Below are 144,179 nucleotides of genomic sequence, written 5' to 3'. Positions count from 1 at the left end.
GTGGGGAAGTGATTTTCATTGGAACTGTGATATAGGGGGGAAAGGGTTAGTCCCTCCCCCATTTTTTAAAATCCTTTTTAGGAATGGTACATTACACACACACACACACCACACACACACCATGGTCTCAGTCTGGATTGGGACCTTCATGGCTGCTATTTTTAAAAAAGATGGGAAGGGAACAACATGTTTAAGGTCATTTCTAGTTTGCCTCATAGTCCAAAGTCTCCTGGATTCCAATCTGGTTATCTGCATTGGCTCTCAGTCCATTGCGTCAATTCTCACATGACATCAGACTGTGGCCCAAGCAATCTCACCGCCCAGAGACATGAGTTTAGGTGGTATAGAAATATGTTAAATAAATAAAATAAATACATCAGTGACCCAGAAAACCACACTAAGCCAACTAGCCATGTATTGGAGCCTCCCAGGTTACTACCTCATCCTTTGTGGAGAGGTTACAGCTCTAAGCCGTCAATATAAAGAGGATGTTTATTTATTGACTCATTCAGGTCATTGGAAAGCAAGGTAGGAAGAAAACCTGGGTAGAAGTGATGGTGTGGAAGTGAAGCAAAGTAGGAGGAAAAGCTACCCAGGTTTCCCTCCTACCTTCCTTCCACACAATCACTTCTACCCAGATTTTCCTCTTACCTTGCTTCCACACAACTGAAAATTGGGAGCACACACAACTCCCAAACACAGGTAGAATACAGTTTTTGATTGTGTTAATAACCTCATTGTATGGTGGCCTGGAAACAGAATTCCTAGTTACATGGTCAGTAGAGTTCTTAACCTTGGGATCCAAGATGTTGTTAGACTACAACTTCCATCATTCCCAGCCACAAAGGCCATAGGTGGTTGTAGCTAGGGAATATGGGAGTTGTAGTCCAACAATTTCAGGGGACCAAATGTAGAGAACCTCTGCCCTTATGTGTGATCACAAGTTCAGTAGCCCTTTGTTAGGGAACGTAAAGGTCAATTCAAGGGGAAGGTAACAGATGTCACTGTCTGAAAAGACACTTTAAAAAAAATTTTGTAGAAGGGAAGAGGAAATACAGGGATATTTTCAGAAGGGAACAGGAAGTACAGGAGAAGTACAGGAGAAAATAGGCTTATCTTATAGCAGCTGACTCTGTTATGCGGAAGAGAGAATTGTTACATGACTGCAGAAACAAATGGAAAGAAAAGGACAATTCTATGTGGGAGACAAGCTCTTAGAAAAGTAAACACAAAACCTGCTTGCTGGGTGGATGGTGGATTCTTTGTCCCCCTTAGTATTTAATTATGATTTCTGCTTGCTAATGAAACATTTGGGGCAGCATTCACATATTCAGAGAAAAGTTGCATTTCAGTGCTGGCTGCACACTTTGGTTCTTCTGCTGAGCCTTGTGTTTTGTAACAAAAAATCCTTTGTGGAGATATGTGCTTGAGTTAGCATGCACACTTCCACTAGCTGTTGGAGTTGCCTGACCTTTGTAAGTGCAAGTCAATATTCTCACTGTAAGATGCACCAGCAGGAATAATCTTCCCAATCACAAGGAAAAATAGTTTGCCACAGGCAGATCTGGACCACTGAAAGGGAATCTGAATAGTCGGAACTGGGGGAGGGGGGCACGGCATGGGGGACACCTTGTTTCAATTCATTTTTCAAAGAGTATATCTTATATGGTTTTGGATTCTGTTCAAACGACTGAAGGCTACAGCTACAGCACTTTCTTTCCAAAGTTCAGTAAGATCAACTGGGAATTTTACAAAAAGAATGCAGTGTTGAATTAGAAGAGAAATTCCCTAAATGCTAGGATCCCCTGGCCACACAGAACCTGTCCTGTCATATTTGTGATTTTGTTATCTTTTCTTTTGTTAAACCACTCTGAAAACATAGTCGAAGAGCAGTTTATGAGGTGAGTCTCATGATCAGTGAGACCCGCCAGAGGGGGTTCTGCGGGGAGAGTGGGCTTAGTCCCCTCTCCCCGCAGATGATCAAGGGAGCAGCTTGGGAGGCCAGATTGGCCACCCACATGTCTGCCGGCTCCGTCACAGAGCTGCAGGGATCGGGGGCTGTAGGGATCCTGCTAGGCAGGATAGGATTGCTCCTGAGCCATCCTACTTTAGTGGTGCACAACATTATGGCTAGGGATATGAATGGAATGGGATCTGCATTCCGTTCTGAGCTTGGAACAGAATGCAAATGCCCAGAACATTCCATCGGGGAAAAACAGTCATGCCGGTTCTGACGGAATTAGCTTGGAGTATTTTGAGCTGTTCTGAGGTGTTCTAAGCACCATTTTGGAGGCATGTTTCCTCCTTGCTGACTGGTTTTGGCACTGGCCTCCGACTGGCTTGTGAACTTCTTGCTTCTTGGTTGTTATCTTGGTTGGCTTCTTGGTTGGCTTGTTGGCATATCCAGCCAGCTAAGAAACCTGGAGATGCCAGTGCTGCCTTAGTGACTTGGGCACAAAGCCAGCACTGATCTTAAACTCCCTCCTACAACCAACCAGCCAGTGGAGGGGCAGCTGATGTGGCAGCATGGTTAGTATAACACTTTGGATAGGTGTAATGCAAAACCTCTGCAGCTGGGCAGCAAGGCTGTCTTGTTCTGCCTCCTGTGAGATATTCTTCCTTCATTGGTACTTTCTCCCCATCCTCCTGGAGTCTTGCACTTCCCAAATCCTGCCCCCTCCCCCTGCCTTAGAGAACCACTGCTCTAATCCAATTATTTGGCACATTGTCCAGGGTCTATGTTTAGGGTCCCAGCTTCAGAGTGGGAGATTCTTTTCAGCAACACATAATTAATAGGCTAATACTGGCCTATCTCATAAGCATATCAAGGGCTTTCCACACATTCCAAAAGGTATAGAAAGCTATTTATGCAATAATAATAATTGCTATTCCAGACCTACGTAAAAGCTTGAGACTCAGTTTTAAACCTTTCCAAATTATACACAGCAGCCAAACATATTCTGTGTGTGTGTGTGTGTGTGTGTGTGTGTGTATGTATAACAGACAATTGTTATGTACCTCTTGCTGCTTATAGTCCGTATCTTTAAACTTGTATAATCTGGTGCATATTTGGACCACATTTTTAGGAGTAGGGAAGGGTTCCTTGTTTTGTTGGCATATGCTCACAGTTTACATATTTCTCCTTTTTTTTAATATAACCACAGATATGTTACTATGTTTTGGGCTTGTGTCCACCAACATTAGGTCTCTGGCAGAGTGACTTGGCATCCTCAGAATGTTGAACTCATTGGAACAAATTATCTTTTGTGAAACTGGAATATAATTATTATGTCAGCCAGAATATAAAATAAATTCAATAAAATAATGTTCCAATATATGGCAGGGTAGATTACATTAGGTAACTATGCATTCAGCTGTTGATTTTTCAAGCACATTAAATGCCCCCCAGAGTCCTGGAAAGGATAACTTTATAGATATATCAATAAATTCAGTTGTTTTGCTTATATGGCAAGTGACCTTATTAAAGGTCAAATTACCTTATTAAAAACGGCAGTCAGAGACACATATAGTTATCAACAGCCCTAGCTTCCACTTCTAGACCACAGTTCTCTGACCGCACTAGTGAATGAATGTGGCTTTCTTTATCTCTTGTTACCAGTGATGGTCCATCCACCTAGTACCAAGATACCTGTTGGGTACAATGGGAGCTGTATGAAGAGCAGAACAAAAGTTTGTTTGTTTAGCAAATTCATTGACTGCCTGACTTCCTTAGACTTGAGGCAGTTTACATAAATTAAAACAACAACAATGAAGACAAGAGAAGAAGTGGGGGAAGAAAAAGGAAAGGAAAGGGGAAAAGAAAAACAACTGCCTCCCCCCACACACACACATTAAAAACTAAAAGCCTGGCAAAATAGAGAGGTTTTCAGGAGCTTCTTAAAGGACAGAAGGGAGGGGGCATTATGAATCTCAGGAGGCAGAGTGTTCCATAAGGAGGGGGCTGCAACAGAGAAGGCCCTCCCATGAGCCTGGGCCCCACGTACCTCCCCTGGGTCTGGAAGTCTAAGAAGGTCTACCTGTGATAACCTCACAGGGAGGGTCTGAGTTGTACAGGAGAGGGGGGTCCTGAAGGTACACAGGTGTCAAACCCTGAAGCGTTTTATAGGTGATAACCAGCACCTTGAATTGGACCCGGAAGCAAACTTGCAGCCAATGAGGCGACCTCAGCAAAGGTGAAACATGATCATATTTTCTGCTGCCCATAAGCAGCCAGGCCACAGCATTTGGGGCCAGCTGAAGCTTCCAAGTCATCTTCAAAGGCAACCCCAGATAGAACACATTGTAGTAGTCTAACCAAGAGGTGACGAGGGCATGAGTTACGGTTGCCAGGGCCTGCCGGTCGAGGTAAGGCTGTAGTTGGCGGACCAGATGGAGCAAATATTAGCATGAAAACGGCCACAGTCATATTGCTGCTTGGAGTTTTGTTCCTCTTAGTCTGTGTTGTCCCTTTAAAATTCCTTTCATAATAGGAAAGGATAACATCTGCAACCTATTTATTTATTTATTTAATTTATATACCTCCTGACTCTGAATTCATCAAATCCAGCCTGCATTCCATATCATTAAGGATGTTCATGATTGCGTCCCATTCCCCCTCCTCCTGGTGTTTATTCCCCTTCTAATTATTTGGGGAAGGTTTATTTTTCATGCAATCTAAATTAATGTTGCATTTAGATAGTGTGTGAGAGAGAAGTTTAGATAAATCAATTTATCCCCATACATGCAGTTTGGAGAAGGGGAATGAGCACTGGGAGAGGGAGTGGGACATGTTCATGCATGTCCTTAATTATGTGGTAGTTGACTTGGCACAGACGTATCATCTGAATGGGCATATCACAGATGCAAATACAATATTATATTGCAAATGCAAGGTGACTGTCCCCTGTTATTTCTGATTGGTGACTTATTCTTCAAAAGCATTGAGGACCCATATTCTCAATATAGTATTTACCATAGCAAGGGAATAATTAGTTTACACTGGATCGCCTTGATGAAGTAAATAATTTCATCGATTTAATAATTATGGCATAAAACCAGAAGTAGTAACTTAACAGGTCAACATTATAGTGAGAAAATTATACATGTGTTATTTGACATTATGAGAGATAATCATTGCTGGACAAAAAGGCACCTTTCAATGTGGTGATTCCCTTTATATTAAGCAGGGATAGAGCAATTGGATAGAGCAATTGGATTCCCTTTATATTAAGCAGGGATAGAGCAATTCAACCCAGCACAGGATCTCTCCAGTGGTTGTCTCTGGTGTTCTCTTCAGGTGCACTCTTGCGCACCCACACAATCCATCCATGCTACTGCTAGCAGTGCGGGTCTCCAGAGGCTGGGACAATGTGTCCAGGCCTCTGGGAATCCCACAGTGCACTGCACGATGGGCAGGGGGATTCCCCAATGAGATAGGGGGATGCAACCCAAGGAGACATGCAGCCAGCACTTTTAACCTTGGATAGAAGCCAGGCTTCAGAGTAGGGTTAGGCTGTGCAGGAGCACCAGGATCAGGAGCTATCCTGACTCTCCACACGAGAGAGAGGACACTAACCCTGCCCTAGCCTGGGTTAGGCTGCTCATGGGAACTGCCTTATTGTGAGATCCAATAGTTATTTTGTTAGGCTATTTCAAGAATGTTGTGATGCCTAAAGAGGGCTGTTTGATTCTGAACTTATTAGAAGGAGCAAATCCCCAATATCTTCTAAACCCTCATAATGGCTTTGAATGCAAACAATTAATAATAATAATTCATATTACAAAAGGGATAGGACCTTTGATCTATATGGCTTGCTTTTTTCATGTTACGGAACACCAGCTGCACAGCTATCCCTGTAATTTATGGTTTTATTTTTTGTTTAGTAAAATCATAATCGAAATAAGTTCTCTCCCGCCCCCATGTATTTTTCAGTTTTGTATGATCAACCTGAAATTCAATAAAAACAATTAATGTGAAAATTAGGCCTCCCATTGCTTTCATAAAATGTGGTTTACTGAATACTCTATTTACTGAATACTAATAAAATAGAGAGCAGATTCTGTTTCTTTCCTATATCTGAGCACTGTTTTCTGTTTTAGGCACAGGTAGGTATTTTTATAACTAAAATATATATTTTAGGTATGTTTGCACCTTTCATGTACCAAATAGCGTGAGAGCTGCTTCTCCATGGTGTGGTCCTACACAGTAGAGAGAGTGAATGACTCAAGCTACCACATCAGTGGGTTCAGATCAGATCAGATCAAACTTTATTTTGGTCATCAACCAGCAAATAAATAATAAATAAATAAATAAATATACACACACACACACACACACCAATACTTATTTACATAGTTGTGACAACTGTTCAAATCAGAACAGGAATTCTGATTTAATACTCAGAAATTAAAGAAAGATTAAAAACAACAAAAACAAACAAACCCATAGCTCAAATATATAGCTGCATGTTAATTCAGCAAGGATTTTGAATAATCCCATAATGGACTCTGTTTGCCACCGCACAAAATCTGGCCACATTATAAGCAATTATTTGAATCTGGTCCGATAAAATAAAATAAACATAAAAATCTTTAGACTGGCCAAGGAACTTTGATATAAATGGAGAGATAAACATTTTCACATATTTTCTTATAAAATAAGCAGTATAATAAAACATGTTTTGCCGTCTTGTGGATCTCCCCTACTTGTTCATCCTGATGGAGCACCAGTCAAGTGGAGCAGACCTCACCCATATGGTTGCTTCCTTCACACACTCTCCCTAATAGTGCAGGAACACACCTGTGTGTGTCACAAGCCTAAGAGGCAAGATGCCTCTATATACCAGTTGCAGAGGAACAACAGCAGGAGAAAGGGCATGCCTTCACTTCTTGCCTGTGGGCTTCCCAGAAGCATCTGGTGGGCCACTGTGTGGAACAGGATGCTGGACTAGATACAGAGGCGTAACTAGGGAAAACAGCGCCCAGGGCAAGCACTGAAATTGCGCCCCCCACCGCCGCCCCCCCAACATACGTCAGCTCAGCATACCAGAAGGCTGTCTTCAAATAAATGCTTTAGATTTTAAAATGTACTATACTTAAGCACCTTATAAAGTACTGGCGTTCCAAATTTTTAATAGGGAGCTGCTCTCCAAGAGGAATGAAAAATGTTTTTAAAATTTAAAATGTCAAATTTCAATACTTAATGTCTGTGCCATGTTTACTTTCAGACCCAACATCAAAATTAGGGGAAACACTGCAAAGTACAGGTTAGAAGAGCTACTGGCATTTGAAAGAAGTTATTAAAGATTATCACTGTATATAATTACTGCAGTCACAAGTAAAATCTGTGAGGAAGCGATCAGGCATATATCCATTTAAAATAAGAGTTGAGAGACAAAATTTCAGATGATTACAATTTTTCTTACTCAAACCACAAGTAAATAGACGCATCATGAGGATGCCTTTTTGTACAGTAGCTATTACACATTTTGGGAGGGAGAGTGTGTCTGTATGTTTTCACTGCTACCAAGAAGTAAGGTCTCCAGAATAGCTGAAAAGAGATAAGTATTAGCCTCTCAAGCTATATTATTTTAAGGCATATAGAAGAACAGGATCCTTTCACATGGGTTTATGGAATCTCATGGCTCCTCTATCCCTTACAGATACATTTATACACAGAGGAAGATGGCTGGCCAGCAGTGCCCCTCCTTACTGCTACATGTCCAGAACAGAAACATCTCAACATTCCACTCCATCTATACTACATCATCTTTTAGACCATTCTGTTTCTATAGTGCCAATAACGTACACTGCATCCTTAGATTTCACAGTACTTTAATGTACATTCTTTAAACTGATGTAAAATATAAGTAAGGTTTGCACTGCACTTCACAGCAATTCACTGGCCAGCATGAACAACCATCTCCACAAAATACTTCTTACTCCCCTCCATCTCATCATTAAAACCACTTACACAAGATCACACAGGCTTTTACTTTGTGCCAATTACTGTAGTCTCGCATAAGTACCATCGTGGATCTGTATTCGCAATTACTAATGCAGATTAAATTTCCCACTTCACTCTTTCATTGAAGCATTGAAAAAGTGAGGAGGGGTGGGACACGCACGCTTCTCTCAGCCACTATGGCTGCAAGTACAAGGGGGGGGGGGCAAAGAGGAGGTAACAAGTTCATATTAAGTCATTTTGAATATGGGATCCGAGTTGAAATTTGGACAGAGGAGAGAGCTCACTTGCCAGATTTCTAAAAGGCTGTCCTTTATTTGGGGGCGACACAGACCTGCAGAATACATGGGGGGTGGGCTCAGATAGAGGAATGGCGAGCGACCAACTCATTGACAGCCTCTTTAATGGAGAGACATTTCAAAAGTAATCTCTTGGCCACAGCTTCGCCTTCTCTTTCAGAGTCCACGATCTTATTGGCGGGGGGGGGGGGGAGAAAGAAAATGGGGAAAACCCACAAACCATTAAAGCCAACTGGAAGCGCCTACATGCCTCAACCTGAGGCCGGGGGAGGGGGGAAGAGATGAATGAGACAACAAGCTACTGACCCACTCTTCCTTCTCCTATTAGCCGCCTACAGGAAGGCAATCAGGATAGGTGGGAGGTTCCCCCCGCTCCTTCTCATCCTCCCAGTGCAGAGGGATTTCTTGTTCCGTTTTGCCGCGCGAGGGGTGGGGCGTGAAAGATGGGGAGGAGGAGCACACGCCGGAGCGGCGGCGGGAAGAAGAAAGCCAGGGGGGAGGGCAATGCAGCGAATGCGGGGCCGCAGGACTCACCCCTCTCACTCTCCTTTATTTGCTTCCTTCCTCCTTCTCTGCAGCGGTGGTAGCAATATCCAGCACCGTCTTTCCTTTTACATCTTCATACACCTGCCACCGTTCAGCCCCTCCTCCATCCTCCTCCACTGTGTCTGGTGGGCTCGTGCCAACCTGGTCCGTTTGGACTTGAAGTTCGAAAGATCCCTTTCAACAAGCGTCCCTCTCACGGGCAAGAGCTTGTGAGAATTCGGCGCGGGGGGGGGAGTGGTTGGAAGTGAAGTGGGGGAGCGAAGAAAACGCGGACCTTCCCCCACACAAAGCTTCACAATAGATACACCCAATGCAGCTATGCGCGGAAACCTGCCCCAGCGCTCTCTTGCTCGGGACCACTGTGCCACATCGCAGCTAGCCACGAAGCTGGGGCTTGGACTGCTCCGAGTCCGACTCCCTGCCTCATCACCGTTGCATGTGCTGCAGACGGTGAGCTGGGAGAAGGACACCACCACGCATGCGCGACTGGTGGCGGGCGGGGATTGGGAGTGAGCGGAGTACTTGCTGTGATTGAGTCGACGAGGTCAAAGGCAAGCAGGCAGGCACTGCGCAGTCAAACTTTAGGCGCCCGCGCACCAGAGCCGAGCAATGGGAGGGCGGGGGGCGGGGGGCGGCGCCGGGACCGGGGGAGGGGGCGCCACGCCACCACTTCACTCGACTGCTGCGCACACAAAAAATATTTAAAAAAAAAAAACCGGGAAAGGCAGGGGATCCGCTGGGGCACGTTTTGGCGCCCCCCACGTGACCAACCAGGGTGGCGCCTGGGGCACGTGCCCCCCCTGCCCCCACTATTGTTACGCCCCTGACTAGATAGGCCTTGGGCCTGATCCAGCAGAGATATTCTTATGTCACATGTGTCAAGGAGGTCCACAACTATATGTTGTAGAGGTTCAGACAAGAAAGTATGTTTGCCTCCCTGGTTATGTTGGATGAAGAGGATCAGATTGCATAAAACACAGAACAGATAAGCTTCCACATTGCAGTTTCATTTATTGAATGATGGGAAATATGACATCAGCTGAACTTAGTCACTAGGGTGAACTACATTGGTGTAATCAATCTGGGAAACTTGATCAGACTTCTAGATATTAGAAGTCTACCTGCCTGGAACTGCCTTAAAGGACCAAGGTTACAGAAGTAATCATAGCTGCTGAATCTTTGACCTGTGAAATTCTAGTTAAAAATTTCTTTCTTTCTTTTCATGGACATTGATAGATATGAATATAGATAGATATGGATATAAATAGGAAACAAACAAAAAATATGTATGTATATGGTGTAAAATCCTATGGTGTAATTAAATTAAAGTTATTTGAAGTAATTAATGTGTAATTACATCTTTTGGGACACTTCAATATTTCCATTTTGTTAACAACTAATTAATAAGCAGCTCTGGCTCAGATCCTTTAGTCCTTTGGATAAGCTTAGAATCTGTGCTTTTTGAAAATTGTATTCTGGAAGGGAAGGGAAGTCTGCCAATGTTTCATATTTGTACTTGGAGATTCATCTGTTGCATCTGAGTGCAATCAGTGAGGGGAGGCTGGGAAGGGTGGAGAGGATCTTTGGGAGCCAAGATGAAATGAATAACATATGTACAGGAGACAAATTAGTTATTAGGAGTGTTTTTCTTTCCTTCTTGTAACAGTATAGAATGCTTCTAAATGAATGGACTATCCTGTAAAGGAAATTTATCTATCTGACAAATGTGATGATAGACTAAAGGTACAATTTCTCCAAGGTTCTTCCTTTGAAAGAACTGATTCTAAAATTGCTTCAAAACATTACTTTTTCTCAAGTTTTGCAGGATTATTGTGGGTGTCTAGAACCTTGACTAAGCAGTCCAATCACCAACAAATGGCAAGTTTGGAAGGCGAAAGTGTAGTGATCCCCTTTATGAGACTTGCTTTCACCTTAATTTAGGGTGAGGGAATGGTTGCCAATAAGTACACGAACACAATTTGGACACTGGAACCCGTTTTACTTAACCAGTTTTAATTATATAATCAATTACAGCAGGTTGGACTGTTGGCCATATGGGCCAGATAGACACTCCTGAGGAAGTTACCACATGACCCAAGTCTTCAGGATACAGAATGGATGCAAATACCTAATGCAAATCCTCTAATATTTATACTCCTTATATTGGTTCAACCCTCCCCTCTAACAGCTGTAATAAGTGTAAACCAAATGAAAGGCATCACCATTACTTTGGAATCTTGTAGGTGGATAATATGAACTGAACCACCTACAAGATAAGAAACTGATTTTCCTTATCATCTAGGTTCTCGTTCTTGCACAAAATACATTGCTTGTACCAAACAACTAAAGCCGGATTCACGGATTACTCTTTTGTTCACATGAGAGGACTGTTTTAGAACACAATGGAGTTCTATAACCTAGTTCTACAACTTGGCTAAGGGTGGCCTAGGATTGTATGGCTAGTCTGTGGTATGGCTGGCTAGCACTGATAGTCCAAAGGATTACAGGAATATAGTAATTTTTAAATAAAAGTGCCCATTGCAATGTGCAAAGCAGGATATACTTCTTTCATGTATTACTTTCTGCTGTGTTGCTAGCAACAATGTTGTGAAGTACTCTTGGATGACTCTTCTAGCTTCATGCTGATTCAGTCCTTTGTCTCTGTGTTAAACCTCAGAAGAATAACACCAATTAGGAAATATTTCTTTTAATGAAAAGTGAAGAAATACATCTACTATTAATTTCTGAAAGAGCTGGAAATGTTATCCTTAGGGATGCATATGGGAGCACCTGTGGGTGAGAGGGAGGTACCAGCAGACTCAGGAGTCTGATTCAGACATTATGTTATATGAGTGTACAGATGTCTGTACACTCATACATGTGTTTGTGTGAATGACTGTGTCTGTGTTCATTTTAAAAGAGAACATGGATACAGGCCTTTTGAAGGCATGGTACAGATAGGAAGTATACTTCTGTACCTGTGTTCAGCATAACATGTCAATGACTGTACCTGCATACACATCTGTACTGATCTGCACCGGTGTGCACTCACTGTACGAGTGTTAAACATAACGTGTGGATGGGCCTATGTTAACCTGCATATAGGCTGGTTTTACAACAATCTCAAGTAAATAACCTAAAGTAGCCAATGGAAAACCCCAAACCGCCCCAGACTCAGAGCAGAATGTTTGAAGATTCAGAGAGAAGGTAAGTGAAGCTAAAGGAACTCAGTGGAAAGGAGGGCTTGAACAAAAATAGTGTAACATTCCACAGCTTGAAAAATATGCCCTCAAAACAGCCACAACCCCTTCTATTTCTAAGCTACCTAAAAGACTTTTGTGTTCTTGCCAACCATTTCACATATTTGTGTTTCTGAGGAGGGAGGGGTTTCACACATTTAAGCTCTTGGTATGGGGAGTTTAACTCCCCTCAAAAAAGACCCACATGAAAACAACTATGTGGCTGCCTTCACACATGATGCCAAATCAGAGGTGAAGGGGGCAGAGATTCCATTTTGTGGTCGTCTGAATGCATGAAACTGCAGTTTCGTCACAAAAGCGACCCTAAGTTTTTGAGCCAAAACCATAATCTGAACCTTCGGTTTGTAGTGAATTTTTCTGCTTCAGCTGGAGATGTGAAGGTGGCATTGTGTCATCCAAATTCTGTTACTGCCATATAACCTGGGTTTTGTGCTGTGGCTGCTGCCAAAACCATAGAGAGGGCGGCCCAGACCAGCCGAGAAACCTGCCAGCCACACTTGCCACACTTCTCGCTTGCCGCCTCTCCAAGCATTTGCCTCACCCCTGATGTCTCCGCATTCCTCTAGCGATTGCCCAGCAACAGGGATGCCACGTTGCCATGTCCTAAGCTTCAAATCATGTCAAAGGGGGAAAGCCACATTGGGGGATATCTGCTTTCCACTGTGTCTCATGTTCCCCCCTTTGGTAATCTGCAGGAAAAGGGGATGGGATGACAAGATGGGCACTTTGTGGAGAGGACTCCACACATCAAGTGATGAAGAAGTATTTGCACAAGCATGTGGTGGAGTCCCAGTAGCACCATAACCTGGGAAACCTGGTTGTTTCCCATCAAAGAGAACTCATACCAGGGGAGTGATACCTGGGGTCTGGGTTGAAAAGCAGCCCTTGAAATTCTTGAGTGGTTCTGCTCTATTCATTGTACAAATTAGTAGGGAAAGTGGAGGGGAGTCCATTCCCCTTGGGTGCAAGCATGCAGTCTCAGGCATTATTCATGAGAAGAACCATTTTGGGGTATACTGGGATGCTGTTTCAGGGGCTGAATCATTAATATGTGACAATGCTCCTTCTCCCATGGACCACTCTCTCATGAGAATGGCAGGCCATAGAGACACGCATGCAGGCTAGAGGGCTGTCACTGCCCAGCCCGGTTGCTAGATACATGCAAACCTCAGAAGGGTACCACACCAACACTTTTCCAGGGTGTGGCTACTGATGGACAGCAGGATTTAAAGTGCTCACTCTGGCAGTCTGGTTGTCTCTTGGTACACATGCATGTTGATTTTTGCCCAATATGGCCCCCTGGCAAAAAACAAACAAAAAAAAACACCACCCTTCAATATGAGAATCATTTCCCACTGTGTTGACTTTTGCACAATTCTGTGCTTTTCTCAGTGCCATGAGGGCCCTTTAAGGGAGATTGAGTCCTCTGTGGGAAAGCACTGGGAAGGGCCCAGCAATTTGTACATGCCTTCCAAAATGATGCAGGGCAGGTGCTCAAGATGGCTTTGTTTCCCTTAAAGGCACATTCAGGTGCTGAGCAAAGCACAGCATTGCACAGTGAGAATGTTGGTCTTCACACGGTGACAGGGGGACTGTGCAGAGTATTCAGCTGTGGACAAAGCTTTGCACAATTAGTAATGGAACTGTACTTAAGGTTGATGGGAAATACCACTGGCTCCCAGGCCTTACTATGTAGTGAACACTACATAGTAAGTGTTAGTGAACACTAACACTTACGTGTTAGTAAGTATTAGTAAGTAAGTTAGTGAACACTAACACAGACATACAAGAGGTATATGATCAACTGAATTTTATTGTGTATGAAAAGCTGAGAAAATATGCAGAGAGAAACATAACACAGTCTTCAAAGCAATTACACTGGAGTTTTTGGATTTAAGTTGCTTTTTTAAATTATTGATTTATTAAATGGACTTTGAGCTAAATGCTGCTCCTGAATTGGTCTGTGTGAAGAACAGTGAAAACAGACAAAAAGGGCTGTGGCACCTTAGAGAGACATTGATTTATTGTGGCATGACATTTTGTAGGTGAAGCCTATTATGCCTGATACATGAAGTGGACTGAGAAAGTGGTAGCTGTTAGATACACCTGTGCTGATATGCACTAGAGGATAAACCAAACTGATACTGTACTTTGAGAACAAAATTACCTGGGAATACAACAAAAGATGATGTCATAACAGGACCAATAACTATAATACATATAACCAAACCATTTGTTGGATCACCAAGAATAAACAATTGCTATATATCACTAAACACAAACACAGCCATAATCAAACTGGAGAAAACTCAACATTCCAACTAAAGTTAAGCATCTTCCATTGGCTTCAAGACCAAGAGCATCTTTAATTCTCCCATTGAAATCAATGGGAATCGAAGTACTTAGCTTTGGATAAATCATGTGCGATTATGCTGACTACCATGTGGTCTCCGCAGATCAAATTACACACCATTACCAAAAGTGCAGGTCATAGGATGCTACACAAAGAGGTTGTGCACATGACCTCTGGCTGCTGCTGCTAAGGGAACTTGCCCATCTTCCCCTGCTGATGAGAAGCAGCCGCCCTCCACTCCGCCCGGCTGCACTCACACAAATGGCAGCACAGCAACAGCAGGAACTGGGAGTGGGAGGAATCCTCCCTCCTGCATCCCAGAGTGCCATGCGGCATGATCATGGTGGCTTCTCTCATGGAAGCACTGCTGAATTTGGCACGGCTTCTCTTTCTCCCCGGTTCACTGCTGGAAATGGCAGAGGGCTGGAGGGAAGCCTGGTGGCAGTTGTGCACACAATAGTCTGCCAAGGTTAAATGAACCACACATCTAGCTGCAGGTTCGTACAACCTCAGCTAAAGTCAGGTTACAAAGTGGGGTTAAAATACAAAGTGGGGTTACAAAGTGGGCTCCCGGTGCTCCAGTTGACACTAGCCTCCTGGATTACCCCAGGTGTCTCGTGTTGTGTAATAGCCTCAAAGTGTTTCCACACCCAGAGATCTGCTCCTTGACTCACTTATAAGCTCCATGGGAGACATTTCCATCCAAGTATAGTTTACCAGAGGCAGTGGTTACTGTGGTATTTGTTCCTGGTGCATCTTGGCAGCAAGAAAGTGTCACCCCTTACCTCTCTCCAGTTTTGTGTTCCCACCAGCTGAACTACTGTGCCAAAGCAGTAACTCATAAGGTCCCTAGGTTTGTGATGTCAGCCAAACTTTTGGTCAAATTAGCAACAGTTTGTTCATTAACCACATTTAGTCCACACACATTTTCTGATGTCCTGTTTTCCATGCAAAGGAGATATCTTGCTCTCCTTACAGAGATGTTCAATCTTCAAAATTATTTGGGTGGGGGGAACCCACTGATAATAAAACTGAGAAGCGTTGACAATATTTCAAGGTATACCATTCCTGGTTTTTAAAATAAACTTAAAAAGAGAAGATAATATACGGTAATACTTTGGCACTGATGCCGCAGTGTCATCGTTACTGATGAGTCATACTTATGGTTCAGGTTTCAGATAATCAGTGGGGTACTAGCTCAACTCTTATGCCTCTGCTTGAAATACCAGCATGCTACCCTCATCTAATGTAGTGAAAAGTGAGAATGGCATAATTACAAGAGCATGATGGATGGCCCAGAGTGCATTACTGCAATCCACAAGGCCTATGCACAGCTGTTCCACTTTGGTATTGTATTCATTCCGGGACACTGCAGCGCACAGTTTAGGAAACATTAAGCAAGGTGCCTATGGAAAATAATGAGTGGAAGCTCCAGGTGAAATTATCTGCTTCTAAAATATAATCATGCAGGGCATTGCAATAGTCTGGAGCATTGTGGGAATAACCATTAGGCTCTCCCTTCCCCTTGCTGCTTAATGTCAGTGCCACTGACTGGTACGGGCTTATGAGGGTGGAGCAAGAACATCACCTTCATAAGTAGCTAGGAAACAGCGTACAAGGCTTGCCTCAAAACACAGAGCAGAGGGAGGGAGACGCTCACTTCTCCCCATGGAAGCTCCTTTTGTGCACAGGGATATATTAATGAGGACTGAACTGCCATCATGGACATATTCCTGGATGCAAAAAAGGGCTGTTGTGAGAGGGAAGTGAAAATATAACACATGAATAGGAGTGGAACATATAACATGAATTTCATGAATTGGGTCTTGTCTATCTGAAGAACGGATGAAAAATGGACAGAATAGGCTCATTTCTTGTTCCTTTTTCCATTTGTTCAGAAATGAATGGACACTCCTGCTACATCGACACCACAGGCAAGATGCACAACTGATGACTTCACATGCCACACAGCACAAGTTAAAGGGAGAAACACAATTCTTTATATTTTCTCTGTCACTGCTTGTTTGAAACTTATGCAGCTGAACGGAGATTAGAGTTGCCACCACATTTCACCAAAAGTGGCATGTCAAGGTGAATCTGCTTTGATAAACTAAAAGCAGCTTCAGATATGTGAAGAATTTTAGGGCGGGGGGAGTTCAATAAGCCTAATGACATAACCTCTGTGTGTGTGTGTTACTGTCCCACTGAAAATTCTTACTTTTTAAGCATATTCTGCCACAGAATACACTTTCCTTCCTCACTCTTAATTTGTTATTGCACTAAGGAGTAAGAAGAAGTAAAGCTAATAACTTAGTTCTGAAGGGGGAAAAAAAAACTATAATTCCAAACTCCCTGTGTCTTTGGAGAAAGAACAAAGATTCTCAGATTTTAAATTCTTCTTAAATATCAATCTCTACTGAGAACTCCGAGGTGTTTGAACTTTTCTTTTAACAAGTAGCGACAATTTCTGAATGTTAATATATGACTCCACTCAAGGTTAGATTGTTGAAGTTCCACTCATGTGCTATCAGCTGCTGCCTAATTTTGATTTTCATGAACTTTCACACTATTACACTGGGAAGAATATAGTCAGATTACAAGTGACGTTAGCAAATTTTCACCTTTTTTATGATGGAAGACAGAGACACACAGGCAATAGCTAGAGTCATTGTGCTTTAATTCCCCCCCCCCCTATTTTCTCACAAGATGAATTAGCACATTTGTCCATTCCTTCAAATCACCCCTAGATACTTTGAACATTTACAGCAACTTCTGCATATGGTTTCAGCACAGTTTTTCTTCACCACTTAGCCCCATTTGTAATCTAAGGTAGGAGTGTGCATGGACTGATTTGTGTGGTTCGGCTTCAATTTGGACCAAATTCTAACCAAACCACCGGTCCGTTAACCGGTTCAGGCGAACCAACCATCCAATCCGGTCCATTCAATAGAATTGACTCAACCAAGTCCGATGTTCTGAGATGCCATGCTTGTAAAGGAGAATCTGGTGAGGATTCCCCTTTACAAGCAAAAAGGAATCCTACCTTTAAAAGGCTTCTAAAGGTGGCCAGGAAGGCGGTTAAAGGGCACCTTTAAAAGTAGGTGCTTACCAATCCTCTGGTGGCAGTGGAAAGCTTGGCACCTTGAAAAGCTTGGCACTCCCCCCAGCAACTTGGCAGCACGGTTCTGGCCTCCATGCACCTGTGGAGGTTGGAACCCTATTGCCTGGCTGCTGGGAGGAGCACCAGGGTTTTTGAAGAGTGGCTGCCACCGCAGGAGGAGGATCAGTCTTCACCTACTTTTAAAGGTGCCCTCTCACCACAGCCACCACTGCCTTTCAAGCTTTTTAAAGGCAGGATTCCTCTCCAGATTTCCTTTTACAAGCATAGTTCCTCGAACTGTTGAATTGCTCCACATCGGACCAGACTTGGTTCAGTTCGATCGTGGACCAGCTAACATCTCTTGGAGGTCAGTTCGGTTCACAATCAAGCCATTGAACTGGCCCAATTCATTGCAGACCAGTTTGTGCACATCCCAAATCAGGACACAGTTTCAATGAGACTCAGTTGGTTCAGGGACTAGTGCAAGCTCTCTGCATAGAAGTTAATCCAGTTCCTAGTCAATGCCATGTTGGAATCTTTGTCTTCTGAGTTATATACTAAAAAATTAGTGCATACATCTTTTATAATTTACTGATTCTCATAAATATAAATCCTTCCAAATTTATGGTCACACAATCATATCATGCCTGTTTTAAAAACAATTGCATTGGCTGCCAAAATGTTTCTGGGAAAAATACAAAGTGCTGGTAATTATCTTTAAAACCCTAAATGGACTAAGTTACCTGGGAGAACACCTTCTTCTGCATGATCTCCACCACACATTAAGGTCATCAAGAGAGGTCCATCTCTGGATGCCATCAGTTCATCTGGCGGAGAATCGGGAGCAGGCCTTCTCTGCAGTCATTTCTGGGCTATGGAATGCACTCCCTATAGATATTTGTAGTTTAACATTTATACCAGCTTTTAAAAGAGCCCTAAATACCCATTTTTTTAGCCTGGCTTATAGTAAACTTTGAATGTTTTGAATTGTTGTTTTGACAGGTTTTTTAAAATTTTGTCTTCATTGTATTACTTTTTGTAAATTGCTTAGAGCCTTTGGAGTCAGTCAGTATAATCAGAAAAATCAAACATCACCAAGACCTGGCAGTGGTCAAGACAGGCAACCTGAAGAAAGAAACAGAGGGTTTAATACTGGCTGCACAGGAACAAGTGCAGTAAGAGCAGAAGTAGAAAAATCAACAACAAATAGCAAGTGCCGCCTCTGTAAAGAAGCAGATGAAACAGTGGACCACCTGATCAGCTGTTGTAAAAAGATTGCACAGGCTGACTACAAACAAAGGCATGACAAGGTAGCAGGGATGATACACTGGAACATCTGCAAGAAGTACAAGCTACCTGCAACCAAAAATTGGTGGGACCATAAAATTGAAAAAGTAGTAGAAAATGAAGATGTAAAAATATTATCGGACTTCTGACTACAAACAGACAAACATCTGCCACACAAAATTGAAAAAGTAGTAGAAAATGAAGATGTAAAAATATTATCGGACTTCTGACTACAAACAGACAAACATCTGCCACACAATACACCAGATATAACTGTAGTCTAGAAGAAAGAAAAACAAGTTAAAATAATCGACATAGCAACACCAGGTGACAGCAGTATAGAAGAAAAAGAAACAGAAAAAAATAACAAAATACAAAGATCTACAAATCAAAATTGAAAGGCTGTGAAGAAGACCAAAATAATCCCAGTAATAATTGGCGCCCTAGGGGCAATTCTAAAACATCTCAACACCACAGGGGCCACAGAAATCACCATCAACCAACTACAAAAAACAGCTTTACTGGGAACAGCCTACATTTTGTGGCGATACCTATAACAACAATACTGATAACAAAATTTTGGCATCCCAGGTCCTTGGGAAGGACTTGATGTCTGGATAAAACAAACCAGTCAATAACACCTGTTTGACTGTGCAAACAAGAAATAATAATAACAATAATAACAATAATAATAACAATAATAAATATGCCCTTTATTATTTACCTAGGCACAATCATATGCCCATTGTGGTTTAAAATAAGTAGAGGTGCTCACGGTTGAAACTTGTGCTCTAAAAAGCCCGAAAACTTCAGGTTAAGATGGTCACTTTCACTTCTGTGCCATATACTGTAAGCAGTAAAGACTTTGTTCAGTCTTGTATATTAGGCTGTCATGACAAATTAGTCTCCATACATTCTTAAACCCATATGCTGGGCGCTTTCCAGATTAGACCCTGCAACGGGGTCACATTGTATTTCGGAAGTGTGCTTCCACACTTCCTGTGTCGTGACACCAAAGTCCCTACATGGACAGCAGGGTGCCATCCACATTTCCAATGCCTTGTTTTGAATTTAATTGCTGCAATATAGAGATAGGATGCCATATATCTGGCATTAAAAAGTTGCTGTTTTTTCGGGTTGTTCGTTTCCGTGAGACTGCTCTCCCTGCTGTTTAGGTTTCAAATGCGACTTGCCTGAATGGAGGTATTTAGCAGCTGTTGAGCAGCTAGTCTGGAAAATGCCCTGGTGAAAGATGAATCCAGGCACAAATTCAATAGTTGCAGCTTCTCCAGTCACTTGCTAGAGATGCACCTAATGAACTTCTGCCTAATTCATATCTACTAGGCACAGTGCTTCCCCACAATGTCACATACTACAGTAAATGATCAGGCAGATTTCCAACAGCTTCACCTATCAGTGAACCTTTCCCCTTGCTCCCTGCCCACACTTTCAGTGATGGCAATATGGCAATGCACGAGCTTTCTCGTTCCTTAGCTTGAATGGAGGAAGTAAGAATCTTCAGGTCACAACACTTCTGGAATTTGTGCCCTGTGCTTCATTGCATATCCTTGCCTGTTAATACTTAGGGATTGTAAAGTGGGCCCAGTTCAGTCCAATTGGACCCAAATAAGATGATAATTCAATCTGGGCCCAATTGGGCCCAATTTGTCTAGAGTGCCTTTACTACTATTTGTCTGGAGGGCCCACTTTACTACAATTGCTAATACCTGTAGAAATGTAGGGCTCAAAGCTTTGAACAGCCCTACAGCACCATCCTATTGCTTATATGGCACAAAGTATCAGGCTGAGCCTTCATCTTCCAGTCTTTTTGGAGTGAATGTGTGAAGCTGTTTTTATTATTTAATAAACAGAAGGTTAGCATGGGAACAGAAGTGCACTTTGAAAAGCACCTTTTAAATAGTGCAGGGAGCCCATTATTCAACAGACAGTGCCATGTTGTTCCCAACAGATCAACTGGGTTGATGTCAGAGGACTATGAAAGGTCTTACATTTCATCAGGCAGAAAGACTAAACACGACAGTATCGTGTTCTAGGAAATGTCCAGGTTAAGCTGAAATAACCACCTAGAGTCTAGGCATACAATTCATTTATTTACTTAGCTACTGTCTAAGAGCTGCATGATGAAAACTGGAAGATATTCCAGACCAGCAGCTTTATCCTGTTACGCCTCAGTGACCTACACAGTGTACAAGGCTGAAGCTCATATAACTGTATCTTATTAAAAGGCCAATAGATGTTGTTGCTTAAACATGGTGCGCAACATGACACATGCCAACTTCTTTTCTTCAGAGTACTAATAGAAAGGCATGTTGAAACAAACAGAGTGCAAAGGCTATGACAACATGGACATGTTTCTAGTGCACCTGAACAATGCTAGAGGCAGACTTTGCTCATTGCTGGGGTTTTTAAAGGTGCAGATTTTAGAAGGGGCTATTATTCCTTTCTTGCTTGCATTTTGAGATCCTGTTGTAAGGTTCTGATCTAGTTAAGAACGTGAATATAAACATATTTCCTCCAAAGAATTCATCACAGAGTTCAATCGTACTTACTTCCTAGTAAGTGAGCTTAGGATTTACAGCACGGGCATTCAGTTCTAAGTAGCTGGGAGCTAATTCACACTTGAACATTCAAGACTTGATGACTGCAATATCATGTGATGACTCTTGCCCTATTCACAGTTTCTCCCTCCATACGTTCAATGAACACCTTTATGTATAGGTCAGAAAGGGTAGTTTGCATTTGTGCAGATGTACATGTGGTTGTTCACCACATCATCATGAACCCTGTTGGGGTTCCCAGTTGTGTAAAGAGCCTATTTTATTGTTTTCTTTGTTTAGTATATTTGTATACTGCCTCAAAGTATACTGTCTCTGGGGTGGGTTGCAAGAAACATAAGACAAATCAAAACAGAATTTTAAAACATTAGAAGAGTTTAAAACCACAATTCAAGTTAAAAAGCTGAGGTGAATAAATGCATCTTGAGAGCCTTTTAAAGAAGCTGTCAGAGATGGGAAGGTTCTTATTTCAGCACGGGGCACATATCAAAGTCGGGAAGGCAACAGAGAAGACCTGTCCAGGAGCAGTCACCAGATGAGCTGGTGCAGCAACTGTAGATGGACCTCTCCAAATGATCTCAGTGTGCGGTGGGGCTCATAGTGAAGAAGACATTAAGGTTGTGTACATGACCACAATAGCTACGGGGAGGGTGTATGTGGCAGGGAGGCAGGGATGGACCTACCTTACCCCGAGATGATCGTCAACATCTTCTTTGGCACACCATTGTACAGCCACACAATCTGCGCTGCTCCAATTGCTGGAGGCTGGGACTTGTCCTGGCCTCCAAGAATCCCACAATGCACCGCATGATGAGCGCGGTGCATTGGGGGATTCCCCTGGGAGTCAGGGGCTCTAGGCACCTGATTCTGTGTATGCTCGGGCAGCTTTTGTATCCATGACACATGAGCAATAAGGTCCATAAAAGTTCTTTATTATAAGCAATATTCTCAAGACAGTACAAACATCATTGTAAGAGCAGAACAAGCAGTGAGTCAAAGCAGAGCACGACTAAGTCCCATTGCTCTCTGCTCTTTTATACATTGGATAAACACTCATCCCTTTCAGCTGGTTTTTTTACTCTCAGCCTCTTAAAGGGACAATACCTTAAAATCACATCCCCACAGCTGCGTGCAGCCCGAGAATATACATGACCACAGTGCTGGGGTTAAGGGCACACTCATGTCTTCAAAATTGGGTCAGGCTGGGCTGGAGCACCCAGATCAGGAGCGATCTCAGCGTTCAAACAGCCTAACTCTGGCTGGGCTGCCCTAGCCTGGGTTAGGCTGCTCAAAAGAACAGCTTTAATCTCTTAAATACCCTTGGCGTTAACTATTTAGGGCTTTATAGGTCATGCTTAGGCTCTCCGCACAATGAAAACATCTTTCAGGCCTTTATCCCAAGATGAAGGGGGAGCGGGCTCAGCAGGTACCATCTTGCTTCCTCCCCTCACATATTCAGTGAAGATATGGGGGAAAGGTCAGAACAGAGCTCGTAACATCAACCCATCACCAATATAGCAACTTTAATCTCCTTTGACACAATGAGGCGCTTCACAGGAGCAGTGTCAAGCACCATAAGGGGGTTTGTGGGGAGAGCGGGCTTGATCGCTCTCCCTGCACATGAGCAGGCAGCTTGCCCTTGATGGCCAGATCGGCTGCCCACACGATTATAGGCTCTGTCACGGAGCTGGTTGGGAGGCGAGGAACAGGGACCTCCCAGCGTGGGGCATTCTGGGGAGCTCCACCGACGCTGGGAGGCTTGTTGTCGGGGGTCTACTCATGAGTCGCTACAGCATGGAGCTGCACCACAGTGACACACAACCAGGAAAATGTGATTAGCAGAGTGCGTGCTCCGTGAACCTCAATTAACGAAGTGGGTCCCGCCTCCTGTTGCAATGCATGACCAGCTGAAACCAGTTTCCCTTAGCCCGGTTTCAGCTGATTCTGAGAATAGCCTCATTGTTTTGCATTTGAGTCAGTTCACTAGAACATCAGTGTAGAGAAATGGTGAAGTTCATATATGTGTGAACTAAGCCTTAAGTCCAGCTGATTTCAATAACGTTTCTTCCAGTTATGGCACCACAGCCTTTGTCCACAAGCACTCCCTCCATTTCTGTCTAAAGATTGGCACAATTTTCATAGAATAAACAGGGTTTAACCTAAACCCTATTTTTCCCCTAAGGATAAACACTTTTTGACTGGAAAGTAGTTTGTGTAATTCAAAAGCTTACATACTACATTACAAACTTGGTTAATCCTAAAAAAAATAACCACAAAGAAAACTAGTTATCTGATTACCATGGAGAAACACACAAGACACTGTCCCTGCACAAACAGTTAGGAAGGGGACACACCCAGAGAGTGCCACCTGTCAAGACCTCCAGGAAGGCATTGGGACATTATCCATGGAGGTCCCAACTGACATGCTGACCTTGGCATGTCCTCTTCCTTATCATGTGGGCAGGGACGGTACCATCAATACTGGCCCATAGAAAATCAAAACATTAAAAATATTTCAGTTTTAAGGTGCCTGTGGTTTTCTGCTTGATAATTAATTCAACATCATCTTTATCTGCTAAAACATTTAAGCACAATTCATTTGTTCACCTATAAATGTTTACAAAAAAGCCATGTTGGAAGTAAGCCTCCTGCCTTTCTTTCTGTTCTGAGCTTAATGATAGTAGAGGAAATAATGTATAATTCCTTTGAATCTTTTTCAACATCAATTAATACTTAATTTTAATTGCAGTCCTTCTAAGCCATCAGTACTTTTCTTCATTAAGCATTTCTAACCATTCACACAGGAACAGTTATATTTTCCTCAAGAAAAACACGAACTAGTTCAATTTATTCTGTTTGTCTGTAGTTTAGGTGTAATTGTGTTTTGCATAAAGTCCCGTTGCTTTGCTTCTGTGGGCTGAAACTTCCCCCACTGACAACTCTTTTACAAATCTAATTTAAAAAAGATATTGTTTTAATGCAAAGCTGATATTCTTTTTTTAAAAAAAGAAAAGTTTTGGTGTTAAAGTTCCAGTCTTAGAGAGTATATTCAATTTTTAGAGTTTTTATTCTATTTTAAATTGTTTTAATTATGTTAATGTTTTAATGGTTTTTCTGTTGTGAACTGCCCATGGACTTTTTGTATAGGGTGGTATATATATGCACTAACAAACGAGAGAGAGAGAGAGAGAGCAAATTTAATTGCTATGTATTACTGACAATTTATGAGATGACATAGCAAGACAAAAGGAAGGAAGTAAACTAGAGGAAAAGGAAGTGGATACAGCCTTGTCACTATAATCCTTAGTGTCTATGCCAGAAAGCTTCTGGTTCCTTTTGTGAACAGGGGAGTCATCCATATGCAAATGAAAGCTGAGAATCCCCTTCATATAGAAAATAATGGTAAAGCTCCCGTGTACATGAAGACCCACATTCGAACAGTAGGATCACAGCAGTTGTCTACACAGGCTCTAGGGATAGAGTTCTTCTTAACTAATTGATTTGTAAACAGACCCTGTGTCCAATAGGGCTACTCCAGAATAAATGATTTGTTTGTTCTGTGCTATATGCTTCTGCTAAACTGGGCAAAGAGGCAGCATTTAAAGTGGAGTCTCTCTTACATTTACTGGCCAGCCCCAGTACAGCATCCCTCCAGTGGCTGTTGCTGGTATCTCCACTGTGTTTCTTTTTAGATAGTGAGTGCTTTGGGGACAGGGAACCATATTGTCTTTTCCTGTGTAAACAGCTTTGAGAACCTTTTGCTGAAAGGTGGTATAACAAGAACAGCAACAACATGTCAAGCTCTGAGTCTGATTCTGCAAAGAAAAAGTGGTAGTGAACATTTGAAAAGCAGTAGGAAGTAGAGTGCTATTCTCAAAGGAGGTTGTTCTCCCTGTTGCTGGACCAAAAAACAAGCCCTCATTTTCCCTGGATATGTCCTTGTTTCTATGGGGGAAAAGACGAATGTCCTTGAGGAAAGGTAATCTGTCTGGTATCTGCCTGCCCCCACATATGAGTCACATAACAGACATGGCTCCTTTGAACCAGCATCCAGGTCTGCTGCTTCCCGGAGGCCAGGGCTACCAGTCCAAGAAAATAAAAGTTGGCAGGTAGACCTGGCCCACCTTTGTTCCAATGGTCAAGTCTATTGTGTGAGTTGGAGAGGTGGGGACAATAGGTGGGCCAGCTCTTTAGAAGTCAAGTCTACTGCCCTTGCCAGCCCACTCAAGTTAATTGGTAGACCTGACCTCCCTTACACCACTGACTAGGTTCACTGCCACAATTGTGGCTGCCCCATTCAAGTCAAAAGGTAAATCTGGCAACCATGTTTTTTAAAAATTTTTTAGAGAGGTGGTGTGGGAAGTGTCCTCATTTTTCAACTTGAAAATATGGTAGCCCTACCCATTACCCTCAGCAGTGCATGCTGCGAGCCTACTTGCATGTGTATTCATAAACAACAGGGCCCTCCATTTTGCATGTGTATGGAAGGGAAGGATAGTTCAGGGAAGGATAGCTGTGCTTTAAGGACCTGTCCATGATATCATCACCCATGAATGAATATTCTTATTCCAATATGGTGGGATTTCTTAAGATGGAATTTTGTTTTTAACTGTTTATTAGTTATCAAGTGAATATGTCCTACAATTTTCTGAAAGAGAGAGGTGGGGGTGTCCCACCCAGTCTTTGCTATTCTGAGCTTGGAGTATATTGCCCCACGCTTTGCTCAAGCTAAGCGACTAGCTGTGAGTCTTGCCAAAGATATGCCGGTGAAAGGTTCACCTACGATCCCTCAGTCCTGGGCTGTATAGTCTTCCCACATTGTAGAGGGAAGGTCTGGGCTAGAGCAAAATTGGGCTGTCAGGCAACATTCTACCACTGGGCTACAGGCCCTCCACAAACATACAGAATCATGCTCCTGTTATATTATTGTCATTTCCCTGTACTCCTATGGCTATATTTGCCCTTTTTAAAAAACTGTAATCCAGAATAACCTTCTCAGCTGTTCAATTTAACAGTAATATATGATTTTATATAGCAATTGGCAAGCTAAAAGCACAGAATGTGTCAGGGGGATTCTTTGGTAATGACTTCAGGACTCCCACTCTTCTCTTCTATTCCATTCCACTGTGTTGCCCATAACAGCCTTGTGGTTAGAGAGTATTAGTTGACACTGTAAGTTATTTTCCTAATGAGAGGAACCTGAAGGTTCAATTCCCTGTGTTGTTAAAATGACTAATATTGTTGGCACTATTCGGCATTTGTTGCTGTTGTTGATCTTTTGTTCTCTACATTGCATGTACAGAGAACATTTTGTGCCACTCTTTATTCTGGCCTATTTCCCAATTATCCAATATTCCCTATTCCCCCCACTCTAACCAAATCCTATGGGAATCCATGATTTTAAAGAATAAATTAGTACATCACAGTTCATGACATATACTTTTAGTTTGGGACAATCCCAAGGATGACATAAAGAAAATCATTCTTGGATGTGCCGACAGCATCAAGACAGCTAAAGCAAGACCTTCCAGTGTTCTTCGTCGAATTGCAGATATGTACTCTTCTCGTGCCAGTGTTTAATCCCTTGGGAAGAAAAACAAACAATTGCAGCATTTGCTGCAGCCATGTGAAGTCAGACATTTCCATAATGTTCTTTCCATATGAAGAAGAGCTGGTCTTGTGGTAGCAAGCATGAATTGTCCCCTTTGCTAAGCAGGGTCTTCCCTGGTTTGCATTTGAATGGGAGACTACATGTGTGAGCACTGTAAGATATTCCCCTTAGATCATCCTGTGTTTGGATCCAGAATGTGTGAGAAACTCAAGCATAAGCATCGGCTTCAAAAGCTCATTAAAGGTCTTGGCCATCCAACAGGCCATGGGCCTGGATCATGGGCCATAGGTCTACTCTGGGAAGAGCACCTGTATGCTTGCATGCAGAAGGTTCAAAGTTCCTTCCCTGGCATCTCCAAGATAGGGCTGAAAGAGACTCCTGCCTGCAGCCTTGGAGAATTTCCTGGCAGTCCCTGCAGACAGTACTGAGCTAAATGGACCAATGGGATGACTCTGTTTAAGGCAGCTTCTTATGTTTCTGTGTTCCTATACAAGGCAGACTGTTCCACCATTGAACAGCTCTAACAATCGGGAAATGTATCATAAGGTGTAGGCTAAATCTGCTGCCTTGTAATTTCAACCCATTGGTTCTAGTCCTGTCCCTAGAAGCAATATTTATTCATTTAATTATTTTTTGCATTTATATCCTGCTATTTTGCCAAGGAATCCAGAGCAGTGTACATGGTTGTTGTTTTTTAATCCTCACAATAACCTAACTGTGAGGTAAGTTAGGGTGAGTGATAAGCAACTGGCCCAGAGTCAAACATGTTTCATGACTGAATGGGGATTTTGAACTCAGATGTTCCTGGCCCTAGACCACTGTCTTAACCTGGACACAGCAAAAGCAACACACATAATGTGGTGTTTTCCATTTCACAACATTGGGGTTACTCTTTTTGGTTTTCCATTTAACAACATTGGGGTTTCTCTTTTTGGTTTTCTGTGTGAGCTTGCAGACAGAGGAGATGTGTGAGTGTGTGACCATTTCTATTCTCATCTTCATGGATGGATGGATGGATTGGTGGATTGGTGGATGGATGGATCTTTATTTTGATCACAGACTGGAGAAAGGAAGAGAGACTAAATAATACATACTACTACTCAAACAGTTTAGGTATAATAACAACAAAATTAAAGCAAATCCCCACATATTCCAGTCAACATATCATCTTCTGCCAAACCTTCCAAGCTCCTCACTGAAAAAGTAGCTCCTGTATGGCTGCAGGTATGCCTTTGAAGAACGTGTCAATAGCAAGAACATTGTTTACCTGCATTTCTTAATGGAACTCAAAGCAGATAAATTTATTTATTTATTTATTTTATTCAATTTCTATGCTGCCCTTCCAAAAATGGCTCAGGGCAGTTTACACAGAGAAATAATAAATAAATAAGATGGATCCCTGTCCCCAAAGGGCTCTCAAACTAAAAAGAAACACAAGATAGACACCAGCAACTGTCACTGGAGGTACTGTGCTGGGGGTGGATAGGGCCAGTTACTCTCCCCCTGCTAAATAAAGAGAATCACCACGTTAAAAGGTGCCTCTTTGCCAAGGTAGCAGGGGTCAAACATATTCAATTTGCAAATCTAGGTAGGAATTCAAAGTTGTCAGTATACATCCCAAGTTCTTTAGTTTGTGTGCTGGATTTCCCCCAGATTCCCTGTCTGATTGTCACTCCTAACATTGCATCAGATATTGGTCCTGAGGGTCCCCTGATTTTCTGGAGTGAAATCTCTGTAAAGCTGAGGTGGAGGATGGAAAGGGATACTAACGTGGCCTCTTATATCCAACTTTTGTTAGTCTTTATCAGTTACTTCTGCTAACTGAGCAAAGAGGCACCTTTTAAAAGTGGTGGATCTCTTATATTAATCGGGGGAGAGCAACTGTCCCTATCCAACCTCAGCACAGCATCCTTTAAGTGGCTGTTGCTGGTGTCTACCTTATGGTGGGGTTTTTTGCGATTGTGAGCCCTTTGGACACAAGAAAGCATCTTATGAATTAATTAATTAATTTTCTATGTAAACTTCTTTGAGAACTGTTGTTGAAAAACAATGTTGTAGTAGTAATAGTAAGTGGCGCAGACGGGAAAGGCTTGACTAACAAGCAGAAGGTTGCCAGTTCAAATCCCTGCTGATGCTATATCAGGCAGCAGTGATGTAGGAAGATGCTGAAAGGCATCATCTCATACTGCATGGGCGGAGGCAATAGTAAACCCCTCCTGTATTCTACCAAAGACAACCACAGGGCTCTGTGGGCACCAGGAGTTGAAATCGACTTGACAGCCAATTGTAGTATCCACACTTGCAGTATCCACACCTGTCTGTTGAAAACACAGCTAGCATTTCTTTTGCCATCATCAAATTATATATTTGTAATTGCGAGTTTTAATAGAAAGTGTACTTTAATATGAATAATGGCTCAGATACCTCTTCATGGGGAAATCTGCAGGAAAGTTTCTTTGTCATAACTAGGGAGTCAGCCATGCTGAACACAGTACTTCAGAGTAAACATGCATAGGAATGTGCTCTAAGTGTTTTAAAGGAGTTTAGAATGATTCAGTCAGTACCTAATGAATTTTTAGTTCATCCAAGTGTTAATAGAGAAAATGAAGCCAAAGTATTGCAAAATTTATGTTGAGATACCCTTAATTTCAATTAGTTTGCTGCACTAGTGAAGCAGAAAACAGGCAGCTCTATGAGCAATGGTAATAGCCCTTGATTTCATGACACCATATACATTACATTTGACTTCTGCTTCATTGCACACTATAAGAGAAACAGAGTGTTGCAGACGGAAAGTGGGCTGGCATTTCAGGCAGCATGGCCCTATTGAATGGTAGCACATATGGGCTAGATCCTGAATTTTGTGGGTCCTTTTTAACAGCCCCCAAGCCATAATCAAAGATGCAATATTAAATTGAGCTCCATTTACTATTATTTATATAGCATGTTTAGGATCCAGAATGCTTTACAATGTCTGTTTTCCCCTAATAAGAAATTATTTGCGTTTTACCAAAGGCGACTGAGGGTGATGGATGTTGACTTGCCCAGGGACACCCATGGTGAATCCATAGCTGAGGTGAGGCTGAACCTAGAAAATATTTGAATATTTTGAAGGCTGTGTGCTAAGTTAAAGGCTTTATGAAAATGCAACTTTCAGCCTGAACATTTTAAAAAAACTGCATTTTGTGTAAAATTGGCAGAAATAAATGACAACCCCTCAGCTACCATCAGTTATGGAGGTTTGTTCAGCTTACTTAAAGTTTACCATTTGTAACCCTGGAAGTGTGGAAAAGGCAAGTCATTACTGGACAGTAAAAACAGTCTCTTGAAAATATTAGTCATCAAGCGAGCTATAAAATGTTCATTCAGGAAGATAAGAAATAACCTGTCATCATTAAAGCTTCACAAAATTTGCAGAGGCTAGTATTTCTTTGTGTTAGTGGCTATGAAAATAACGATGATGTCGTTATATCACCAAGATCGCTGTATCAAATATTTTTATTTCCTATGACTGTCTCCCGTCTTTCTTCACTCCTTTCAAGAGAACAGTCATTATCAGTCATTTTGAGGGCAGCCAAGTGAACTGAAAGGTCAATCTAATTAAAACAAAAAAGAACTTCAGTCTGGGGTGGCAAGGGGGGTGTGAGGGGCCAAAGCACCAGAAGATTTTATATTATAAAATGTATAAACAGATAGTCCAGACAAGCAGACAAATCCACATAGGTGTCAAAAATGTAAAGAAAATATCTATATGACCTTTTTTCAATGCTTTTTTAAAAAGAGAGAATCTGTCTTGTTTTTATGAAAACACTGTTAGTTTGACATGAGATGCACAATTAAATTGGATTTTTCTGTCCTTTTTCCCTCAAAGGGTCCAAAACACTGTATTTTCATAAACTGTACAGAGGCAGGGAAGATTTAGAGCCAACCTTGTTTTTATGTTTCTCCCCATAAAGATCAGGCTAATTTAGTTTAAATAGAAGCTATCTATCACTCAAAAAGCTTCAAAGAAAATATGCCGTTTATAGTGCAGTTTGAAGTTATATGGAGAAGGTGATTTACAAACTCAAAAATATTTATGAGGTGCTATGTCAAAGAGAAATGTATTAATCACAATCAAAAGTTAAATGCTACATTTTTAAGGCCATAGGGTTAATGAATGAAACATAATAGCAAATGTGACATTTCTCTAACTTTTTTATTAACACCCACCCCCATCTTTCTATGACAAAGGTTATTTTAAGGAGTCAGAAGTGACAGTATTTAATTATGACTCTTTTGGCCCCAATCTCAAGAACAGAAGGAAGGAAGAAAATAGATTCATATTGTTGTGACCATGGATAATGTCTTATGTCATATGGTTAAGTATGTCTTATGTCACAGGGATAAGTAGTGAGTAGTGTCCAGCTGCAGGTCTATGGAAAGCCGTATGACATAAGACATTTATTTGTAGTGTGTCCCGAGATGTATTCTTGCCTTCCCCACCATTAAAAAGTGGATTTTGAACAACAGTAGAATACAGAAATGCACAGAAAGCAGTTTCTGCTCACAGAAGGAGCTCACTGCATCAAGGCATAAACACAGGCTAGTTCAGATCCTGGATAATCCTCCATAGAGTGTGCCGCTTCTGTCGATGCAGGTACATGGAGAAAGTAATGTCTGACAATGGTGTGATTCAGGGGCAACTTCTTGATGGCAATTTGTATTGAGTATAGTTGCATTTAAAAACAAAAAGCAATGAAATTGCATGAGTTGTGGCTGGAAGGCAGCACCTGAAAATACAATCGTACTAGGGGCAGATGTTACATTCTTCATGGACAATTTGTGTAAATGATGTTATGGCATCTGAGCTGGCCTTGACTATTACCATCCTCCTCATTACTATTATGATTCATCCTATTTACTGCTAACTATTTTAAAAATATTACTTTATTGATATTGGTTGTGTCAAAACTTTCAAGGTGATTTTTAGCCTACGTTCCAGTAGGCTTATGATATCACCCAGCATCCTGTGTGTGTGTGTGTGTGTGTGTGTGTGTGTGTGTGTCTCTATCAACTTCGCAATGCCTGGAGAAATATAAACCAAATTGAGTACAGTTGTAGGGACACATAGGGACATGGCAATGGCATAGTTTGTGATGATATCATCCACTCCAATTCAAGATGGTGGACACATGAACAATTGAGGTGCAAGAGAGCTAACTTGTGAACCGCTTAATTGATTTGAACTTGCTACAGCCATAGAGACACATAGGAATACCTCGATAGCGTAGTTTGTGATGATGCCATCCACCCTGATTCAAGATAATGGACACATAAATGGCAAGAGAGCTAACTTGTGGACCGCCTAACTGATTTGAACCAAATTTACTACAGGTGTAGGGACACATAAGGCATAGTGTGTAATGATTCAAGATGATGGGCATGTGAACGTTTGAGGTGCAAGTGGGAACCAATTTGGACCAAATTTTGTACAGTTGTAGAGACACATAGGGACACCTCAAACACATAGTTTGTGATGATGTCATACGCCCAAATTCAAGATGGCAGATGCACAGATATTTGAGGTGCAAGATTATAGATTAATCTTTATATTTAAAAATTAAATATAACATAATAATATAATCAAAAATAAGGAAAAAGCAAACAGATTTTTTTAAATCAACATAGTGCATAGGTATTCATGGGCATTCTGTTCTTGCCTATAGGTGTGAATATGGAAACTGCAAATAATGGAATCTTGAGTCAATGGGAACTGGGGAGGGGGATAGGATCCTCACAAACAAAAAGGGCCAAAGAAGCAATGGGGACAGAAATAAGAGAAGAAAATGACAGTACATTATTCTCCAGGTCTCTAGCAATGCCCCCTGCAACCTGAAAATGGTCAAATGTTCACCAAATTTTTAGAGCCACAAAATGGCTCTCTGTTGCAAAATGGTGGCTGGCCGGCTCATTTCCCACCACTCAAAACCTTGGATAAGCAACATTCACCTATTTTTCTACCCACGGATAATGAAATTTGGTCTCTAAGACCCAACTGCAGATACGTGAAACCATGGATACAGAGTCCACAGATAACGAAGCCCACCTGTATATCTTTTAAAAAAACACTTCTATGGTTAATTTCTTCAAAGCAGAAACAGTTCATTAGAGTTGGACCAAGTCTCTGAAAATTCCTCATATTCACCATTTCTCCAAAACAAAACCAGTTCAAATGCAGTCAAGGAACTCATATCAGTTTCCAAAACTGTAAATCAGGAATTGTCTATTTGAGAAGAAAGGAAGATTAAACTGTGCCACCAGTTCCAAAATTCCACATTGACTTTGTAATAGTTACAAAAGAAAGAACTATAATAAGAGTAAACCTGATTGATTGATTGATTGATTAAGTGCTGTCAAGTCGGTGTTGACTCTTAGTGATCACATAGATTCTCTCCAGGATGATCTGTCTTCACCTTGGCCTTTAAGGTCTCTCAGTGGTGCATTCACTGCTGTCATAATTGGATCCATCCACCTTGCTGCTGGTCGTCCTCTTCTTCTCTTTCCTTCAATTTTTCCCAGCATTATGGATTTCGAGGGAGCTGTGTTTTCACATAATGATAGTTTGAGCCTGGTCATTTGTGCTCGAGTGAAAATTCTGGATTGATTTGTTCTATGATCCATTTGTTTGTTTTCCTGGCTGTTCCTGGTATCCTCAAAAGTCTTCTCCAGCACCAAAGTTCAAAAGCATCAATACTTTTGTCTGAAGAATGTGTTAGCAATGAAGAGATCATTGGCTTGGCAGAAACTAATAAGTTGTTCTCCTGCTTCATTTCTGTTTCCTAGGCCATACAATCTGACTGTTTTCCTCCTTACCTTTTCCAACTTTCGCATTCCAGTCTCCAACCACCAGCAGTACGTCTTACTTTCATGATCTGGCAATTGCAGACTGAACTTGAGCATGAAACTCATCAACTTCCTCCTCCTCTGCATCAGTCATTGGGGCAAAGACTTGAAGAACTGTCATGTTTAAGGGCTGTCCACAAAATCTAATTGATATTAGTCACTGACTGCATTGTACCACGTACTGTCATTGCTATATCCTTCCTGACAATGAGAGTAACACTGTTCCTTCTTTGTTTCTCGTGTCCTGAGTAGTAAACAGTATGATTTTCTGACTGAAAGTGTCCCATTCCAGTCCATTTTAATTCACTGATGCCCAAGATGTCAATCTGTAGTCAATTCATTTCATCTTTCACTGTGTTGAGCTTTCCCCTATTCATGCTTCTTACGTTCCATGTTCCTATTGTAAGAGAGTGGACGAGTGTGGGTGATTCTCCCAGGCCAGCTACGAGCACGTGGCCAGGCCTGCGGAGAATCCAGCTGCGCCGGGGGCTGTGGAGGGGGGATTGGGCTTTTAAGCCCTCCTGCCCCACAGTTAGGCGGCAGAGGGGGAGATTTGGGCTTTTAAGCCCTCCCACCGCACCGGTAGGCAGCCTAGGCCGCTGCACTTTGGCTGTAGCAACAAGTCTTGGGCTCTTAAGCCTGCTGCTTTTGAGCGGTGGGACCGCCACGCACGAACCCAGGAAGCCAGGCCGGCAGCCGCCGGCACGTGGCCTGGGTTCCAAGGCCGGAGCTCACCTCTCCCCCGCACACAGCAGAGCAGAGGGCACAGCTTGCCTGCTTCCCTTCGGGGCAGTGGAGCAGCGGCGGCGGCAGCGACTAGGCCGGGTTTTATCCCGGCCTCAGGTTTGGAGGCTTGTCTGGGGGGTGGGCTGCCACGGGCTGGGATAAGGCCAGCTGGGGGGCAGCTTGGCAGAGGGAGGTGAGCGAAGCATCCTTTGGCGTCATTGCTAGCAACTGCCTGTAGCTGGGGGAGAGAGGTGGGCTAAGTAACAGGCTGTTCGGTGCTGCGTGCACACGCATGGAGGTCTGGGTTCACACTCCTGGGTGTTACTCAGTGAGTTTAAGGCACTGCGTGCACGCACGTAAGGATGGAAGTTTAGGTTTAACACACACTCCCTCCCTGTGTTTTATTCAGTGGGCTTAAGGCACGGTGTGCGCGCGCACGCGAAAGGCACGGAGGTTTGGTTTCACGCGCCCTCCCTCCCTGGTCTTTAATCTGTGGACCCTCTGTGTGTAGGGCATGGAAGCTGGGGTTTAGCACACACACCCTCCTTGTGTTTTTTACTCAGCAAATTCAAGGTGCTGTGTGTGTGCGCACAGGGGTTTTGGATTCCACACACACTCCCGCCCTGTGTGTTTTTTACTCCATCAAGGCACTGTGTGTGCGTGTGTAAAGCATGGAGGCTTGGGTTTCACACGCTCTCCCCCCCCCCCCCGCAGGTGTTTTACTCAGCTGGTTGAGGAACCCTCAGCCATGGGCCCCGAGAAGGCACCACGGGGAAAGGGGAAGAAGCCATCCCATCCCCCTAAGAGGCCCCCAGCTTTGCCAGACTCCTCTTCAGAGGATGAGCAAGATAAGGAGCTGGGGGCCATCAGGGCGCTTATTGCTCACCTGGAAGCATTGGAGAAGGAACGGGCAGCGCCAAGAGGGGACGAATGGGGGAGGTGGCCCATCTGGGGTGCTCGCGCTGGGTGGGGGGGCGAGTTCCACCCCTGAGCAGGCCGGGGCGAGCTCTGTTGCTACGCAGGCTGCCACGGCAAACACAAGCAGCAGCGCTGATGATGGGCCAGTCCTTTTAGGGGACCACCTATTGCCCCACGTCAAGGAGCACATTTGGAAGAGCGAGTACGTAGATGTCTTCCAATTGCTTTTTAAGAAACCAGAACCCGTGGGCAAGGAGGGGGGGCGAGAAAAGGACAAGGAGCGGACCAGGTGGAAGCCTGTAGAACATAATTGGAATAACTGGGTTTCTGGGTTCACCATATACATGGGAGTGGTTACTCAGAAGTACCCCGACAAGGGCCCTGCTCTCATTAAGTATTTTTACACCTTTCATAGAGCATTCATGGACTTTTCAGGCAATGCGTGAGAGGCTTATGATACCTCTTTTCTCGAATGGGTGTCGAACAACCCAGGGCTGTTATGGGAAAAGCAGCATTCTGAGCTGTTGCTCCGTATCAGGACACCATCCAGGCCCTTGACTGGGGAGCGTGCGGAAAGCGGCCACTTAATTTCCAAAACTCCAGCGGCGTCAGCGGCCTCGTCCGCGGGCGCCCAGGGGGTTCAAAGTCCCCTGGTTTGCTGGGAGTTTAACGGGAGTGGGAAGTGCTCCCGCTCCCCGTGCAAGTACAGACATGAATGTGGCTTTTGTGGAGGCCGGCACGCAGGCCTCCACTGCCACTGGACAAAGGGCTTTAGAGGGGGAGGTGGGTGCCGCCACTCAGGTGGGGGAAAGGGTCCTGCAGCTGCCCATGGAGGTGGTGCAGGGAAAGGGCCCCACCCCAATTAAGATGCCGGTGCTTCAGCAGCTCCTGCGTGACTACCCAGACAGGGAACGCGCACACTACCAGGAGGCTGGTTTTTCTGAGGGCTTTAGTATTCCATGCCAGTTTCCACGTAAGCATGGTTTTGCACACAATTTGAAATCAGTGCGAGGGATGGAGCAGGTAGTAGCTAGGAAATTAGCAAGGAGGTAGCTTTGGGACGATTACTCGGCCCTTTCATTGAGGGATGCTGATCTGCAGTGCCTTTCCTGCAAATTTAATCTTTTCAGGAGTTGTAGGTGCCCAGAGTGGGACCTGAGTTCAAATCCCCATTCAGCCATGGTGCTTATTGGGTGAATGTGGGCCAGTCTCTTCTCTGGGTGCAACTCGCCCGCAGGGTTGTTGTGTGGCTGGCCCTGGGTTGCAGGGCTGCAACGCTGTTTTTGCAATTTAGTCTTGAGATCAGTTAAATGCACGCAGACTGAGACCCGAGTTCAAATCCCCATTCAGCCATTTATTCTCACTGGGTGACTGCAGGCCAGTCTTTCTCTGGGAGCAACCTGCTCCGCAGGGCTGTTGTGTGCTGGCCCAGGGAGGCTGGGCTGCAACACCGTTCTTACTGCAACACCTTTCTTGTGATTTAGTCCTAACATCTGTTAAATGCACCAGGACATGAGACCTGAGTTCAAATCCCCACTCAGCCATGGCAGCTGGGAGGTGGAACCAAGTAGTGTAGTGCACCCTTCGGGGCTCCTGGGAGGAAAAAACAGGATATAATATGTTAAGACAATAATAATATTACATAAACAAGGACTGAGGATAATAATAATTCAACATGATGCAGTTGCACAGGTTAATATTTTTCAGATCCCCACTCTACGGGCTCGACCCTCCATTGCCAGGCATCTCAGTGACGTGGCATGTAACACTGAATGGCCCGGGGCATGGGGCTCAGCAACATGCTGGAGAATGCACAGTGGTCTGGGATGTGGGTCTCAGCCATGTGGCTTTGAACATGGAGTGGAACACCAAAAGGCCTGGGACGCGGGTCTCAGCATGTGGTGGGGAGCGCACAGCGGTCTTGGGTGCGGATCTCAGCCAGGTGGCTCGGAATGTGGAATGGAACACCACATGGCCTGGGACGCGTGTCTCGGCAATATTGTGGGGAGCGCACAGTGGTCTGGACGTGGCTCTCAGCCACGTGGCTTGGAATGTAGAATGGAACACCAATGGCTGGGACGCGGGTCTCAGCAATATTGGTGGTGAGCCCACAGTGGTCTGGGGTGCGGATCTCAGCCATGTGACTTGGAGCGTGGAATGGAACACCAAATGGCCTGGGACGCGTGTCTCAGCAATATTGGTGGTGAGCCCACAGTGGTCTGGACGCGGGTCTCAGCCATGTGGCTTGGAACATGGAATGGAGCAGGAATTGGCCTGGGATGCAGGCCTCAGCAATACAATGGGGAGCACACAGTGGTCTCAGTCACGTGATGTCTCCAATGGAGCAGGCCAGAATCCTCGTTTGGGGCCACACTTTTGTTTGGGGTGTTCAGGTGGGTGCAGGGTGCCGAACCCGGAACACAGGTGGGCCTGGGGCAGTGGGCCTCAGCGGAACGGCTTGGAGGAATGGGCATGCAGAGGGCCCTATTTCTGCCAATGCTGCACGAATTCCTGCCGCTGCATTTCAGGGGCAAAGACCTAGTCAGCCAGCCGGGATTCTCACTGTCTCAGCAGACCATACCGGACCTGGAGAAGGTGCTGGCATGGTGCCCGGAGAGGGTTATACTCTTTAGGAGTGTGCACGGTTCGGGCCGGGCACAATGTAAAAGACCGCCGGACCGGTCCGGAGGTCCGGCGGTCCGGGAGGGCGGGGGCATGTAACTTTAAGGGTGGTGGTGGTAGTGCTTACCCCCCCCCCCATTCTTCCCCCTCCGGCCCTGGTGCGTTTTAAAATCTTCCTGGGGCGGCAGAGTTCCTCCCTGCCACCCCTGCCCCCGTCGTTGTCAGCCAAAGCCTTCAAAGGAGTAAAGCTAGCGGCGTGCATGCGCTCTGCGTGGCGCGCGTGCTCGTCTTTGCCACTAGCGCATGCGCCACAGACATCATGGTGCGCGCGCGCGCCAGCGGCGAAGACGAGCACACGCGCCGCACAGGGCGCATGCGCACTGCTAGCTTTACTCCTTTGAAGGCTTTGGCTGACAACAACGGGGGCAGGGACAGCAGGGAGGAACTCTGCCACCCCAGGAAGATTTTAAAATGCACCAGCGCTGGAGGGGGAAGAGCGGTGGGGGGGGTAAGTACTACCACCGCCCCCTTAAAGTTACATGCCCCCCAGTGCCGGACCACGCCTCCATGGTTCCGTGCACATCCCTAATACTCTTGTCTGACATCATGCAGTGTAGAGTATGGAGGGGGGCACGTAAGCAGAACAAGATCGATAGGGCTAGATGGAGAATTAATGCAGCGTTGACACAAGGGGCAGTTGCACACCGCACAATGACACACTCTTGTCGCAGCCCGCACTCTACAGGGGTGATGGGGTATACCTTTCACCTGAGGGGATGCGGCTACTCATTGATGACTGAGGCTGGGATTGGCAATGGTCCTGAAGGGCCTGTGGGGTGCGGGGCGTTAAGCTAGGCGAATGCCCGCTGTGGCAGGTACAGTGCGGGTAAAAACTGGGAAATAACTGGTGCAGCACCTTAGGTAAGCTTTTGGGCTTCAACTAGGAGGTGCTGATCCCCTGAGTCTTGACAGATCGGGGATGCAGCTCAACTCCTACCCCGCTCTAGGCGGCTTCCTTCCGTATGGCTGTGCAGCGTCGGAGGGATAGCGCCGACAGCAGGGACCTGACATTAGGTCGGCTGAGAAGGGCGTTCCCGCTTGTCAGCGGTCAAATTGCCTCGAGCAAAGGTGCCAGAGCCCTAGGCCTTAGGGTAAGGCAGCCACGCGTGTGGCCGACCTGTGAGTGCCCGGAATGTGGGGGTGGAGCGCCAATCCCAGCGGAATGCCTTAACAAGTCCACTGCAATTGGAATGTTAATAAAGAGGCCAGTTTCACCAAATGTAACTGCGTCCGTGTCTCCTTGGGTCTGGGTGCAAACAGCAGCAGTACTCTGAGAGATCTTCAGCTCTTCCTCAGTAGCATGTTGAGTGCCATCCAACCTGAGGGGCCCATCATCTGGCACTACATCAGCAATCGTTCTATTTTGTTTATCCATGTGGTTTTCTTGGTAAAACACAGGAGTAGTTTACCATTGCCTTCTCCCATGCAGTATGAAATGATGCCTTTGTTGTTTTCACTGAAGTGATCGTCTGCCTCCAGCACCTTCCTGTATTTCTGCTGCAGTGCCCAATATAGGTGCCTGCTTGCTTTAGCTGAGCAGCAGGGATGACCTTAGCGCTTTGGGTGACTCTACTGGGAGTATACCTCTTGGCATACTTCGCTCATCCCTCCCAGGGACACATACCACCACCCCGCCACGATGAGGCAGCATAGCAATACTTGGGGGTGAAAGAGCAAGCTTGCTGCCAAGTAAAATGGGCATTTTTAACATGGTGATGATAAGGGGGAAAGTAACTGAAAATTATTTGCATACCAGCTGACTAACAGCTCTTGTAGCCAAATGGTTATGTATACCTGTTTCCACACACAGGATCTTTATTTTGGCACCCAGAACAGTTATTTTCCCCCAGAAATTGCTTGCACATGTAAGAAGCTGATGAATCCACCCTATGGTAGTAGGCATGCACTTATGGCTGACTAGCAGAGGCACTCTTATCCCTGGACTTCGGGGCCAAAGTTCAGAGCCTCCACAGCCCCTGGGAGCCCCCAAATCCTCTTTAGTCTGTCCTGGTTGGTGTGGTCACCTAGCTGAGCATGATGATGCTTAATTTGTGTGTGGGGGGGGAGCTTTAGGTCCAGGCTCCAGAATTATCTAGTTGCACCTCTGCTGACTAGTACAGAAAGATAGCCAGCATGTGAACAATCATCATGTGTTACCACGCCCCAGCCACAATGTCCATGTAAATTGTGATGCTCACTCTGAACTCAAAGAGTTCAGTGCAGAGAGAGAAAAAGGAAAGAATCCTGTGATTACCCCACAGGCATTTCCCCTCTCCCTTTCACTATCCTGGTAATTAGAATGAAGCACGTTTTTGTCCACTTTTACCCCCATATCCTTTGGGTTCATACATTTCCCACTGATGCTTCCTCTACTCCTTTCTTTCAGGGACAAGGAAAGTGCAGGGTTTGAAAGAAGCATTATCACGTGCAGACTTTCCTCTAAAGAGGCAATTTTGAAAACTCCGGCAGGAGGGGGAACCCTGTATTTGAGACAGCTATAAACAAATCTGCTGCATTATATACTTATTTTCAGACCCTTTATTTTACATGAGGCCAACTTCTAGACTGTTCACTAAACTTTCCATTTAACCGTCTCTCCTTACTTATTACCTCAAAGTCTTCTTCTCCATCTCTTCTCCTTTCATGGTTTCCCATCACTCCCCCTTCCTACTTTTATCCAGTTCACTCTTCTTAATTCCCCAAGGTTACTAAGGATCCTCCCTCTCCATTATGCCTCCTCATATTTTTGCTGAACATACATTTCATCTACTATCCTTTCCTTTTTCCCTTGTCCTCCATAATCAAAGCCAATGACATATTAGAACTGCATGCATTTGTATCCATTGCTTTTGGGTTGTTTTATGAAAATAATATGGCATTCTTCAATAGTATAGAATGTTATATAAACAGAACATCTACCAGTTGATGAATTTTACCTGACACTAAAAGCAGTGATCATTATTTTCAAGAAATAAGTGCCAAGTGATAGGCCAGTGAGGATTGAACTAGTTTAGATTTTTGAATGTTCCATGCCTCGCAGGTTTCCTCCCGCCTCCTAATAAGTAGTATAGATTTGCTTGAATTAACCTAACTACTAACTTAGCTACTAAATAATGAGAAGAATCAAGAGGAAGGTTCTATCTAAAAGGGGGATATTTGCTTTTAAAAATACATATTTTATTTTAAAAATGTATCTGAATAGAAATCAAGTAATAAGAAATCCTTTTTGTTCAGTCATTATCAACAAGGTGTGGAATACTCCACTGAATCCCACCTCCCACAATTGTTTTCTGGCATTCATTACTTGCTACTGCCAGAGAGATGGACTTACTTCCTGATGACAATAGAATTACTGTAGCACAGGTTTGAGAGACAAAGCAGATTTTGGCTGTGATGACTCATGAAAGTTGGGACTCCTTAGTGACAGCCAACATAAGCTTCTAGATAACAGTATCAGGCACTAGGGGTGTGCAAAACGTTTTGGGCACAGAATGATCTGTGCCTGAAACGACCAACTTTGGGTGATTCGGAGCCGAAACGAATCACCCATGATGAGACCCCATAATTTTCGGACCCGAAACGAATTACCCCTGTTTCGGGTCTGAATTTTTCGGGTGTTTCAGGTCTCCTTTTTGTGCCCTAGAAAAGTGCCAGCCTTGTCTTCTTCTTCCCCCTCCGTTTTCAGTTTGACGTCTCTTTGAATTTCCCGCCTTTTTGCCTCCATTGATTTCAATGCAGAAATTGCTTTCCTTTTACTTTAATTCAAAAGGTCCTGGGGCCAAAAGAGTGGGGTGGGGTGGTAGTGCCTAATGGGTGGAGGTTACCACCCCAATTGCAGAGGGATTGGGGAAAAGGCTGATTTTTTGTGAATTTCTGAAGTTTTAGTGTCTTTGTGGCAGATAGGGGACATAACGTGGGATCGGGGGCAAAAGAGTGGGGTGGGATGGTAGTGCCTAATGGGTGGAGGCTACCACCCCAATTGCAGAGTGATTGGGCAGAGGGCTGATTTTGGTGAATTTCTGAAGTTTACGCGTCTTTAAGGTTTCCCCCCATTAAGTATAATGGAGGGTGTATTGCTTCACATCGGGGGGAAAGGGGTGGCCTAGAGTGGTGTGGGGTTGGTGGTAGTGCCGGGTAGGGGCAAGGAAGCTACCTGAATTTTTTCAAAGGATTCGGGCAGAGGGCTGATTTTTGGTTAATTGTTGAAATTTACGCGTCTTTAAGGTTTTTCCTCATAAGTTATAATAGAATGGAGCTTTCAGCAGCCCCATAAGTGCACTTGGGGGGTGCTGGGGTGGCCCAGAGCGAGTGGTGGTGTAGTGCACATAGGGTGCCAACTATCCCCATGGGTTTCTAACCCATGGCGTACAGGGTTCTGTTGTTTCTGAGGTATTCTGAGTGTGGATTCTATGATAGCAAATGAGATTTTCAATGAGACACCATGAATCCACTCTAATTTGCTATCATAGAATCTAAACCTTAAAGACATGAACTTCAACAATTAACCAAAACAATTAACAGTTTTGGGGATTGTGAGTAGCCACGGCGCGGCTCCGCGGTGTGGCTACTCATGAGTAGACCCAGGGCAGGAGGCTGGGAAAAGCAGCCTCCCAGCTCAGGGGTCTCCTCAGTATGCCCTGTGCACTTGCGCAGGGCATACTGCAGCTTCCAGGGGCCGCGTGGCCCCCAAACTCCCCAGCCACCGCCGGCTCCGTCACGGCTCCTGCCCTGCTCGTCTGTGGGGAGAACGGGCTTAGCCCGCTCTCCCCGCTTAGCTTTACAAACCGGGTCTCACTGATTGTGAGACCTGGCTCAACGTATTTTACTTACTTACGTACTTACGTACTTACGTACTTACTTACTTACTTGACTGGCTATAATTTTATCCTATCTCACTCAAGTAATGTTCTGGAGATTTCCTGCAACTCTAAATACTTAACAAACAAAAATGTGTACCTGTGCTAGAAAGAAATGGAAAGAAACTCTCACAGGAAGTGAAAACCATAAGTGAGCAAATGTAATTGCAAATGAAAACCTGGTTGTTGTTTTTTAAATGGAGGGCTGTGCTGGAATTCCCCTGCCTATATGTGAACCATTCTTGAACTGTGGGAGGAAGGATTTGCACGGACAGCCAGAAATATATCTATATTCACAAAATCCAAACTGTATTTACATGTATCTAATAATATAAATATCATGTTGCAGATAATTATATGAGCACAAATATAGACTGACATCCAGACTAATGTTCTGGTTGCATGTGCCCAATAATGTCTTGTGGTAGCAAGCATGACTTGTCCCCTTAGCTAAGCAGGGTCTACTCTGGTTTTATTTATTATTTTATTTATTTAACATATTTTATACCACCCCAAACTTACATCTCTGGGCAGTTTACAACAAGATAAAAACAACATTAAAACATTAGTTAAAAACAAAAACAAGAAATTTAAAACTGAACAATTTAAAAATTTTAAAACAATACTCTAAAACAAAATTAAAAACAATCAAAACAGTATCAGTTAAAAGCCTGGGTGAACAGATGCGTTACATATGAATGGGAGACTAGAAGTGTGAGCACTGTAAGATATTCCTCTCAGGGGATGGAGTTGCTCTGGGAAGAGCAGAAGGTTCTAAGTTCCCTCCCTGGCATCTCCAAGAGACAGCTGAGAGAGATTCCTGCCTGCAACTTCAGAGAAGCCACTGCCAGTCTGTGTAGACAATACTGAGCTTGATAGACAAATGGTCTAACTCAGAATATGGCAGCTTCCTATGTTCCCTATGTTTTATATTATTATTATTATTACATTTATATCCCACTCTTCCTCCAAGGAGCCCAGAGCGATGTACTACATACTTAAGTTTTTCTTTCACAACAACCCTGTGAAGTAGGCTAGGCTGAGAGAAAAGTAACTGGCCCAGAGTCACCCAGCTAGTACTATGGCTGAATGGGGATTTGAACTCGGATCTCCCCGGTCCTAGTCCAGCACTCTAACCACTACACCACGCTAGCTCATGTGGAAGGGGGAACAATTTTGAGGGCCCTCAGGTACATATTTTCAAGAGGCACAGAAGACTGTAGAAGGAAGGGGGATTGGAAGAAATCACAAACACACCCATGTTGTAAATGCAAAACATTTATTTAGCATGTGCATCCTAGTCTGGATGTTAGCCTACATTTCTGAGTTATTTTATTTTATTTTTACATTTATATCCTGGTCTTCCTCCAAGGAGCCCAGAGGTGTGTACTACATACTTAAGTTTCTCCTTACAACAATCCTGTGAAGTAGGTTAGGCTGAGAGAGAAGTGACTGGCCCAAAGTCACCCAGCAAGTATCATGGCTGAATAGCGATTTGAACTCAGGTCTCTCCAGTCCTAGTCCAGCACTCTAACCACTACACCATGCTGGCTCTCTAATTTAGGCCCAATTACTTCCATATGTGCACTGGGACGTGTACAATTTTATTTTGGGTTGGAGTCAGAGGCTGTCTCAGATGGTCCATCCATTTTTGGAAGGGTTTTTGGAGTGGTGCAGGGTGTAAGATAGAAAAATGTGAAATAGATGCCCCAAGGAGTGTACATAACCTTTGAAGGCTTCTATCAGGTGCAAAGGAGCTATAAATCATCAATCAATCAATCAATCTCTCCATCCAGCCCTTTGAATTCTAGTCATAGAGTGTTTTGTTTCTTTGCTTGTTTGCTTAAAATATGTATAGGCTGTTTTTCCACAAGCTCAGAGTGGCTTACAACCAATAAAATAACACTTAAAACAACAGAATAACGGAGTTTGCCATTGAAACTTATATAGTGTCATGTAATTTATTGCTAAGACACTCAGCAAGTTATCAAAACATGGTGTTTATGCTAATGAAGATGATTAACTTCTCTGCTTGGCTACATTAGGGTTTTATTCCCATGCTACAATGCTTTTCATGATTTCCTTCAGGATCAGAAACATATTAATGTTACTTTACAGTCAGTACAACTTGCAATTAAGACAATTGTAAGCTCATTTAAAAAAGAAAAAAGAGTCCCAAACAATCCACTTAACTGTTGGTCAGGTTTTAACAGATCACATTTTACGACCATTTATTCCGAGCACAGTGGTAAAAATCCAGTGGAGTTAAATTTATATTGATCAGTCTTCCTATTTAATTTTAATAACTGCAATAGCTCTTAATGTTGTTGCAGGATGTTCTTCTTAGATATCCATGCTTTCCATGAACATTTACAGGGCCTCAACACGATCACCTGCATAAAGAATAGAACAAGTCCCTGTTTATGCAATATTATGCTTGGGCAGAATGGTTGCATGCCATGTCCAAACTTCTGTTTGCTGGAGTTATATTGATATACTGCATTGTGAGATTATTTATTTTATTTTATTTTATTTATATACCGCCTAGTATAAAAATCTCTAGGCGGTGTACAGAATTAATACATACAATATAACACATGATTAAAATTATAGATAAAAACCACATTAAAAACATATTAAAATGTGTTGGCTGTTCTGAGCTGCTTCAGGGCAATATGATCCCACATCAGGGATGTAACTATAATAGGGCAAGGGGAGACAGTTGTCTGGGGGCCCACTGCCTTGGGGGGCCCACCAGAGGCAAGTCACATGACTGATCTCCCAGCCGCGCACCCGCCCGGGCTTCCTTCAGTTGTATTCATCCTCCAAAATTGATGTGAGTGTTAAGACCTGGAGCTACCAGAACAGCATGTCTTTCTCTAGTACCATTAAATGACTTGCATTGTCCACAGTTTACAAAACTTTTAAAAAAATAATTTAGGATGACGTTCTGTTGTGGCACATAGGTTGTGGTACATAAGTTTTATATGTGTGTGTGTGTGTGTGTGTGTGTGTGTATGCTTTTTGTTACCACTATTCAGCCTCATTTAAGATCCCTTTACTTCATGAGCTGAGCTTCAGTGATGGGGGGCATTTTAAAATCTTGTGTCTGGCCCCACTCCAACCTTGCTATGCCCCTGTCCCACATTGCTCCCCTATTTGGGGGAGGAGGGCTGGTCTTGCAGCAGTGAGCATGAATTGTCCCCTTTGCTAAGCAAGGTCTACCCTGGTTTGCATTTGGATGGACAATTACAAGTGAGCATTGTCTGCTGCAAGATAGTCCCCTTAGGGGACTGGGCTGTAACACAGGGGTTGAACACCTTCTTGCATGCCGAAGGTTCCAGTTCCACATCCTGGAATCTCCAGGTAAGACTGGAAGAGACTCCTGCCTGAAACCTTGGAGAGTCGCTGCCATGTATACAATACTGAGCTAGAAGAACTCATGGCCTGACCTGGTATAAGGCAGCTTCCTAAGGCAGCTTCCTATGTTTCTATGTGTGAAGGAAGGAATCACACAGGTGTTCTAAGTTGGCATGCCTGCCTGGGCCTCCAATATGATGCAGAGGAAGACAAAACCAGTTATAACCCAGTGCTATGTATATGGGTGGAAAGTTTGGAGCACATGGTAAACAGAGATTTTGGTTAGGTAGGCATATGCTGGAAAGCAGAGTATAACATTTCTATGAGTCATAAGCAATCCTATAAGAGACAAAGATGGATGTGGGAGCCAGTATTAGTAGTGGTGCAAGTGCTGGACTAGAACCAGGGAGGGAGACCCGACTTCAAAATCCCATGTGGCCATACAATTCACTGAAGTTGTGCACACAAGCAGCCCAGCCCAAGCTAGGGCAGCCCAAGATGGGTTGGGCTGCTCATGTGCAGCAGTGCCGGAACAGAGGCTGATCCTGGAGCTGCCTCCACCACAAACCTGACTTTTACTCCCGGCCCTTAACCGGGGTTAGAGGGCATGAGCACACTCTCAACCCCAGGGCCTGGGGCATGTGTGTGCTTGGGCTACATGCTGCCCAAGCACACATAGATTCAGTTGCCTAGAATGCCCGACTCATGGGGTGTCCCCCCCACAATGCACCACACTCATTGCACAGTGCATTATGGGCTACCTAGAGGCTGGGACTCATTTTCCCATCCTCTGGAGATCTGCAGTGCTTGGAGCAGAACGGATTGTGTGAGTGTGCAAACTGCACACCACACACAATGGGCCTGGTCATCTGGGGATGGGGAGGTAAGATAGAGCTTGTCTTTCCCCCGCATCCTCTCCACTGGGTTCTAATGGTTGTGACTTTGGGCTCAGCCTAACCTACCTCACAGTTAAATTTACATAACTATGTAGACCCCTCTGGGTTCCTTGGAGGAAGAGCAGGATATAAAAGTATAAATGAATCAATCAAACAAACAAATTAAAGTCGGGGACATAGGGCTATGTTAGTAAAAGCAGAGGCATTTCATATACATAGAAGAACACGGAAAAGGGATATAAGTAGTTGGACCTTGGGGAAAATACACGTGAACCCTGGCAACACATTCCAAGTGCATCATCATTTTTGCTCAGCGTAAGAAGCTCTTCAGATGCAGATGCTTAATACAGAGAACATTAGTGCCTCTTCCAGCCATTTTAGACTCTGAATGCCCCTAGGGTGGGGTGTGTCAGGCTCTACCCCCTACAAGTATTCCACCACACATCTGTAATGTGCTTATGTATGTGCTTTGGCAATGCCACCACCCACACCTTCCGGCTGCCACAATGCCACCTCCCACACTTTCCACAAATATGTGTAGGTGCAGTCTAAATGTACGAAAAGGCCTATGGTTGTTCTCAAAACAACAGCCTTGGGTCACTTTCTTCGCTCTCTGCCTATAATGTCTAATTGCCTAATCTGATGTAATTTCACTGAGTGTTTCCCTTCCCGCTACTCTGCTTCCTACTAACTACATGGGCAGGGGAATTCTCTGCATGCTGATGCTTTATCGTGTCGAGGGCTGACTTTCAATAGCTCAGGTTCCCTATTAGTGGGTAAAAAACATGGTAATTTTTTGTTTTGTTTTATTAGACATTACTATAAATGTAGGGATGTGCGTCTGTCCCTTTTGGCAGCTGCCATTTGTCTTGGTATCATCTGCTTCTGCCCTCTGTTAGCAATTAGTCCATTTTGTCCATGCAGCAAATCACACACCTATATAATTACCTTTTACACTCCACCATTTGGCACAGATGCCTTTCTGACACCACCGGCTTGCATTTATTTTATATGAGCCCACACCCACACTCAAGCAAAAGACAGCCTGCAGCTTTGGATGTTATGCTGGCCTTTATCATAGTCATTAATAGTGATAATTTATACTTTCACCTGGAATACTAAAAATGTTTGAAAGTCAAAGGCTATGAGAAGTACGCAACGATAATGACTGATGAGGAGCATTTCCAGCACTCTCATGAGACTATATATTACTCTTAATATTATTTTACATAATTAATAGATGAAAGTAAGGATAGTTCCAGAGGTCAGATAATTATAGAATGAAACTGTTCAACTCGTACACTATACCTTCTTAACTGATCCATGAAACATTGCAACTGTAAATCTGAAGAGCACTCTTCTCTTCAAATCCCAGCTACACATCACAGTACTAAAAAGCTATCAACTGCAGGAGGAAGAACTGAAGGTCAATTATACATGGGAAAGAGAACTAGGCAGTTCCATATCAGTTCATCACATCAGTTTAATCATCATGGGAGTTGCTTACTGCTTTTTAAGGAAACGAGAGACAGTCAGAGAGCCAAAAAATTTTTTTAAAGTGCAGACTGGGGAAAAGAACTCTGTACTAACTTCACGGATGCTGAAAATAAATTTAAAGTCTTAAATGGGAAGAGTGATAAAAATGTGCTGGAAAATACATCAAACATAGATTGAGGGAAAAACCCCTAGCATGCTGCAGAGATCTTGGAGACAGGGTTTTAAAAAAAAAAAGAGTACAAGAAAGAGCCTGAGGACATTAGCTTATTCTTAATTATGTCTGCTGTGCAGTAGTTTGAAAAAGCTGATGCAGACTATCAGAGCAATGATATTTTATATATTATGACAAACTGAACAACATTGGTGTGCTCAGCAAAAAGTCGTCAAACCAATTTTGCTCCTAGACCATTACACAAGCTATAAAACTAATTTTTTAAAAGCATAATTTCAAGCTCAGTACTCAGTCAACTCTTGCAATGAAGAGATATTTTCCTAGGAACTGATGCTAAGTGTCTTGCTCTTTGTCTGAAAAAGTGAAATGCCAAACCTGCTCTACAGTTGTTTCCATTAGTTTCTTAAAATACCGATAGATAGTTGCAGCACCCAGCTCAAGCTTCTGCTGGCAGATATATTTTGTGACTCAGGCCCCACACATGCCACATGTTAAGGATGTTCTCATGACTGCTGTTGGTGGGGCCAGAGAGGGGGAGTGGGAGGCAGGATTGCACCTACTTCCCCCCCAAGACAATCCATCCTTGGTCTTCGGCTGCACTGCTTGTGCACCCTCACAAGCCGTGCTGCACAGAGCAGGGTGGTGGGAAAATGCAGCCTGGTCTCCAGAAATCCCACAATGCACCACTCGAGGAGCGTGGTGCATTGGGGGATTTCACTGCTGTCAGGTGCTCTGGCTGCCTGGCTCTATGACAGCATATTCATATAACCGGGGACGTGTGTGCCCTTCTACCTCAGTATAAGCCCAGGTAGAAAGCCTCCAGATACCCCAGTGAAGAGCACAGGGCTCAGGACTGATCCCAGCACCACACGAGTGACCCTACCCGGGTAGGGCTGTGCAAGCCTGTGTAGGGCCACTTGTGTGCATGCCCTCATTGTAAAGAAAACAACTTCCAGAATGCATAGTGATCCTTGCTTAACTGAGTCTGGATCTCCTAACAGATGGTTGTACTCTCCAGCCCATCCCCACTGCTCATGACCCAGGCCACGCAGAGGCCCATTGGACTCATGCAGCAGCCTCCAAAATGGTTGCTGCCCCCTGAGGAAGTGATGGAACAGCCTTGAAATGACCTGAACCTGCCCTTTCTAGATTGGGAGAAGGAGGTGGGGGTAGTGGAGATGGCAGAGAGACACCCCTCACTGTGGCTGCCACCACCACCCCAGATCCAGTGGTGAGTTTGGTTAATTTTTTTAAAAAAACTTAGAACCTCTGAACCAGCTTGAATTCAAGCCAAGCCAGGGGTATATTCAGGGGTGGGGGGTAAAACCGAACATGCCCAGTTGGGTTTGGGTCTAGTTCAGATTCAAACCAAACTGGACAAACCGGTTTTGTGCACACGCCTAGTGGAGTAAAATCTGAAAATTGGAGATTGGGATATCTAATGTTTAGTTCAGTTTGTATCAGAATCAAACCTTCTCCATGAGTCTAGGCCTGATCTACAATGGGTCTGCTTAAGCCTACAGTTCCTTCACATTGCCTTTGGTTCCAACCTTCCACCACCAGCCTTCACATTTCCTTTGGTTCCAGGAATTCCTTGATGCTGTTGTGAACATGCACAGCAGGGTTCAGGGCCTGATGTCCACCTGTATCCATTCCCAGGATCCTTCCTTGCCATACCACCTCACTTCCATAAGTTTGGAAAATGCAAGTTTAGGATGGTTCCTGATAACTGCTACAGTAGGACCCAAAGCACTTTGGTTCAACCCTGTGACTTTATCCTCTAATGAACAAATCTGAAGTTCAGATTAGGTGACAACCAATCAACAAAACAATCTGATTTTCCCCCAGTGATTTAACTATTTAATTTTATTTAATTATTTAATTATTTATTACATTTCTATACTGCCGCATACCAATATCTCATGGCGGTATACAAAGCAAAAGATAACACCAGAATTAAAACCAAATTAAAACAGTTATACCATTTTAAAAACAATTTTAAAAAACAATAAAAACCAACTTACAGCTATTCAAAGGCTTAGTGAAATGTTTCTTGAGTGCTCTTTTAAAACCTGCTAAAGATGGGGAAGCTCTTACAATAATGCAGAGTTTTTTTCAAAACCTTGCAGCAGCCATAGAGACCACCCAACCCTAGGGATCTGTATGGATCAATTTTTGTGATCGATTAGAGTTCAAATCGAATTAGCCTGATTCCGTTCAAGCTTGAATCTGTTTCCCTTGAATCTGGGTCAATTCAATTCAAATTCATTTTGATTAGATTCAAATTTATTTGGCTGAATTTTTAAGGGCTGGGGACAGCAAAGTGGGTTGAGTGGCATGGGTCCAACTGCTACCCAAGCCCCAAAGGAATCAGGCAAAGGGGTGAATTTTAAGAAATTTTTATTTGTTGTGGATCCTTGGTTGTGAAATGACTTCTTCATCAGGACTTTTTCATTCCCAGTGAAGAAGTCATCTCACAACCAAGAACCCACACATCAAAATTCCTTAAAATTCACCCCTGGCAGTAATGGCAGAAACTTGGAGGGGACAAAATGGAGATAGCTGGTTACAAAATGGAGGCTTGGATCACCAGACTGATTTGAGGGTGATTTGGTTTGACCTCAGATCTGGTAAGCTAAGCATCCTCAAGGGTGATTCAATTTGAGGTTGAATCATTCAAATCGCCCAGATTAGAATCAAATTGATTTGGCCACAAATTGATTCACACGTCCCTAGTTGCCACCAGATGAGCTAGGGAGCTCTCCAAAAGATCTTAATAAGCGGTGGAGGTCCTGAAGGAGAAGGCGCTTTCTTAAATACCCCGGGCCCAAGCCATTTAGGGCTTTATAGGTAATCACCAGCACTTTATATTTTGCCCAGAAATGTATGGGCAGCTAGTATAATGCTTTTTCAAAAGGAATAATATAGTCTCTTTGGGTTGCCCCAGAGACCAACTTGGCTGCCACATTTTGTACCAATTGCAGTTTCTGGACTATGTACAGAGGCAGTCCCACATAGAGTGCACTGCAGCAGTCAAGTCTGGAGGTTAACAGCAATTGTACTACTGTTTTTAGGCCATTCTCCTCCAAAAATGTCCATAGCTGGCATATCAGCCTTAGCTGATAAAAAGCACCGCGGCCACTGCCTCAACCTGAGAAACCAGAGAGAGGCCTGGGTCAAGAAGTACTCCCAGACTACATACCTGTTCCTTCTGAAGGAGTGTGAGCTCCCGAACAGGATGCTTTAACCCATCTCCTGGCTTATGACCCCACCCCACAATAAATACCTCCGTCTTGCTTCGATTCAGCCTCAACTTGTTCTTCCTCATCTAGCCCGTTACTGCATGCAGGCAGGAATTTAGGGAAGTTATGATATTTCCTGATGAAGATGACATGGAGAAATAGATTTGGATGTCATCAGCATAATGGTAACACCCAGCAGCAAATGTCCTGATGATCTCCCTCCAGTTGTTTTCATGTAGATGTTAAAAAGCATAGGAAACAGTATGGAGCTCTATGGGACACCATACAAAACCTCCCATTTAGAGGAGGAATAGTCTCCAAGTGACACCATTTGGAATCTCCCCAAGAGATAGGAATGGAACTACTGCAAAACAATGCCTTCCACTCGCAACCCCTGCAGATGATCCAGAAAGATGCCATGGTCAATGGTATCAAAAGCCACCAAGAGAGCCAAAAAGACCAGCAGAATCACAGTCCCTCTGTCCATTCCCAACTGGAGATCATCCATCAGGCTGACCAAGGCAGTCTCAATCCCATAGCCTGCTTGAAATCCAGTTTGAAACTGGCCCAGATAATCTGTTTTCTCCAAGACTGCCTGGAGCTAGGAGGCCACCAGAGTGGACTATAGCAGGTTCACCTATCACTAACTTGTAGTGTTATGTTGGAATTCTGAACTGGCCTGGGATATTGTGCTAGCATAGATGCATGATGCTATAGCAGTAGCTGCCACTTCCAGATCAGTGAGGATACTCTGTTGCATGGTAGAGAATGGGATACAATGGAAAAAGAAATGAAAAACATCCCGCTTCTAAAATAACTTGTTGATTGCTGATTAGGATGGAGGCATGGCAGTACTGTTCTTCCAGCAGCTGCATAGCCTACTAAGTGACTACAAGTTCCTTGGTTTTAGTTAGGTTGGTGTTTTGCTTAAGATATTAAATGTACCCTGCTAACTGAACAAAGAGGCACCTTTGGATCTCTGTCCACCACTGACTGAGCAAAGAGGCACCTTTTAAAAATGGTGATTCTCTTTATTTAGCAGGGGGAGAGCAACTGGCCCTATCCATCCCCAGAATAGCATCCCTCCATTGGCTGTTGCTGGTATCTATCCTGGGTTTCTTTTTTAGATTGTGAACTATTTTCCTCCCTCCCTCCCTCCCTCCTTCCCTCCCTTTACAGCTATGTAAACCACTATGGGAACTTTGATTGAAAGGTGGTAAATAAATATTCGCCATATTCATATTTGTTTTCATATTCATTTTTTTTAAAGTAGCAATTCTCTTTATTTAGCAGGGGAAGAGCAACTGGCCCTATCCAACCCCAGCACAGCATTCCTCCAGTGGCTGTGGCTGGTGTCTATCTTGCGTTTCTTTTTTAGATTGTGAGCCCTATGGGGACAGGGAACCATCTTTATTTATTTATTTTTATTTCACTATGTAAACCACTTTGGGAACTTTTGTTGAAAATCAATATATAAACTTTAATAGTAGTAGTAGTCACACACCCTTAGCATTAATTACATGTATTCACACAAAGCTGTCAGACAAAATGGAGTTATCTGGCATACGGTGTGGGCAGGTATCAAGGGCTCACATACTGTGCAGCGAGCTACTTGTCTAAGGGCCAGGTATGCTCAGTGCTTCCCCTGCACTTTAAACTCCATCAGTGTGGCTTGCGAAGGTGGGGAGGCTCCCTGCCTACTAAGGAGTGTGTCCCTGGCCTCACACTCCCATGGCTACTCCCATTGGGAATAATGGGAGTAGAAGCAGGAGTGAGAGGATGCACACCTTAGAAGGCACAGAAACTCCTCAGCTTTGCAGACTTTGCAAGCAAGTGGGGTTTAAAGTGCTGTGAAAGCCATGAGCACACCTGTCACTTAGATACATACTTAGATACACGTGAGCCAGTAAGAAGTTATAAGCCCCAATACAGATCTTGCTATTAGCTACTAATGACAACTCAACATATATCAAGAGATGAATCCAGCCAGTTCAGGGAGATCTTGATGAGATTGTGATATAGACATGGAAGCATACACATTCCATGCTTCCATGTCTATATCATACTCATTGCATGCTTCCTGGTAGCTTCCACATCTGCTACACACATGGAAAGCTGCTTTCAAATGAGGCTCTCTCTGCTGGATCAAGGCAGCAATCATATAATAATTGGCAAAAAAAACCCCAAAACAACCAGTGTTCAAGATAAACAGCTGTCTGGTTATGTATGGAACTATTACAGAAAAAGATGAAAGAGGAATAAGGCTGAAACGTTTGAGATACAGAATTAGTTAACCTAGAGATTACCAGATGTTGTTGGACTATGGCTTCCATCATTCCCAGCCACAATGGCCTTGGGAAACCCGGGCTTTTTTTTAAAAAAAGGAATAAAACCAGGAATATTAATTCAGTCTTGTTTTAACAGCAAACCATCATGGGCTTTCCACGTTGCTTTTTTCTCTTCTATGCAGAGTGAGAAATAAAGCCTGCAACTAAAAGTTTTTTATTACATTTATCCTTGCCTCTCCCCCCACCCTTCTATCAGCAAGTGGCCTTTGTTGTAACTGTTCTTGGCATCTTTTCTGTCATGAATAACCTAATGCCAGTTTCTATCCCATTTAATTATCCATTCTGACTTAAAACACAATCAGCATTGAACCAGCTGTGCAACCTTGAAAGAACACTATTTCAATAATACATTGGTTAAAAAATAAGAGCAAGCAGGCTATTAATTTTAATAGAAGCTCTCCCTTCTGACTATAGCCTGGACACAGTTTAAGAAACAGTATCCATTTACTGCTAAGCTGTAGCCTCCCTTGTGCACTCATTAGAGCAATGGAATCTATACATTGTCTGACACTATGACTAGCTAGATGGCTACATTGGACCAATAAGGTCATCTTTGAGGTTCAAGCTTTCATGCTAATAAGAGGGAGGGACCCATGGCAAAACTAGTCAAAAACAGAAGACACATGCATATGTTACAGTTGTTATATGCAAAGCAAGAAGAATAAGCAATAAGCTGGAAACACTAGCAGTTCCAGTGCAGAGATATTGAACTGTAGATAGCCAGATTTCCATCTCTACCAAAGACAGCATTTTTTTGTACACAAAAGATAATCCTTTGAGATCAAAACCTGACTAGTTTCTAGTTCAAGGCCTCTGGGGAGCTACCATTGGCTGGAAGGGGAGGGGATGGCAGTGGAAGATACCATTAGTCCAAGACAGGCATGTGCACAAGCTCTGCCATACAGCTGCCTCCTGTGACAGCCATTTAGCTGCTCAAGTGCCTCACATGCAGCATCATCTCAGAGCAGTGTGGACAAAATGTTGCCAAAACATTTTTGTGTGGACAAAACCATAACCCATTGTCCATAATGGAATTTATGGAATTCACTGCCACAAGATCTGGTGATGGCCAGAAGCGTAGAAGGCGTTAAAAACAAAAAAGGCTTAGAAAACAAAACTGGCGATAAGTCCAGCCATGTTTACTAGTCTTGATGGCTAAAAGCTATCTCCAGCTTCAGAGGCAGTATGAGAAAGTTGGAGTGGGCATGCAGCATTTAGTTTTGGGGCAGTGTAGGTAAAAAAATAAGAAGCAACAGCAGGAGAGGGGCATTGTCTCCATCTTGTGTGCTTCCCAGAGGCATCTGGATGGCCACTCTGGGATCCAGGAGGGCCTTTCTTATGTTTTATAAGGGCAGTGGCCTTGAAAAAACAAAAAAACAAAACCCATACTGCCCCAGAATGATATTGCATTCTGGGGTATGTAGATCATTATAATAGCTGCTGCAGGGAGGTGGTTGTGTGGTGGACCTCTACCAGGAGCGTTAAGTAAAAGTAAAATCCACACTTGACTGAAAATGACTGATAAAAACAAATTAGAACAATAACAAAATAAATTAAAGCTAAATGGATGGAAAATGAGGGGAGGGAATGATACTCAAAACGTGTTAAAAATCAAATGGAAAGGGGGGGGGGTATTGTAATTCCCAGCTGCAAGAAGCAGAGGAATGTAGTGTTCCAAGAGTTGAAAAGAGGTAAGATTTAGGAGTCAGGAGAAGGCGGCAAGGCTTGAGGACCAAGACCACATGGATACTGGGCTCTGTTCTAAAGTGGCCTCAGGTGTTCATAGAGTTATTAAATCTTTGGAGGACTTCTATTCCAACCCCCTGCTCAGCGCAGGAAACTGCTACAGCATCCCTGAGAGATGGCTGCCCAGTCTCTGTCTGAAAACCTCCAACGAACAACAGCCCAGCACTGCATGAAGCAGACTGTTCCACTGTCAAACAACTCTTTAAGTCAAGGACTTCTTTGGGGAGGAGTCAGCAGTATCCAAAGATAACAACACTGAGAGATTTCCCCTAGTGGCTGATGAAGAAAGCATAGTCTCCATGGGTTCTTCCCACTTACATCTGTGGGGGTTTCCACAAGAGAGTACTCCCTGGTGGATGCTGATTGATTGATTAAGTTTCGTCAAGTTGGTGTCAACTCTTAGTGCCCACATAGATAGATTCTCTCCAGGATGATCTGTCTTCAACTTGACCTTTAAGGTCTCTCAGTGGAGCATTCATTGCTGTCGTAATCGAGATCATCCACTTTCCTGCTGGTTGTCCTCTTCTCTTTCCTTCAACTTTCCCTAGCATTATAGACTTCTCAAGGGAGCTGGGTCTTTGTATAATGTGTTCGAAGTATGATAATTTGAGCCTGGTCATTTGTGACTTGAGTGAAAATTCTAGACTGATTTGTTCTATGATCCATTTGTTTGTTTTCCTGGCTGTCCATGGTATCTTCAAAAGTCTTCTCCAGAACCAAAGTTCAAAAGCGTCAATGCTTTTTCTATGTTGTTTCTTCAAAGTCCAGCATTCAGATCCCTAGAATGTCATGGGGAAAACCCTTGTCCAAAAGATTCTAAACTTTGTAGGTGTAGATACATCACGGCAGCTAAATATTTACACAAAACCACTGGGTTTCATCAGGAGATTTGGTGCAGGTTGTTATCAATACGCTGATTACACCCACATCTATTATTATTTCTTCTTCTTCTTCTTCTTCTTCTTCTTCTTCTTCTTCTTCTTCTTCTTCTTCTTCTTCTTCTTCTTCTTCTTGAAATGGCATTCACTCCATAAATGCCTGCCTACAGGCAGTAATGAGCTGGATGAGGGATAACAAATTGAAGCTGAATCCAAGCAAGATGGAGGTGCTCATTGTGAGGGATTGGAATTTAAGGGATGAGTTAGATATTCCTGTGTTGGATGGGGTTACACTCCCCCAGAAGGAACAGGTATGCAGCTTGGGAGTTATCCTGGATCCAGGCCTCACCATGGTATCTCAGGTGGAGGCTATGGCCAGGAGTGCTCTCTATCAATTTTGGCTGATTCGACAGTTGCGCCCATTCCTTGAAGATGATGACCTTGAAACAGTGGTGCATCAACTGGTAACCTCCAGGCTCGACTACTGCAATGCACTCTACATGGGGCTGCCTTTGTATGTAGTTCAGAAACTTCAGTTAGTTCAAAATGCGGCCACCAGATTAGTGTCTGGGGTAACCCAGAGAGACCATATTATGCTTGTCTTAAAACAGCAGCACTGGCTGCCAATATGTTTCCAGGTGAAATACAAAGTGCTGGTTATTACCTTTAAAGTTCAGAATGGTTTAGGTCCAAGCTACCTTAGAGAGCGCCTTCTTCGGTATGATCTCCATCACTCATTGAGTTCATCTGGAGAGGTCCAAAGCCAGTTACCACCGGTACGTCTGATAGCGACTCAGAACTGGGCCTTTTCTGTAGCTGCTCCTGGTCTATGGAATGCACTCCCAACAGATAGCCACAGTTTAGGCTCGCTGTTGGCCTTTAAGAGAGCCCTAAAAACTTATTTGTTTGGCGTGGCCTTCCAAGGTTTGTAACATGTTTTTAAAAGTATTTTAATTGGTTTTAAATGGTCTTAATTATTTTTGAATTGTTTTATATTTTTTTAGCACTGTGTTTTGAATTGTGTGTTTCTATGTCTTTTTAAAGCTGTTGTACTCCAACCAGAACCTTTGGATGGGGCAGGTTATAAATGTGATAGATAGATAGATAGATAGATAGATAGATAGATAGATAGATAGATAGATAGATAGATAGATAGATATCCTTTCTAAGGCCTTCATTGCAACCCTACCGAGTGTTAGTCTGCAGAGTCTTGACTGCTGGATCCTTTACTGTTGATGGTCGATCCTAAAAGGCAGAAGCTATCCACTACTTCAGTGTCTTCATTGTCAATTCTGAAGCTGGTTGCTGTATCCGTTGTCATTAGTTTAGTCTTCTTTACATTTAACTCTAGTCTCATTTTTTCACTGTGCTCCTTGACTTTCATTACTAGAGCTTGCAGCATCTCTCAGTATATGTTCAGCATATAAACTGAATAAAGAAGGAGAAAGTATACAGCCTTGTCTTACTCCTTTGTCGATCTGGAACTAGTCTGTTTCACCATGTTCTGTCTGGACTGTGGCTTCCTGTCCTGTCTATAGGTTTCTCATGAGAACAATGAGATGTTCTGGGACACCCATTTTCCTAAGAATATTCCACAACTTGACATGGTTGACACAATCGAAGGCTTTTCTGTAAATAAAGCACATATTGACTTCTTTCTGGTATTCTTTGGCTTTCTCAATTATCCAGTGTGCATCAGCAATGATGTCTCTTGCTCCTTGGCCTTTTCTGAAACCAGCTTGAACATCCGGGATTTCCCTTTCTACATAGGGTTCTAATCTGCATTGGATAATCCTTAGCATTATTTTGCTAGCATGTGAAATTAAGGATATTGCGAGAAGGTTTGAGCAATCTGTTAGGTCTCCTTTCTTTGGTATGGGTATGTGGATTGACCTCTTCCAATCTGTTGGCCACTGTGATGTTCTCCAAATATGCTGGCATAGTTTGGTTAGAGCCTGGACTGTTTCTTCTTCCATTGCCTGCCATATTTCTGTAGCTATTCCATCAATTCCTGTAGCCTTCCGACTTGGTAATGACCAGAGTCTTCACGTATCATTGGTTCTTGCAAGTAGGGAATATCTTCTAGGTTATCTTGGACATTGACGTCTCTGCTGTACAGATGTTCAGTATATTCCTTCCATCTCTGTTTGATCCTCTGAATCAGTTACCATCTGTCCTTTGGCATCCCAGCATGGGCGTATCTAGGGTAGGGTAGGCAGGGCATGTGCACCGGGCGCCACTTGAAGGGGGTGCCATTTTTAAAATGAATTTTTTTTAAAAAAATGGCTGCCAAGAACAAAATGGCCACTATGCATGCTCAAATAGTCTCTGCGAGGCCCTCGGCCATGCCAGGCCTCACAGAGGCCATTTGAGCATGCACAGCAGCCATTTTGTTTTCGGAGGCCATTTTTTTTTAAAAAAAGTATTTTAAACAATGGCCACTGCACATTCTCAAATGGTCCCTGCAAGGCCCTAGGCCTTGGCAGACCTCACAGAGGCCATTTGAGCATGCGTGGCAGCCTCCAAAATGGCCACCACGCAGATCTTTGCAGTCATGAACAGGCCCAAAAATCAGCCTGGGACAGGCTGCGGCGATGAATTAAGAGGCCTGTGGGGGGAAGGGAGAACCTTTGCAGACCCCCCCCCCGGTCTGCCCTGGTTGCATCTGAATGGGAGACTTGATGTGTGAGCACTGCAAGATATTCCCCTCAGGGGATGAAGCCACTCTGGGAAGAGCAGAAGGTTCCAAGTTCCCTCCCTGGCTTCTCCAAGATAGGGCTGTGAGAGATTCCTGCCTGCAACCTTGGAGAAGCCTCTGCCAGTCTGTGAAGACAATACTGAGCTAGATAGACCAATGGTTTGACTCAGTATATGGCAGTTTCCTATGTTCCTGTTGTATTCATTTGCTCTTACGTTGCTTCTTGTGATAAGTTAGTTAAATGTGATGTCTTAATAATATGGGTATTAATGGTGAGTTTGTCTTTGAATCAGTGTGAAATCCTTAGGCCCACTGGGAGTTTCTTGCTCTCTTACTCTCATTTTAACTGTCTTTCTGAAATACTAGAATATATTCCAAGCAGTGACATAGTTTACTCTGCATAGCCCTTAATTATTTTCAGAGTATCTGGGAAAAGTCAAATTCTCCATTTATTTTTAAAACTTATGTAATAGTGATGTTACAATGCATAGTAGAGAATTAGACAGGCACTTCTGTTTAGTTTTCCAAGTACATCTCCACATAGTCTTTGGGTATTTCATGAGCCCCAGCATACAGAAAGTTGTAGTTTTCCGGCATTTTTTGACCTGGCTATGTTCCCTGCTAAATAGTGTTTGAAATATTAAAAGTTTAATGAGCTTGACTTGTATTCTTGAGCTGACATTATTGTAAAGTTATCTGAAAGACGGGTGTCAGATGTTTGGACAGGGGGCGCAATTTCAGTGCTTGCCCTGTTTGAAATGAATCAAACAGTAATGGTGGCATATAGCTCATGTTCAAGAAATGACATGATCCACTTGGGCCTTAGTACTGTGTTGGCAAGATGTCTAGAAAAGACCTTTAGGAAGCATTGTAGATACATCAGGTTTGTTACTAGCTGAGCTTATTCTGCCTGGCTCCCAGAAGCCTCTCTGTTTACAGCTGCATCTCTAGGCTTGGAGATTGCACTTTTGCTGTGCTCAGGAGCTGCATTGCAATGTGAGCTCCCAGTTTATGTTGTAGATGAGGACAAGCCACTGCAAATAAAATGAACTGCAAAGGGGATTAGCTTCATACACCCTCTCCCTATGTGGGGGCCCAGCTAAGCAAACTCTAGAATTCGCTATTGTGGGTTATCTGGCATCCAAGGTCATTTTGGATTTAGGATGAATTCTAAAACTCATCTCATCCTCTCGCAAGAGAGATAGCACCTGATGCTAATGAAGCAATTAGGCCAGGAAAGGAAGGCAGATAAGACAAGTGCAGCAGCAGACTCCCTCACAATAGGGATGAGTCAGTGACGTAACTTTGAAAAGGTGCCCATCGAAACTCTTGCTAGAATTATTGGGAGAGTCAGTCCCAGCACAGGATATTCTTTGATGCCCTTGCACACTCTGATTTTCATTACAATCAGCCTTGCATACAATAGGCAATTCACACACCTTCCTCCTTAGGAAGGATGATCAGACACAATGCTTTCTGAAAAAGCCTGTCTGGGCTCCCCTGTTCAGCAGAGCATGACAACAGCAAGGTGCCCCCAAGACACGTTTTGGGTTATATACGTATCCCTGACTCCATGACCCAGTGTGCTCTCCTGTGTCTATCACTGGAGACTCCAACTGCAGAACATCGCAACAGGTGTGCTCCCTTGTGCCTCTCACTTGGGATTCCACTGCAACAAGGACTTCAGCAAGACCATCTTTGTGATGCCACCTCAAAAGAGCCTGAAATCACTACCTGGATCAGCCTGTGTGCCCCTCCAGCCTGTGTGCCCCTAACCCTGGCAGGCATAGGGAGCTGGGTCCACCGAGACACCTATTTCGTGGGCATCCATCCTTTCACTTACCTCTTCAACCCTCCTGCCTTCTACCTTGCTGTCCCTGAAGGACGTGAGTCTCCCACTGCTCGAAGCCATGTTGCTTAGAGACAGGTACAGTATAGTAGCTGTCCGGCTCTCCGGACCCCCATCTATCACTTCAATTCAAACTTTACCCTTCCCCCTCTCTTAGCATCTCTCCCTTGCCTGCCTGGGAATTTGCACATAATCTGGAACTTTAAGCTAAAAGTGCCTTACAATAGTCTGTTTTTAAACATATTTGTATTGCTTTTACACTAGGACCTCCTAGTAACTTAGTTTATTGCTTTTATTATTTTTCTTACCAAAAAAACTTCCTTTTTGTTAATTAAAACCTCTCTCTCACACCAATTTTCTTGAGTTCATATGCTTGCACAATTTAAAACTGCTTGGAACTGCCCCCCTTTTTAGCTAAATTCCCCACATTCGCCCAAACTGGGGGTGCTGACCAATCACCCTCAAGGCAGTTTCACCAACAGGTTCCTACAATATAGTACTGGTGGTGATAGTGCTGAAGAAGTCAGTAGTCCTCAACCCGAGAACCTCTGAGGGCCTAGGACAGGAGCAATTATTTGACATTGTGTGGGAAGAGGAACTATAGGTTGTTCCAGTTTTCTAGGCATCATAGTATAGCTGATTTCTAAGGCACTAAGGATACCATTTCTCAGTCCTTACTACTTTGGCACAAAAGCAGTGATTTCTAGAATCAGTTTTGAGTGAGTTTGAACTACCTCATATACTGAAATGGCTGCTGGTGAGGCTGTAGAACATTAGCCATTAAGATGGCTCTGCTGCCAAGCTTCTGGCCTGTGTCTTTTTATTGTCCCCATTTGTGCATTACACTGTTATGTTATAGGGAAAGCGACATCTCGCTTTTATAACAAGAAAATCAATATATGACCCATTTGCTGAGCAAATCTTTGAGGCACTTTCTGGACCTCATCTCTCAAAAACACACTTTTATAGTTTTGAATTACCAGCATCCAGTAAGAAATAGAAAAGTCTAAAATCTGATGCCTCTTTCATTGCTTTTACATCTAAGGGGGGAAAATGTAGGGTCACTAAAATCATCTTTGAGAATCCTGGGTGTGACCGCTTGTTGCACAAATTGTTATTATTTCGATTGCACTTTTCAGAGAGCAATGTTCTCCACAAATTATATCTGTTTTAACCTCATAACCCGCAACAAGATCGGTTAGGGTCAGATTCAGTGACTTGCCTGAAGCCACACAATGAGCTTCATAACTGAGTAGAAATGTGAATGTCCCATCAACTATAGGTGGTGCTAGGAGTGACAAGGGGAATCAGGCATCCCTGCTTGAAAATATCTCCACCCCATCTCTCCATCTCTGCTCGTAAACTGCCCAGAGACGTAAGTTTTGGGAGGTATAAAAATATGTAAAATAAAATAAAATAAACAAATAATTATTTTTCCTAGTGTGGACTCAAATGTGAGCATAGGAATGACAGGAGGAGAAAACCCTTAACAGGAGGGGAACTTGCCCCACTCTCCTCGGCTGGGTAAACATTGCTTAAGAGGAAATTGTGGCATTTTCAGTTAGGAAGATGGTGCAAATTACTCTCCTGCTAGATACTTATATTTGCCTACTGTGCCTAAATTTCATAGGGCTATGACTTTTGCTCGCTGCAACGGTATGGGCACTGCAGTGTTGCAAGGGAGATTTCAAGGTATTCCCTATCAAGAACGTGCCTGCCCATGTGGTTCAGGAGAAATTGAAACAACAGCCCATGTTATCCTGTACTGCAATTTTACAGTGATATCAGGTCCAAACACATTCTACCCCAACTTAATTTACACCCAGGACTGTCAGATAATGATTTAAAAAAAAAATTGTTCACAGATAGTAATAGAGGCAAATTACTTATGGTTGCTAAGTTTTGTTACATTAGTAGTGTGATTCAGACTGAAGCTGTTAATTCTAAGTAATTGTTCCTTTTTTATGATTTAGTTATATTTCTTCACCTTCTTCTTCTTTTTTTAATGTAAATTTATGTAATTTTGGCCATTGGCTGTATTAATAAAGATTAATTGAATTAGGAAGATGACAGAAAATAAAAGGGTTAAACAGTCCTCCTCTTCGTCCTCTTCTTCCACTCAAAGATTAAAAAAAAATTCAAAAAAAAGTTGGACAAAAGATCTATGCAACATTGAGGCTATTCTCACAATGGGGAAAAACCGGGCTAAAGAAGTTCAGCCTGGTTTTACCCCATCGTGAGAACCAGTGGGCGAGCCCCGTGGTTCTCTGGCAGCTAGCCCGGGTTTTCGGATCGTGTGCTGCCATGGCATGGCTCCATGCCACAGCAACACACAAGGAGACCCCCGCCAGGAGGCTTCAAGCAGCCTCCCAGGCTTGGGGGTCTCTCTAGGATGCCCTGAATGCTTGCGCAGGCATCCTGGAACTTCCGGGGGCCATGTGGCCCCCAATCACCGCCGCCCCTGTCGGCTCTGTGATGGAGCCGGCAGTCGTGTGGGTGGCTGATCTGGCCGCCCAGCTACAAGCGGCGGCTCATCTGTGGGGATAGTGGGCTAAGCCTGCTCTCCCTGCAGAACCCTCTCAGGCGTTTCACACCAATCATGTGAAGCGCCTCATTTTATGTTCTTATCTAATCTGGCCCTCACTGCAAGTCTTTAAAATTTAGGAGCATGAGCTAGATGAACTTCTGAGAGTTTATGAGAGAATCTCTCATATGAGCATTTATAGTGATAATTGGATTTTGGCTTTGGTTGATATTGTGTTTTTGTTCAAATCAGGTTTGTTTGTTTGTTCATTTGTTTGTTTGATTTATATACCACCCTTCCAAAAATGGCTCAGGGCGGTTTACATCAAAATAAAAACAAACAATTAAAATCAAAACTAAATCAATTAAACAATTAACATCATTTAAACATTAAAATTAATAACATTAAAATCATTTAAAACCAGCATGAAAAATTTAAACTATGAATCTAATTAAAAGGCTTAATTAGTTAAATTACTTAAAAGTTATTTAAGTGACTATTTTTATTTCCAAGTCTAGTGGTAAGAGCTTTGTGTCTATACCTGCTGAGTAAAGTGTGAACTAGATAAAGGTAAACAGCTGTGGTATTATTAAAATGAACATAGGGAAATGTGGCATGTTGATTAAAAATCAAAGACTGAAAGTACTACTAATTATCAAGAAGTTTGTAAATGTCAGTTATTCAATGTCAACCGTAAAAGAGAAAACGGACAGAAGAGATTTAAAACTTGTTTTTAATTAATTTTGACTTAACAGACATAGAAAATGAAAAGGAAGGAGGCTATTATTGGCTTTTCAATTAGCTCAAAGCTAGTGGCAAGAAACCTGTTTTTGTTCAATAGGTGACCATCTGAATACAGGAAACAATTGTTGGTTCATATAATTTTTTTTTTGGAAACCTGGATATCAAAAATAGTTAATGACCTAACTCTGGTTTGAATAAACTGCAGTTTCCCATACTGAGATCAATCAAGAAACTGCAGTTTGTTCCAAATCATGAATGGAAGCTTTACATCTCTTTCCCCTTCCACATGAACTTGAAAAAGAAGGGAAGCATGTGTGCCCAAAGCCCATGCCTGCTCATACACGAAAATGCTAAGCTGTAGTTTCGTTTTATATCTTAATATGGCAGCATGAAGTGTCCCCAGACTTAACCTCTTTTTATAGAAGCAGATTTCAACTGAGCAGCAGGAGGCGATTTTCAGAGAATATTTTGAAAGCATTATATTCATGCTAAACATGTTGACTTGCAAACATTTGGCACAGTCTAGTTTGCATTGCTACAGCTAAGACGAGTAAGGTTACAATGCTGAACTTCTATTCAGCACACTGCCAAAATCCTTTACCTTTCTTGTTTGGACCACATGAGACACCTCTTACAAACCTATACTGATGTCCTGTCTGCACTTCCTGTCTGTACTGTTTCTAGAATGTACCTTATGAACTCCTCATTGGCCTGGCCTTGCTACCGTACATCTCTGTCTCCATTTCCCTCCATTTCCTCTGGTTTCCCCACTCATGTGTTGTTTTCTAGATGGTAAACATCAGGGACATGTCCTTGAGGAGGGGCTGTAGCTTTGTGGCAGGGCACATGTTTGTATGCAGAAAGTTCCAGGTTCATTCATAGGAAGGTGCTGAAAGGCAACATCTCATACGGTGTGGAAGGTGGCAATGGTAAACCCCTCCTGTATTCTACCAAGAAGACCACATGGCGCTGTGGTCGGCAGGAATTGACACCAACTAAATGGCACAACCTTTCCTTTACACACACACACTTTGATAAAAATTGGATAATTTGAGAATAAATACAGCTCACCACTATGAAGCAGTGACCAAGTGAGCTTAGCTGTATGTCTGCTTCATCTGCTGTCTAGTAAGGGGGTGCAGAACTGGTTCGAATCAAACTGGGTTTGATTCAAACCAGCCCAGACTTAGTTTGAACCAAACTGGTTCAAACTAAGGAGATTCCCTACCTATAAAGGGGTTTGAGTGGTGGGGGTGGGCAAGTGGGCATCTTACTGCCAGCAGTGCAGCAGTGGCTCCTCAGTAGTGGCGGCAGCTCGGCGGCACCTCTTGGCCCGATCGGTGCTTCCCCCACACCGTGGGCCAACAGGCAGTCCAATTTTGACCCCTCTCCCGTGCATGCACAGAGGCCATTTGTGTGACCTCTACGTTTGTGCGGAGGTCATTTACATCACAACATAAATTTGCCGGTAAGGCACCCTCTCTCCCACACCCCCACCTCACCCTCAAACTGCTTCATAGGATCCCAACAGCGAGAAGGATTATGAGGTCCTTTGAAAATTTGGAAATTGTACGGGGGGCAGTGCCTACCTTATCACTCCCAGAACAAAACTACATGTTCCTAACTCTTTGAGCAAATTTCCAAGTTTATCAATTATCTCTCTGCATTCATAATGATTGAGAGTCTTTGCTTGTAAGGGGCAATCCTACAGACCCCCCCTTTACAAGAAAGGCAATCAAACCAGGCTGAACCGGTTTGACAGCAAGAAACAACCCCACCCCCGTTCTAATGAACTAGTTCATGGACCACCAGTTTGGTTCAAATTCAGTTCTAATTTGAACCAAACTGTCGGGGACAGTTCTGTGCACTCCCCTACAGAGGCGTAACTAGGGTAGGGCAGCCATGGCACATGCCCTGGGCACCACTGAAGGGGGTGCCACGCCAGTGCCACAGCTTTCCACTCAGTGCCATCGGCACAGCTGTGCTGGTCACTGGTTCCACCACTGTGGGCCACCACGGGCAGCGAGTGTCACCCTGCTGCTCACCGCCACGTCAGGGCACCCTGTGCCGCCACTCACCTCTGCCTCTGGGGCCCGGACGCCCCGCGCTGCTCACCGCGTGCCGTGGCTCCGGCGGTCCGCAGGTTTGCAGTAGCAGAGCTGATTGAAGCTTGCAGCAGAGGCGTTGTGCCAGTCCCCGTGGACAGCCCAGCTCATAAGTGGCTGCACCGCAATTTCAGGAGATAGCCCTCCAAGGGGCGAGACATTTGATTCCGTTTACTTCCTTCCCTGCTGCTGCTGCAGGAGCAGAACAGCCATGGAAGGAGTCACTGTGCTGCTGGACAGTGCCACCGCCAGCCTGGCTGGGGGCCTGGGGGTGACAGTGTACGCTGCCGTCAGCTATAGGTACATCCAACTTCTAGTAGGAAAGGGCAAATCTAAAGAATTTGATCCGGCTTCTCTTGTCTTCCTAGGACACCATGGATGCTGTTTTCTCTCTCTCTACACACACACACACGTCATTTTTTTTTTGAACACCAATTTTTTATTTTTTATTTTAAAGGCAGGTTGCAGAAAGAATACAGTAGCAGCTGGCAATATTCCGTTCTGCAAAGGGCAAGAGGCACATGATGCAATAAGGAGAGATGGGGAAGCTCTCTCAGCTGAGCTGAGGCCTGGGACTCCACTTATGAGAATGGTCTAACATGCCACTTCGCTCTCTTCCCCACACACTGCCTACAGTTGCCTACAAGCATCGCTCCTCCTGCACGCTCTTACACTGCATCGCTGTTCCTTTCTCTCTCTCCCTGTCTTCTCACAATGTGCAACTTGTAACAACAGAACTCACAGCCAAAGCTTCCATTGGCCAGCCACAGAGGACTGTGTCAACCAAATGGGGAGCAGGGTACCTCCCCAACCAGTTTGCAGGTCAGGAGTGGATAAGGCATGGGAGTTTGCAGGTATAGAAATACACTTAGAGGTGGGTCTCATGATCAGTGAGACCCGGTTTCGTGGGGAGAGCAGGCTAAGCCTATATATTCTAGCCTACATATTCATTAAAATGATGTGGTATTGCCCTGAGGTGAAGATTGGACTGTACCACTTCAGGGTTGGTAAACCTCTACCAAAAGAAAACCACAGGGCTCTGTGGGCGCCAGGAGTCGTAATCGACTTAACTGCACACCTTTACCTTTACCTTTTACTTCAGGGTGCATGTGGGAATCAGATTTTTGAATTTTTGAGCATCCCCCTTTCAAGTTTGAGACTAAAATGTGGGAGACCATATATGTCACCCAGAGTTCCTTAGAAGAAGAGTGGAATACAAATGTAAAAAATAAATGTCAAAGTAATTATTTCTTTGTTTCTCGGTTGTTCAGTGCAGGGGGTTCTCAGACAGGGGTCCCCAGGTATTGGACAACAGCATCCATCACCCACAGTGGTTTTTTTTTGGCTGTGGATGATGGGAGCTGTAGTCCAGCAACATCAGAGGGCACACATTTGAAAACCTCTGCTGTAATTAATTGTGCTCCCTGTAGGGATCAATCATGGATGGCTCAATCAATAGGGAGGTGACAATTTTGGGGACTGTTGCAAAACCCAGTTTACTGCTGAATTCTTACAGGAGCTTTGTGCTGATTTTGTGTGGGAGATGGGCTTGTTTTTGTATTTCCCTTCTAAGTTACCTTTTCCCACCCTACTGGAACAAAGTAGTTTTTATTCTAAGCTGGTGTCAGATGTCTGGACAGGGGTGCAATTTCAGTGCTTGCCCCAGGCGTTATTTTCTGTAGATATACCTCTGCTCCCCTACTCTCAAGGTGCTGAGTTCTCAAGGCTCTGCTTCTTAAATGCAAATTCCTCATTTAGTTAGGTTTAACCCCCCCACACACAGTCCTCTGTCCTCGTCCCTCATGGGTCATCCAGCCTTCTCTCCCCATCCAGGACATCAACTTCACCTCTTGGCTCGAGGCGGGGAAGCCAGCTAGCTACTGAGCGAGCCCCTTTGCATGCTGGTGCAGTGGTGCATGCATGGTCTCCCACTCACTTGCTGTTCTCTACGACTATGAACATTTATATACCACTTTTCAGTAGAAGATTTCACAGTGGTTTTCATAGAAAGATAAATAATAAGATGCTCCCCTATCCCCAAAGGGCTCACATTCTAAAAAGATATGCAAGGTAACACCAGCATCAGCCACTGAAGGAATTTAATTTTTTTTATTTATCAAATTTGTACACTGCCCCAAACTTTCGTCTCTAGGCGGTTAAGAAAATGCTGTGCTGGGGTTGGATAGGGCCAGTTGCTCTTCCCATGATAAATAGAAGAGATTCACCACTTTAAAAGATGCCTGTTTACTCAATTAGCAGGGGTAACTTCTAATTGAATAAAGCTAGTTAGCTAACTGCTAACTTCTCACCGCCTCAACCACCTCCACCACATGAAGGAAGCAAGCTGTACCTGCTGGGCCCACCTATCTATCCTCCTGCATCATGTGGCTCTCCACCCTGCCACTGAAGAAGAACCTTCCTTCTGGCTTCCCCATGGGATGGATGGTCAGTAGGAAGGGGAAGGAGACAAAGGAAGAGAAGCTGCTCATGAGAACTAAGTCTTCTGAGCAAACAAAATGTTCCAGCTACTCCCTAGAACTTCGGGCATTGCAACACATGCCCCCACCCCAAGTGGTCTTGTGTCCCTATAATAGTCTCTATTCCTCCTAATGCAAAAAAAGTAATTTGACCCCCCAGATAGCTGTGTGTCCTTTATAAAAGTCCCTAGTTGGCAACTCTGCCCTCTCTAAAAGCATGAACAGCTGCTGCCAGTCATTGTAGACAAGACTTATTAGATAGTAGAAGATAGCTTAATAATAACAACAATAATATTTTTATTTATTGGCTGCCCCATAATGATTGTTCTCCAGGTGACTTACAAAACAAACAAACAAAAACAATAGCATGAAAACATAAAATTAAAAACACATTCAAAACAAAGCTACAATAAAATACAGCTAAACCCAAAGCAAACACATTTAAAATATTTATTGATCATTCTCTTTAAAGTACTATGTATATGGTACCATGGTGCTATATAAATGCTGCCGATGATGAAGAAGAAAGGGGGGTGGAAACAAAGTGTACATCAGAGGGAGTGACAGATATGTTTGCATGCCCCTTGGCTTTCTTCTGCTCTCTGCTATCTCAGCCAAGAGTCATCTCTTTACTATCCAAACTCTGTCTGTCAAGTGTTAGTATCTCTGGGAAACAACATCGCTGAATTTAGATATTTGAGCTGCATTGCTTCTTAAAGCCAAGCAATCTGGCATACCCTAGGTGAAATGGTATATGTATATGCCTAAGGTATATGTTCCGTTGTAGAAATTGTTAGGAAAATTGAAACACTATGGTAGCTTGAGGAAATGTCATTTATTCCTAGAGAAACCTCATCCAAGTCAAATGCATTATTGCAGAACACTGGGCCCTATAACTCAATCTAAAAATGATTTATTGGCAAATTTGTGTTTTGCTTCTGTCATGGAATATATGTACCTTGTTCTTGCTTTCTTCATGATTATTTTGTGTTCTAATTGAATACATCTTCAGCCCTGTTATTGCTCTTAGGTTCGCCAGTTCACTACTACAGTATATTAAAGTTGACATCCAACTGTTTTGTTAACTGATTTAAAAGAAGTCATGTATAATCATTTGGTACAGGAGGACCATTATACTAGGGTGGTTTTTAATTTCCATTTTCACACTGCTTGGGAAATTGCTTCTGATAACCTTGAGGTAAAATTCAATTGCATTCTTTAAAATATTGTGAGGTCAAACATGCAACCCCCCCCCCCCCAAAAAAAAAAACCCAACCACCACAATATTGCAAAAGGAGACAGAGGTAGTCGAGATCACAAGCACACTTCCTGAAACTTCATAATGAAATCATGTGGTGACAGAGTGTGAGCAAGTTAGGTTGATTGATTGAGTTGATTGATTTCTATACTGCTTTTCATTAAAATAATCCCAAAGCAGTTTGCAATATAATGAATAATGTTTCAATATAATGAAAACAATGCACACAATGCAAAAATTCCAGAAATTAAATATTATATATCTCTATTTAAAAGTTTAAAAACCTATATAAAACTGTAATCTATATACATAGTAACACAAAAAACACAAAGCACCAGCAGTAAAAACTGCACTTTCATATAAAACCCTGGATGAAGAACTATGTCTTTACTTCTTTTCTTAAAAAAATGTGATGGAGGCTGAGGAGAGGATGCCAGCTGGAGAGCATTCCAAAGTCTGGGGGCAATGACGGAGAAGGCTGTGTCCAGCATGATCAATAGCTGACCCTCTCTCACCATCAGCTCACAGAGCAGAGCCCCCTCCAATGACCTTGTCAAGTGGGCAGAAATCCTTGGGAGCACGTAGTCCTTCAGATATACAGGGCCCAAACCATTCAGACCTTTGAAGGTCAAAACCAGTACCTTGAATTGGACCTGGAAACAAATTGGTAATCAGTGAAGCTCTTTCAGAAGGGATGTAATATGATCCCAACAGGCAGCTCTGGATAAAATCCTAGCTGCCACATGTTGCACAAGCTGCAGTTTCAGAATATTCTTCATATAACTACAGTTATATCTGGTGTATCTGGTGGCAGATGTTTGTCTGTTTGTAGTCAGAAGTCCCACTAGTTCTACAAGTCGAAAGTCCCAAAGGTTCTACAACTTTTTCAATGTTGTGGTCCCACTAATAATAATAATAATGCCCCCAGTGAGGCACTACCTTGGCATGGTTGTGGGGCTTGCGTGCTCTGAGGAAGGCGAGAGCTAGAGGTCCAACCATACTGGACAGGTCTCACCAGAGGAGCCAGACAAAGAATGCCTCTCCCATCAACAATATGGTGAGATGTAACTTTAATAAATCTATACAGGATCGGTCGTCACCCGGGTCAACAAGGACCGTGCCAGGTGCTGGAGTCCCTGGACATCTGGTGGCAAGTGGGCTACAGGACTCAGGCTCTTCAGTTGAGAAACCAGGGCTGGAGACTGCAAGGTTATTGGAAGAAACATTGCTTAACCAGAAAAAATATACGAAAAATGCCAACAAGGAAATAATGATCTGCTATTACAAGTCTAGTCTAAATAGAAGAGGTTATTTTAAAAGAATGTACCAAATTTGGAAAGAGAAGCACCCAGATACAGAAATAACAGAACAAAGTTGGGATGTGCACAAAACCGGTTTGCCTGGTTCAGTTTGAATTCAAGCCAGGTTCGAACCAGGAGGGGGTGGTTCAGTTTTGGTTTTGCTCTAACCTCCCCCTGGTTCGGTTCAAATTCGAACTGGCTCAAACCGATTTGAACCGGTTTGAACCAGTTTGAACCAGTTCAGACACCCAAGAATTGGTAGGATGGTAGCTGGCACCCAGGGGTACCTGCCACCCAAACCCCAAAGCAATCGGACACTCGTACGATTTTTTATGAATTTTTGAAAATTATTTCTATTTTTTTCTCATAGGATATAATGGGACTCTAACCAGCCCATTATTCCTTATTGTGGAGCACCCATGGGTGCCAACAATCATGCAAACCCCAAAGCAATCAGACACCCCTATGATTTTTTATGAATATTTGAAATATTTTTAATTATTTTTCTCATAGGGTATAATAGGACCCGAACCAGCCCATATCCCTATTGTGGAGCACCTAGGGGCACAAAAGTGGGGTAGGCGGTAGACAACCAGGGGTGCCTACTATCCACAAAGTTCCAAGGCAATTGGACACTCCTCTGATTATTGGTGAATTTTAAAATTAATTTGGAATTCCTCATAGAGAATAATGAGGATTGCAGCAAATGTATAGCTTCACATCGGGGAGAAAGGGGTGTCCTAGAGTGGAGTATGGTGGGTGGTAGTTCCCAAGGTGGGCAAGGAAGCTATCAGAATTATTTGAAAGGAATTGGGCAAAAGGCTGATTTTTAAGTGATTTTTGAAGTTTACGCGACTTTAAGGTTTTTCTCCATTAAGAAGCATGGAGGTGTCAGCAAATGTATAGCTTCATGTCAGGGGGAAAGGGGTGTCCAAGAGCAGAGTGTGGTGGGTGGTAGTTCCCAAGGGGGGCCAGGTAGCTATCAGAATTATTTGAAAGGAATTGGGCAAAAGGCTGATTTTTAGGAGATTTTTGAAGTTTATGTGTCTTTAAGGTTAGCAATGAGAGTGGATTCATGGTTTGTCATTGAAAATCTTATATGCTACCAAAGAATCTACACTCAGAACACTTCAGAAACAACAAAACCCAGGACCCCATGGGTTAGCAACCCATGGAGGTGGTTGGCACCCTTGCTCTGGGCCACCCCAGCACCCCGCAAGTGCATTTATGGGGCTGCTGAAACCTGCATTCTTCCCTATGTAGAAAAACATTAAAGCCACTTATGGGGTGCTGGGGTGGCCCAGAGTGAGTGGTGGTCTAGTGCAAAGAGGCACTAAGAACAAATGCAATAAGAGCAAAAGTAAAAAAATCAGCAACAAACAGCAAGTGCCGCCTTTGTAAAGAAGCAGATGAAACCGTGGACCACCTAATCAGCTGTTGTGAAAAGATCACACAGATTGACTACAAACAAAGGCATGACAAGGTAGCAGAGATGATACACTGGAACATCTGCAAAAAATACAAGCTATCTATAGCCAAAAATTGGTGGGACCATCAAATTGAAAAAGTTGTAGAAAATGAAGATGCAAAAATATTATGGGACTTCTGACCACAAACAAACACCTACCACACAATACACCAAATATAACTGTGGTCGAGAAGAAAGAAAAACAAGTTAAAATAATCGACTTAGCAATAACAGGTGATAGCAGAATAGAAGAAGAATAAATAGAAATAATACAAATTCACATTGAAAGGCTGTGGCAGAAGAAGACCAAAATAATCCCAGTAGTAATTCGCGCCCTAGGTGCAATTACAAAACAACTTGAAGAGCACCTCAACACCACAGGGGCCACAGAAATCACCATCAGCCAATTACAAAAAGCAACTTTACTGGGAACAGCCTATATTCTGTGACAATATCTATAATAATAGCAACAAAATTGACAATAAGATTCAGCCATCCCAGGTCCTTGGGAAGGACTCGATGTCTGGATAAAACAAACCAGTCAATAACACCTGTCTGACTGTGTAAACAACAACCACTATAATTATTAATTCAATTTCTATACCGCCCTTCCAAAAATGGCTCAGGGTGGTTTACACAGAGAAATAATAAATAAATTAATAAGATGGCTCCCTGTCCCCAAAGGGCTCACAATCTAAAAAGAAACATAAGATACACACCAGCAACAGTTATTGGAGATACTGTACTTAGGGTGGATAGGGCCAGTTATTCTCCCCCTGCTAAATAAAGAGAATCACCAGGTTAAAAGGTGCCTCTTTGCCAAGTTAGCAGGGGTTAGATGGCAGATTAATGGTCAAGAAATAGAGCAGGTTAAAACTACAGATACCTAGGGATGGTTTTCCAATCAAATGGCTCCTAGAAGGCTCATGTGGCTCATGTCACGACAAGTGCACATAGAAATGCAACCGCGCTGTCTAGATTCTACTTTCCCAGGGGAGGTAAATATATACCAACAGCAGTGAAAGCCTTTCAGTGTAAGGTAACATCTCAATTATTGCATGGTGCTCAAATTTGTATATACCCATATTTTCATTCTCTAAAGGCTGTACAGTCCAGGTTTCTTAGATCTATCCTTGGTGTACCATGCTGTGTACCGAATGCTTTACTGAGAACTGAGACTGGTTTATTCCCATTTGAAGACCACATTTGGTCGCTTATTTTCAATTATTGGCTTAAATTAATAACCCCTCTGGTTTGGCCACCCTTTAATGGATAGCTTTTAATTAATTAATTAATTAATTAATTAATTAATTAATTAATTAATGTGTAGACCACCCCATCCAAAGGCTCTGGGCAGTGTACAACTGCTAAGTCCACTGCTAAAATAGTTTTTGAAATATTAAAAGATTAATGAGCCTGACTTGTATTTTCCAGCTGATATTATGGTAAAGTTATCTCAAAGATGGGTGTCAGATGCTTGGACAGGGGCGCAATTTCAGTGCTTGCCCTAGTAGCTATTTTCCCTAGATACGCCTCTGCAAAGAATCAATCCATCAGCCATCAATCCATCAATCCATCCAACTGATATAGGGCCATTGATCATACATGAAACCACAGCCAGGCAGCAATCCTCCCCATCTCATACCCAAGAATGCTCACACCAATCCTGGGCCTAGTGAACCACTAAAACCCAGATGCCACCCTCTGAGTTGAAAGAGGGGGAGAAAATTTAAATAAGGCTTCCTAGATGAGGCAAGCCCAAAGTGAGAGCCCCTCTTATCAATCCTCACCCTGCCCTCTCCCCACTCCTGAAGTGATCCTAGACACCTCCTCAGTCAACCCAGAGGAGATGGCCCCACAGATTTTAGACAAGCCACTGACAGCAATCCTGACCACACACATCCAAATAGCCAACCCCAAAGAAAGAGCCTCTCTCGATAGGTGGTCTTAAAGTCCTTCCAAGCAAGCTATTGCTGTTACACCAGGATGCTGCTGTGGTCTGCACACCAAGCTGCTGCTGAGAAATGTCTCTTTCTGCTCTGGGTTAGTTAGCCCATTTTGTTAAACTTGTAGGGAATATCCAAATAATCTTCCCTTTGTTGGGGCTTCAGTCTGCTAGCCCGAGAGCCACAAGGATGAGCAGCTCTTTTCTAGAAATCGCGTGGAGGAGCAGAGACGAACATCCAGCACCTCGCCCAGCAGAACTTGCCTTCCCCCAGGCTCTGGCATGAGCTGCTCTTGAGGCTGTTCTGAAGATCAGCCAAAACCAGGCTAAGAAAGACAAGAAAGATGATCACCAGAAACTCTGGGAGCCACATGGCTCCCAGCAGCAATCCCGTCTCTGGAGTCCGCCTTTAAAATAAGGTTACGGGAGCAAATGCTCCCTTAGCCCAATTATTTTAATCGTCTACCAGCCTCAGTTGCTTGCAGTTGGGGCTGGGAGACTGCAGGGCTCCCAGCTGGCATCAGGGGAATCCCCATAATGCACTGTGCACCTACATGGTGCATTATGGGAGTTCTGGGGGTCTCCTGGCCCCAAAACTTCCCACTGCCAGCAGCAGCTGTCAATCGTCTGGGTGGGCAATCCACCCACCCAGCAAAGTGATAGAGATCGTCTGTGAGAGAAGTAAGCTTTTTGAGGCTTCTTCTCCTGTCCCTTCAAGCCCTTTCATGTGGATTGTTAGGAAGAGCTCCTTTTCTAGCAATCACCTGGATAGGGCAGGAGCAGAGTGAAGATTTTAGCTTTACTTTAAATCAGGGGTGCACAACTCAAATGCCCTGATGGGAAGGAACCAACCATGAGTTGGTGTGTGGGGGCCAAGGTCAATTTACAGCACACTAATTATTGCATTAAAATTAATTATTCAAAATATTAATGAAAGTAAGGAGGCAAAAGGCTGGAGTCAGGAGGAAAGGTGAGGGAAAAGAAGGAAGGTGTCAGTGGGCTCCAGCGCGGGGATGAGGGACATCTGCTCTCAAGCAGCCAACTGCATTGAGATGCCACTACTCATCAGCAGACAGGCCAAGAATTCTTCATGACTCCTGCTGCAGGATATTCCTACCTGGGGGCCAGCAAAAAAAAAAGTCCCTGTAGGCCAGATCTGCCCCCAGGCCTTATGTTGTGCAGACCAGATTTAAATTCAGGATTCATAAATAATCTGTGACCCATATAGGTAACCATTTAATAGTTGTCAGGACTGGCCCTTAGATATTGCATGATACCAAAACCTTGAAGGCTTATGAACAGAAATAGGAAGAGATATGTGAATATAAGAGCTGAATATTTCATGGGTTCAGTCTCTCCGATATAGTGTTTCTTCAAATTAACCACATGCCAGTGTTACAATTACTATGTTAACCAGTCCTAAAACTTCCATGCCACTCACAGTTGGATGGGACATATGCAACACCACAAAGTATGAGTTTGTGCCAGGATTCATTATTCTACATCTATTCCTTCTCCCCTTAGCTGTGTGAGGATTAAAAAATAAAATAAAATACAGAGGAGCATTCAACCACATGAAGTGGTATAGCCCAGAAAGAACTTTACTGCTTCAAAGAACTCAGTCATGCCCTTCAGTTTAACTGTTTATAAATTGGCTCGATTGGTGGATTGATGGGTCAGGCTTACATTATGCAGTAGTGGTAATAGTTGTTGTCATCATTGTCATTGTTGTCGTCATCATGGTCTTCATCATTTGGCTGAAGGAATCTCTCTTGAATTCCATGGAGATTCCTCTGTACAGGCTGGGAACTTCAATCAAGGGTACAATCCAGTCACTAAGCACTTCTAAGTTGAATTGATTCCAGAGGAAGAGATTAAGCATTTTCTTAATACTTTTCCATTGATATCAATAGGATTTCAAGCTGGTGAATTGTGGCAGGATTGTTTGAAGCCATCATAAATCAAAATGGCTGTTATTTTTAAAAGCTCCCACTGTTTATAACAGAGATTGTATAACAGAACCCTAATTCTGCATAATGATTCTGAATGGGGCAGTATAATGACACTGCCTTGCTCTCAGTTCTGCAGTGTGATAAATAGCAGGGGCAAATAGAAAGCCAAGCATTCCATGCTTTTTGTCAGGAACAAAGGAGATTAAAATGAACTTGATCTTCTCTCTTGCTGTGTAATGAATATATCCCCAGTCTCTGAAACAAAACTGAGTTCCTAATCGTTCCAAAATGTTGGATGTATGCTACCTCTGCTTTAAATTGTGCCTGCATGCATGAAAAGAAATGACACTGGCATTTTCAGGAGATTCCGGTATATATTAGGTGCTTTGTTTTAAGTGAAGTAAGTAGAATAAAAGGCCAAGCTCAAATTCATTTCTAATGAGCCATGTGTTAATGTCAGCATCTCTGCTGTCCACTCAAATGCCATAGAACACATCTGACTTTATAATGAGCCAAACAGTTGTCTGTTCATAATCTCAGTTAGCCTTCTGTTCGATATCTGTTTCCAGATTTTCTATAATGCTATAGAGAAGGTTTCAAGTTTAGAATAGATAAAACTTAGTTGTAGATGTGGCTGTTGGAAAATCTCTTACTTTTTGTCAAGATCATTTGCAAGTATTTGCCCGCGTAATTTTTGATTGTGAGCCCTAAGGGACAGGGATCTGTCTTCATACTCTAAAATGCTATGCACATGGGTAGCACTAAATAAATAATAAATAATAATCATCCTAATCAATAATGAGCCATTTTTCACGATCTTGTGAGAGGTCATGAGTGCAGGCAGCGGGGAAGGCTGCAGCAGCTTATCTTCCCCACAGATGACCTAGGAGAGTTGCTGGGCATGTGCATCATGCACTCAGATGAGCTGCTGATGCCCCAGGCAGCATGGAGGTTCAGGGCTGGGACGTGTCACCCTGGCCCCCAGAAATCCCACAATGCACTGTGTGAGTGCATGGTAAATTGTGGGGATCCCTCCAGCGACAGATCAGCCGTCGGAAGCAGCTGGCGCTGATCCACAAGCAGTTAGTCTGGGTTATGGCTCTGCTAGCACCCTTAAGCTTGGCTAACTGGCAGGCTCTGTCACACTGTGGTTCTCACAGGCAGCAAAGCCTGGGCTTAGCTGTCCTAACCTGGGCTGCTCGTCAGAAAGCCTCAATATCTTCTACAATTAAACACAATTGATCTTACAAAATCCAAATACCTGCTTTAAATATTCCTATATTGATGATGACTAGATCTAGTCAGTTGATGGCTATCAAGGCAATAGGTCAGCATAGTCATCAAATTACTCAGTGGGAACATCTTCAAATTGATGACAAATTTGTTCTTGAAAACAGCTACACAATACACTATTTAATATTTATCTTGGCATTGCAACTCTCTCTCACACCCTTCTTTTCTAGGGTGTAATTGTACCTCACCTTCGTCTCCCTTGGATTGCCAACTGTCCTTATTTGTCAGGCTGTTTCACATGATTATGAATAGGGTAGGAGAAACCTTGTACAAAAGCTGTGGGCACTCCCGTTTTCTGCGCGTGTGAGAGTTAAAAAGGAGGATGGAGGTGCTGGCAGTGATCATGTGCTAAGCTGCAGCTGGGTAGGATGGCCCCTCTAACCCAGAAGCTGTACCCAGGTCTTTAACAAGGTTGGAAGAAAAGCTGTCCCACCCAGCTGCTGCTTCGCACATGATCACTGCCAGCACCTCTGATCTTGTTTTTAACTCACACCAATGGCGGAGCGGGACCACTGGCGGCCTGTGTGTGGCCGCCGTGGTGGCCCCGCTGACCCTGCCCCCGCATCTGACATCAGACGCAGGGACTAGCCATGCCCCTGCATCTGACGTCAGGTGTGGAGGCGTGGTCTGGCTGAAGGGAGCCTAGAGGCTCCGTTCAGCCCAGGACAGGAGAGTTGCCCTTTAACTGCCAAAGGGGCCCCTTCAGCAGTTAAGTTAAGGCCGGAGCTGCTTTCACAGCACAGTCCAGGAGCGGCTCTTCCCTGCCTTTTGCCTTTTAACTCCTGAAGGGGCCGTGCAGCCCCTTCAGGAGCTACTTGGGCTGGTGCTGCATTCGCAGCGCGCAACCAGGAGCAGCTCTTTCCTGCCTTTGCAGTAGTGGTGTGCCCGAACCGGTCCGGCGGCCATTCCAAAGAATGGCCGAACTGCCGGACCGGTTCGGACTGGGCTGGTTCGGGTCCGGGTGGGGGGTATATCTTTAAGGGCGGGGAGGGCTTGCTTAGCCCTCCCGCCTCCTTGCCCCCGCCAGCGCCCGTATTTAACATTATAGGGGCGCTGGAAACCAGCCCCCCCCCCCCGCCGCCGCCACCGCCGCCGCCGCGAAATCACTCTTAAAAACATCCAGCCCTCCCTCCCTCCCAGCTAGCTGCCCGCCCGCCCCCCCACCCACCCACCCAGTCGCTCACCCCGGTCGGTAGATACTAAGCGAGAGGAGCTCCGGCACAGAGCTCCTCTCGCTAGGAAGGCCTCCGGGAGAATGGTGGCTTGCGCGCGGAGGCCCGGTCTACCCAGCGATCGGAGGCCCGGTCTACCCGGCCCTTTCCCGGCGGGTAGACCGGGCCTCCGGAGAACGGCATGGTTTGCGGCGCGCGCATGCGCGCGCGCGCAAGCCACCATTCTCCCGGAGGCCTTCCTAGCGAGAGGAGCTCTGTGCCGGAGCTCCTCTCGCTTAGTATCTACCGACCGGGTGAGCGACTGGGTGGGTGGGTGGGTGGGCGGGCGGGCAGCTAGCTGGGAGGGAGGGAGGGCTGGATGTTTTTAAGAGTGATTTCGCGGCGGCGGCGGTGGTGGCGGCGGGGGGGGGGGCGGCTGGTTTCCAGCGCCCCTATAATGTTAAATACGGGCGCTGGCGGGGGCAAGGAGGCGGGAGGGCTAAGCAAGCCCTCCCCGCCCTAAAAACAAGGCCCCCCTTCGGTGCCGGTCCGGACTTCTCCGGACCGTGCACATCCCTACTTTGCAGGGAAGAGCTGCTCCTAGCTGGCACTGCAAACACAGCACCAGCCTTTGTTTAGCTCCCGAAGGGGCCACGTGGCCCCAGCTCAGGAGCTAAACTAGCCTCTCCACATCTGACGTCAGATGCGGGGGGGGCATGTTGGGGCCGTGAGATGTGGCCCCTGATTGGTCAGCGGCCTGGGTTCTTTGAACCCATTAGCCCAATGGTGGCTCCTCCCCTGATTCACACATGAGCAGAAAATTGGAGCATACACAGCTCCCAAACTATTAATGGTTTTGAGAACAGCCCTATTTTATTTTAATTCCTATTAGGTAAGCCTATCATAAACACACATGCACATCCACATACTAAATCCTCTGTCTTCTTTTAGCCACCTCCTGATCATCCAATTGGTTAAGAAGCTATTTAGTGATTCCATGGATTTGCTACTAAAGTTAGAATTTAAAGATAAAGCTGGAAACCTTTTGGCTTCCAATAAAGTTGCACATGTGAAGCCAAGAAGAAGAAGAAGAAGAAGAAGAAGAAGAAGAAGAAGAAGAAGAAGAAGAAGAAGAAGAAGAAGAAGAAGAAGAAGAAGAAGCAGCAGCAGCAGCAGCAGCAGCATGCACACAACAGTGGCATTCCTACTTCTGATGTGTGGGGATTTGTGTGTGTGTGTGATTTTTGCTTATCTCCCCTTCCCCCCAGAAGCACTCTTTACAGAGGGCTGCGCAACCCTCTGGGACATATTTTTGCACTGCAGAGTGCTTCTATGTGAAGGAAAGTTTGGCAAAAAATGTGCCCCCTGCACACACATGTCAGAAGTAAGGATGCTACTGCAGCATGTGTAGTTGTTTTGGCCGCATACACATAGCTTTAGTCAGGACATTGTTTATTGTATTCACAACCACTCCCAGGCTCATTGAACCATTGGATTTAGGATAATATATTCACAGTGGCCAAGATGCTGCAGAGTATTAGAGCTCTGTAATGCTGTGGTCTGGGGCTGCTGCAGACTTCAAAGCAAGCCTCAAGAGTGCTCGGAACAAGAAGTAGCGCTTCCGGAATGAGCAGTAGCGCTTTCCCTCATTAGCGACAATGGGGGAAACTCCAGAAGCAGTGCTTCCTAAACCGTTCATTGAGAGCAGCAGCAGGGTTCTACAGTAGCCTCAGGGTGCAGTGTTATGGAGCTGTTTTGCTGTGCATCATGTTAGCCATTGAATTTAAGTATCATGAGCAAATTTTAGTTTGATGCTTGTGAACAGTGAGAGAGTTTGAACAATGAGATTCTAAAACTAAGTATTTATGGGACCTACCTGACATCATTTTATAAAGGTCCAGTTAAATAAGTCCATTTTCAAAAGTGGTGGTGGTGGGGAGAAGCCTTGAGCACAAAGTAAAGTGAATTTTTAAAATTAAAAGCAGGATATCCATCCATTAACATGTTGTTTACTACCTGTCTTGGCAAAATGTAATCTATATCTAGGACAACAACTAATATAAGTACAATGCAAAATTAATTCCACAGCAGAAGTATATTATTGCTATAACTCATGTCATAATTCAGGCTTCAAAAATTTATTACACTGTAGTGGCATCATGCTTATATTAAAATTTCTACCTTGGATATAGCCTCATGTTTATAACTCTGTGACTTAAAGTGGAGAATATTATCAATATTTTGTACTGTTTTAAAGGTATTGGGACAAAGAAATAAGATAGAAATCCCCTAATGGTTAGCTTCATTGTAGCCAAGATGTTTTCTCTGTAAAGGAGCATACCCACAAAAATTAAATGTGAGGGAATACTAGACTTTATCGAGTTCTTTGGGGTGTTTAATAAATGTATAAAGACAATGAAAAAATCTTCAGTATCTTTCAGTTGTATCCCAGTACATTAAAAATGCTTGCTACAAGATCATGCGGGTATCTTTCTTCTGCACAGGTGATTAGCAGGATTTTTCATGCTCACTGTCTTATAGGGATGTGTGAGCCAGGCTCAGCATCAAACTGGCCTGGTTTAGGTGGTCAAAGCCAGATTCCTCTTTACAAGTACAGGGGATTCCCGAACCTAAAAAGGCTTTCTTTTACCTTTAAAGTGGCAGCAGGGGTGTCCAAAAGGCTTTCCCTTTCCTTTAAACAAAGCCCTACTGGCGGCGGGGGGGGGGGGGTGGCGGTGGCAGCGGCTGCTGAGGTAGAGACTTGGGAGACAGTGGCAGGGTCTCTTCCAACCACCCCACTGGCCTCCCAAATGACAATCTGGGCCAGCTGCAGCCCATTTTCATCTCTGCACATGCAGAGAGGCCATTTGGTCACTCCACAAATCAGCTGAACCTGAGCTGCCTGGGGTGGCTCAAATTTAGTCCAGATCCAAACCGCACTGGGATAACTGGTTCTGTGCACATACCTACTGCCTTATGCTGTCAGAAAATTAGTCCAGAATACTTAGTGCTGTCTACACTAATGGGCAGAAATTCTCATGTGACTCAGGCAAAGGGCTTTTTCTGCTCTGCTACCTGAACCTGGGGTCTCCCACAATGCAAAGCATGTGTGCTGCCTCTGAGCATTGTGTCCTCCCCATTTCCCGAACATATCCACATCATAAGAATGCATGTATTATATGTAACATGGAATACAAAAACCTTGGGTTCTTGTGTTATTACATTTATTAATTTATTTACATTTTCTATCCTGCTTTTCCTCCAAGGAGCCCAGAGTGGTGTACTACATACTTAAGTTTCTCCTCACAACAACCCTGTGAAGTAGGTTAGGCTGAGAGAGACGTGACTGGCCCAGAGTCACCCAGCAAGTATCATGGCTGAATGGGGATTTGAACTCGGGTCTCCCCGGTCCTAGTCCAGCACTCCAACCACTACACCACACTGGCTCTATCTATATGAAATCTATATAAAATCCCCTCCCTCATACACACAAATGAATGGAGGTGGGGGAGAGAATGGAAATAAGCCCGAAAAAGGGGGGAAAAGAATTGAAATGAATGCAATTAAAAGAAGTTAAAAACAAAAATGCATGAAAAGGGGAAAAAAATATTACAGTATAGGAAGGGAAAGCTCAGGTTAGGGAATCCCCTATACTTGTAAAGGGGAACATAGGGTGCAGGAAGGGGAAGCCCACCTGGTGCAAAAATATTGATAGACACCACCTCCTGTCAAGGATTTGTGAAGTGCTATGAGCCTCAGCACTCACAGAAATCAAATTATCACTTTGAGAAGCACTGCCTATGGCTGTTGTAATTGCATTCACAGGAATGCTCTGTGTAATGGATGTCAGAGTACTTGAACTAGATGTGCGAGAAGGAAGATGTGTACATTGTTCTGCATGCATACATGTGTGCAAGTGTAATGTGATAGCTGGACCCATGTTTAGTATCCACCCCTCCATCCCCTCTCCATATAACTGTGAGTTGTTTTAGGTCCCCACTTGTATTGCTTATTCTGGAGGTCCAGTACTGTGATATGTGTGTGTGTCTGTGTCTGTAGTTACCTTTCAATATGGGCTCTTGAATTCTATTCATCAGATAACTAGACTATTCTTGTATGTGCACAAAAAAGATAAGCTAATAGAATGATAAGCTAATAAATATTGTTGGCTTATCAGAATGCTTATGTTAGAATTTCTTTCTGTTATGAGTGTGCAGTGTCACCTTAAGTGGCACAGCAAGGAAATGCTTGACTAACAAGCAGAAGGTGGCCAATTCGAATCCCCACTGGTATGTTTCCCAGACTATGGGAAACACCTATATTGGGCAGCAGCAATATAGGAAGATGCTGAAAGGCATCATCTCATACTGCGCAGGGGGAGGCAATGTATTCTGTATTCTACCAAAGAAAACCACAGGGCTCTGTGGGCACCAGGAGTCAAAATCAACTTGATGGCACACTTTACCTTTACCTTTATGAGTATGCAGTAGTTAGTTCCTTTCCTTCACTCTGTCCCTCCCCCCAACTTCCTCTCTCTGTATTGTGTGTTTTGGGGGCAAGGGATCATATGAGGCATGCAGAAATTATTCTTTTAGGAACAAATTAATACATTTCTGTCTGAAAGCTTCTCACACTGCTGCTTTGACAATTAACATAAAATGAGCTAAGGAGAGCTACATCTGTAGAAAAGGATGATACTATGTTGCTTGGGTATATATTCTGAAAACAAAGTTTTCATGCAGCACTTGGTGCAAACCGACTTTTACCTTGATACAATGTTCATCACAGAAATATCTCTTATACAGCTTTAAAGACTGCTTCAATCTATATAATTCCAAATGAATTCAAAGCCTTTTACTAGTGCTGTTGCAAACTTCAGAAAAATGGATTTGTATGCTTATCTGTAGGATATTAAAATGTATCTGAACTTCTTTGGTCTGAAATTGATCTGGGAAATTTACGAGATAAAGATATCTCAAAGGAAAGAAAGATCTAGTGCTTCCTTTCATTTCGATTAAATGACCTTTCTCAGCATATTTCTAAACTCCCACTTTCAGTATTAGCCATAACTAATTTTTTTAAAAAATTAAAAACCCTATATACACAAGGGAAGAAAAGAGGATCTGGGAGTTCGTATTTTATGCTTTTATGAGGTGTTTTCTCAATTATTGGCTGACACCCAGGCTACTGATGTGCTACAGGGGATCATGATTTTTGTCTACCTCTCCCTCCCTCTAGCCTTAAAAATATTTTCATGAAAGTGGGCTTCAAAGGGAAGTTGAAATCAATGAAAATAACCCCTCTCCCTTAGCACATGCATAGAGTTATCACCATCAGTGCTTCATTAATTTGGATGTAGTGCACTTATTATAAATTGGATTGATTCTGTTCCTGGTTATTTAAGAAGAAATAAATATGCCAGTGCCTAAGAATAGCAACAACATTAGCAGTATTTAGAGTACTTTTATTAAGACTGATCAAAACAACCCCCCTGCATTTTGCAGACTGCAAAATTTGCTAAAGCCACAAAATAGGGGGGCACAAAATGTACCCAACATTAGGGGCAGCTTACAATTTCTGGTGGTGACTGTGGTAGTGTATGTCTCTTTTTAATATAATAAACACTGCACCAGAAATGGTACTGCATCATAATGTAGCATAATTCTGTACACCGCCTAGAGATTTATAGGTATATAAATTCAATAAGTAAGTAAGTAAGTAATTCTTGGTGCATTTTGGAATAAAAAATGGCAGCTGGTGAAAACCACCATTGCCAAGAGAGGTGCATCTTTTTATTTTATTTTAAAAAGAACATCTATCACTGTAGTGGCAAGCTATCCCCACTCACACACCAACTTTCAGCCAAGTATCCCCATCAATGTCATCCCTGTTTGTGGGAAAGAGGCATGGTCCAGGCAAGCTGAATTTCAGAGAGGGAAATCTAGATGTGAGGACCAGAGCAGATATGGTATGCACTCAGGACAAAGCAAAAGGTCCAGATCTACTGCAGCATTACCAGGGAGTTATTTGCTCATGGCTTCATGCTGCGGAGTAAATGCTGAGTGAAGCCACTTCAAATCACACTCATGGCATAGAGGGAAGAAGCCCCTCACCTCTGCTCTAGGGTTTTGTTTGGATGCAAGTTCACATGGCATGCCTCTGTGTTTTCTGTCTAGCTGGGTGGGGGAGAGCTTTCTAAAGAGCTAGATCTGCACCTCTAAAGAGAGTATCCTTATCATGCTAATGATTCTATGTCAGTGCCTCTTCCTATTTGCTCCAGCAATTTCAGAAAAAGTAGCTTAAAATCAGCATTTTAAAAACCCATAAATTCACCAAGAAAAGCTAGAAATTGTAAGACAAAGCCCGATTCATGTGTGGAATGGGTCCAAGGATGTCAAAGGGACTTCAGGGTAAGTTTGGCTGGTGTGTGACTGCACACACTCTCTTCTAAAGGAGATTCGGGTAACAGCCCTGTTTGTAAAGCCTCCAGGCTGAAAAGGCTAGAAGCAAATGCAAGATTGGCAGTTTTGGAGGAAACTGATTATCTAGACCCATTTCAAACTGGCTTTAGAACGGGCTATAGGGTTGAGACAGCCTTGGTCAGCCTGTTGGATGACCTTTACCGGGGAATCGACAGAGGGAGTGTGACTTTGTTGGTCCTCTTGGATCTCTCGGCGGCGTTCAATACCATTGACCAAGGTATCCTTCTGGGTCGCCTGGAGGAGTTGGGAATAGGGGGCACTGCTTTGCAGTGGTTCCGTTCCTATCTCTCGGGTAGATCCCAGATGGTGGAGCTTGGTGACAGTTGCTCCTCAAAGCAGGAGCTATTATATGGAGTCCCTCAGGGCTCCATTCTGTCACCAATGCTTTTTAATATCTACATGAAACCGCTGGGTGAGGTCATCAGGAGTTTTGGTGCTGGGTGTTATCAGTATGCTGATGACACCCAAATCTACTTCTCCTTTTCATCTTCAGGAAATGGCACTCACTCTTTAAATGGCTGCCTACAGGCAGTAATGGGCTAGATGAGGGAGAACAAATTGAAGCTGAATCTAAGCAAGACGGAGAAGCTCATTGTGGGGGCTCAGAATCTGAGGAGTGAGTTAAATCTCCCTGTGCTGGATGGGGTTACACTCCCCCAGAAGGAGCAGGTGCGCAGCTTGGGAGTACTCCTGGACCCAGGCCTCACCCTGGTTTCTCAGGTGGAGGCCATGGCCAGGAGTGCTTTCTATCAGCTTCGGCTGATTCGACAGCTGCATCCATTCCTTGAGGAGGATGACCTCAAAACAGTGGTGCACCAGCTGGTAAACTCCCAGCTTGACTATTGACTATTTGCAATGCGCTCTACGTGGGGCTGCCTTTGTACATAGTTCGGAAACTTCAGTTAGTTCAGAATGTGGCAGCCAGATTGGTCTCTGGGGTAACCCAGAGAGACCATATTACGCCTATTTTGAAACAATTGCACTGGCTGCCTATATGTTTCCGGGCAAAATACAAAGTGCTGGTAATTACCTTTAAAGCCCTGAATGGCTTAGGCCCAAGTTACCTTAGAGAGTGCCTTCTTCTGCGTGATCCCCACCGCACATTAAGGTCATCTGAGGAGGTTCGTCTCCAGTTACCACCAGCAAGTCTGGTGGCGACTCAGAGGCGGGCCTTCTCTATAGCTGCTCCGGAGCTGTGGAATGCGCTCCCTGCGGAAATCCATATTTTGAATTCTCTATTAGCCTTCAGGAGAGCCCTTAAAATGTATTTGTTTGGCCTGGCTTTCCAGGGTTTTTAAATTTTAACCCAATTTTGGGGCTTTAATTGCTGTAAATTGTTTGATTGCTGTTTTAAAATGTTTTTAAATTGTTAATTGTTGTTATATTGTTTTTAATTTGTTTTAGCTTTTTATTGTTTTAGTGGCTTGTTTTAATTGTAAACCGCCCTGAGTCATTTTGGAAGGGCGGTATATAAATCAAATAAATAAATAAATAAATAAATAAATAAATAAATAAATAATAAGATCAGGCAGGCAGGGGTCACAATCACAAGGCAGAAGGCGAGGGCAGGACTGTAAGAGCATGAGTAACTCAAACTGAGGAGCAAACTCTGAAGAGCCAGGCTTTATAGGTTTGAACAAAAGTTGGCCTTTGGAATTAGTGATTTCAGGCAGGCTGTTCCTGCAAATTAGATGGTGCCTTTGGACCCTAGAACTTGGTTTGCTAAACTTGCCAAGAAATGAGAATGCAGGAGGTCAGGTACTTCAGCCTGGCTGCTGGCAGTTGTGGCTTGAGACACGTGCACAAATACATGCATGCATCCCACTTCATGCCTTATACTAGGTGACCTTGGGCCAGTGAGCATCTCTCAGCCTACCTCATAGAGTTGTTGTAGAGAGAAAGCTGGGGAACAAGTATGGGGCTGGGGGGGAAATGCCATAACAACCCTAACAGCAGCAGCAGGACAGGACAATTTGGGAAACCTCCTGTAAATCCTCCTCATAAACATTTGGGTGAAATTCAGGAGAAATGGCTCCATTTTGTCCCTTCCCTGAATACTTTTGCAAAAAACAATTTCAGCAAACGTGTTCAAACCAGCACTCATGCTGCCAGTATGTGTGAATCTGTGGCAAGTGCATCTACTAATGTGAACTAATGTCCTTTCTCTCTGAACTTGGAACACACACCAAGAGTTCGTGCTAGGTTGATCTGAGAAATCATAGTGAAAAATCATAGTCAGACCATGGCTGCACTAATCCATCCATATATATATATATATATATATATATATATATATATATATATATATATATAATCTAAGACGTACCCGTGGCTAATCCTATGTGTGGCAGCTCTCACAAGAGTTTGGAGAGCTGCCAGATAGCCACAGGGGACGGGGAAGAAAACAGCCATGGAAGCTGATGGAGGCGCGCCAGAGGGATGAGGAGGTGAAGCCGTGCCAGTGTGAGGAGGAAGCCGGCTGGTGGAGCTGTGCCAGTGAGCGAAGCCGCACCGGCGGGAGGAGGCAGCCAGCCAGTGGAGCCACGCTGGTGGGATGAGCAGGCCACACCAGTGAGAGGAGGTGTCCAGCCAGTGGAGCTGCGCGGTGGGTGAAGCCATGCCAATGGGAGGAGGCAGCCAGCAGAGGTGGTGGGCCACCTGGACGGTGGCGGCCGATGGGCAGGTGGGAAAGTAAGCGCTGGTGGGCAGCCGGCGAGAAAACAATGGCGGTGTCAGGTAAGAGAAAATGGCTGGGTCAAACTAGAGGCACAGATGCTCTGCGCCTGGCCCAGCTAGTTTATATTTATTTATGCAACTACTTTCCTCATGAACTACTTTCTTCTGCTTTCTTGCTTTATTTTTCTATAGGATTATCCTTATTTATCAATTGGATTATCATCATTAAGTGATGATTAACTATAGGCATCCAGCAGCTGTGATTGTGCTTTACCAGAACACTTTAAGAGCCTCTACAAGGACTTTGCGTCTTCTTTGTTTCTTGCTATTGCACAGGTGTGGAGAAAATCCCAATTATGTGCCTAGACTGTACCATGTTGTGTTGCTAATAAGTGCAGAGTGAAAGATGGGTTTCATAATTCACACCAAGTGGATGGTGTATACAGCTTTTCAACTACTTCTGAAATTGAAAAAGAGTTTAGATTTTTGCACAACTCGCTCTCACTTTCAGCTGGTAATAGGTACGACATATTTCCCATGTCTTTTGCTATTGATCTTGTGGTGCTGTTGAGAGGCGATGGCTCTTCTTCAGTCAACTGGAAGAGAATGACTGTTATATTATGGTATACAGAACTTCTGATGGCAAGAAGTCATTCTGAGGTGAGCTGTAAGATTATACTCTATTACTGAGCAGAGGAACTGAAGCATAAGGAAGAATAATTGATCTGGCCTGCCAATATAATTCTGACCCCTAAAAAGTCCACACATAGTTGAGAAAGATAATGCCTTTTCTTTCATAGAGAAATTCAGTATTATATCCTAGAAATCTTGGACAAAACAGATTTTAAAGGAAAATGACCATAATATTAAATAGTCAACACATACCCAACACTGTGGCCAGAATGCAAAGATCTGGGTATGCCCAGTGGAATTTTTGACTTCCTTTTCCTGGGGATGGGAAACCATACTGTATCCATAAGTACTGCATTTACATGCTGGACCTGTTGAAATGCTAACATGACAACTGTGGCCATGTAGAATGATACGTGTTTTTATTCTGTGAGAATATCGAAAGATATCACCTTTTGTATCAAACTGTGTGCTGATTTATCTCTTGAGTCAATGTGAATGCATGTGCTCTTTACAACATTTCTGCTTTGGGACAGCTTGGCTTGTGCTTTTGTGGTATTGTTGCCTCTTAAGCCATACCCATGTAAAATTCTGGAGGTTGTAAGGCTGAGTGGCATTGGTGTTGCTAGAACTGGGCACAAGTGGCATGTGCCCCCAGTGCTTGGCTGGGTGCCATGAACCTCTAGCCTGCCTGCCTCTGTACCCACCAACATCGATCTTGTTTTGACAAAGCAGGAGATGGTGATGAGGAGGTGTGCTCTGGCAGGAATGAAAAATTATAGCCTAGCAAACACTCCCCATCACTGCCCTATTCATCCTTGAGCCTCCATCTTCCTCCCTCCAATTAAAAGAGGGAGGGACAGAGCCAAGCACCTTCACCTCATTTATTCTCCCAATCTCTGTCTTTTCCAGTTGTGCGCAAAAGGGAGGGGAAAGCAGTTGTGCTGGGAACCGGCTCTTTCACTCCACAGGACCCTTGGCCTTGTACCCACTCCAGCAGCAAAACAGACACCAGGCTCAATGGAGGGGGTGGGTGGCCCTCATGCCCAGCATCAATGGAGCTACTGGGCTCAATGGAGGGGCCAGTGGTGAAGACTCAGGAGAAGGCTATTGTTGCAAAAAAATTACTTGCAAGGAAATTATTTATCCCCTATAAATAATTGTACAGGAAGCAATTTTAACTGAGAAACAAGAGTTTGCTATTTATTACTAACTAAAATATCGGCTAAGAAAACAATAAACAGATTAACAGTCTCCTTCCTTGCAGGCTACCCCACCCTATTTGTATATGGAATCCCCACTGCCCAATAATCTCACAGTATCCTCCTCCCTATCTGCATATGGAATCCCCACTGCCCACTCAGGTGCTTCGGCTCGTGAACTCTCATGAGAACTGCCACACACGGGATTAGCCACAGGTATGCCTTAGAGAATTATATATATAGCTATACCCTTATATTTAACATATATACCCTTTGTCCTAACACCCTAGGGTAGTTAAAAACAAGATAAAACACAATTCAATAAAATAAGCATAAAAACAAGATAAAGCAATAAAACGGAAAGAAAAAGATAACAGAAGGTAGCTAAAACCTTTAAAAGAACAGGGACAGCTCATTGGCCAAAAGCCTGAATAAATGAGACATGAGTAATTTAAATGCCATTGATTTCAATGGCTAACAACATGATTAATGGAGCACACACATTAGTAGTGTCTGCAGGGGTGCAGGGGGAACCTCACATAATTTCCCCAGTCCTCTTGCACTCACATCGTCTTGCAGGAGCACTAATACATCCAAGTGCTGCCCATACCCCAGGAGGGCTCTGTAAGAATGGAAACATGTAACTGAGAACTCTTAATTGTTCTTAATTGTATTTTAAAAACCTGAACGCTATATAATTGTGTTGTTCACTGCCCGGAGTGCATGGAGAGGTGTGAGATGATAAATAAACACTGTGGAATTTATTTATTTTTAAATGTATAGTACAACCATGCAACCATGAAGGGATGACTTGAAGAGGTAGCAAGGGGTAGGGTGTCCCCCCCCTCAAATATTTCCCACTCCCTCTTTCTCTCTCCCATCCACCAAACTGAAACATTTACAGCAAACTGCCAGGCAATATAGCCATAGAGGATATTATGGTCCTATAGCTTGAATTGCTTGTTTTAAAAGGCCTCCATTATTTAAAGATACCTCATTCACTCACTCATCTCCCCTCGAACAAGCTGCAGAAGCCAGAGCAGACAAATAGGAGACTCATTAATTACTTTAATTACATTAATTACTTCCTTCTATAAGGACTCGCTCCCCTAATAATGTTCATGCCGCCCCTTTGCTCCCACAAACTAGTTGTTCTAGAGTCACTTCTGCAGCCATGTCTAAAGATGCATGGAGCTTTAATATGGGTATTGGATGTGCCTAGCCCACCCCCTTGGACTGCTTTTAGAGTCTTTTCTCCCAAGGATGCCTCCACCTTCATGCATAATGATTATTTCTTTTGGAACTTCCTCCCTACATTTATGTGAGGCACTTCTATCAAGTTTAGATCTGCTCTTCTACTTGAATCCTTGATTACACCATCTTGACATTGCATTAATGCTGTAGCTTCAACAAAAATTATATGTATACTTAGCTGTGTGTAATTCCTTTTTGGATTATGCTTTCGCAGCATTAACTACCATCCCATTTGCTATAAATGTTTTATGTAAGTCATTTGCATCCTTATTTCCTTATGGGCTTAGTCTTCATTATTTTGTTTTCTTTGGTAAGTTAGTGCTGGATGTAATAAGGTAAATCATTTGTTTGTGTGTTTAAAAGAAGAGAAAATATTCATTGGTGTTTGGAAGTGATTTCTTCCTTGCTGTTTCATGTGAATATGCATTTGCAAATAAAATTCTCAATTAAAACACACTTTTAAAAATTGATTTTTTTTTTATAAATATGATTCATTGAGCAGCCATAATGCAGCAGGAAGGCAGCCTGATGTGAAAATAGGAACAACCAGCAGGACATTTACGCTACAAACACTGATTCACACCTGTTAGCTACTTTGAAAAAGCTTTCAAGAACACCAGGCATACTATTAAAATGTATCAGGTGGGCCGTTTATACCAGTACTCTGTTTGGTGTCAATGGAAATGCACTGCAATAAATCTGTTCCCTGCTGATCATCCCAGCAAAATGTGCATGCTGTTTTAAGGGTGCTGATTAAAGTGGATTCTACCATAGCACATAAAAAGACCTTCCAGAAACAAGAAGGGAAGCATAACCCCAAAGGTATACAAAACATCCCTTGACTTTAGTGTGGAGAACATACACTCATTCTTCTCTTTTTGAACATCTGTCTGACCTATTTTCTCATTATTGACTACATGTTATTCAGTTACTGGGGATTGTTAGCTGTACAGCTCAGGAACACTCAGTTCTATTTAAGACAAAACCCTACTGTTAAATCCAATGTCACAACCAAGTTTTATAGCAGTGAGGAATTGCCTTGATAAATGGCCCTGACATTAGAGTTTTCACGACTCCACCTTCAATGTCACCACAAACACAACATATAGTGTTAAAAGTAAGGCCACTGCTAGCTTCCCAAAACATATTAACTTGAAGCTCACTCTATCTCTGGATCCCATAGGCACAATAAATGGAGAAAATAACACATTTACAAACTGATAAAACCCAGCAAAGCTAATAAAATCAGACACTTTATAGCTTGGTTAATAGTGTCCTTTGAAGGGCATCAAATAACACATCATGTACTGCTCTGGGGGAAATCAAATTAGATACTGCAATGTTCCTTCAGAACTATGCATTTGAATAGGCAGGAGATTCCACGTCTCACCGGTTCATGCAGCTAGGCATGTTCTAATTAGTGTATTGTCTGTGTCGGCGTAGCAGCATGCAGTTTTGATATAAAAAGTGATTTCACTCACCTGTAACACTCTGCACAGTACAGCCGGAAACTTCTCCAAACTGCTAAGAATATTTAATTCATATTTTAGATACTACTTCATCTCTTGTGGTGTCAGAGTCCATTGGCAAGATGTCATCCCACAGCACCTGCAACCATGGGCTTCATTTGTTATTATCAGACAACTACAACAATAGTGAGATTGCTCATTTGTTCTCTGTCTCTTCAGAAATGTGTAAAAATGCTTATTTTCACATGGCACATTCTTTGCTATCCCTAAAAAAGACTACCTTTGCTCTTCTGTAACTCACTCAGCAGTATTTTAATGACATCTCTTCTTTTGACTTGGTTTCAGCTTCTCAGGAAGATTGTGCTGATTCTGACAACGATGGATGTTTCTCCTGACTTGGGCTGTTTATTCTGTGAGCTTTCCTTCTGTCATAGCAATGCTGGAAGAGAATCTATGGACATCGAGTTTAACCTCCTCTTCTAACACAGAACATCTAATATAACATAGCCCTGGTGGATGCCTGTACACACTTCTGTCCAACATCCAAAAATGGATATTCGACAAACTCCCTGGCTTATTCCATTGCTTTTACAGTACTCTTAAACATGCCATTTGAAACATTAGTGTGGGTCTGATTTGGGAGGAAAGATGAGGAGGAGCTTGGTTTTGGAGACACTGAGTTTGTGCCGATAATGATACATTCAAGATTATATGTCAGACAGGAAGTTGGAGATTCAGGATTATATGGAGAGAGACAGTTCTGGGGTGAGAAGTAGAGCTGAGTATTGTCAACATAGATGGTAGTGAAAATCATGGCATTTGATGAGATCACTCTGGGACAGCATGCAAAGAAAGAATAGCAAGGCATCAGTAACAGAGCCCTGAGGAACCCTTATGGAAAGAGGGAAAGAGGAGGAAGAACTTCCATTTGTGAAAACACGATTAGACATGTAGGAAAAGAACCATTTGAGGACAGAGTCATGGAGAATTAAGGCTTAAAGGAAGTTAAGCAAGGCATAGTGATTAATTGTGTCCTGCATTTGAGAGGGCCTGTACCCACATACACTTTTTAAAACAAATGCATGTACAACCATTCACAAAAAAAAGTACATGTCTACAAACACCTAAACACATGTAAAACATACTATGGTTTTTCACATGCCCTAATTGTGTGAGACTGGGGAGCAGGGGGAAGGCAGGATTGCAACTACCTTCCTCACAAATGATCCGGCCATCCTCTTGGGCGGCACTGCCCATGAGCCCACATGAGCCTCGCTGCAGCAAGCAGTGCAGCCATATGGAGGCTAAGGAAATGCAGCCCAGCCTCCAGAAACCCCACAATGCACTAGGTAAGAAGTGCAGTGCATAGGGGAATTTTCCCGCTTCCAGGTGCTCTAGGTGTCCAGCTCCATGAATGCTCAAGCTGTTCAATACAGCCAGGGACTGGGGTAGAAGGGAGCACTTGCACCATTCTACTTCCGCATAACCCTGGGCAGAAAATCTGGGCTACCCAGCAGGGCAGCACTGGGATCGGGCCTGATCCTAGTCTTCCACATGAGCAGCCATACACCCTAAGGCTGTGCAAGCCTAGGTTGGGCTGCTCATGTGCATGCCCTCACTATGTGAATAGGACTAGGAGGGAAAAGAGGTATGAGTTGTTGCTTTCTTCATGCCCTTTAGAAGATGGTGAATTTCCACACTAATTCCTGTACCACTACACTCTTGCTTCTTCCCCTTACTCTCTCTGGCACTATGCTGCCTAGGTGACTGCAAATTCACCTAGCCCTTATATTTTGACAGCTGAATCTTTTCCTGAACATTCTTTCACTTCTTTCTGTCCTTCTCTACATGGCATCCCATAACAACGCCTCCTTTCTTACCACATACTTTTGTAATGGAGAGAAAATTAATGGCCCCTTCCAACATAACCTCAGTCAGTGGCACCGGAGTTGCTGTAGTCTGTTTCCTTCCTGCACTGCTCCACTACATCTGAGCTCCGAGGTCACATTGTCACAGTAACACATAAGCCATGGAGCAGCTCAGGTCAGGGTAATGGAAACTTGGAAAGTTAATGCATGACCAGCTCCTTCAGCTTCCATGCCACTGACACAATGCTATAACCGGCCTTTAGATGTTACAAAGCATGAGCAACATTTCTTCATTTTCTGTTCCATTGTGATATGTAAATTTGCCATGACACACGCTGTGGTTTCTAGGGGGTGGGGGAATCCTCTATTCCTAACCAAATTTTATTATTTATTATTTTATTTATTTATTATTTAAAATTTTATACTGCCCTTCCAAAAGGCTCAGGGCGGTTTACATTAAAACACCATTAAAATCAGTTAATAATTAAAACAAAAATTATAAAGCATAAAACAATGATTAACAATTAAAAACTTCATAAAACAGCAATTAAATAATCAGAACAATTTAAAAACATGTTTTAAAAAGCTGAGAAAGCCTGGTTGAAGAGATGTGTTTTCAGGTGTTTCTTTAAAATTGCCAGAGATGGGGAGGCTCGTATCTTATTAGGGAGCGCATTCCACAATCTTGGGGCAGCAGCTGAGAAGGCCCGTCTCTGTGTAGCCACCAAATGAGTTGGCGGCAACTGGAGACGGACCTCTTCAAGTAACCTCAATGGGCGGTGGGGCTCATAGCGAAGAAGCCACTCTCTTAAATACCCAGGGCCTAAGCTGTTTAGGGCTTTATAAGTTATAACTAGCACTTTGTATTTTGCCCGGAAACCTATTGGCAGCCAGTGTAACTCCATCAACAAAGGAGTAATGTGGTCTCTCCGAGATGACCCAGAGACCAACCTGGCTGCCACATTCTGAACCAACTGAAATTTCCGGACTACATACAAAAGGAGCCCCACGTAGAGCGCATTACACAAGTCAAATCTGGAGGTTACCAACAAATGTACCACTGTTTTGAGGTCATTGATCTCAAGAAATGGGAGCAGCTGGCGAATTAGCCAGAGCTGATAGAAAGACAGTTGGAAGGCTACTCTACATATGAGGTGAAGGCCCGAGAGCTTAGCGAACAGAGCATAGCAAACAGGACGTAGGAGTTTTGCAGGAGTTTAGCAGGAAGTGTGCGGGGGAGCCTGGAACAAGCCCCTGCAATCACAAGGATCACAAGGAGCCTGGTGGAGAAGAGAACGTAAGTACATATCCCTCCCTCGTTTCCCTCATACTCCTGGGAAAGGCTGCTTGGACAGTTAAATAGTTGACCATTACAGCTGAGACCTATCCTAATAAACTATCTAATAAATGGACAATAAGCTCCCTAAATACTGTAAACAGCCAAAAAAACCCAGTATGAAGATAGAAGGTCAGCAGGAGAATGGGCACTTCCCAGTGTATCGCACAGAGTGCCACATGTATGACTATTTGCCCCATGGGCAGAAGTCATGGGTGTGTGCTCGGTGCAAGTAGCTCCTGGCTCTCAGGGAACAAATCCGTTCCCTTGAGACCAAGGTGGCGGAACTGGAGAAGCTCAGAGAGACAGAGAGGCATGTGGACGAGACCTTCAGGGATGTGATAGAGGCATCCCACTCCAGGGCTGGTAGCTCCTCTGCTGTCAGGGAGAATAAAGGTCTTGGGCAAGGAGGACATCGGTCTGAAGAAGAGGGAAATGCTCCTTTAGAAGGGACCCCTTCCGTGGATGATGAGCCCATATCCTCTTGCACAGGGGATACTCCTCTGGTGGGTGGGGGCCTCCTTGTAGTTGGTGATTCGATCATTAGAGGGATAGAGAGATGGGTTTGTGACCCGTGTGTTGACTGCATGGTGACTTGCCTGCCTGGTGCAAAGGTTGTGGACATTACGCAGCATCTAGACAGGCTCCTAGGCAGTGCTGGGGAGGAGACAGCTGTCATGGTGCACGTCAGCACCAACAATGTGGGGAAATGAAGTCGGGAGGTCCTGGAAGCCAAATTTAGGCTGATAGGTAGCATATTGAAGTCCAGGACCCCCAAGGTAGCGTTCTCAGTTCCACGTGCAAGTACAGTGAGACAGGCAGAGCTGAGGGGTTTCAATGAGTGGATGAGACGTTGGTGCCGGGAGGAGGGGTTTAGATTTGTTAGGCACCGGGACACATTTTGGGGCAAGCAAGGCCTGTACAAAAGGGATGGGCTGCACTTGAACCAAGATGGAACCAGACTGCTGGTGCTTAAAATCAAAAAGGTTGCAGTGCAGCTTTTAAAATGACACCTGGGGAACAGCCGATGGGAGCTGGGCAGTATCCCATTCGCCAAAAGCCATCCTTTAAAGTGTGAGGCTGCAAAGAATTCAGAAAAAAACAGAAGGGGACAGAGCAGAACTGCATAAAGAGCAGACGGGAGCCTGTGCCAGCAGGTCAAAGAGTCAAAAGAATAGCATACATCAGGGGAGATATTCAGCATATAGGTGATTATATGCCAATGCCAGAAGCCACTGAGCCAAGATAGGTGAGCTGGAGTGCTTGGTTGCTAACGCAGAAATAGACATAGTGGGCATACCAGAAACATGGTGGAACAGTGAGAACCGGTGGGACACTGTTATCCCTGGGTATAAACTCTATAGAAAGCACAGGAAGGGGCGCCTTGGAGGAGGGGTAGCACTGTATGTTAAAGGAGGGATAGAATCTAACAAGCTAGAAAAACTAAGTGGACTGGAGTCCTCCACAGAAACCCTGTGGGTGACTATACAAGGCCGGAAAGGGAACTTGCTACTGGGGATGTGCTATCGCCCTCCGGATCATAATGCCGACAGTGACTGGGAGTAGCAGGAGGAAATCAGGGAGGCATCAAGGAGAGGCAGGGCTGTAATTATGGGTGATTTCAATTACCCACACATAGACTGGGTAAATTCACATATAAGTCAGGACAAAGAGGTCAAATTTCTAGATACGCTAAATGACTGTGCCCTAGAACATTTGATCATGGAACCAACCAGAGAGAAGGCAACCTTGGATCTAATTCTGAGTAACACCCAGGACCTGGTGCGTGATGTCAGTGTCATTGACCCTTTAGGGAACAGTGACCACAGTGCTATCAAATTCAGCATACATGCGGGCAGATAATCACCAAGGATGTCTAACACAGACATTTTGATTTTCAGAAGAGGAAACTTCTCCAAAATGAGGAGTATGGTGAAAAGAAAGCTGAGGGGGGAAATCAGAAGAGGCACTTTGCTCAAGAGTGCATGGAGTTTACTCAAAACCACAATACTAGAAGCCCAGTTAGATTGTATACCCAAAAGGAGGAAAGGTACCACTAAGTCCAGGAGGATGCCAGCATGGCTAATGGGTACCGTCAAGGAAGCCATAAAAGGGAAGAAGACTTCCTTCCGAAATTGGAAGGCCTGTCCAAATGAAGAGAACAGAAAGGAACACAAACTCTGGCAAAAGAAATGCAAGGTGACAATAAGGGAGGCAAAAAGAGAGTTTGAGGAACATTTAGCCTCAAAGGGGAATAACAAAAACTTCTTTAAGTACATCAGAAGCAGGAAACCTGCCAGGGAGGCAGTTGGACCTTTAGACAATGAGGGAGTGAAAGAGATTATTAAGGAGGATATGGAGGTTGCAGAGAAGCTGAATGAGTTCTTTGCATCTGTCTTCACGGCAGAGGATACAGAGCATATATATCTGTTCCTGAACCAGGCTTTTTAGGGATGGAGGCTAGGGAGCTGAGTCAGATAGAAGTGACAAGGGATGATGCTCTATCTAAACTGTCTGGAAAAACTGAAAGCTAACAAATCACCAGGGCCGGATGGCATCCATCCAAGAGTCCTCAAATAACTCAAATGTGAAATTGCCAAACTCCTTGCTAAAATATTTAACTTATCCCTGAAATCGGGCTCTGTACCAGAGGACTAGAGAGTAGCAAATGTAACTCCAATTTTCAAGAAGGGATCCGGGGCGATTCAGGAAATTACAGGCCAGTTAGCCTAATGTCCGTTCCAGGCAAATTGATGGAAAGCATCCTCAAGTATAAAATTGTAAAGCACCTAGAAGAACAGGCCCTGCTGGGAGTGAACCAGCATGGCTTCTGCAAAGGTAAATCTTGCCTCACCAACCTTTTGGGCTTCTTTGAGAGTGTCAACGAGTGTGTGGATCAAAGTGATCCAGTTGACATAGTCTACCTGGACTTCCAAAAAGCTTTTGACAAAGTTCCTCATCAAAGACTCCTCAGGAAATTTAGCGGTCATGGGATAAGGGGACAAGTACATGTGTGGATTGCTAACTGGTTGAAAGACAGAAAACAGAGGGTAGGTATAAATGGAGAGTTTTCACAGTGGAGGGAAGTAAGAAGTGGGGTCCCTCAGGGATCTGTACTGGGACCGGTGCTTTTAAATTTATTCATAAATGATCTAGAAGCCGGGGTAAGCAGCGATGTGGCCAAATTTGTAGATGATACCAAACTCTTCCAGGTAGTGAAATCCAAAATGGATTGTGAGCAGCTCCAAAAGGATCTCTCCAAACTGGGGGAGTGGGCGACAAAATGGCAAATGCAGTTCAATGTTAACAAGTGTAAAGTGATGCACATTGGGACGAAAACCCCCAAAATCAAGTATATGCTGATGGAATCCGAACTGTCGGTGACGGACCAGGAGAGGGATATTGGGGTTGTGGTGGACAGCTCATTGAAAGTGTCGACTCAATGTGCGGCAGCTGTGAAAAAGGCAAATTCCATGCTAGGGATCATTAGAAAGGGGGTTGAAAATAAAACGGCTAACATTATAATGCCCTAATACAAAACTATGGTGCAACCACACTTGGAGTATTGTGTACAATTCTGGTCACCACATTTTAAAAAGGACATTGTTGAACTGGAGAAGGTACAGAAGAGGGCAACCAAGATGATCAGGGGCCTAGAGCACCTTTCTTATGAGGCAAGACTAGAACACCTGGGGCTTTTTAGTTTAGAAAAAAGACGACTGCAGGAAGACATGATAGAGGTCTATAAAATCATGCATGGCATGGAGAAAGTGGAGAGAGAGAAATTCTTTTCCCTCTCACACAACACTAGAACCAGGGGTCACTCCATGAAATTGATTGCCAGGAGGTCTAGGACCAACAAACAAAAGTACTTTTTCACACAACACGTGATCCATAGGAACATAGGAAACTGCCATATACTGAGTCAGACCATTGGTCTATCTAGCTCAGTATTGTCTTCACAGACTGGCAGCAGCTTCTCCAAGGTTGCTCTCTGCCACAGGATGTGGTGACAGCCAACAACCTGGATGGCTTTAAGAGGGGTTTGGATGACTTCATGGAGGAGAGGTCTATCAATGGCTACTAGTCGGAGGGCTGTGGGCCACCTCCAGCCTCAAAGGCAGGATGGAGGTGGCCCACAGCCCTCCGTTGCAGGGGAGTAATGCCAGGTGCGAGGGCACGCCCTCAACTCCTGTCTGTGGCTTCCTGCGGCATCTGGTGGACCACTATGTGAAACAGGATGCTGGACTAGATGGGCCTTGGGCCTGATCCAGCAGGGCTATTCTTATGTTCTTATGTTCTTAAAGCACCCCTGGCCACCGCCTCCACCTGAGAAACCAAGGAGAGATGTTGATCCAGAAGTACTCCCAGACTGCAAACCTGTTCCTTTTGGGGAAGTGTGACCCCGTCTAGAACAGGTAGATCAAAATCGTCTCTAGAGTTCTGACCCTGCACAATAAGTACCTCCGTCTTATCTGGATTCAGCTTCAGTTTATTCTCCCTCATCCAGCCCATTACTGCTTCCAGGCAGGCATTTATGGAGGATATGCCAACTCCTAAGGAAGTTGACATGGAGAAGTAGATCTGGGTGTCATCAGCATACTGGTAACACCCAGCTCCAAATCCCCTGATTATCTCTCCCAGCCGTTTCATTTAGATGTTAAAAAGCATTGGAGAGAGTATGGAGCTCTGAGGGACACCATATTTAAGCTCAGATTTTGAAGAGCAACCATCTCCAATCGACACCATCTGGAATCTGTCCGAGAGGTAGGAGTGGAACCACCGTAAAACAGTTCCCCCCCACCCCTAACACCCTCAGACGTTCCAGAAGGATACTATGGTTGATAGTATCGAATGCTGCCGAGAGATCCAAGAGGACCAACAGAGTCACACTTCCTCTGTCAATTCCCAATTGGAGATCATCCATCAAGCTGACCAAGGCAGTCTCCACCCCATAGCCCGCCCAAAAACCAGTTTGAAATGGGTCTAGATAATCAGTTTCCTCCAAGACTGCCTGGAGCTGCGAGGCCACCACCCTCACAATTACCTTGCCTGGCCATGGGGGGTTGGAAACTGGCCTATAATTGCTCAACTCTGAGGGATCTAATGCAGGCTTCTTTAGCAGAGGTCTAATAATTGCCTCCTTAAGACAAGCAGGCATCCTGCCCTCCCTCAGAGAAGCATTTATGATTTCTACCAGGCTGCCTACAACAGCCTCTATGATAGATTGAACAAGCCATGTTGGACAAGGGTCAAGAGAACAAGTGGTAGGCCTCACCACTCCAAGCAGCTTGTCCACATCCTCAGGAGTCACAAACTGAAATTGATCCAGCTGAATTATATAAGAGGAGTTGTCGGACACCTCCAGTTCAGACATCAAATTAATTGTGGAGTCTCCATCTAAGTCGGCCTAAATCCGAGAGATTTTGTCTGCGAACAATTCATTAAACACATCACAGTGGGTAACTGATGCTTCCAAATTCTGGTTCAAGGGAGAGGGGGCAGATAGTAGTCCCCTCACAACCCTGAACAACTCCACTGGAAATGAACTCGCAGAGGTAATATGGGCAGAAAAGAACCGCTTCTTTGCCGCACGTATTGCCTGAGCATAGATCTTTAAATGTACTCCATGTCATAATCTGTCGGATTTGAGTTGAGTCTTTCTCCACTTGCACTCCAGTCGCCTACCTTGCCGCTTCAGCCCCCATAGATCTTCCGTATACCAAGGGGCCAATTTTGAAGCAGGTTGGATGGGATGCTTAAGAGCAACCGTGTCTACTGCCCTGCTGAGCAGGTTGTTCCAATTCTCAACCAGGGCATCAACAGGATCACCAGCAGAGCCAACATTGAATCCCTCTGAGGCTTCTTGGAATCCTACCAGATCTAGTAACCTCTTCGGGGGGACCATTCTAATAGGCCCCTCGCCCCTGCAAAGGTGGAAAGCAGTTGTAAGTCCAACTTTAACCAGATGGTGGTCCGTCCATGACAACTGGGAGATCATAGGAGTCCCCACCCATAGAACACCACCCTGATCAGAGTAAAAGACCAAATCAAGCATGTGACCTGCAATATGCGTCGATCCAGAGACTGCTTGGGTTAGGCCCATAGTTGTCATGGCCACTATGAACTCCTGAGCTGCCCCAGACAAATTGGTCCAGAAATGAACAGTGAAGTCCCCCAGCACCAAAAGTCTGTGAGACTCCAACGCAAGTTCCGCAACCAATTCTGAGAGCTCAGTAAGGCATTCCGTTGGGCAGTGGGGCAATCGGTACACCAACAGAAGTCCCAATCTATCCTTGGTCCCCAAACTCAAGTACACACATTCCATATGGTCTGATACCCTAACAGGGACCCTGGTAAGGGAGATGTTATCCTTATAAACCACAGCCACCCCACCTCTCCGCCCACGTCCCCTCACCTGCTCCTCTACAGTATATCCTGAAGGGAGAAGCTGTGACCGGTCTGGGGCACTAGCCTCCCCCAACCAAGTCTCGGTAATACACACCAGGTCGGCCCCTTCATCCATGATCAAATCATGGATGAGTTTTGATTTATTTTGGACCGACCGGGCATTGCAGAGGAGCAAGGAAAGGTTATGTGAGATGTTGGCAGTGCTCCCTGAGGTCAAAGAGCTGGCAGGACAGCCAGAAGGGGAGACCACTGTTAGGTTTCTGACTACCCTTCCCCTGGAACGGCCTGCTGACCTGCCAATGTTACTTCTTCTATTCCCCACCACCACTGGAATAGCTGCCCCTCATTCAACAAAGGTGCTCCCTGCCTCCCCATCTCCAGACAAACCCACACACATTGCAACTTCGACCCAACCTCAGTACAACTTAAAACTGATTAAACAGAAGCCCCACTATTGCATGGCTCCCTCTATACAAATAGTTGGACAAAATGTCCAGCCCTCGCCCTCATTTCTCCCCCGAAGTGGCTCCCCCAAAGGGGTGACCCCGCCGCCACTGGCAGTCTTCCTATATAGACTGAGCAGCAAGCTCAGCAGGTGGAACCAGGAAAAACTGCCCAGTCACCCTTGCAGCCCAAGTCCTGCAAAGCCGCTTCGCAAGCAGTCCTGGGGGGAGGCAGATGGCAACCAGGGAGGCAGAAGAGAAGAGGCAGGCAGGCAGGCAGCCCAGTCTCACACCCTGGGGTAGATGGTATCCTCTTCTCCTCCTCTGCAGCAGGCATTTTAAGAAATGTTGTCTGACATCCAAGACGGATCCAGGCTCACTGCTTCCATGACAGGAAGAGCCTATTCACACAACTTCCAAAGGTAAGGTTCAACCACTATACTATACTATACTATACTATACTATACTATACTATACTATACTATACTATACTTCAGATGCCATCCTGGGGGTAAATAATAGATATTTATGACACAGCCCTACAAAGAATGAGCCTTCTAGGTGCTCATTAAGAGGGCGATACACATGCAACACTGTAGACATGGATAGGTTCTGAATAAATGCAAAGCCAATTAGAATGAAATGCCAGCTGCACATGTGACACGTGTGGCCTAATTTTTTTTTTAAACTTATCCTCTCTGGGGGTGTTCTCCAAGGATGTCGGGGGGCTCCATGGAGGTTCACCCGCCCCCCCGCCGGCCTACCTTCTGTCCAAAACCAGCCCATTGTGCCATTCTTCAGCTCATTTGGGCCTTTCTCACCAGCACTGTGGCCATTTTTGAGACCGCAGTGCCTGTGCAATGGGCCTCTGTGTGGCCATGCAGAGGCCCATTGCACAGGTGCGGCAGCCTCCAAAATGGCCACTGCACCGGAGGGGGAGGCAGTTTTGGACAGAAGGGAGGTTGGCAGGGGGAAGGGAAACCTCCGTGGACCCCCCGCTGCCTTGGAGAACACCCCCAGAGAGGGTAAGTTTAAAAAAATTTAAGGCCTATTTAGTCCAACATCCTATTTCAGACAGTGGTCCACCAAATACCTCTGAGAAGCCCACAGGCAAGAGGTGAGAGAATGATGCCTCACCATGGTGGCCTGTAGTTCCTACCGCCAGTGAACTTCCTCACCATCTCCTGCTGGAAAAGCAGAATGTACAGAATACATCTATAACATATAGAAAGGTAAATCTTGCCTTACAAACCTTTTGGAGCTTTTTGAGAGTGTCACCAAGTGTGTGGATCAGGTGATCCAGTTGACATAGTATACCTGGACTTCCAAAAAGCTTTCGACAAAGTTCCTCATCAAAAATTCCTGAGAAAACCTAGCAGTCATGGGATAAGGGGACAAGAAAATGTGTGGATTTGCTAACTGGTTGAAGAACAGGAAACAGAGGGTAAGGATAAATGGAGAGTTTTCACAATGGAGGGAAGTAAGAAGTGGGGTCTCCCAGGAGGACAATTTATTCATAAATGATCTAGAAGTAGGGGTAAGTAGTGAGCTGGCCAAATTTGCAGATGATACCAAACTCTTTCGGGTAGTGAAATCCAAAACGGATTGTGAGGTGCTCCAAAAGGATCTCTCCAAACTGGGTGAGTGGGCAACAAAATAGCAAATGCACTTCAGTGTTGGCAAGTATACAGTGATGCACATTGGGACAAAAACCCCCAACTTTAAGTATACGTGGATGGGACCTGAGCTGTTGGTGAATGACCAGGAGAGGGATCTAAGGGACATGGTGGACAGCTCATTGAAAGTATTGACTCAATGTACGGTAGCTGTGAAAAAGGCCAATTCCATGCTAGGGATCATTAGGAAGTGGATTGAAAATGAAATGGCTAATATTCTAATGCTGTTATACAAAACTATGATACAGCCACACCTGGAGTACTGTGTACAATTCTGGTTACCACATCTAAAAAAGGGCATTGTAGAACTGGAAAAAGGTGCAGAAGAGGGCAAAAAACATGATCAGGGGCCTAGAGTATTTGAGAGAACGTCTTCTTCATTATGAGCCCCTCTGTCCATTGCGGTCGTCTCTGGAGGTCCGTCTCCAGTTGCCGCCAGTTCGTCTGGTGGCCACATGGAGACAGGCCTTCTCAGTTGAAGCCCCAGGACTATGAAATATGCTCCCTGTTGAGATACAATCCTCCCCATCTCTGAAAATTTTTAAAAAATATTTTAAAACCCATCTTTTTACTCAGGCTTTTGCAGCTTCTTAATAATGTATAGGTTTTTAATTCTATGATTGATTTTTAAATTGTTAGTTTTAAATTGTTTTTATGTGTTTTTATATGTGTTTTTAACTTTTTTATCATTGTGAACTGTCCAGAGACACGAGTGTGGGTGGTATAAAAGTGTAATAAACAAACAAATAGATAGATAGATAGATAGATAGATAGATAGATAGATAGATAAATAAATAAATGCACCTTCCTTATGAGGCAAGGCTACAACACCTGGGGCTATTTAGTTTAGGAAAAAAACTACTGCGGGCAGACATGATAGAGGTTTATAAAATCATGCATGGTGTGGAGAAAGTGGATAGAGAGAAATTCTTCTCCCTCTCACATAACACTAGAACAAGGGGTCATCCCATGAAATTGATTGCCAGGAAATTTAGGACCAACAATTGGAAGTATTTTTTCACACAATGCATAATCAGCTTGTGGAATTCTCTGCCATAAGATGTCGTGACAGCCAACAACCTGGAAGGCTTTAAGAGGGGTTTGGATAACTTCATGGAGGAGAGGTCTATCAATGGCTACTAGTCAGAGGGCTGTAGGCCACCTCCAGGCTCAAAGGTAGGATGCCTCTGAGTACCAGTAGCAGGGGAGTAACAGCAGGACAGAGGGCATGCCCTCAACTCCTGCCTGTAGGCTTCCAGCGGCATCTGGTGGGCCACTGTGTGAAACAGAATGCTCAACTAGATGGCCCTTGGGCCTGATCCAGCAGGTCTGTTCTTATGTTTTATGAAGGCATCTTTTTTTTTTTAAACAACAAACTTCTCACCATATCTTGATTAAAACTTCACAGTGTGACCAGATAAAATCAGATCCATCCCTGGCTGATACTATAAGTGCAAGTTTAGATCACTGAAGTAAGGGGGTTGAAAAGCTGATCACGATATTTCAGTTCCATTTATTTTAATAGGACTTAGATATACCCTACTTCATTTCAGGTGTTGAGGTGGAAAATGCTGACATTCTTAAATGTTCAAAACTTATTTAGATTTCTCTAGGGGTTTTTTGTTGGTTTGTTTCTGTGTTTGTGTGCAAAGGGTGAATAGAGGATATTGTATCTTTTGGTTTCTGTGGATGTATGAATACTTTGGAGTGCGTGTGCTTAACTCCATGCATTCAAGCCAGTATGACATAGGACTAGTATGGATCATACCATTCCTGCCCACATGTTTACAAAGGGGGTCCACCAAGCACATATAGATGGGCCATTTGGATAAACAGGCCTCCCCCATGCAATAATGGAATGTGCTAGGTGGCTGTCAGGATACCCTATGTAGACAGCCTGATAGGTGCACTCTCAGGACATCCCCTTCCTCATTATGTCAGCAGGGACAATAATATCTATAGCAGCTCACGAACACCTTGAAGATTCAGGTCTGCAAAGGACTTTGAGTGTCAAGCCTTTCTCTTGATGGTCTTACATATGCAACCCCTTTCCTCTGTTTTGCTTTCTTATCATGCTTTCTCCCCCTCGCCCACCCCGCTGCCTCTCTCCACTTGCCCCACTTGCATCATTCTCTTGATGCTAGTGGCTCCGATGTCACAGTAGTTACACTTGCAGAACAATCACGCTCCCAGAACAATCACCCTCCCATAAGCTTTCAAAGTCCTCTGTGACATCTAACATCATCCACAAGTGCCAAGATTTTTCTGTCTGTCTTTGGCTCAATTGTTCTGATGTCACAGTCACATCTCCTCTGACCTGATGCCACGGAAGACCTTGTAAGCTTTGGGGCAAGATAGCTGACTGTTGTGCCAGATTTAGGCTCAAGCTAAGTAAGCTGAAGCTTAGGGCCTCACATTATCTGGGGGCTGAGGCCTCAGGTGGGGGGAAATGACTAAACTTCAAGTTTTACATAATATATTTTCATTTCTAATACAAACAGGCTTATAGCAAGATAATTCTTTTTGTTAGGGCAGGGATTTCCAATCTATAGTACTCCAGATGTTGCTGGACCACAATAAATTGAGCTGGGGATGACGGAAGTTGGAGATCAGCAACCTCAGGAGTATCACAGGTTGGGAACCCCTGTGTTAAGACTATTAGTTTTTCATTGCATCTTTGCCAAGTAAAAATGAAACTGTATTATTTCTATTTGCATTTCCTTTTTGTTAGAATAATAAAAGCAACTAGCTTAACCCTCACAGAGCATCTGTGCACTAGTGCATGATTGCTCCCCTCACCCCCTGCCACAGCCCCCCTCACCTCAGAGATCTCTCCACTCTCACTTGAGCTGCACTCCTGCTCCTCGTTCTCCATACCATTGCTTCCATCTCCCTCACACCTCTTAGTCACTCCTCCATCCCTTTAATCCATCCTCCTCAACCCTCTTGGTCATGGCTGCAGCATTGTGGCACCTATTGACCAAGCTGCAGCCCCCTATCCCCAGAGACCTCCCCATCCTCACCTGAGCCCCATTCCTGCTCCTTCCCACAGAAGCAGAAGCAGCAGCGGAACGGGCCCTTCCTTGCTGCCACCACCACCATGGCCGCTTGTTCCCCTCAAGCTGCTGACAGGCCTGGGCCTGTCCCTCGGACTTCTCTCTCTCTCTCCCCCCCCCTTCCTGAGTTAACAGATCTTGTTCATCTTGTTTCCTCATCTAATTCACACAACAGCAGCCTACTTCTCCTGAAGGAGGCTCTTTCCTCCCTCATGACCCCTCTCTTTGCAGACCCCTGCCCACTTATATATTTAGATTCCTCTCCTCTACAATCAAGAACATATTCCGGCCAGTAACAGTTGCATTCCAACTGACCTTAACCATCACAGGCTCCTCCTCCCTATCTGCATATGGAATCCCCACTGCCCAATCAGGTTCTTCTGCTCACGAACTCTCGCAAGAGCTGCCACACACGGGATTAGCCACAGGTATGCCTGAGAGAATTATATATATAGATTGTAATGTTGTAGGGCCTTTAAAGCTTGACATAGCTTGGGGCTTCAGCATGCCATAATCTGGCCCTGGCTGACTGCAAAGGGGAATGGATATATCTCGGAGTCTGAATTCTGAGATGCATTGTTATTTTAGGGCCTAAATTTAAAAAGTATTGGAGTTTGTTCATGAGATCAGTGCTTAAATGATACTTGGAAGTACAGATCCATAAGCAGTTTCCTGTCCTAAAACTGGAGAAGAAAACAAATATTTCCTGCTTATACGGTATAGTTGCACTACAGTTACCATTCCATGTGTGAAGATTAAGATACTTTAGTCTATGACATTCAAACAAGGCCCAAGGGTGAAAGGTTAGATTCTGCAATGTTTGAAAGCTCTGTTTTCAATAACAGAGAAAAGGGGGATGAATTTGTTACTGCCTACACACCTGTGATTTGCATTAGAGTTGTTGCAACCAAAGGAAGGATTTACCTTCCTGAAAGCCAAACAGAAGTGTAGATTGGATGGCTTCATTTTTTATGCAGATTGCTTTGTGTCTGCCATTGCACATTTGACACTTTATACCCAGAAAATGTTTGAGGGAGGAGGGAAAGAAGGAAGAAAGGAGGGGAGTAATTGAGAATGATTTAGTTATTCATAGGAAAGGAATTTCTCTGACTAAGGAAAAATAGATCATAGCTGAAGAAAATTATCATATCTCTTCTCAAGTCAACTGAGCAGCACTAATTTATATCAGTATAAATCATAGCTGACTATATGCCCCTTGATTCTTGGCATGCTCTCCTCTTTTTATTTCTATTATTTGCAACTAAGATATAGCAAAGTTTAACCTCTGCTGCGTTAGCATATGCTAAAAACACGATGCTATGCTGGATCAGACCAACTCTTCTTATTTTACATAGCCTATCACAGTAAATGGAGCTTTGTACATTACACAGTAGCATAACTGGAAGAGCAGGTTTGTGCCCTGAGGAGTTTACAGTCTAAATTTTGAAAGTAGGGGATTGAACAAAGGAAAATGAGGGTGCAGTTTACGAAAGGAAGAGGTCAAGAGTTCCAAGGAAGAATGTGAACAATGTAGTTGTGTGATGGTAGGATTCATTTCCATTCAAGCCAGGTTAAGCCCGGGCTGCACATCCTAGGCCCTTATTTAGTTGCCGTTGGACTACAGCTCTCATCATCCCTGACTATTGGCCAGTGTGTCTGGAGATGATGGGAGTTGTAGTCCAACAACAGCTGGAGGGCCAATTCTGTGTAGCTCTGGGTTAGGTCAAAGGCTTTACAGAAAATGGAGTTTTTGAGGCGGGAGCTTGTGAGGAGTGGCATCATGTAAGTGTTTGCTGGGAGGCACTTCTCGGCACAGGGGGCAGCAAGGGAGGCTCTGCAGTAATATGAGAGAGCAGGAAACCTTGGGCAGATGAGAGTGTTGAAGCAAAATTGCATGGAAATGAAAGCATGCATATATGTGCAGGGCTGAGGAAATCCACTAGTCTACTAGTCTGTGATGAGTGAAAAATGATGCCTGACAAGTGGAAAAAAGTCCTGATGAGTAATGCACCAACATAGCCTGAGGAGTAAAATATTTATAAAAGATGATGAGTAAAATATTTTGTCTGGCTGATAAACTGAGCCAATATTTCTTCACCGCTGTATATATGTATATTTCAGAATAATTTTGGAAGGATTTTTGAAGGAGCAGTACAGTCTAAAAAGAAATCATTTTTTAAAATTTCTATTGCTAACTCTAGAATGCAAATTAAAAATTTCATTTACAATGGACAGGAACAAATATTTTTAGTTTGATTCCCAACTCTCCAAAGTGCACATTTCATAAAATATGATCAAAACATTTTTTGTGTGCTACATCAGTATTTCTTTTGGGAAAAAAATATGGGTTTGTGATGTCTATATTCCCTTTCGGGACCATGCAGTCTTATCCTGTTAGTTCTTCATTTCCCAGCCTCTCCATGCACATGACTATGGATTTTTTTCACCCTTTGAAAAACTCTACCTTTAACTGTCTCTGTAAGGTTTTGTTTTGTTTTTTAAAAAATTCTTTAGAAAAACTATAATCTACTTTACAATTTATTCAAATTCTCAAAGTGAAGAAAAAGCACATTACAAGAGAACTGTAATCAATAAAACAATAATTAAAATATAATAATCATGAAGCCAACCATTTATCACATACAGCAGAATTGGTAAAAACATGTAATATCAGATCAACTCCAGGCCCACTTAAAGATTAAAACCCTATGTACAAAATCTTCACTGCTTGTCTAAATGGGCCGAGCTTTTTATCAGACACTTTAATCGAACTGATTGCTTCTCATTGGTTTCCATGTACTGTATATATTATCCATTTTTGTCCTGTCCTCTTTTTGAGCCACGGAATGTTTACAGCATCATTCCAAAGGGATGAGTCATCCTGAACTAGATGTTCCTTGGCAAAAGTCAGCTAACCCTCAGGTGTTAATTTAAAAGCTGCTATTTTAATTTTTTAATTTTACCTTTTTAATTTTAGGTGACCCCTATCAGGTCCAATTTTTTGTTCACATCGATCTGGTGTTTTTATTGAAATGGGGTCAATTAATACAATACTTATTTCACTTGACTTATGTAATTAGAGTCCTTGCTTCATTCTACCATCAGAATACTAAAGTAGATTTTTCTGCTTTGGCTTTCGCTCTGGGGCAATTGGAATTTTTCTTTCACCAAGCCTGATCACTCATTATTCCACCCAGAACTTCAGTTTCCTGGAATTTTCAGTGGCCCAATATATTGTAAAATAATATATCAGCAGCATTTCACTGGACATTTTAAAGTTCTGTCAGAAGGCAGAACAATAATTTCCCCAAACCTTTATTTTCCCCTAAAGAATGTGTTCTAAAAGACCATAAAAATGGCAGATAGCTTGATCCTAATAAATTACTTCAGTTCTGGCTGCACCAAGAATGACTTGTGACCACTGGATCTACAGCCAAGGATCTTCCATACCCCTCTCTTACTATTAACTATGTCCCTAATGACTCTTATATTCCAGAAAGGCCTATTCAGTGCTATGTAATGAGGCTGGAAGAGACAATGGGATAATATCTGCATGAGACAAGCAGAGTACATCCTTCCAGTTACACAACATGTGAGTTCCATCAGCAGCTGCATCGAATATGGTGAATATTTATATACCACTTTTCAACTAAAGTTCCCAAGCAGTTTACATAGAAATCAATCAATCAATCAATCAATCAATCAATCAATATGCCCCCCTGTCCCCAAAGGGCTCACAATCTAAAAAAAAGAAAAGAAACAGAAGATAGACATCAGCAACAGCCACTGGAGGGGTGCTGTGCTGGGGATGGACAGGGTCAGTTGTTATCCCTCTGCTAAATAAAGAGAATCACCACTTTTATAAGGTGCCTCTTTGGTCATTTAGCAGGGGTTCATCACATTCATAAAAGAGCCAACAGTTACTTGGTACTGTATGGAAAATACATAAACAGAATAAGCATGCTGCCTACAGTATCAGGGGCCCACATACTATGCAGTGAACCACCGATCCAAGAGAGAAGCCCACTTGCTGCTTCTGAGCCATTCTACACCCCGCCTGCACTGTTTGCAAAGGTGGCGCTTGCTGCCAACACTGCTATTCTGAGGGTTCCCAGAAACCTCTCTGCTTATGTTTTAGGGATGTGCACGGAACTGGTTCAGCATTCATTTTCTGGAGTGCTGAACTGGTTCTGTTGACCTGCGTTTGAACCAGTTTTGAGGGTGGGAACGGCAATTTGCGTGGCTACGTTGAATGGGACTCCTGCATACAGGCATCTCATATACAATTAGTCAATTGCTTCCGCCTCAGTTTACAAGCTGCCGCACAGAATCTTGCTACCCCAGTTGAAATGGCTATATACTATTCTGCCAGAAGGAAGGAGATAAAGTATTCTTCCGATCGACCTGGCGTATTTTTTTTTTAAGTGGTTGAGTCCTGGCAATACAAATGTCCCTATAATATGAGCAATAGAGAAGAACATGTGAAATGGTTTCAATATTGCCCGAACTCCATGGGCATATTCGATTCCTGAGTGGTATTTTCTTAAATCTTCTATCCAAAATGGCAGAAGGCAGGGCATTAAACTGCACCAGTGAGAAAGCTCTCCTCTTATTTAGAATGGTCAGATTTGTGATATGCAGCTGGCTGAGGGTAGTTTGAGAAGCTGCCTGGGATACTACTAGGGGCAACAAAACTTAGATCAGCTTGCTTCTCCATATCCACTATTGGTTGTTTAATAATTTATTTGGCAGCATCATATCCTAATGAAAATAAATACTGTGGAGAGAAGCCATATTTACCTAATCTATCATAGAGGTTCTGTGGAGGGACAGTTATCCCACTGTGCTACCACGGGTGACAGATCCCACTGATGACACCATGTGTGGAGAAACAGCTCTCTATTCCTCTGAACCTTTTTACCGCTGCCACCAAGTGGACTTTTGGTATGGCTGGGTCCACTACAACAGCCCTTCCAAAACAAAAAAACCCTCAACCCTCAGTAGTGTGGAAAGACTTATAGGCGTGGGGTGGAGACATTCAACAAGCTTCTAATTATTTTAAACAAGAAAATTTACTTGTAGCACTAAAAATTTAGAAATTAAAAACAGTTATTAAGAGAGCAGGTCAGGGAAAATAAAAACTGGGAAAACACATCTACCACCTGACTCTATACTGGTCTCTACTTCTGGTCCCTCAGAAGTCAGCTTCTGGCTTGCTGGGTGGTTCTGATTACAGCACAGGTCTGGGGCTCAATCCAGCCTGGCTCTTTTTCTTCTTAGTGATTTCAGCTGAGTTTTCTCCTCCAGCAGACTGACTTCCAGGACTCTCTGTCTTCTTCAGCCTTCAGCTCTGATCAGGAGCAGAAGGAGGCTGGCGGTGGCCCATGTTCGGCCACCGCCGTGGCCCCCTGGCCCCAGCCCCACGTCTGACATCAGATGCGGGGTTGTGGTCTCCCTCCCAAATGGGGCCACGTGGCCTTGTTTGGAAGGGAGATCGGCCTGTGCTGCATAGGCCAGCATGGGCCGAAGCGAGTCTCCCTGCTGTTTGAAAGGGAGATCAGTCCCGTTGCATTGGCTGCGAGGCCAGGAGCAGCTCTCCTTGCCTTTAAAAGGCAAGGAGTATCCAGCCATGCCGCCAATGCAGTACGGGCCAATTTTGGTCCCAAATGGGGCTGCTCATTTGAGAGCAAAATAACGTCTCCTGCATCTGTCATCAGACACAGGCGGGCATGTCTGGGGCGGCAAGGTGTGGCCCCTGGGGGCAGTGGCCTGGGTTCTTTGTACCCATTTGCCCAGTGGTGGCTCCGCCCCTTGTTCTGATTGTCTCCAGAAGACTTAACTTCCATGGCTTACAAGACTCTCTCCAGCCGCCTCTCTTGACTTCTCCTTCCAGGACTCTCTCAGGACTATGTTGACTTCACTATCTTCCAGGCTTCTGTCTCTCAAGACACTCTCTCAGGACTCTGTTGACTTCTCTCTCCCCTCTGAAAACACTCCCAATATATACAGTTTCTCTGGCCCAACAGTTTTTTTAAGCCATCCAATAAGAACAAACAATAATTCCCTCCATTTCTTGAAATCTCCTTTCCCTCCAAAAATTAACTGTCAAAATGCTAAACCAAAAGTGAAACTACAGAAAACCAAGAATGAACTTTTGACCCTGCCATCCTGCTCCATGCACAGAGAATTGCTAGCACAGAAGTCCTATTTACAATGCTGCAGAATTTTTATGAATATACTATAACACAATTCATTTATCAGGGCTTATTTACAAGAAGCGGTTCGGGAATATTAATACATGATACAATACAAGGGCTTATTTACAGAAACCCAGGAGGTCTAGGCCTCGTTCCATCACAGGCTCATTCCTTCACAGCCTCGTTCCTTCACAGCGGAACACATCTTTCAGTACCAGAGGGGCAAGGCCCTGATGGCAGAAATATAATTTGAGCCAATAGTTAAATGTGTGGAGCCACCCCTGGGCCTCAACTCTGGTTAAATCTGCTTCTAGGCATAGGATGGCATTCGAGACAGATCTAGGCACCTGAAATATGGCATGAAGGAATCTAGACTGGACCACTTTCATAGGTTTGAAATTACAGGGGGAACAGATCTGGACCACATATAGTATTTGTGCCAATATTTTGGCCTGGTATACCTATGCAGCCGCTGAGATAAAATGTCCCCCTTTACTGTGCGAAAATTTTAATATAGCAGAAGCACTCCTCTGAGCACTTGTTGCAGTATATACACTGAGAACCCCATGTCCCATTTGCATGATAAACTAAGTTCTTTTAGGTCCTAACCTGATCAACCCTACTCCTGTTAATTTGCCATTTGTGTTCTTTCGGTCTTTTAGCAAACACCATAACCTTAGTCTTTGGGCTATTTATTACTAGTGACTCATCTCCACAAAACTGTGTGAGTCTTTGTAACACCCTCCTCATACTAACTAATGTCCTTGATAGAATAGCCACATCATCGGCATAAAGTAAGATTGATATGGGTCTGCCAGCTAGCTTAGGTAGATGGAGGTTGTGATTATCCAGAAGGGGAATTAAAAAATTAATATAAAAATTAAACAAAAAAAGGAGCGAGGATACATCCTTGCTTAACCCCTTTCTGCGTGGCTACCGGTTCAGTCAGGTGACCTTATTAAACTTACGGTTACACTTTACTTATGTTATTACACTTTACTCTCAATAAGGTGTTTTCATATAACATACAGATGAGGAGGAGCAATCATGGATCTATAGAAGTGTTGGCCAGTTTGCTCCAGAGTCTCAATCTAGGAATGGAACCAAAAACCAGTTTTTCTAAGGCCTTCTTTTCTCTAGCTAGCCTGGAAGTCATTTTAATTTGGACACTAAGCTAAATTGCCTCTTTGCAAGTATCCTGTTAATCATTGTGACGCATTTTTAATAGTAATATTGCTTTAATCAACTTTCTTATTCTGCTGTACCCCTGAACCCCAAATAAAATCTTTGTTTGTTTTGAACTTCAACCTCTCTGTCAGTTCATTTCCCTGGGACCAGAACTTTGCTGAAGAATTATTCTGACATGGGACTGCTCGACCCCAACTCACTAATTCCCCACACAAAGTCTGAACGCATTTAGGGGTGTTCGCCAATCACCCCAGAGCAGTTCAATTAACAAGCTGCTCCATGGCTACTAAGGAATGCATAACCACACTTGAAATGGTACTCCCAAATGGGAGTAGCAACGCAAGTGTGGTGCTCCTCTCCATAGTAGACACAGAACAGAGGAATTCTCTGCCATGGTATGTGGTAATGGCCACTACCTTGGATGGCTTTGAAAGGGTCTTAGTCAAATTCATGGAGGACAGGTCTATCAATGGCTGTTTAGTCTGATGGTTATAGGCCACCTCCAGCCTCAGAGGCAAGATTCCACTTGCAGAGGAGCAACAGCAGGAGAGAGGGCATGCCCTCACCGGTTGCCTGTGGGCTTCCCTGTGGACCACTGTGGGAAAGAGGATGCTGGACTAGATAGGCTTTGGGCCTGATCCAGCAGGGCATATCAGCAACTGACAGTGACAGAGCAGTATGTCAGCCACAATCTAAATAATCCTAAAACTAGTTGCAAAATGATTCTAAGGATTTATTGCTAAGTATCAGGCATATAGACTTGCATGAATGTGCCACTATAGTTACAGGAAGGAAATTCATGTTCTCCATGCCATTCCCATCTAGGGGTGTGCACGGAACCGCCAAACTGTGGTATGGCACTGGGGTGGGGGGTTGCTTTAAGAGCGGGGGGAGGGTTTACTTATCCCTCCCACCGCTTTCCCGCTCTGGTGCCTGTAATTTTAGTAGTAATTGGGGCGGCAGGATACCTCCCTGCCGCCCCTTCCCCCCTTTCGCTATGAAAAGCTCCCAGGAGTCCTCCGCGCGCGCACACATTGTGTGCGCACTTCACGTCTCTGTGACGTGCGTGCGAAGAGGACTCCTGGGAGCTTTTCATAGCGAAAGGGGGGAAGGGGCGGCAGGGAGGTATCCTGCCGCCCCAATTACTACTAAAATTACAGGCACCAGAGCGGGAAAGCGGCGGGAGGGGTAAGTAAACCCTCCCCCTGCTCTTAAAGCAACCCCCCCACCCGAACCGAACCACCCAGGTCTGGACCGGTCTGGACCGGTCCAGAGGCCTTTAGAATGGCCTCCGGACCAGTCCGGGCACATCCCTATTCCCATCTCTGCTAATTATTGTGCTGTGTGGTGTAATTGTGCAAGTTTTTTTCCCTTTTTAAATGTAAAATATTGGAGTTCTACATAAGTTGTGTAAAGTGTTTTTGGGGTGGAATAGGATATCAAAGGAAGGAAGGAAGGAAGGAAGGAAGGAAGGAAGGAAGGAGCTACACACCTCTGTTGGTGATTGCAGTATTCAGTATAGGGTTGCTAATCCTAATTGTACTATGCATGCACAATTTCTCTGGCCAGCTTGTAATGCTTGGACAATGAAGGAAGCAAGTTTTATTATGCCAATGTGGTGATCATTGTGCCCTCTGTTATATGTTTATTTGCTGACACAGTAGATCCTTAGACTAGGCCTTAAATTTGACTGTGAACACTCATTACAGGCACGCCTGAAAAATCCAGACCTTCCTTCCATAAATATTCTTATTGTACAATGTAGAGTGCTGAAAAAGCTTCCTGCTATTTCACCAACAACGTACAGTAAATCATTGCAGAACTTGGTAATAATCTTGTTGATGTTATAAACAAGAGAAGAAGGCGAAAGCTGCACAAGGGGCACATTCCCTGTCATTCTAAGTGTACAGATGGGCAAGTATGGAACAGTGTGACCATAAAACTGCCCCCTTAAAAACATTCCTCTTCATCACTAATCAAACTCTTCTGCAGCTTGGTTACAAGAGAGAATTACCCAGGTCCCTGGACCCTAATGCCTAACCTGCAGCTGAGAGTCCGCTTCATATCTCATACAGAAATGTGATGATGTTACTAAAACGAGTCACTGCAGTTGCATTAGTTTACAGGCAGAGAAATGAAGCAAAGGGAAATAATATTGGAGACCATAAAGAAATGAGAGGGGTCTTTATGACAAGAGTGTTTTTTTTTCTGGCTTGATCTTAATGGAAGTGTCACTGGCTTATTCCTTTTGTGTTTCTTTGAAGTTTTTCCTGAATTCTTTTGCTTAGGTTTTGTATTTAAAGTCCTGATTCTGCTCTTTTCTGTTCTTCTATGGATACACAGTAGGGCACAATAGATCATTTTGTTCTTCTAGGTTGCAGTCATTACAGAGCACTGATATCCTTGCAGGAGGAAACTGAAATATTGTATTGAGTATGGTCAAGTAAACAAACTGTTTATGTTAGCTCTGAATCTTACCAGTCAGTGAGGCTGTTTACACAACCGAAAACTAGGTAGGACCAATGTCCTACCAAGGTTTGGGAGCTGTATGCACTCCCAGTTTTTGGTTGTGTGGGATCAAACTACTAGGTAGAAGGAGGGAGAAATGATTGTGTGGGAGACAGGAGCTGGGTAGGAGAGCTCTGACCTACCCAGCTTTCATACCCACCATTTGACCAAGGTAGGAGGAAAAGCTGTTGTACCCAGCTCCTGTCTCCCACACAGTCACTTCTCTCTCCTCCTAGTTAATTTTTGCATCCACACAACAGGAAATTGGGTGCTCTCACAGCTCCGAAACCTGGGTAGAACACTTGTCCTACCCAGTTTTCAGTTGTGTGAACAGCCTCACTAACAGCAAAGAGTAAAATTGTCCCTTGATCTCCACCTTCTGAGATTGTGTGTGTGTGTGTGTGTGTGTGTGTGTGTGTGTGTGTGTGACAGTACACCCCTGTACTGCTCCTCTCTGTTTTTGTCCTATTCCCATACAGCCCTTGGGGAATTTCCAGTGTCCAGAAGTGGTGACTCTGTCAAGGCCCTGGTGAATCTCTGGAATGGGGAGACAGCCCAGTGGGGGAGGCAAAAAAATGTTTTTTCTCTGCCTCCATTGCAACTGCTCATGGTAGCTCAGCAGAGCTTTTTCACAGAGCAAAGTTATTGGTTCACACATCCCCCTCTGTGATGGGGGAGGAACTATCTAGAACCTGCTGTGACCAGTTTGCATGCTAATTTGCAGATAAAGACACTCGCATCGGATTTTGGCAGTTTAGGCACATGCACCTCACATACAATCTGGTCCTATTGTATTGGATTCTTTTCAGATGGTGCAGCCGGAGGATGTGGACAAGGTCCTGGGCAGTGTCCAGGTAGCATCATGCACTCTAGATCCTTGTCCTTCATGGCTAGTAAAATCTGCCAGACATGGTACAGGCAGGTGGTTGGAGTCTATAATCAATGCTTCATTAAGAGAGGGCAGGATGCCATCATGCCTTAAGGAGGCAGTGGTGAGACCAGTATTTTAAAAAGCCCTCCCTTGCCCCCTCCCAACCTGAACAATTAAAGATCTGTTTCTACCTTCCCCTTTTTTGGCAAGGTGATAGAGTGTGTGGTGGCGTCTCATCTGAGGAGGGTCTTGGACTATACAGATGATCTAGATCCCATTCAGTCTGGCTTCCATCCTAGATATGGAACTGAAACTGCCTTCATCAGCGTAGTGAATGACCTATGCCAGGAGCTTGACAGCGGGAGTGAGTCTCTGTTGGTTCTGCTTGACCTCTCAGTGGCATTTGATACCATTGACCATGGTATCCTTCTGGATCGCCTCTTGAGTTTGGGGATTGGAGTCACCGTTTTGGAGTGGCTTTGCTCCTTTCTTGGGGAAAGGGGTCTAGAAGGTGGTGCTGGGGGACTACTGCTCGGCTCCTTGGCCATAGGCTTGTGGAGTCTATCAGAGTTTAGTTTGTTCCCCTGTGCTGCTCAACAACTACATGAAACTACTGAAACAGGTAATCCGGGGACTTGGACTTCAATGTCCGCAATATGCAGATGACTCTCATCTGTATCTCTCCTTATCACCTCTTCCTAGGAAGGCAGTGGGTTACCTGAATCGGGGGCTGGAGGCTATGAGGGGCTGGATGTTGCCTAGTAAACTGAGATTGAATCCAGACAGGACGGAAGTACTGTTGGTCAGTAGGAGCACCAATTAGGATGAAGGGATTTGACCAGTTCTGGATGGGGTTGCACTCCCCTTGAAAGAGCAAGTGCGCACCTTGGGAGTACTGCTGGACCCTTTTCTGGTTTCCGATGCTCCACAGTTACCCATGCTTTAGTCATGTCACAGCTGGATTACTGTAACGCGCACTATATGGGGCTGCCACATTCTGAAGAATATTTTTGCTAGTGCAAAATGCGACAGCTAGGATTTTATCTAGAGCTGCCTGTTGGGATCATATTGCACCCATTCTGAAAGAGCTGCACTGGTTACTTACTAATTTGTTTCGGGGTCTAATTCAAGGTGCTGGTTTTGACTGTTAAAGCCCTTAATGGTTTGGGCCCTGGATAGCTGAAGAACCGCCTGCTCCCAAGGGATTCTCCCCACTTGACAAGATCATCAGAGGGGGCTCTGCTTTGCATGCCAATGGTAAGAGAAGCTAGGCAGCTAGACTGTCTAACATGTGGGACAGGGCCTTCTCAGACATTGCTCCCATGCGTTGGATTGCTCTCCCAGCTGGCATCTATTCCTCAGGCTCCATCATAGTTTTTAGAAAAGTAGTAAAAACATGGCTCTTCACCCAGGCTTTTATATGAGAGTACAGTTTTTGCTGCAGCTGCTGCTTTGTGTTTTGTGTGTTACTGTTTTACATAGGTTTTTAAATTTTTTAATAGAGTTCTATTATTTTTATATTTACTATTTTTCTTTTAATTTGTATTTTAATTGTGCACTGTTTTAATTATATTGTAAACCACTTTGGGATTATTGTAATGAAAAGTGGTATAGAAATGGAACAATAAATAAATAGTCAATCTGGGTTCCCTAAATGAGAATGTGCAATTTTAAAAATTCCAATCATTGACTTGGAAACTCAGATCCTCTCTCTCTCTCTTACACACACACACACACCCCTCAGACAGGTATTTGGGGAAAAAATCAAGATCAGAGAGTTTAATAAAACCACAAAGGGAGGCAGAAAGTTAGCCCTCACCTAAGTCCAGGCTTTATTTTCCTTATCTTTCACTTCTGCTGAATAGCAGAGATTTTTCATCTAATGTTCCAATGGTTGTTTTTCTACCCCCATCTTCTAACTGTGATCTTTAATCCCAATGAAGCAATAGTTATTAAACTTAAACATGTACTGGTTATCAGATAATCTTTGTGTAGTCTTGATGCTACTCATGGATCTCTCCACAGGTTTGGTATTTTAGCACTTCTATCTATTCCTAGTTTTCTTTAAAATGGTCCAGTAAGATGTTCCTTGCTGTATCTGTCTTTTTCAGGGTATACACATGGGTCCTGAATGAATGCATCCATGTTAGAAGTAAGCTAATAAAAAGTCATTTGTGCTTTAAATGCTTGGTGGAAAGTGAAGTAAGACTAAAATGTTAATGTATATTCCGCCAAACTAAAAAAAAAAAAAAAAAGGAATGAATTAAGTGCAAATTCATGCAAGCCAGTTGGGCATGTTAGGAAATGTTAGAGGTAGTTACAGGAAGGGAAATGTCATATATCCTATTCTTCCTGTCAGTGTTCCCTAAGCAAGATTCTCTGATGTTGTTGACTACAATATTGTAAACATGGAACCAGGATTCCCAGATGGTGCTGACCCATCATCCTCAGCCAAAAGTCATTGCAGCAGGAGATAATGGGAGTTCTAGTCAACATCTGAGAAACCCTGTTACAGGGAACACTGCTCCCTGTCTACACATCTTCAATGTATTTGTCTTTCTAAATGAGGAGGGGCCATGTTTCTCCTGGTTTCTTCTTTAGTCAAAAGAGCAGAATAAAGCCTAGAGGTGATTATGTCATTATAAGTAGCATTATGTTAATTTTTATTTCATTTTATTTACTTTCTAAAAACTGTGATGGAGATTGGGGAGTGAAGGCACACCATGAAAGCATTCCAATGTCTGGCGGCAATGATGGAGAAGACCCTGTCGTGCATACATGGCAGGCCGAGCCTCCCTCATTGTAGGCACATGAAGCAGGGCCCCCTCTGATGACCTCATCAAGCAGGCAGAAACCCTCGGAAGCAGGTGGTCCCTCAGGTATCCAGGGCCCAAACCATTTAAGGCTTTAAAGGACAAAACCAGCACCTTAATTTTGACATGGAAACAGATTGGCAGCCAATCTGCCAAAAGCCACTGGCTGGAATACTGCTCAGCATGTCGCCCACAGAAGAAGTACCCTTGCAGGTTGCAAGCCAGCCAAGAGCCCATGTTTGCTGCTAGGTGGTGGAGGCTCTGCGCAAACTCAGCTGAATATAATCATTGTTCCACCATGGCATTGGGAACAATGGCAGTCGTGGAGGAGCAGCGATTGCACACAGCTGGGTGTGTGCAGAAAGCCCCCTTCCTCCAGTAGCAGTGAGGATGGGCTCTTGATTGTATCACAAGACATGCATGCATGACCCTCTTCGATGGGTGGCATGCTGCTTGGTATGTCAGTCACTTAAATATGCTGGCCAGCCACATGAAACTCAATGTTGCTGTTCTGACGATCAGTGGAAAGCAGGCTAAGGGTGCTTAGCCCAATTTCCACTCATCATGAGACTCACCGGGCTCACAGCTGAGCCCGGTTGAGTCAAAGCGGGTCACCCGCTTTTGTAGCCCTTCCCTAATGGAGGAGGTTAGCGGTTAGCGGAGCGAGCAAAGATTTGTTCTGATCTTTAACTAATTTAAAAATGAGTTTTTATGCTGCTTTGTATTGTATTTGTTCATTTCTACCTTTTTGGGGGGGTCTGTGTTATGTGTTTTTATTGTATGTTTTAATCCTCTATCGTGAGCTACCCAGAGAACAATTTGTTATGGGGCGACTAACAAATAAAGATGATGATGATGATGATGAATATTATTATTAGTAGTATTATTATTAGGCCCATTTTAAAATGGTGACTGTTATATTTGGGTAAAACAACTGCCCCTTTTCAAGTCTTTGCAGTGGCTGTTGCAGTAGCTGTTGTACACCTTGTGTTTCATTTTATATTGTGAGCCCTTTTGAGACCAAGAGTCATCTTATTCCTTCCTTCTACGTCAAATGCTCTGAGAACTTTGTTGTTCAAAAGATATATATAATTTTTCATCTTCTTCTTCATCATCATATGCTCCCCCTCACATATGAGGGGGGACAAATGAACCCAAGGCTTGTGATTGTCAAGCTAAATCAAGTTTAATCCATAGCATGATGTCTGAACCTGGCTTGTGTTAAGTATATAGCTTTTGACCTGCAATAGTAGTCTGAAGTACATTTGTATATATGCTTAGGTCACCTGTGTGGTCTGATTAGTTCAATTATTTAAACTCTAAATATTTTATCTGTCTTCACTTGTGTCCTGTGGGCAAAGTTCATACAATTTTGATTCAGACTGAAGTAGCTCATTCCTCAGGAATGGTTCTTGGCTCATCTTGTGATGCTGCATGATGTTCTGCAACAGGATCTGTCCTTGTTTATAAGACAGAACATCAGATGCTACTCAAGGTGCCTTCATGGCTCACTGCATTTTTGTGAGCCATGAAGGCACCATATTGCCAAACAATATAAGAAGTTTATGTTCCATCAACATATGAAAACTTTGTTTACAAGCTGTTGTTCCTTCATGTCTGAAGTGTTAAATATGGTTTAATATAGGGGAGAACCCATCGCTTTGTATCAGAACACATATACAGTGCAACCTTGGTATTTGCGATGGGGGTTCTGTTCCCAGAGAGGAGTGCTGAGGATATTGAAACCGTGAATACTGAATGATTGGAGCAATGGTATTGTGGGGATTAGATTCCTAAGCGGGTGGGGATGGCGGAGAATGGCCAAAAAACATGAAAAAGGCATGGCAAAGGGCCCTACCATGCTCTGCAAGTCCCTGGCAGCCCTGTAGTGCACCTAAGAGTAAAAAATCGGTCAAAAATCGGTCAAAAATTGTGAAATCCCTCCTTTTTTTTTTTTTTGGCAAAACGAGCCACAAAATGGCTCTTTCCCTCAAAATGGCAGCCGGAAATGACCTCCAAGGTCCTTTACAGCCACCCCCCCACAACTTGTGGATACATGGGCTTAACCCTTCCCCACCAGATTTTTTTCTGCATATACTGGGGTTGGGTCTCCATTACCTGACCATGGATACATGAATCCGTGGATGCTGGATCCATGAATATCGAGGTCATTCTGTACATGCCCGTAGTCCCAAGTTTGATCCTTCCAGAAAGATCTTAGGTTGCAGAGCTGGGAAGGATCTTCACCTGATATCTCAAGGAGATGCCAGTCAGAGAAACTTTTATAAATGGACCAATCCTCTGTTTGAGGCAGCTTCATATATGCACATAAGTGAAAGAAAACAACAAAGGCAGCCTATTTTATCAGCAATCATAATTTCATTTCCCTGCATGATTCCCTGGACTTTCTATTTCTTTTTTCCTTTCTCTTTCCTTGTGGAAACAACATCAAAACACCTGTTCTTTTTATTTTTTCTCAGGAACACTTTGTTAATTCAGGAGATTAGTAAGCACTGACTTACTAGAGAAACTTCTGTGCATTGCCATTATAAAACAGATATAAAGTAAATCCAACTGCTGAAGCTCAGAACAAAGTAATGGAAACACTGAACATCCTTGAGCAGTTCACTTTCTGTTGTGCATGCTTCTGAGCTTTAAAGTATCCAAATATGATATCAAATATTCAAGTCAGGCTTTTGGAGATATGAGAAAATGCTAAATTAAAATCATGACTGTCAGAGCAGCTTGTGCTGTCAGCATGCCTAAAAGAAACAGGTAGTCATTAATCACAGAAATTAGAGATGTATGGGACCCTCTATTTTCATTTCTAGGAATATAAACACACACAGGCCTGCATATCTTTGCTGAATATATGTACAGTATGATCCGGTGGAATACAGACCTGGAAATAGTCACCTGCCCCCATGCCAAACCACACACGATTCTACCAATAGTGTGCTCGTCACCCTCAAATTCTGGGGATCAACAGAGATGCACTTTGACTTCTGAAACACGTAACGCCGAACCAGAGTTGAACTGAGCAGTGGTGGAATTTGAGTACGTCCGAATGCATGAAACCTCGATTTTGCAGTACAAGTGACTTGCAGTTTCCCTTGCCAAACTCCAATTTGAACCTTCAGTTTGTAGTGAGTTTCACTGCTCCAAAGGTTTGAAGGCAGCAGCATTACATCTGAATGGAGATGCTGCCATAACTGGGGTTTCATGCTGTTTCTGGAACTGAAATTATGGAGAGGGCAGCTCAGACCTGCCCAGGAACATGGCTGCTCCATGCCTGCTGCACTTCTTGCTGGCTACCTCTCTAAGCACTTGCCCTGCCCCCTGTCTCTGCAGTCCACAAGCTGTTGCCTGGCCATAGAGACGTTGCTTTGTCCCATCCCTATCTTCTCAGTCTGTCAAAGGGAAAAGTCACATTGGAGGATGCCTGCTTTCCACTGTGTCTCTTCTTACCCCCACCAGCAATCAGAAGAGGAAGGGGACAGGATGGCAAGATGGGCACTATGTGTTTGGGTCACCAAAAATAAATCGATAAAGAAGTATGTTCACAACAACATGAAGTTGCAGTGGCGCCATAAACCAGGCAACCTGCTGAGATCACTGCAAATATAACATATGGCAGGGCAGCGATACCCAGTGATGGCTTTAAAAGGCAGCCCCATCCAAGAATTCTTGAATGTCTGCTCTTTTTTGTACAATAAAGTTGGGGAAGGGGGACCGAGCCCCCTCCTCTTAGATGCAAGGATGAACTCTATGGCATAAATCACAAGAAGAACTATCCTGGGGTACACAGGGTTTGGGCTGCATCATTAATAATGCGTGACGATGCCCCTTCTCCCAAGGACCACTCTCTCATGTGAATGAAAGGCCATGGAGATGTGCTTGTGGGTAGAATGGCAGATGCCACCCAGCCTGGTTGCTCAACAGAAGCAAGCCACAGGGACGGGTACCCCAGCAACACCATTCCCTGTCTCGGTGACTGCCATGATGAAGCAGTCTAAGCCGTCACTGCCAGTCCAGTCATCCATTGGCACATAGCCATGTTTGCTTTTGCACAGTAAAGTGAGTGTACTTTCCTAGTTTTGCTGATAATTGGGGCTCCCCTCTCCCATGATTCCCCATGATGGTCGATTTGCATACTCCGCAATGCCAGTCAAAACCGAGGAAGTTTGAATAAGAGTAAAGATCTATTCCCAGTCCTGGTATTTCCCTAGTCTGCCCACATGGTACCACCCAGACACATGGAGTGGCCACTACTCCTTGGGAGTATGAAAAGGTTGCCTGGAGAGGAAGGGGCCACAGTGTACAAGTTCTATTATTTACCAGAGAGAATAGGGGCCCCGGGCCCCTTGATTTGGATGACCTAACTTATGAGAGCACAGTCCAACAGAGGACTGAAGCTAACTGAGCCTCTAGTCATCCCCAGTGGACTGGCCCTCTCGTGAGAGGGCTAATCCCTAGCTGGCAAGCTGACCCAGGGGCAGAAGTGTACTTGGTTGTTCCTGGACTGCTTTGCTGGGGTCTGCCATCTCAAGAGCATCCTTGGTCACAGTGGACCAGACCCCAGGATCCTTTGCTCTCCCTCATATATATATATTCCCTCCTAGGAAGTCATCATGTTCCCTTCCCAGAATAACAGGGAAATAGTGCCCCTCAGCATCCCCCAGTTGCCAGTAATAGTGCTTGAGCAAGACTGTTTTGGCCATGTCCTCTTATGAGGGCAGCAGTGCAATTGCTGTCAGGAGAAGGGTTTAAATGCCATTTGAAGGGATTTAAATGCCCTTTCTCTGCTGAGGGCAGGTGCTCAATTCCAAAAAGGCACGATCACACTCATTTAAACCCTTGAAGATTGTGGCCAATGGCAGGCATTCTGATGCCTTGCCCAACATCTGGTGGCATTAGTGCTTTGGAGCTTGCTGGGATGTAGTCTTGTTGGACCAGGAAGAAGGAGTGGCTCCCCTATCCTAAAACTGGAAGTTGCCAGCCTACGGTTGGATGAACATCTGCAATGTGATTCAGGGTTTCAAAAATTAACCTCGGGTTCATCTACCCATAGTTTGCCATTATGTGTGAATGGAACCTAAGAGAAAAGAGGGAAGGGAGTCTTGTCTAGAGAAAGAAACTGGAGAGTAATTTGATTTTGCCTCCATTTTTGACTTCACAGATGGGGCTGATGATTGATTGATGGACAATCCTTGGTAGCAGAATAAAAAATCACAAACAACTCCTGTGCCAAAGAACCCAAGAATTAGGAGTGGTGCGCACCTCAGGAGACCACCTAAACTTCTTCAATACTTTGTAACTAATTTTAATTCAGTTCAATTCTGGTTGTTATAAAAGGGAGGGTTGTGTTGTATTCCATCTAGTAATCTTTTGTGTTTTGTTGTTTGAAGGTTATTCCAGTGGGGATCCTATAGAGAGTGTGGGGAGTGGAGTCAGAAAGGAACGGGAAGGAAAAGAGATGAAGAAAAATGGAGGTTTCTGAATAAAGCTTAGTTAAACAAATGTAAGATTGCTTCATGTTTATGAGGGAAACAGCTATAAAACAAAGGCCTCACAGCATTTTTGTCTCTACCACAGCCCTTCTTGATTTAATTTTCCTTTCCTTTTGATTACAGTAGCACCACTAACACTGGATTACTTTTGTTAAGGTTCTATCCAGATTGGTACATAAGAATGAACCATCTACAGGAAAAGCTCATTATTTGTGGGGGTTCCGTTCCTCACCTTCTACCACGAGTAACAGAACCATGAGTAACGAGGCATCTCTCCCATGGAAGGAGGGGTTATTCACACATAAGAACATAAGAAGAACATAAGAACAGCCCTGCTGGATCAGGCCCAAGGCCCATCTAGTCAATCATCCTGTTTCACACAGTGGCCCACCAGATGCCACTGGAAGCCTACAGGCAGGAGTTGGAGGGGCCTATATTCCTCAGACTAGTAACAATTGATAGAGCTATCCTCCATGAAGTTATCCAACCCCCTCTTAAAGCCATCCAGGTTGTTGGCTGTCACCCACATCTCGTGGCAGAGAATTCAACAACTTGATTATGTGTTGTATGAAAAAGTACTTCTGTTTGTTGGTCCTAGATTTCCTGGCAATCAATTTCATGGGATGACTCCTGGTTCTAGTGTTATGTGAGAGGGACAAAAATTCCTCTCTATGTACTTTCTCCACACTATGCATGATCTTATAGACCTCTATCATGTCTCCCTGTAGTAATCTTTTCTCTAAACTACATAGCCCCAGGAGTTGTAGCCTTGCCTCATTAAAAAAAGGTGCTCTAGGCCCCTGGTCATCTTGGTTGCCCTCTTCTGCACCTTTTCCAGTTCTACAATGCCCTTCTTTAGATGTGGTGACCAGAACTGTACAGAGTACTCCAGGTGTGGCTGCACCATAGTTTTGTATAAGGGCATTAGAATATTAGCAGTTTTATTTTCAAACCCCTCCCTAATGATCATTGGTATGGAATTGGCCTTTTTCACAGCTGCCGCACATCGAGTCGACTTTCAATGGGCTGTCTACCATGACCGGAAGATTCTGACAGCTCAGATCCCATCAGCGTATATGTGAAGTTGGGTTTTTTTGCCCCAATACTCCTCAAACTCTGGAACAAACAATGTTCCTCAAACTCTCTTTTTGCCTCCCTTTTTGTCACCTTGCATTCCTTTTGCCAGAGTTTGTGTTCCTGTCTGTTTTCTTCATTTGGACAGGCCTTCCAGTTTCTGAAGGAAGTCTTCTTCTCCTTTATAGCTTCCTTGACTTTACCTGTTAGGCATGCTGGCATCATCCTGGACTTAGTGGTACCTCTCCTCCTTTTTGCTATACATTCTAACTGGGCTTCTAGTATTGTGGTTTTGAGTAAATTCTATGCATTCTGGAGCCAAATGACTCTCCTGATTTTCCCTTTCAGCTTTCTTTTCACCATAGTCCTCATTTTGGAGGAGTTTCCTCTTCTGAAATTCAAAGTGTGTTAGACTTCCTTAATGATTCTCTCCCCGCATGTATGCTGAATATGATCACACTATGGTCACTTTTGCCTAAAGGGTCCATGACACTGACATCACACACCAGGTCCTGGGTTCCACTCAGAAAGGGTCCAGTGTCATGGACCCTTCCATACAGGGTCCATAACACTGTAATCAAACTCCAGGTCCTGGGTGCCATTGTACTTCTGTATGTTTGACCATATTGTTCTTAAGTATGCTTTCCATCAATTTATCCAACACAGAAGTTAAGCTAACTGGTCTGTAATTTCCCAAATCTCCTCTGGAGTTACATTAGCTACTTACCAGTCCCCTAGTATAGAGCCTGATTGAAGGGACAAGTTACATTTTTTTGCTGGGAGATCAGCAATTTCACATTTGATTTCCTTCAGAACTCTTGGGTGGATGCCATCTAGCCCTGGCAAATTGTTGATTTTTAGTTTTTCATTTGCATCCTCTCTCTTTACCACAAATTGGCCCAGTTCTTCAGCCTCCAAACCCGAGAAGCTCAGTTCTGGAGAGGGTATATGGTCAGTATCCTCCACCGTGAAGACAGATGCAAATAACTCATTCAGCTTCTCTGCAATCTCTTTATCCTCCTTTAAAATCCCTTTCATCACAGCCTCCCTGGCAGCTTTTCCACCTCTGATATATTTAAAGAAATTTTTGTTATTCCCCTTGACACTTCCAGCTATATGCTCTTCAAACTCTCTCTTTTTTTGTATCCCTTATTGTCTCCTTGCATTCCCTTTGCCAGAGTTTGAGATGGGTCTCACGATCAGTGAGACCCAGTTTTGGAGAGTGAGCGGGGAGAGCGGGCTAAGCCCACTCTTCCCACACACGAGCAGGGCGGGAGCCCTGGGTGGCTGGATCAGCCGCCCACATGATTGCTGGCTCCATGATGGAGCCAGCGGGGGCTGGGGGAGCAGAGGCTAATCGGCCCCTGGAAGCTCCAGCATGCCCTGCGAGAGTGCGGAGCCTCCCAGAGCTGAGAGGTGGCTTTTTGCCTCCCCTTCAGGGGTCTCCTCATGAGTAGCCATGGCGCAGAGCTGCGGCGTGGCTACTCACAATAAAAAAAACAGGTTTGCAGAGCACTCACTCCGCAAATCTGGTTTTAGGGGTGGGCTACTTGAGTGGGTTACCCACTCTAGAACCACCAGGCTCGCAGCCGAGCCTGGTGGTTCTCGCGATTGCATAAAATTGGGCTAGTGGAGGCTAGCCAGATTTTCTGCAATTGTGTGAATAGCCTCTTTATGTTCCTTTATGTTCTCTTCATTTGGGCAGGATTTCCATTTTCTGAAGGAAGTCTTTCTCCCTTTTATAGCTTCTATGACTCTGCTTGTTAGCCACGTGTCCTCCTGAATGTAGTGGTAATTTTTCTCCTTCTTGGCATACATTACAACTGAGCTTCTATTATTGCAGTTTTGAACAAGTTTCATGCTTTCTGAAGTGATTTGACCTTCCTGACTTTCCCTTTCAGCTTCCTTTTTACCAATCTCCTCATTTTTGAGAAGTTTCTGCTTCTGAAATCCAATGCATCAGTGTTGGACTTCCTTGGCAGTGCTCTACTCACATATATGTTGAATTGGACCACACTATGGTCACTATTCCCCAATGGTTCTACTATTCTGACATCTCGCATGAGGTCCTGGGCACCACTCAAGATTAAATCCATAGGAGCTTTCTCAGACAGCAGGCTTTACCATGGGTTTTCTGCAAGGCTTTACTGTGAGTTCAAAGTTGCCCCCCAAAACCAATGCAAAAATTGGATTTTTTTTTTTACCCCGGATATAAATTTGGCTACACTCTAATTCACAATGAAAACTCAAAATCTCCCTGATAGCTTGCAGGGAATTCTACCCTGAATTGGCCCATATGTGAATGCACACCTCCATTCTGGAGGAGATGCAAATTAAAAGCTGGGTGTGAAAAACTTCTGGGTGCCTTCTCTTTGGTTGGTTCCACAACCAACTGTTCAAAGGCACAGTAATTTTGCACAGTGTTTCTCAATGTTTTTGGAGTCATGGACCGGTACATTATTCATGCACAGTTTCCTGGACCAGCAGTTAGTAAGGAGGCCCCCCCCCCCATTTCTAGCAGCTCTCCAGAGCTCATTTCCAGGCAGCCCTCACTGCTGGATAATGTTCATTTTGAGGAAGTGAAATGAACGTTATCCAGCAGTGAGGGCTGCCTGGAAATGAGAGTTCCCAGTGGCCCCCACCAGCCCAAAATTGTTTTTTGGGGGGATGATTTTTATTAGTGATGGCTTACAGATGCCTCACGGCATCCCAACGCCTCACAGACCAGCACCAGTCCATGGACCAGTGGATGAGAAACACTGATTTAGTATCTCTAGAAATATGGCCTCTCTGACAATACCCACATGTGAATCGGCCCAGTCTATGTGAGAGTAATTGAAGTCACCCATTATTACAGCTCTCTCTCTCTTTGACGCCTCTCTGATTTGCTTCTCCAACTCCAGGTCACTCTCAGCATTTTGATCCGGAGGGCAATAGCACTTCCCTAATAACACATTTCCTTTCAGCCACAGTATTGTCACCCATAATGATTCTGTGGAGGGCTCCGGTCCTCCTAGTTTATCTAGCTTCTTGAATTCTATCCCTTCTTTATTATACAGTGCTACCGGTAATCCACCTCCAATCCTCCCCTCACTGTTATTTCTCTAGAATTTGTATCCAGGAATAACAGTGTCTCACTGGATCTCACCATTCCAACAGGTTACCGTTGTGCATACTATATCTAAGTTTCATTAGCAAAAAACACTTCAGCTTGCCCATCTTGGCTTGGAGGCTTCTGGCATTGGTATATAAACACCTATAAGCTGAGTCTCTTACCTGTTGTTGGTGTGTGCTCTCTCCCTTACTGTCACTTGACCTTTTTGACCAGCTGTCAAGTGTTTCTATCTGCTCTACTCTTGGTTCTACTCTGTCCCCTACTGGTTTATCTGAAATGTTTGCACTCTTATCCCTTAGGGGATTTTTCTTGCCGAACCAGATACTACCCAGTTCCTGTTGGCAACCCCCAGGCATCATTTTAACAAATACATCCATTGTTATCCCCCCGCTGCTCAACACCTGCACTTCAAATACATACATTTATGGGCTCCTCACAAAAGTTCTTACTTTTTGGTTACCTGTGAACCCTCATGAGCACTCCATTCAGAACTCTAATATTCACTGAGAGTTGTGTTTGTTGAATATTCAGGGCAATCACTAATAAGGATCCAACCACTGACAGTTGTTGCCACCGCCACTGCCAAACCCCTTACACAAAATAATACATGATGTCATCTTCATAGTTAATATACAATATTATCTATTCTGCTTTGATCAAAATAGAAGCAAAACATAGACCAAGAACAGCACTGCTGCCTCACCTAACACTACTGTAAACCCTGGCCTTTAGCCCGGGTTAAGAGCACTAGTGCTCCCTTAACCTCAGTGCTGGGGTCATGTGTATGGATTGATTGATTGATTGATTGATTGATTGTTAAATTTATATACCGCCTTTCATTAAAAACAATCCCAAGGTGGTTTACAAAAGTTATAAAAAATATAATAAAAATGACAGTTAAAAGTATTAAGCTAAAAATATGAAAACAAATCTGATTTAAAATATATAATATACAAACACAAAAACTGTACATGGATAAAAACACACAAAAGCAGCAATAAAAAAAGCATGTAAAGGCCTGGATAAAAAGCCAAGATTTAACAAGCTTTCTAAAAACTGTGATGGAGTCCGAGGAGCGAATGGCCACTGGGAGAGCATTCCAAACTCTGGGGGCAGCAACAGAGAAGGCCCTGTCCCACGTGCATGACAACCGAGCTTCCCTTATTGTCGGCACCCAGAGCAGAGCCCCCTCAGATGATCTCATCAAGCAGGCAGAAACCCTTGGGAGCAGGCGGTCCCTCAGGTATCCCAGGCCCAAAGAAATGTGCATGCTCAGGATGCCAGCAGCCTGAGCATACACTGAGTTGGGAAGTAAGAGTGCCCAGCTGAGGGAAGATCCTTTAGTGCACTGCACTCCAGCATGGTGCTTTCAGGCATGCAAGAGGACTTCCTCCTCTGTTCCCTCCTCTGCTGATTGCCATGGCATCACTCATGCTGTGGTGAGTGGCAGAGCCTGGACGGGGACAGAGATCATGTGCAGGGAAGCAGACAGGAGTCTGCCTCCGTGCCAGCCTTCTGCCCCACCAATATAAATGGTCATGTGCACTACCTTAATAAGTTGGTCTGGATGTCAGCCACTGAATGTTTAAATAAACCATTCCCACTTGAATAAATATGATCCCACAGTTCCAGTTTTATAAGAACTGGTTTCTCTGAAGAGAGTGACATCCCTTCCAAACTGACAGCTCTGTAAATTCATTATCGCAGCACACCACATCTTGCAAGCTTAATTGATATAACAACATTAAGTGTATTGTGGAGTTTTATTCATTTTATGCTAACATGCAACTTGGCTTATTGCCTAGTTCAAATCACCTAAGCTTGACAAAAGAATTAGGTAGAAGTGGCTTTCTGGAACAGTAATATGGTAAGTAACTCCCTGGCAGATTCTAGTTCTGAAAGTCATACACCATGGAGAGGTTAGATGTCAGACGTTGTGTTCTTGTTCCAGCAGTACTGGGGAAGAGCTTTTCTTCTCTGTTATGGGTTGGGTCTGAAATTAGTTCTCATAATTACATATCCTACTCCTACAGCAGATTGGAAAGAAGTTCCCAAAGAATGAGGCTTTCATGGATTTATTTCATTATGTATAGATATCAAAAGCATTCCTTCTCAACTAAAAGATCCTTGTCAAGTGATTCATTTGCTTATAGGCAACTGTGTAACTACAACCCAGTGTACATAAGGACTTCCTCATGTACACTGGGTTGTAGTTACACATTTTCTAAACATAAGTCCTAGATAGTTGGAGGCCAATCCCAAATTTCGTGTGTGTGGGGGGGGGGCGGGGTCCTGTTAGGCAGTGCAGGGGCTGCTTTCAGCATAGGGAACACAAAATCCCACAATGTGCACAACCCATTGGACCTATGGGCTCCGTGGGTAGCCCTGGTGGGGGCTGAAGGGATCAGGGACCATGCGGTCCCCAGAAGTCCCAGGATGCCCCACGCAAGTGCACGGGGCATGCTGGGGAGACCCCCGAGACCAGGAAACTTGTTTTAGCCTCCCAGCGGGGGTCGCCTCATGTGTTGCCATGGCACGGAGTCACGCCGCAGCAGCACACAATCAACTAAATGGGGTTAGTGGAGTGCTCGCTCCACCAACCTCATTTAAAGGGAGGGTTTATTTGGGTGGTTTGCTGCCGGAAGCCATGTGGCTCCCATGACAGCAGACGACCAGGAGAAATCAGCAGACATCCAGAGAGTTAAATATCAGGCGGTATATAAATATATATGATAAATAGATCGGGCTAGGCTCCCTTAGCCCAGTTTCTCCTGGTTGTGAGAATAGCCCCAGGCGAAATAAGGATGGCATAAAATGATGATGATGATGATTTCTGGTCAGTTTTCTACAGAATACAATACTTACAGCAATTAATTAACACAGAGATACAATAAATTTAAAAAAAATCCATAAGATTAAAGCATTTTTAAAAATAAAGGAAAGAACCATAATAAGTGCAACTGCAGAACTGTGATTTTAATAAAATAAATTTTAATAATGAAGAGTTCATTAGAAGAACTATTTCCCAACTCACTCACTACCTACAATGATGTTTCCTTCCTTAAACAATGGAAGTATAGCGTGACTTCTTCTTCAGATAATTTTCTAATTAAATGAATTACCCTAGTTCAAAAATTCCAGCCCAGTTCACAGACTAAAGGCTTAACTAAGTTAACTTAGTAAACTACCTGTAAACACTTCTGAGAAGCACTGCAAGCTATTATTAGGCCATGGTGTGTCTTTTTAAAGTATGTCATTTATGTATTTAAACATTTCTTTCCCCATCTCAGGCCAATCTGTTATTTGAATGTAGTCTATTCAAGTCATATGATCATATTTTGACAATTTATTTTGGATAATTTATTTTTTGTTTTTCAATTGTTTCTCAGAAGCAATTCAATACAACCAATACAATGCAATTAAACAAAATCCACCAGCACAATCCAAACAAAAATCCACCAGCAAAATCCACCAGCACAATCCAAACAAAATCCACCAGCACAAGGAGGAAATATCTGAGAGTCCAAAACCATACTAATTCACAAGAGCTGCAGGATGGCCTGCTGAAATAGCACCCGCCCGCCTTTTCCCTTTTTGAAATGCTACCAAAAAGGGTGCCAGTTGTACATCCCAGGGAAGGGAATTCCATAGGGCAGGGCTACAACCGATTGGAAAAAGGACCGCTTCATAGGGGGATGTACACAGGGACAGCAGGAGATCCAGAATAGACCACAAGATTTCCGGTGTAATGGGATATAAATTCTGCCCATTTCTCGGGGAGAATGACCTGAAAACATTGGTGCATGAGCTGGTATCCTCCAGGTTGGACTACTGCTCTATGTAGGGCTGCCTTTGTATGTAGTTCGGAAACTTCAGTTCCAAATGCGGCAGCCAGATTGCTCTCTGGGGTATCCCAAAGAGAACACATTATGCCTGTTCTCAAACAGCTGCATTGGCTACCAATATGTTTTTGGGCAAAGTACAACATGCTGGTTCTTGTCTTTAAAGCCCTGAATGGCTTAGGTCCGGGTTACCTGAGAGAGCGCTGTTCTCTACAAGATCCCCACTGCTCATTGAGATCTTCAGGAGGGGGCCACTGGTTTATCCGGTTGTGACCTAGGATATGGACTTCTCAGTTGTCAACTCTAGGTTGTGGAACATGCTCCCTATGGATATAAGAGTACTGACTTCTTTGGAGGCCTTCAGGAGATCCGTAAAGTCCCATCATTTTACCCTGGCTTTTAACAATATCTAGATTTAATGTTGTTTAGTTTTAATTGTTTTTTATTTTAATTGGTAAGTATTTTTGATTTTAATGTAAGCTGCCCTGAGCCATCTTTGGAAGCATGGTATATACAGTAAATCAAACAAATAATAAATATTAATAATAATAGGCCACTGGGAATCAGGGTGAGAGGGGTACTTATGAGACCAGCCTTCAACCATCAGCCTAACCCTGAAATCCTGTGTAGAATCCTCCAGGATCCGCACCTTGGAATAAAATGCCAAGGCAAGAAAATGCTCTACCAATGTGGTGGAGGAAAGTCCAGCGGATTGAAGATGCACCAAATACTGCATCAGATGTTCCACCGGAGCGGGTCAAAATTCCCCTAACCCTACCTGTATTCTGTACAGCCTAGGAGCTCAAAATCCAAAGGATGAATCAGCAAGAGGCGAAAGACAGACTCGATGTCGCATTTCACCAAAAGTGCCCCGTTCCGCAACTGCGCACTATGTGCACAGCCCCGTCAAATGATGTATAAAGAACTGAACAAAGTTCAGCTGGTAAGCAGTCATTAAGTGAAGAGACCCTGGGAAATAACAAATGATGTATCAGCCAAAACTCCCCCAGTGCCTTCTTGGAAACAATACCCAAATGTGAAATACGCAAGTGTAGAAGGAGAGGGGACTTAAATGGCCCCAATACCCTACCCAAGGCCACCTCCTTGCCAATTTTATGGAGCACAATGTCCTCCATGCCCCAAACTGATTTCAAATTATCCAAAACACCATCCCCCTAGGCGACACACTGGGGATTTAAAAAAACCCAGTAAAGCTTGCCAGCAGATAAGCTGCTTGGTTGCACTGTGGATACACAGACAGCAGCTGCCGAAGAGCCAGCAATTTAATGGGACTAGGTCCTTTTACCAAAGAGGGTCAGGGTGCCACCGCTGATAATCTCCTGATAATCTCTCCCAGCGGTTTCATGTAGATGTTAAACAACATCGGCAACAATACAGAGCCCTGAGGGACACCATACAAAAGTTCAGAATTTGAAGAACAACAGTCTCCAAGGGACACCATCTGGAACCTGCCCGAGAGGTAGGAGCGGAACCATTGTAAAACAGTGCCTCTCACTCCCAACCCCCTCAGACGCTCCAGAAGGATACTATGGTTGATAGTATTGAAAGCCGCCGAGAGGTCCAAAAGGACCAACAGAGTCACACTTCCTCTGTCAGTTCCCAGTTGGAGATCATCCATCAGGCCGACCAAGGCAGTCTCCACCTCATAGCCAGATAACTTCCACATAATATCCATTCATGATTTCCACACAGGTTTAGTCTTAAAGGGACTTCTTGAAATGAGTATGTGAAACAGCCATTATTAGTCTTTGATTACTCAGCAGAACGTAAATGGGGGTGGGGGGAGGTAGACAGGGATTATGGTGTTAACTTCACAAGGCTGAATCCTGGAAAAAATTAAGTGTTTTGAGGAAGAGAGTATTTTCTCCCATCCCCCCTTTATTTGTTTATTTAAAATATTTGTGTCTTGCCCCTCCAAAGCAAAATTGCTCAGACAATAAAACATAAAATATTACAATTCAGTTAAAAACAAGATCCAATCAAAAGCAGATTTAAACATTCAAAACTTACTAGAAAAAGACTCAAATGCTTCAATAAAAAGCTAGATCACGGTGCAGCCCCCTATTCTGCATACTAACCTCGCCCAGTCCTCAATAGAATACCTGCATCCTTGCATACAGAAGGCTTCCTGGAATCTCCAAGCAAGGGCAGAGACAGACTCCTGCCTGCAAGCTTGGAGAAGCCACTGCCAGTCTGTGCAGACAGTACTGAGCTAGATCGACCAACGGTCTGACTCAGGAGAAGGCAGCTTCCTGTGTTCCTAAGGAAGGTCGATGAAAATTGCCTCTCCTTATACAAACTGAACTTCTTTTGTTCAAAGCGGAACAACTTAGGATACATCCCACAAATATTCTCACGACAGAAAAATGAGCCCATTTTGTATATAGACTGGAGCTGCTATGCACAACTCACCTACCCCAAAATAGCACAACCAGGGGCATGGGGAGCTTGCCTGCAGCCAGAGGACCAAGTCCTCCGGCAGCTGCCCTGCACACTAGAAAAACAAATTATGCATACAAAGCACACACACACACCTAAGCCACACACCCCTGCATCTGACATCAGATGCAGGGGGTATGGCCCATCAGCCCCTGCAGAGCTTCCTAGTTAGCAATTCAATGTGCTGAGTGAGGAAGCTCTGCAGGGGCTGATGGACCCCATCCCCGGAACTAGCCACACCCACTGGGTTTGATGTCAGATGCAGGGGGCGTGGCCACAGCCTGGGCAAGGGTTCATTTGGACCCTCTCCCATCCTCCCCATTCAGTGTTTCATTGACATGCAAGCTGGCTGGGATTCCCCGCCCCCACCAGCCAGTGTCTCAATGAAACACTGACTGGGGAGAAGACAGGCATGCCGTGTGCTCCTAGTGGGCGAGCACTTCCTTTGCCACCTGGATGTGGGAGGGGCAAGAGGGCACCCTGGCCACAGCAAAGGGGTGCCTTGGTGGCCTCTCCAGACCCTGGTGGCTGAGGGATGGTGACCCCCGCTTGCTCAATTGTCCCCACACCCCTGAGCACAACTGATATGAATAGGATTATTCTGAATAAATGAGTTGTGACTCCACAGCACATATCACTCTTTATCTAGAAGGTGGCAAACTAGTAAGATATATTTCTGCAGTACTCTAAAATGTATTATAATCTTGCTGCAGTGCCTGTACCTTGTGAATTGATATTTACTGGACTGAAATTGTAACCATTAGGTCTGATAATCTGTATTTTCTTATCTGGAGAACATTTCGCACAGTATTTTGCTCAAACCCATTCAATGCCTTAATCTGCCTACAAAATGTCATTAGTATAAAAAATGCAGTTTTCAAAACATTGTTTATCTTCATAGCTATGCATTTTCTGGAATGAGACTGGGACTAAAATGACTTCAATTTTACTTTATAGAGTCTGGCTAACTGCAGGGCCACTCTTGTGCTGCTTACAAAAGTATATCTACTCAGTGGTGTAGAAGGAAAATTGATTTCACAAGGTTTGCATACTATTTCTGCTGTTATTATTTTAAAACAAGTTTAATATTGATTTTAGATGGAAAAATACATTTTATTCTCTAGCCTAAATGAGAGAAAAAGCAACTCGTGCAACTTTAATTTCCTTCTGCAAAATCTTTAAATGTTTGCAAATATGGTTAAGAAACCTCACAGGAATTGAAACGCAGGGAGGAAAAAGTAAATAATAGATTGTGTGGCCCAGCAAGAGTTCTGTCTTCTGTTGCATATGGGAAACTTTTACAACAGTAAAAGTTGAATTTTTAAAAGCATCATTTGCACAGTAATAAAAGTATGTTTCACAGGACCACCTCAGTTCTTAATAGTATTCTAAAACTAGGCATAATAAAGTTTTAGAACAGATGAAAAGAATGTATGTTTGAAGTTTCAGTAACATGGTTATAAAGTAAAGTAAAGTGTGCCATCGAGTTAGTGTCGACTCCTGTCGACCAGAGAGCCCTGTGGTTATCTTTGGTAGAATACAGGAGAGGTTTACCATTGCCATCTCCCGCGCATTATGAGATGATGCCTTTCAGCACCTTCCTCTATCACTGCTGCGGGGATACCTGCGGGGATTCAAACCGGCAACCTCTGGCTTGCTAGCCAAGTCATTTCCCTGCTACGCCATTAGGTGGCTAACATGGTTATAAGGAATAGTGGGGGGGCGGGGAATGAACTGGAAACATGACTTCAAAACTAAAGCAATGAATACCAAATCAAAATATACTGATTCACCAAATTTCAACAAACAGGCTAATAGGGCTTCTCAGTTACTGAGTATGGGAGTGAGCCCCATGTCTCCTGCAACTCCATTATCCAGAGGTAAATCTAGGAAGCTGCCTTCTAGAGAGTCCAACCATTGGTCCATCTAGCTTAGGATTATCTTCACTAACTGGCAGCAGTTCCCTAGGGTCTTTCTCAGCTGTAAATGAAGATGCCAGGGATTGAACCTGGGACCTTCTGCATGCAAGGTTTGTGCTCTTCTGCTGAGCTACATCCCCATTCCACCTCAAAAGGCCACAATAAGAATCCAGTGACAATGGATGCTGGCCATTAATAGTTTCAGAATTTGATCCAGGGGCTTTTCTCAATAATTTGGGGTTTTTTGGGTTTTTTTAAAAAAAGAACAACATTCTGAAAAGCCAAAATGAAATCTCTAGGAACATTAAGAACCAATACAATGATTTTTTTCAGTGTAGCAACGTTGCACTTTAGACCAAGGTTGTGATTGCATGTGCACAAGAAACATAATCTCCCCTTTCTCCTGAAAACAACCTGATAATAGGTCCTTGAGTCCCTGGGTTATATTTTTGGATGATGCAGGCAGCTATGAAAGGAAGGGGAGATGGCTGCTCCACTACAATGTGTACTGCCACAGCCTTAGTCTGGAACACAACACTGCTGAACTGGTGCTTCATTAGCCAGGATGTTGGCCAAGAAGTCCTATGAGCACTTCAAGAGCAAGACATGGAGACTGTTCACACAACTGAATCTGGGTATGGCAAGTGTTCACACAACCAGAAACTGGGTAGGGCAGCTTTTCCTCCTACCTTGGTCAAATTCTGGTTATGAAAGTGAAGTAGGATGGTGGTCTCCTACCCAGCTCTAGTCTCCCACACAATCACTTGTCCCCCTCCGACCTAGTTGTTTGCTCCCATACAACTGAAAATTGGGAGCATGCAAAGCTCCCACTCCTGGGAATTGAAACTTGTCCTACCCGGTTTCGATTCTATGAACAGTCTCCTGGATTGTGGCATGAGCCTTCCCTTCATAGACTGTGGCCTACTTGATCAGATGCTTGGAAAAACTATAAAACTCATGATGTAGATTGGAGCTCACAAATAAAGCACTCACTGCTCCCCCCACCGAACACATTAACATGCTTCCTTGTTTTGAATGAATGTCTGCTAACTTATGAAGGAAAAAGCAGCTAGTCAATGATAGTCAGTGACACCTTCATGTGACATCCAGCCAGTGATGTCATAGGGGTTTGTAAACCTACTCACTTGTAAGATTAATGCAGGCCGACTGTGAAGCCAACTTTTAAATTTCTGTTATAGTTATACATTCACAGATTCTGCTGAAGTTACAGAAGTTCTTTTCATTTGTCTTGTGTGCAGAGAAACCTCATTTTCATGACACAGCACAGTATAATTTTGCTGTTTATTCACTTGACTAAAATACTGATCACAGAGATTAGTCATAATGAAGACGATGAATAAATGAAAGCCCTAAGTAACCATATATTGGAAGTGCTTGAATGTCTTATTATGCAATATCATATTTATCACTGAAAGGAACTAAGATTAAATTTGGGGGGTAAGCTTAAATAGGGCATAGCTGGTTCTTACAAAAATGGTTGCTTATACAAATTGTTCTCTCCTGAACAGTTCAAAAATCTACTAGGAATCACTTCATTAAAATTATTCATGGGATGAACTCCTTTCTTTACTGGATTAAAAATATCCTATTCACTTAACCCATGATAAGTTTGGCAATACTCAATGTTTGTCCTTACAGATGGAACATTCGCTACTTTATTTTAAATAGGATCGCTCATTTCCAGAAGCCCTAACATGTTGATATTAAATGATTTCCAGTGGCTACACTGGAGGTCCTTTGATTTATGTACAATTGGGGGAAATCGAATATTTCATGCATAATATTAAATCAGGACTATCATGAAAACCAGCTTGAGCTCAGAGCTATCAATGGGATAATAACCAAATAACCCATTGGAACTGGCCTGAATATTGAAAAATGTGATTAAAATGACATTTCAGAACAAAATAAAGAACATATTTGTGGCACTTACTATATAGTTACACACAATCCAGCTCTTTTTTATGTTCCATTTTCTTTGGATTGTATCCTGCTTTATTTCAGGCATATTTGCCGTATTTCACGAATCAGGATCAATGACCAATTTTGCATTCTTTCAAAAAAGAAAATATTCTAGTAGTTTAATGACTGATCTACTAAGACAATATAATGAGGCTGTTCTCACGAGCAGCCTAGCCCAGGCTATGGCAGCCTAGGCTGCTCATGTTGAGTACTGGGATCTGTGTGAATCTTGGTGTTCCCACCCAGCGCTTACCCCTGCTCTCAAGCTCAGCTTTTTGCCAAGGTTGTGTGTCTCCTTGGGCTCCATACAGCCTGAGGAGACACAGAGACAGGTGCCTAGAGTGCCCATCTGATAGCGGAATCCCTCCAAGGCACCAAACCCATCACGCATTGCCTTGTGGGATATCAGGAGGCATCGGAAAATGTCCTTGCCTCTGATCTGCACTGGCAGCGCTGGTCATATGGGCTTGCACATCAAAGCAACAAAAGTCGATTGTCTGAGGGGAGGTCGGATGAACCCTACCTTCTCCCTGCCTGATCACCTATGCAGCCATATGAATAGCTCCAATATTTATTTCCTGAACTGACAGAAACCGTTTCTTCTAAATATTTAATTATGTCTGATCTAGGGCTGAACCAAAGTTGTGGGGCCCTTTTTTTTTTAACAGAACAGTTCATTCCCTGGATCTTTTAGGGGTCACCCTTACAGAGATAAAAGTATTTGTTTGCAGTGCTATGCAGAAAGCTATTTATCTCTTCTTGGGGAGTGAGGCAATGGGTCACACTCTGCAGAGAGCTGGTGATTACCTGCTGCAGCCACTTTAAGGTAGATGATACCAGTAAAGATGAGAACACAATTCACCCCCTCTCTCAGAAACAGATGGGAAAATTTAGCTCAGTCCTCATATACGATTGCTGTTTGCATCTCTTAGAATGGCTGGAACATGTTCCCCATGTTGTTGCAGTTTGCCTCTATTAAAATGGCTCAGCAAGCCCTTTAAGAGAGGCAAACTAGCCATGTTTGGCATTGCTCTCCTACTTTTCACATATATTTTGCCAAAAGAAGGGGAGAGATCCTAATGTTATAGCATCAGCTTTCTTGACACCTTCCCTACAAATCTAGGCTACTCATCTTTATTTGCCCTTGGTAACCTGTCCTTCCTTCCATTTCTTGTACATGTCCTTTTTAAGGTTCAACTCATAACCATGCTTTTTGTGCAGTCACACTGGCTTTTTTAGGTAGGTGTGTGTGTGTGTATGTGGGAGATGGGGAGGCTCTTATTTCAGCAGGACGTGTGTTCCAAAGCCTCAGGGCAGCATTGGCTAAGGCCCATCCCTGAGTAGCCACCAGAGGAGCCAGTGGCAACTGCAGACAAACCTCTTCAGATGATCTCAATGGGCAGTGCGGTTCATAGCAAAGAAGACATTATCTTAAATACCCAGGGCCCAAGTTGTTTAGGTTTATCCCATTTATCTTCCTCCACCACAGCCTCCTCCTCCTATGATCCTTGCTGCATTGTTCCCTAAGTCTTTTTCAAGAACTCCTCATCCTCTCTAATGAAGCAGTGTAGAAACCCAGTTCTCCAGCCATCTTGCTTATTTCTCTTCCAGCAGAGCTTTCACTTGCTGTAGTTTATGATGCTCTCAGCAAGACAAGAAACATAAAACACAAATTACAAGTCATAACCCCAGAGCCTTTGCTGTCCATTTCCTAATCTCTTACTCATTTCTGCCTCTATCAATGGAGTGCATTATGCTTTTTCTTGTCTTACTTATTGCTTGAAAGTTGCCTCCAAGATAGGGGGCCACTGAAACACACAATCTCACACCTACAACAGAAGTCTACATTCCAGGAAAAGCTGTGTCATATGATGCTGCTAAATGTGTAGATCAGCTCTAACACAGGCCTCGGTGACCATCAGCTTTGAGGCTGTGATCCTGTGCACATTTACCTAGGATTAAAACCCATCAAACACAGTGGAACTTAATCTGAAGTAAACATACATACATTTAGGCTGCACATTTGGTTATTCAGTCTCTGGAGATATTGTGTGTGCTTGATGTATAACGATTACCTTTCAGTTAATGGCAAGAGCTGCGGAATTTGCTGTCATGTGTTATCTGTACTGTTACCTGAATTTTTCAAAATTCAGTATTTTGAAGAGTATACATAATACATTTAAATAAAACAATAAATCAGTGCAAGAGAATATTCAAGTGACAACACTGA

Source organism: Hemicordylus capensis, chromosome 1 (genome assembly GCF_027244095.1).
Source record: "Hemicordylus capensis ecotype Gifberg chromosome 1, rHemCap1.1.pri, whole genome shotgun sequence".
NCBI lineage: Eukaryota > Metazoa > Chordata > Lepidosauria > Squamata > Cordylidae > Hemicordylus > Hemicordylus capensis.
The sequence above is the reverse complement of the archived record's forward strand: the minus strand, read 5'-3'. Positions refer to the sequence as shown.